The following is a 124,128-nucleotide window of genomic DNA, read 5'->3' on the forward strand; positions in this document are numbered from 1 at the left end:
GACAGAGCCAGATCATCAATAAGCAGCTGCCGGCTGCGCATGCGCCTCATTCTCATTCCCATTCCCCGCTCCAATCCCAGTTCCAGTTCCAATCTTCCAATCGCCCAGTCGCCCATTAACGAGCACAAGGAGCAGGCCAAATGCGATTTGCAACTCGTCGTTGCTGTGTTGTTGTGCTTGTTGTTGTTAGTGTTTGCCATTGGCAAGCTAACGAAGTTGACAACTTGATGACATTTGATCTCTTGGCTTGCGCAAAAACAACACTGTGTCTAGGAGCCAAAGCCAAAACCGCAAATGACAGCGATGATCAGATGAGACGATCCGCCGCGAAGCAACTCGACGATCAGGCGATCGGTCAAGTTGGTTTCATTTCGATCTAGGCACACACACTCCAGTCTGCATGGAGAAAAATAGGAATAGGATGAATAGGCTTAAACTCAAAGGAATGCATCAAGTTAAAGACTGTTAATAGCAGTGCAATAAAATCTATTAAATGGTAATTTAAAGTATATCTTTCAATAAATAAATGCTTATTTGCAACTGAAAAAACAGTATTAATAATAAGGAACATTTACGAGGATAGTCCGATAAGTACTTAACCTCACCGCCCGATGGCGTCACTATTGCAAGAGAAATTTACTATCGTGTAGTACGAAAGTAGACGGCTACTCTCGAAATTTCAGACGAATCGGACTCGTAATTATACCCGCTACCCATAGGGTAGATGGGTATTATAACTTTGTGCCGGCAGGAAATGTAGGTAACAGGTAGAAGAAGGCATCTCCGACCCTATAAAGTATATATATTCTTGATCAGCGTCAACAGCCGTGACGATCTAGCCATGTCCGTCTGTCTGTCTGTCCGTCTGTCCGCATGAAACACTGGATCTCAGAGACTATAAGAGATATAGCTGTAATTTTTTTCGACAGCATTTGTTATGTTTGCACGCAGATCAAGTTTGTTTCAAATATCTGCCACGCCCACTTCCGCCGCCGCAAATCAAAAAAATCGAATAACACGAGTAATTTAATAATAACCATATTAGTTATGATTCCTGAAAATTTGATTGCGATCAGATAAAAATTGTGGAAGTTATTAAAGAAATACTTTTGTATGGGCAAAAACACCCACTTACTAGGGGTCTTAGTTGCTTTGGCCAACAATCTGGTATATTGTGCCATCTGTGGTATATTTTGAATGGGGTACTACATCGATATACCAAATATACCATTTGACATATTTTTAGTATTTTTGTAGTATTTTCGGTATATTTTGAAAATAATACCGCAATATTTTGCTTTTATTCAAAATGGGTAGCGGGTATCTCACAGTCGAGTACACTCGACTGTAGCTTTCTTACTTGTTTTAAAACTTAATTATTATTTGAAACATTTTAATAGATTCATTTTGGACTGACAATGTTATCAACAAATTATTCAATATGTCATCGAACGACATGCTGATAGAAACTGACTAATTAAATTAAATTAAAATTAAAGAATGAGCAATCTGAACTCGTTCAGTTCAGTGAATCGTTCGTTCGAACTAGTTTTGCTTTGACTGCGTGTGGAGCAGTGTTGCCAAAGTTTGTTGAGAAATAAAAGCTGTTTTTGACGGGAAGAACGATGCAAAAAAGCTGAAAAATTAGAAAAAAAAGGCTATAAAAAAAGCTGATTTTTCAATTCATTGGATTCTCTATATTTTTCACAGGGTGAGCTTACAAAATCGGTTATATTGAAACATATATATAGAATTTGTACAGCAGCTGCTCTAATATTCACAATATTTAGAGAATTTCATAAAAACTATCCTCATTCTTCTCATTTTTATTGTCATCCAGTTTTTCTATCATTTTTAGGAATTTATTAGGAAGGTTATATATTTGTCAAGTCTACGCAAGCCATAATTGAAAATGCATGATTTAGAATAAAATGAATTTCATTTTAAGTATAAAACAACGAGTAGAAAAACAAATAGCGCTGTTATCTTCAAATTATTTAACAACTAGGTTTCCTAAATGATCCAATTGAGCCAACAATGTATGCTCGGCCACAAAAAGACATAGCACTGCTTCTTGCTCCATCGTCTTGACCATCAAAGTTACAAAATCTATTTGGTTTGTTTGAATAAAGCCGTCCCTAGCACTTTTATTTTTTTTTGGTTAAAACATTGGCGCGCAAATCAGAGAGTTTTGGTGTGATTGTACATTTGCAGTAACTGTCATCCGTGTCGCCCTTTTGCCTTTAGTGACGCTACGATAAGAATTGGCGTGTTCTTTGGCATTGCTTAACAACACTATACAATCGATTTATCACTAAAAATGTTGGCAAGCATCGACAGAACAGCTACAGCAAATATTGTTCCATAATAAAAAAAATCTAAAAAAAAGCATTTAAGTAAAAAAAAGCCAGAATTCCCGCTGCCCGCTGTTTGCAATTTTTTCTAGCAAATGGCATTTGAAAAAAGCCAGTTTTGACGGGAAAAAAGCGACTCTGGCAACACTGGTGTGGAGAGCAATATCGGTCTGTGATTCGATTCTTGTTTGTGGAGAGGAAATCGCGCAGCGAAATCAAAGAGCGCTTGGATGCTGTGACGTCATTATCGCATGATAACTTTATTATCGTGTAGTACATTCTCGTAGACGGCTACTGTCGAAATTTCAGCCGAATCGGTCTCGTAGTTTTGTTTTGACTGCGTGTGGGATCGGACGTGTCTGCGGATTTTAGAAAAATGTAGAAAGAGCAATACTGGTCTGTGATTTAATTTGTGTTTTTGGAAGGGAAATCGCGCAGCGACTCTTGTCCTTCGATGGTGGCGACGTCAAGAATTGGTTTAACGAGTTTCAACGTGGTCGCACGTCAGTTTTTAATGAGCCACGTCCAGGTGCCCCGAAAACGGCTACCACGGAAGATAACGTGACAAAAATCCACGATCTCGTATTGGCAGACCGCCGATTGAAGATGCGCGAGATAGCCAGTATAGACAGTAGGCATCTCAAAAGACCGCGTGGGTCATATCCTGCAAGAAATTTTGGGCATGAGAAAGCTGTCGCAACATGTCGGCGCGATGGGTTCCGCGTTTGCTTACTCCGGACAACAAACGCAACCGTGAGACAACTTCAGAGCAGTGGCCAAATTGGTCGAATTGGGCTACGATCCATCCACCATATTCTCCAGATTTGGCCCCGTGTGACTTCTTTTTGTTTCCAAACTTGAAAAAGTCACTCGCTGGACAGATATTTGCGTCAAATGAAGAGATCGTCGCATCCACTGAGACCTATTTTGCAGTCCTTAAGAAAACGTTTTTTTTTTTGAGAACGCTTAAAGATGTTGAAGCATCGCTGGATCAAGTGTATCGAGCTAAAAGGAGATTATGTTAAGAAATAAATCGCCACTTTTCCAAAATTTTCGTTTTTCTTTTGGAGGCTAAGTACTTTTCGGACCACGCTCGTACTTTAATTTTCATAAAATTAATTTAACATAATTTAGCTGAACAATATCGGAATTAAGTTTATTAATTTTGATTATTTTATTTATTTACTTTATTTATTTTTTTAAATTATTTATTTTATTGAACTTTCATTATTTATTGTAAATATTTTGTTCTATTTTATTAAATTTGTTATTTTATTTCATTTCATTTATATTATTTCAATTTATTTTATTTACAACAAAACAGTATTTACACTACATCAACATGTTGTAAACTCAATGAAATTTATTTTATAAAATCATTAAGGCAAAAAATCAAAAACAAGTATGCAAAATAATGAGAATAGTAATAACATAAATAAAATTAAAAATTAATGTACCCATATTAAGGTCTTAAGTTATATTTAAAATAAGAGCTATTCGTACTAAAATTCCAGGAATTCTCCCAACATATCAGAGAAGAAGATCAAGAGATATTCTTACATACCAAAGCCACTTGAGGTTGACACCGATATCGAACTTAAAGTCAATGTCGAGTTCAACTCGAAGTACAAAGCTTTTGTGGTTTTCTCTGCGCAGACGAGAGATGCCAAGTGGTTGACCACCAACAAGTGCCCCGACTGCAATCTCAAGAGTGTGGAATACAAGAGAATTCGTTTTGCAAATTTACCATATTTATTCGTCATATCAAAAAGGTAAAACCCATACAAAAGGTGAGCTCTACGACAAATGCAAACTTAACTGCAAAGGGGCCAAAGCAGCTACAAATTGAATTGAATGAATTCGATTTAGACTAGTATTTTCATATATAGTACACTATATAAGGATTAAGTGGCTTTAAAGTTTGGCTTTCGCGGCAGCTGCTTCGTCCTTTTCGAGCTTCTCCGCTTCTTCGAGCTGCAGCTGCTCCTTCGAGGGCAAAAGATTTCCCACAGCAAAGATGTTGCGCGGATCAAGATGCTGTTTGGCCGCTGAATAGAGAGCTGAACCCGTCTCCGTGACTGCATTGCGATACCAATGACTACGCAGTTTTCCCACTCCATGATGATGCGATAGGGAGCCACCGCAGGAAAGAATCACCTCACGAGCACTGTGCTCAATGGACTCAAAGACGCCAACAGGATCGGCAATGCTCGGCGAGCGGAAGCCGAAGTAAAAGTAAATGCAGGCGCCGGCATCGTAGGTCTGTGTCACCCGACACGAGATCGTGTAATGCGTAATGTTATACTTGTAACACTCCTGCAAAACCATAAAAATTAGCATAATGTTCCGCAAACTGCACGAATTTTGCTGCTTACCGAAGCAACTCGTCGTTTGACACTGCGACACAACATGCTGCAGCGATCCCAGGGCACAGATGTCTCAAATGATTCGGCCACAATGCCCTGATGCATGGCAAAGTCCTGCAGGGCGAATAAAATAGAATGGAGAATGGTGAGTCATCTACGTAAATAGGCAACACCCTCAACTCACCCTAACGTAGGCAACGACAAAGGTGAAGAGATAACCCCGCTCGCCATTCTGTCCACCTGCCGGAAATCCTTTGTAGCGTGCTGCGATCTCATTGATCAGCGCCTCCTGACGCTGCACATCCTTGAGGTCGCCCTCGAAGAGCAGCGTGGCGGCACAAATGTGCTCCAGATCGATACCCTTCCAGCTGGTCACATAGCGCTGCTTGAGCGCGTCCACACAGCTGGCCAGCCAGCTCTTCTCGGGTTTTAACGACTGACCGAGCACAAACTGTTCGTTGTCCATCAGCCGCACCGATGCGGGCTGGCAACGACGCAACGCCACCTCACGCATAAACCGAATGCCCTGTTCAAAGTCCGGGAACACCAGGGATCCATAGCGCTGTACTGCTGGTAAAGGGCGCACCTTCAGCACCACCTCCGTGATGACACCCAGTGTGCCCTCTGAGCCGAGTATGACATGATTGAAGTCCGGTCCGCAACTCACCCGCGGCGCACTGCATTCCCGCTCCAGAGTGCCCGAGGGCGTCACCATGCGCACTCGCACCACCAGATCCTCGATGTTGCCGTAGACGTTCTTCTTCATGCCCGAGGCACGGGTGGCGACCCAGCCGCCAAGGGTGCTGAACTCGTACGAATCTGGCTCGTGACCCACCGTGAGGCCAAGCTTGCGCAGCTCACGCTCCAGATCCTGACCCACAACACCCGATTCAAAACAGACGGTGAGGTTCTCGCGATTCAGCCAGAGCATGCGATTCATTTGTGATGTGTCCAGCACACAAATCATACGCTCCTCACCCTGCGGACAGGTGACGGCACCCGAGACGCTCGTTCCGCCGCCGTAGGGCAACAGCATCACGTTGTGCTTGTGCGCCAGCCTGACCAGCTGGACAACCTCGTCGTGGCAGCGGGGCCACACCACCAGATCGGGTATGCGTTGGAATTTATTGTTCCACAGACTGTAGATATCCCGCAGTGTCTGGCCATGACAACGCACCAGACGATCAACACCATCGAGGGAGTGTTCAACCTTGCTCACGCCACGCAGCTCGTTCAGGAACGGAGCATTCTGTACGGGCTTGGGGTAGGTTTGCGGCAGCTGTGGAAACGACTTGGTGGGATCGAATTCAATGTTGAATTTGCTCTTCGCCCATTTGGTGAATATTGGCAACTCGCAACCGTCCAGCGGGTATCTGAAATTAGGGATGTAAACATCGGATGAGCATGTGGTGTGAAAAGGGTGCAATGTAGGGGTTGCTGTCTAATGCGAACCCATTTATTATATTGGCGGGTGTTCAATAATTCGCTGTTCATTTTATGTTCAATTTGTTCACTTATTGTATCTGATGATCAATGCACCCCGAAGTAATTGAGAAATTAATAGACAGCAGTTAGAAGACCAATTTAATCGATCATATATAAATAATATTTAATTTAACTTAGACTAATTTATAAGGTAAATACTTTATTCCTAAAATCGTGTACTATTTTCGTTTCATTGTTTTCCTTTCTGAACTTTTTATTTAACTTCTTTTAAAAAGGTTCACTTTTAAAATTTTCATTAATTTGTTTTAAAGCAAGACGTATACAATATCCTCAGCAGCTTCCCAATCCAAACAATATTGAAAATATTCAAACATTCTTATAAATTATTCATTTATGTAATACAGATTAGTGTTCCATATATAAACCAAATAACATTTTAAAGTCTAAAATAATAAATTATAATTAAATACTAATTTAAATTTGAATTCAAATATTTAACGGCTTTGAAAATAATTTACGTTTTTTCAATAGACAGACATAGAAAAACAAAAATTAATAACAATTTCCTTAAAATAACCTTTTTCCATAGTAACGAACTCTAGCATTTAAATTATTCTGGGTTCCCGCTGAATTTTACTGGATTAGAGCGGACAAGTCTTCTTGCTCTAAGTGTTCTAATTTAATAATAATTTGCTCTTCCAGAGAAGAAGTCGCCTTAAACAAGTTAGATACTCACTTTGCGCCTTTGAAGCGGATGATGTCGTCATGTTCATAGAACTCAGAATCCTTATATCCCCATCCATACCACTTGAGCGACTCCTGACTGATAAGAATGAAAGAAATAACGACAATTTAATGAGAATGACAACCCTGGTGAACTACAGGTGCGAAATTGTGCTCACCGCTTTTTCGGTATGACGCTCTCCACGTGTCGGGAGAGACGTGTGTCCAGCACCAGGGATGTGCCCTCGGGCGGTGTCTCAGGAATTTCTGTGGTCACCTTATTGCGCTTGATTGACATCACGTTGAACAATTCGAATTATCGCTTATCACAATAAAGCAAAGTATCTTTAGACTATAACGTGTTGTTATTATTATTGCACACAGCCCCGTTTATCTTAACGAACGAAAAAAATCGATATTTTTGTGTTATTTTGTTGTTGATGATATTTGGCTTTTCTATTATGTCCTCAATTGAAACTACTCGGCTTGCTATGTTAACACAATTACAGTTCGATTCATTGATAATTTAAGTTTTATTCAAATATGTACTTTTAATTGACGAACTTTGTTTACTAGCCCCTTGTACTTTGTGCCTATAACTAAATTTAAATATGAATTCCACTAAAACAATTTTTTTGCGGCAGCTGCTGCACGCGTTTTGGTTTCGGTTTCTCTACCACGAATGACAACGACCCACGGGGCGACATAGACCGAGAGCGCGAAAGAGAGTGCAAGAGAGAGTAAGAGAATTGTCAGCCCCCAGATGAGGCGCCTTTCTTGGGGGATGGGGCAGAGCGAAACGGTTGCAAACGGTTACAAATCGGTTGTCAACGACTGCTAACGAAACGGTTCGTAATTGAATCGAAAAACGTAGCAATCAATGAATTACATTTTTGAACATCCAGTTTTACTATGAAAACGTTTTGCTATGAAATCATTTCACAACAAAATTCAGAACGCACTGTTTGGCTTGACAAAATTTCCTTCGAAATATTTGTTAATTCCCCATAAATTTTGTTACCCGCTCTTGACGATAGGTTTTCAAAATGCCTGGCAAGAAGAAAGTCGTTGCCAAGAAAACTGCAGCCACGCCTGCGGCAAAAGTAAATATTGGCAGCACTGCAGGAGCACCAGCGGCTGCAGTGGCTTCAGAGAAGACTGAAGCCACAGCCGTTAAGAAAGCCAAGACCAAGAGCAAGTCCAAAACCAAGAGCAAATAGAGACAATGAGGGAGTGGTATTGAAATTTTAAAAATTATCAAGGTACAACGAATTATGACAGCAATGACATTTATAGCTTATTCAAATCTATTTCACAGCAAACAAAAACACTAATGCCCAGTAAAAAGTGGAGCTAACGGTTTACACCTTTCAAGGTTGAAACTTAACTGGAACTAATATGAACTCTTACTACCAGTTAAAAATAGGTTTTACCAGTTCTAAACCACTCTAGGAAAAGGGATTTTATAAAGTACAAGCACACACTGCAAAGCAATATTTTTATCAAATTAACTGAAATAAAAAAATTACATCTAACCGTTTCGCTCTTGATGCTCTCATTATTGTGCTCTCTCGGGTTGAGTTGCCGGCTCTTTTGTTTATGTGGGGTGGATGCCTAACCAGGAGTGTTAGGGGGTGGTGGTTGGTAAAACGGGGATGTTCCTCATTCTCGGTGAGTCATGAATCATGTGTAACGGTCAATTGGATTTGGAGATAGGTGGTCTTAATTATAGAAAATCAGGGGTATAGTCCTCCAATTGGTCGACCCACTTACATACATAGTTTCAAACTTTAAATGCGTATTGCCGCATATCTAATTCAATGGTGGTGAAAATATAACAGCTGCTTGTTAATTTTTTATTCATATTGACACGCTTTTTTGTGTACTTATTATGACGGCAAGTAAAGATTTGATTTACGGTTATTGTTTGCTGTGGGAAAACGCTAAAAATACTTTTTTTTATGCTGTACCAATTACGTGTTGAAAGATTATCTTTGTTGGCATAACTCATATGTGATGTAATCGTATGTATTTAAAACTTATTCCAAGTCGATTACACTTATCGGTGTAGCATTTGCACAATTATCGAATTTCTAAAGTTCACTTTAATCGTTATCGAAGCTAAAGCGGCGAATAGGTAAATTTTTCGACTGCAGCGCACGGCTTTAAAAACAAAACTGAACTCCCAAAAGGCAAATGCATTTCACATTTGTCTCGTTGTCTCGTCGCGTTTAGCTGTCAGTAAACTTTTTGTCTCTTTCAAAATCCAGCAACAAAAAGCTATGTTTATTATGTGCTTATTTACACTTCACTATACAATTTTACAATTGTTTGAAGTGTAAATTCGTAAAGGGGACACGTGAAACGGAAAGTGGTCGGTATTTGTATAATTTTCGCACTACTAAAGCTCTTACCATTCCGTCGATCAGTTCAAAGTTTGTCTAAGTTTTTTCAATTTATTTACTTATTGCCACTTGACTGGAAATTTGCATTTAGTTGTTTGCTTAAATACTCGAAACGCTCAATTTGCACTTCCTTCTACACTATGTTGATTTAACTGGTTCGCTTCATTTGCAGAATATTACGCATTCAGGAAGTTAAAATAGCAAATATGAATATGCATATAAAACTAGATTAGCTGCAACTTGCGAATATTTGTCAATGTCATTTGAATTTTAACTGTTTCTAATTGGAGACATCTGTTGGCAAAATTACGAACTACTCTCTTAATTTCAATCGTTTGCAACCCCTTGAATTATATGAGTGAATTTAGTCATGTAGTAATATGAATTTATTATAGTACCTGTTAAAGATATCAAGAATATTTTTTTTTATATTTCTATAATATTAGAATTAATTTTGTGGGTAACCTCTCTCCAGTGTGCTGTTGCTAACAGCAGTCGGAATGTTAACGCTGCCAATCGATGAGCCACTGCTAAGTTACGATATCAAGGAACTAAATGAACGATCCAGTTCACTGCTGTTCATTGATTTGAACTTATTCCGAACTCAGTTAACACAGCTCTGCTCCACAAATTGTCATCTTCAACCCGAAAAACATTAAAGAAAACGCAAATTAGTCGAAAATCGCAATATAAAATACATACAGTGAGCTAAGATAGATATATATAAGTAGAGTAGAGGCTTGCAAGGTGCCGGCTACGTAGCAAACGGCTCCATGCAAACGTAGCCTCATTATTGTTTGTGTATTTACATATGAATGTGTGTGTGTGCGTGTGTGACTGTTGGAACAATAACAAGCCAACAAAATGCCAATGAATTGTAACGGAACAGCGTTCAATGCGGCCGCTGTCTTTGTGCCGCTGCAGCAGCAGAAGCAGCGATGAATCATAGGTGAGTTATGCGACTTGCTTTGAGTGTCGCCCAAACTCGCTGTCAGAGTGTGCATATGTATATTCTGTATGTATGTGTGTGTATGTTAATTCGCAGTCCGCAATAATCGTAACAACAACAACAACAATATCAACGGCCGTGCCTTAATATCGAACGTAGAGCAATAAAAAAACAAACAAATACAAGCAAACGAAACGTTGGCAAAATGCCGCTGCTGTCCAAATGTTTTCCTTGCTTCAAATTTAAACGTGAGGAGGTCATAGACAAGCTGGACTACAGCAATACCCCGCTCCAAGATGCCTTTCCGGAGGTCTGGCAACACGAGCGCACACTCGAGGAGCTGCACTTGAGCAATGCAAGGGTAAGTAAACAACGTTCCCGTTAATCTAATCTAATCTAACTGACCAACGTATCTATTTCTATTATCAGCTGCAAACGCTTCCGCCGCAGCTCTTCTATTGCCAAGGATTGCGTGTCCTGCAAGTGAACAGCAATAATCTGGAGAGCATACCACAGGCCATCGGCTCACTGCGCCAACTGCAGCACTTGGATCTGAACCGCAATCGTGAGTCACACTCAAAGATAGATCCATTCATCTTTAACTGACTCTTCTTTATCGCCTTTTGCTTGCAGTTATTGTCAGTGTTCCGGAGGAGATCAAAGCGTGCAAGCATCTGACTCATTTGGACCTCAGCTGCAACAGTCTGCAACGATTACCGGATGCCATCACGTCGCTGATATCGCTGCAGGAGCTGCTGTTGAATGAGACTTACTTGGAGTTTTTGCCAGCCAACTTTGGGCGCTTGGTCAATTTGCGCATCTTGGAGGTGCGTCTCAACAATCTCATCACATTGCCCAAGTCCATGGTGCGATTGATAAGTCTGCAACGACTAGACATTGGCGGCAATGAGTTTACCGAGTTGGTAAGCAATTGAATATTCTATTTCCTGGACAAATTTAATGACACCGTCTCTTCACAGCCTGAAGTCATTGGCGAGCTGAAATCACTGCGGGAACTGTGGATCGATTTCAATCAAATTCGTCGCGTATCGCCAAATATTGGCAAACTGCGTGAACTGCAGCATTTTGAGGCCAATGGCAATCTGCTGGATGCGCTGCCCAATGAACTGAGCAATTGGCGCAATGTCGAGGTGTTATCCGTGTGCTCCAACAATCTGGAAGCATTCCCCTTTAGCGTGGGCATGCTCAAGTCGCTAGTCACCTTCAAGTGCGAGTCAAACGGTCTCACTGAGCTGCCGGACAGCATAAGCTACCTGGAACAGCTGGAGGAGCTGGTGCTGAGCCACAACAAGCTAATGCGTTTACCCAGCACTATTGGCTCCTTGGTGAAACTACGCTTCCTCTTTGCCGACGACAATCAACTACGCCAGCTGCCCGACGAGCTCTGCAGCTGCAGCCAATTGAGTGTTCTTAGTGTGGCCAACAATCAGCTGTCAGCGTTGCCGCAGAACATTGGCCATCTGGCCAAGCTGAAGGTGCTAAATGTGGTCAATAACTACATTAATGCGCTGCCAGTTTCAATGCTGAGTCTGGTGAATCTCACATCGCTGTGGCTAAGCGACAATCAATCGCAACCCCTGGTCCCACTGCAGTACTTGGATGCGAGCAATAAAACGCAGCTGACGTGCTTCATGCTGCCCCAAGTCACATTCAAGATGCAGGCACAGCAGCAGCAACAACAGGTGCAGGAGCAATACGAATTCGTCTATGCCAACAACCATCAGCAGCAGCAACAGCCACAGCAGCCATCGAGTCCATCGCGTCGCATTTGCTTCGCCGAGGAGGCGACCATATTGAGTGCCGGTAACAACACCAGCTCTGCTGCCCCACAACCTGCACCCAGCTACACCAGCCAACCCAGCAGCTATGTGGCAGCACCGCCACACACACCAGAGCAGCTACCTGCTGGCAGTTCGGTGCGTTTGATGCGCTCGCCCACGCCGTATCCCAAGGAGCTGCGGCAAATGGCCAAATACATGCGGCAGGCACAGGCGGCGAATGCGGCAGCAGGCGGGGCAAGTGAAGTGCGCGAGGCGCGTGTTGTGGTGCCCAATGGCCAGGTGGCCATGCCACACTGTGATAGCAATCAGGATGCTGTGGATCATGCCACAGCAAGTGCAATATATGGCGTTGCGACCAGCGATCCAGCGCACATCTATGGCGTCTACCAGCAGCCGCTTCCGCAGGCGCAGCCAACAACGCAGGAGTATTATGGATTGCCACTGGTCAACTACGATGCCCACTATCAGCAGCTGTATGTGGATGCCAATGCCATGCCGTTGCCCACGACGCATTTGTCAAATGGCGACCAGAGTTACGAACTGCAGCCGCTGCAGCCTCAAACAGTTGTGGCGCCACCTCGCATGGAGCCACCGCCTTATCATATAGCGCGTGTGTACACAAAGAAGACGCCCGAGGATCTGACACTCTACGAATCCATGCGTCAGCGTAAGCAGCAGCAACAGTTGCAACAACAACAGCAGCAGCCACCAATGTCGCCCACACAATCGCTGTACGAGCAGAGCAATAGCTATCAAGATGCGCTCAATAGTAATTTCAAGACAACAGCAATTGGCGCCCAAACGGAAGAGCTTGACTATCAGAACAACATCAACAGCAGCGAGCTTAATGATCTGCCTCCGCCACCGGCGGCTGATGACGAAGAGCAACAGCAGGAAACAGAGATGGCCATGGAAATGGACGATACGTTATCACAGCATTCATTGAACTCCACAGCGACCAACAACACATCCAAGGGCAGCAATAAGAAATCCACATGGATCTTTGGGGTGCACAAGAATCCTACTGTGAAGCAGGTGACCCTCAAATGGGAGAACAGCATTGGGTTTGATGTGGCCGAACTGCTAAATCAGGTGCGTATACTGCAATGCTACACAAAAGAGTATTGGCTTACTTATTGCAATCGTTTTTCATATTTACTAGGTGGGCATCTTTGTAAGTGCAATTACCCCCAATTCGAGTGCCGCGCGACTGCTGAGCCTGAACGATAAATTATTGGAAATCGACGGCTATGACCTGACCAATGCCAATCTGAGCGATGCCAAACGTGTGCTGCTTAACTGCGGCACAGTTATAAATATAATGCTGTCACGAAAGTGATATCAAGTTTATAGCACTTCCCCCACAATCCACTCCGAACCGAGACCGAAGACTTTTGCGCATTTTTTCTAAAGCAATTTAAAATAACGCTAATATAAATCAACCTACCATTAGCATTTAGCAAAAACAGCATTTTCAAGCCATAGACGTCCTTTGCACTGGCGCCATAAATGCTTTTCTTTGACTCAACATTATCTACTCCTATTACGAAACAATATTATCAATCTTCCAGTTGTTGCATTTCATTTAGTTATCATCTATTTCAACTGCCATTTTAATAATGTACGTAGTGGACTTCTATGTACTACTGAGTTCTGTTTATTTTGGGTTTAGACACATTCTTCATTCATACGAAACACAAGTATTTTAAGTATTCGAAATCTAATTTAAGTCATATAAATTTCCTAACTATATAAGTAGTGCTCTAAAAGCCTTTAAAAAACATGAAAAGAAAAAAAATATATTTAAGCTTGTTACTTGAAGTTGATGTAACCTGATGACTTGATGAAATTATGTTTATTAGGTAATATGTTAAGGAATAATGAGGTTTCAGTTATAGATTGTTAAAATATGGACCAGTATTCGATTGGTATTGAAAGTGAAGCAATATTATTATTTCTGTGTATTCGAATTGATCATTAATCTCATGAATTCATTAAAGATATTTATTTGTATCAAACTTGATAGTTTACTTAAATCATGTACAACATATTAATAATGTGGTTTTGACCCTCTTTAAGTTTATGTTTAATCCCAACGTTGTGCTCTTTTTTTTCAACAGCCAGTGTAATTCATAGTATACATCTTAAAATAGAAATCTAATAATAAATAGTGCAATTAGCGTTGATTATACGTACATACAATTACGAGTACCATATAGACAGCATTTACAAACATAATCGCATATGCATTTACTACATGTGTGGTGTTCTTATAGGATTTACATACATACATAATAACTTAATAATAATATGAAATTTACATACATATAAAAAATATTTATATATTTACAACTCGCCTATTTTACGCCCAGCGTTGTTCAAATTTGTTCCAAAATTAATTAGTTTAAAGTTTAACAAAGATATTAGCTGTTTATGTGAGTTGTTATGGTGCATACAATACAAAATACAAATGCTTCGAGTATATTAAACAATATACAATTTATGTAACATGTAATCTATATTTAATGTCTAATGTCTATATATCAATCGATCGATCAATCATTTTTCTACGACAAATTGTTGAATTCTCATACCATTGGCGTTGTGAACAGTATTATTATTTAGCTGGTTATTAATGGTGAATTGTGCTAAAGTTGAACATTGCTATTTCTATATTATACATTTACAATACAATTTACATTCATTCAATCACAAACACACACCCACACACAAATTTAGCTATTGTAAGGCGCACACAAACATAATTCGAAAATTGAATTTCGTTTCTATGCGCTGCTAACAAATCACCCAGAGACAAAAACAAAACGAATCATGAAAGAAAATAATAAATAAACACACAACTTTTCACTTGAGCTGGCCTTTTGTCATTTCGTCTTGTTTGCGATTTAATCTTACAGCAAAAACAAAGCTCCTTGAGCTTGTTTGATTAATGTCCACTTCCTATGCTTAGCTCACTTCGATGGTTTTTTCTGTTTCTCCATTTCTTATCGGCAGGCAATTATCTAAGCAAATTAATTGTCACCAAGGAAAAGGCCCACAACATGAAAAATACGGACAAAAACTACGCCTTGTGATTAAAGTACACACGAAAGGATAAAAACAATTTTTTTTACTTTCTGTTATGTTTAATAAAATCTCTATGTAATTCTAGCACATGGTCGATTAGTCTTCGATTTTCTGCTTCTAAACACTCTGAGACTACTTCGCGCATATAATTATCGGTATTATTGTAATACTCTTGTCCAATTTTCTTTTTTAAGGGCAGCTCCAGAACATTGTATGATATCCAATTTTCATCCTTAAGCCGTTCTTTTACATGTATCATTACGGCCTTCGCACTGAGTGTGTGGCCACAAATAACCCAACCAGTCGGAAAGTAATTAACTGGATTGCAAAAGAATTTATAGCGACGAGGTCGATTTGGTGTTCTATCGCAAAGAACTCCAAATTGCTCTAGTAAATCCCAGTTATCGTGAACTTTGATGGGTGTGCGAACTCCAACTAAGATTAATGCTAAATGTTTTTGAAAATCTTTTTTAAAATTCTGTTTGTCATATACGACGACAGGTGCTTTGATATTTTCTTCGGGATCCTCAATGGCCAAGACTTTAGACGTCATTCTGATAGCTGCTGGAAGCAATATGTTTTTGTAAATATAAAGATTTTCATAACAGAGTTAAGTGTTACCTTAATTAGTTATTCCTTAATTAAAAATAGAGCAAAATATATTTGTTTTGTTTACTCTTAAAGTTGAAAACAAACTGCAAAGTTCGCTCAGCTGATTCATGACTTATATCTTAATAAAGAGCTTTGTGATTGGCAAAAGCTTACCTCCGATGATTTCATACCCAACAGCTGAAGCTCATTTTATCACTTAAATTTGTATGCAATTTCTAATAGCTTATAGAAATTTGTCTTAAACCAAACATAAACAAACATTGCTAATTTTAACTACTTTATTTTCTCCTTTTATTTTCATTCATATAAGCTCTATGCAAGTTCAGCACATATTTAAACAGTCTAGTTCCATCTGTATCTATTGCATCTGATACTACTTTCTGGATAAACATATCACTGTTATAATATTCTTTACTCTCTTTTGTCTTAAGCGGCGTTTGTATCACATTCTCCGATATCCAATTCTCCTCACTTAATCGCTTTTTAACTTCCTCCAGAACTGCAGCACCATGCAACACAGGTCCACTTATCATGGTCCCCGGCACCCACTTTCCTGGCTTTGTAAAGTAAAAGGAATATTGTCTTGGCTTTTTATCCTCCTTGACACTCTTCGCTTCGAATCTTCGCACCGTATTCCAATCTTCGACTACTTCGATGGGACTGCGAGTACCCAGCAAGAGATAACCCAAATGTTTCCTAAAATCGGCTTGGAGATTTTGTTGATACAAGTATTTTGATGTTTCCGGTTCCTTGGGCAGGTCTTCATCGGGATCTCCGATAGCCAACACTTTTATTTTTGAAACAGCTGAAAAAGTTTTTATAAAAACTTATATTTTGATTTAATATATGGTGTTTTTATTTTTATTTACTTGTATTATCTTCTGTTGTTAGTTTGTCCATTGTTTGTTTACAGAAATTAATAAACCAGCTGATTTGTAAACTCTATCAATACTTTTCACGACTGTTGAAAGCTTCAGATTGCCGGAAACTAAATGCACTACACATAATGAAATACAGCTAATTTCACAAGGAAAAGCTCAAAAGCTCATTTATTTTGAATATTTCAATTGTTTGTGCTTACTTAAATACTCTTAAATTAAAGAATGTAATAAGAATTATCTAAATATTATTAATTTATTGTTTCTTGTTTTTCACATAATTCCTGTGTAAGTGCAACAAGTATTGAAATAGTCTATTACATTGTGAGTTCAGCGCAACGGACACTACATGCTGAATGTATTGATCACAGTGGTAATATTTTTTACTATAATGTGTTTTAAAAGGCGTTTCTATCGCATTATCCGATACCCAATTCTCTTCCTTCAGTTGTTTTCTAACTACATCCATAACTTCGCTTCCACAAAGAGCGGGTCCACTTATAAGAATTCCAGGTGGCGAGGCATTTCCCTTAACACAATGAAAGCTGTAGCGTCTCACATGATTGCTTTTCTCTTGCACCGAAGCTCCAAACCGCCAAACAATATCCCAATCGTCGATAACATCAATGGGGCTACGAGTTCCTACTAGTAGATAACCCAAATGCGATTTAAAATCCTCCTGAAAATTGTAACGATCGTACTTTGATATACGCTTATTGTCGGTTGAACTTTCCTCTGAATCTCCAATAGCCAAGACTTTAGTTTTCGACGTCACTGCTGACATTGCTGCAGATGAATCTAATAAATTTACATAATAATAACATTTTATAATTAATAAGAATAATTTATTAATTATTTATTTAGCTTTACCTTTATCGTGTTCTGTATTAACGCTTTCCATAATGTTGTCTGTTTGATTTTTGCTTGTCTGACACAGCTGAGTGTTGCCGTAGCTTGTGAATGACAAAAGCTTTCGATACGTCGGCATTTTAACACACTGCACATAATGAAATACAATTATTTCACAAGAAAAGCTTGAAAGTTTTGACTGATGTTTGTTTATATTTTGTAGTTGTGCTCAGCTGATCCAATGGAAAACAAACCAAAATATACAATGAAGGCAACATCGACCGAAGATGAGATACAATGTAACAATGCATCTATAAATTGTAATGTACTTGCTATAGGAGATCTAGAAGCGATCGTAAAATCGCCAAAACTGGATAGCTGCAATTTTAGCAAAGACTTTGAAACACATTTGAATCGTCTTATTAATGGATATTCAAACTCAAACAAATGTGGAAAATATATTCAGTATGAGTTTAAAGTTAAAAGTGTGCAAGTAAATAATCAAACGCAACATTATTATTTTAACTATCAAGACTCCGACAACGGAAACATTGTTTGGGCTCGCACAGTGGTAGATGCGAAGACTATGCTGCGAACTGTGAAAAGAAATCTCAGCACGGAAAACTGGATTGCCGACAATGTACTGGAAATATCATTTAATAATAAATCTCATTTTAATCTACGCCGATCCGACGGCTATATTGTAACTAAAGTCTATGAATGCCTACGAGAACACGACAGGAAAATAGTTCAATTTATTTGCTATTTGTATCAACAACATAAAAACAAAAAATTGCTAGAATAAACAATCTGTGATGAAATAATAATATAAAATAAACTAAATTATGTATATATAAAAAAATGAGTACTTCTGTTTTTATAGCCCGAATAAAAATAAATTACGAATAGAATTATAATCTTACCAATCGCACAGCTAATGGCTAATTTTGTGGTTGGGCAAGTTTACAATCTTCCCAAACAATTTCACCAAGCAAAAGCTTCAAAGCTCTTTTTAAAGCTTACTTTGTGTTTATAAATTTGTCAGCAGTTCACTTGGACGATTACTGTGAAGAGTTTGTGTCATATCTGTAGTTTATTAAAATATAAATAAATATTACAAATAATAGAAAATTGTGCAATGGATTCCGATACAAATGAATGTTTAACGCCTAAGAACAATATTTTGGCTATTGGAGATCAATTCCCAAGAAACCCACATAAGAAAAGAGATAGAGCAAAACGTGATTTCAATGCGGAGTTCACAAAAAGATTATCGCAACTTGTCATGGGTGATCCGAATGTGATTGCTGAGGATAAGTTCGTTATGGATGAAATATATTTGAATATTGTCAAAGTCGACGATCTGACCCAGCATTATGTGTTTAGCATTAATAAAAACACGACCGATAAGTGGATGTCTCATGTTCAGCTAATTGATGTCAAGTACGTTTTTCGTGCTATAAAAAAGAAACTAAGCAACGAGAAATGGATTTCAGAATATGTGATGGAAAAAACCTTTGACAACAAAGACACTAAGCGTTTTAAGGTCGACGATATGGTTTACCAAGCAAAGAGTGACAGTATTAAGGAACAAAGAAGGCAAATATTTAACTATGTTTGCTTTCTGCAACAGGAATTTCGGAAGCAGAGGAAGCTGTAAATTGACTCGATTTTAAAATTAAAGCGATAGTAATAGATTGTAATTTATAATTAATGACGCTCACTGTAAAGTAAATTTAATAAACTATTATATGTATATGTATATATTCTTATAGTTTTCCAATTTCTTAAATTATTTTACAGAATCATATCATTTATCTGACAGTATATATTTAATTCACTGTACATTTGTAAGCCCCTCGAGTCAAGTGCAAAACAGTGAGGTGTGAATTTCTCAAATTTACCAAATGAATATACCATAAATACTGAAAATATGCCAACTATTTGGTATATTAATATATTGCATTAAAAATATAACATACAGTATAAAATATATACCAGATTGTCAAAAAAAGACTTTTGTCATATACAATTATTTCTTAAATAACTTTTAAAATTTGTATGTCATTGCAACCAAATTTTCAGGAATCATAAATATACAACAAATGTATTTAGAAGTTAATGTAGATATACACTCAACTGTGCTTTTCTTGTTTGTTTCTGTTTAGATTACCTGCCACACAGCTGATCAAAATGGTATTGATGACTAATTTTGTGATTGGACAAGTTAACTTTCTTCCCATAGCGAAATACGAACAATTTCACCAACCAAAAGCTTAAAAGCTTTGTGTTTGTTTATAAATTTGTCAGCAGTTCACTTGGACTTGCACTGTGAAGAGTTCGTGTCATATTTGTGGTTTACTGAAATATAAATTAATTTTACAAAAATGGAAAATACTGCAATGGATTCCGTTGCAAACGAGCCTTCAACATCTAAAAACAAGATTTTGGCTATTGGCGATCCAAGAATACAAAGAAGCTCAAACAAGAAAAAAGAAATAACCAAACGTGATTTCAATGCGGAGTTCAAAAAACGATTATCTCAACTTGTCATGGGTGATCCGAATGTGATTGCTGAGGAGAAGTTCGTTATGGAAGATCTTCTACTTAATATTGTTAAAGTAGACGATCTGACGAAGCATTATGTATTTAGCATTAATAAGACGGACGAAGCTTGCATTTCCTACGGACGCACAATTGCCGCCAAGTCTGTTCTTCGTGCTACAAAGAAGAAACTCAGCAATGAGAAATGGATTTCAGAAAATGTGATGGAAAGAACCTGTCAAAAGAAAGACGCTGATCATTTTATGGTCGATAATACTGTTTACCAAGCAAAGAGCAAAAGTCTTGATGAACAAGTCCAGCAAATAGTTAACTATGTTTGCTTTTTACAGCAGGAATTTGTGAAGCAAAGGAAGCTGTAAATTGACAAGATTTTAAAATTAAAACGATAGAAATAGATTATAATTTACAATTAACGGCAGTAGCTGTAAAGTAATAATAAAGTATTAATAACATTAGTATATTATATTTTTATAGTTTTTCAGTTAAAAAAAAAATGTATCAAACATTATATATTTAATTCACTATACATACACGAATCGAGTGCAAAAAAGCGCAGTGTGAATTTCTCAAATTTATCAAATTAATATACCAAAAATACTTAAAATATAGCAAGTATTTGGTATATTAATATATTTCATTTAGAATATACCATAAAGCACAAAATATGTCAGATTATCAACCAAAGACTTTTGCCAAATATGTACATTTATTTTTTAAATAACTATTAAAATTTTTATTTGATGGCAACCGAATTTTCAGGAATCCTAAATACAAAACGAATTTATTTAGTAATTAATATACACAAATACTCAACTGTGCTTTTCTTGTTTGTTTAAGCTTAGATTACCTGCCACACAGCTGATTAAAATGGTATTGATGACTAATTTTGTGATTGGACAAGCTTACATTCTTCCCATAGCGAAATACGAATACGTGAATTTCATCAACCAAAAGCTTAAAAGCTTTGTGTTTGCTTATAAATTTGTCAGCAGTTCACTTGGACTTGCACTGTGAAGAGTTCGTGTCATATTTGTGGTTTATTGAAATATAATTTAATTTTACAATAAAATGGAAAATTCTGCAATGGATGCAAGTGAACGTTTAACATCTAAAAGCAATATTTTGGCTATTGGCGATCATTTCCCAAAAAACACCAATAAGAAAAGAGAAATAACAAAATGTGAATTCAAATCGGAGTTCCCAAAAAGATTATCTCAACTTGTCATGGGCGATACGTATGTGATCGCTGAGAAGAAGTTCGCTATGGAAGATCTTCTGATGCATATTATTAAAGTAGACGATCTGACCAAGCATTATGTGTTCAGCATTAATAAGACAGACGATGCCTGCATTTCATATGGCCGTACAATTGATGCCAAGTCCGTTCTTCGTGCTACAAAGAAGAAACTCAGCAATGAGAAATGGATTTCAGAGAATGTGATGGAAAAAACCTGTCAAAAGAAAGATGCTACGCACTTTAAGGTCGACAATACTGTTTACCAAGCAATGAGCGACAGTCTTAACGAACAAGCCCATCAAATAATTAACTATGTTTGCTTTTTGCAGCAAGAATTTCTGAAGCAGAGGAAGCCTTAAATTGACTAGATTTTTAAATTAAAATGGTAATAGATTGTAATTCGTAAGTAATAACACAAACTGTAAATGCAATAAAATATATTTTTTAATTATTTATATATCAATGTTTATATTATATCCTTAGAGTATGCCAACTTCAAAAGCTATTATATTAGAATATTGAGTGAAGCATATTTGAAAAAGTATGTTAATAAATCACAATAAACGTTGACTCACATTGAAAGTCCTCTAATTAAAGGAAATAAATAAATTCTGCAAATAAAACAAAATAAACTATTATATTACCATACATAATTATATTAAACTTGTGTAGTATGCAAACAATTTTTATATTATTTATTTACAGAATCTACAACTTTTATGTAACTTATTCAAATTAATTAACATTAGAACACTTTCCATTTGTAATGTGATGTGCGATGTAAAGTGGAACTCATTAAAGAAAATAAATTAATATGTAATAAAACATTCTTATCTTATGTAGTGTACGTACATTTCAGAACACACACCATTTTTTAATAATTCACCATAGAGGTTCAATGAAATTGAAATTAATTAATTTCAAATTGAAGAATTGTCTGAAAGTAATGAAATTCCACATAAAATAAAGTATTAATATTTAAATTTTGTTATGGTATGGTTGCATACTTATTTTAATTGCATAATTATTTTATTGAATATGCAACATTTCTTTGCCACATTCCAAATATTTTTATTCGTTTCACAAACGTTCGCCGACATTCAAAGAGTTTGCAACACATGTGTAAATTGTAATTTGTAATTAATGAAGTTTTCTCCAACTTCTGCAAATAAAACAAAGTATAAAGTATATTGCTACCATGTGTGTAAATATATACATATAAACTTTTTGCGTGCTACCAAAAGCTACGCGAGCGTTTATGAAATGAATATGAATTATTGGAATGTGGCAAAGAAATGTTGCATATTCAATAAAATAATTATGCAATTAAAATAAGTACATTGCTTTGCTTAAATTAAATTTTTGTAGTATGAGAAATTTTATATTTTTTATTATGTTCTCTAAAGTCAATGAATTGCTTAAATATGTTAGATAAATGTCCATTGACTGGCTTTCTCATGATGTCGTACTATCAAAATAAATTGAATTTTAAATTTTAACAAAAAGTACTGTAATTTAAAACTAAATAAATGAATATAATTAATTGTCTGCTTTATTTTTCAGAGTAACATATGTTTTATTCAAATATATCACCATAAACGTTTGCTGGCATTCAAAGACTCTCGAACCCATCTGATGTGGACTTAGCTGTCGCATATTGCATCTTTTGCAGTGGCAAATCCGCGGATCGCAGTGTTTTCGCATTGTGTGGCCAAAAGGAGAGTGTCAACATTCATTTGTTGTTGCAAAGTGTGTCAGTTATGTTATATGACTAAGTATCTGTATCTGTATCTGTAAGATACACACTACTGTACATGTATTTGTTGTACTCGCTCTCCCTCGCATATGCAATATGGGCGGTAGAGAAGTAATTACGCGAACACACGTTCACAGAGAGACAGAGACAGACAGAGAGAGAGAGAGAGAGAGAGAGAGAGAGAGAGAGAGAGAGAGAGAGAGAGAGAGAGAGAGAGAGAGAGAGAATGACGCTTTGAATTGCTTCCACTCTGCCGCCTGTCAGCTGCCAGTTGGGGGCCTTGTCCTTGTCATGTTTCGCTTCGTTATCTCCATGGACTCTTGTTGCTGTTGCTTTTGATATAGTTGTTGTTTATATTGCCGCTTTGGGGGCAAGCAAAAGCGGTAACAACTATAACATACAATAACTACGGCAAAAGTACATACAGTCGCGCTTTGCTGAAAGCGGCTTGAAACGGCGCTTTGCATTGACCTTCGCGTGTGGTAAATGTAGCTTTTTTGTTATTTTCTCTTTCTATTATACGCCCCCACACCACCCCACACAACACCCACACATAGAGAGAGAGAGAGAGAGAGACATTCGCACACCAACACAATCGAAGTGCTAAGAATATTCGTCAAGGCCCAAATTTGACATATGATGTGCCTGGAGCTCCGCTGTGTGCCAAATACATTTATCAATACTTGTTTTTTTGGCGAATTGAAATACAAAACTAACGCAAACTGTCACACTATCCTAACCGTCTATCCATCTATCTAACTCGCCGCTTTGTTTACCCGTCTCTCTGCCTGCCGCCCTGTAACCTCATCGTCGTAAGCGGTCATTAGCATTTTTGGCGTGTATTTATGGCCGCAAAATATTACGCCATAAACATGACAGCCCAAACAAAATGCGACAAATTTGTGAGGAGAGATGGCGACAAGAAGCGTATGTTGCCTGCCTCAAATTTATTCCAGCCAGCCGCGAGCAATATAATTGTCACATTTATATGTGAGCACAAGGAGGAGGAGGAAGAGAAGAAGCGAGTGATTGGAGGGAGGTCAGCCAATTGATGTGACCAAAGGAAAAGTGTTGTCTTACGCTCAATTTGAGTTTCGATTGCAATCGTGTCGAGTAGCACCGATAAAGATGACTTCAGGATACTCTACCCCCCAAAAAAGGAAGTGTTTTGAAAATAAATTTAAATTCGAACGACATTCGTTTTGTTATGATGGATGATTGCGTATACGTAATTTATGGGCTAAGTTTTGCGTGGTGCGTGCGTTGACGAAGCCGAAGCCGAAGCCTTTGCTCGAGTTATGCTACCCCTTAGCTACACAGCCATAACAATTGCATACTTGTCGGCGCTTGGGGCTGCTCAAAAACTAAAGTTTATTTTTATGCTCGACGGCGACGACGACGGCGACTGCGACATGTGTGCAAATGTTAGCACACAGCCAACACACACATACGAAGAAAGAGAGTGTGCTCAGAAGTGGGGCTTAACCATACACATACACTGACACACACACACACGTAATGTGTGTACCAATACACACGCACACACTTGAAGCGAAACAAATCAACTCTGTTTTGGCGCCATGCGGCGCTCTAACTATGACGATGGCTATGGCTATAGCTGTAGCTGTAGCTGTGGCTCTGCACTTTTTCTAGCCACAACAGAAAGAGCCATCGACAACGCAACTCGACCAGAAGCAGACCCAAACTCAACCTCAAACCCAAGCGCTAGCACTGAGGCCACTTCACTACACACTACTTGCCACACTACACACAACGACTATACACAAATTCTTTCTTCAGTTCCTTTCGCCATTATTGTGTGTGTTGTTTAGTGTGCCATTGACGCTGAATGCTGACGGTTCGTCGTCGTCGTAGTTGCTGTCGCTATCGCTATCGTTGGCGTCGCATTTCCGTTGCCGTTAAAACGCGTCGCTATATATGTATATAAATAAAATAAAATACATGAAGCGTGTGAATTGGGCTTAAATCAAAGGTGTCTCTGTCAATGGTGTTAAATGCGAATGTTAATGAGATTAAACACTGCGTTCTTTTCTATTACCATCATTTGTGCTGATTTCTAGTTTTTCTAGTATTCGTATTCACATTTCACTGTTGCATTGTGTAATCTGATAATCTGAAACGCCGAACGCGCCGCGTTCGCTGTTGCATTTTTAATGCAATAACTAAATTGCTATTTACCGCAATCGATTTTCATTGGCGGCCACCTGACGGCAAGCGAGCAATGTCCTTTCTCTCGCCTCTGCTGCGCCTAGAGAACTTGTCCACGGAGCCTATCATGAGTCTGGATCATGTGCCCGAGGCTCAGCGCTACAACAAAGACAACATTGTCGCCCAATGGTGTGCTCCCATCAATGGCAAGGTGCTGTCAAATACATCAACGAAAAAAACGAAAAAAAAAACAAAACACAAAAAATACCACATTTCATTTCACATTCATCCCAGATTGATTAACATTTAATTAACTTTCACTGCGCCTAGATGTATCGCATCGAACTGGAACACGGAACCACCAGTGGACGTCGCATGATTTGGGTCAATGGTCGGGTAAGTGTTCAATATATGTACTCAAATGTGGAATGCTCTCTGCACAGTGAGGTACTCTAAAATTATACCAATTATGGACATTATTCTAACTTACATACAAGGAAAATATTGTCTTCAGACTGAGCTTCCGATTTATTATAAATTCAACAATAATTAATCAAAGTTCTAAGTCAACATCTTTAAGGGAAATTAGACTTAATCTATTAAAATAATACTATATTTCTTCAGAATATAGTGAAATCTATTATTGCTCGACGAATATGTTGTCTTCAGTGTTATTATAAATTTAAAAATAATGAATCAAAGTTGCTCAATATATATACACAAATGTGGAATGCTCTCTGCACAGTGAGGTACTCTAAAATTATACCAATTATGGACATTATTCTAGCTTACATTCGAGGAAAATATTGTCTTTCGACTGAGCTCCAGATTTATTATAAATTCAACAATAATTAATCGAAGTATTAAGTGCACCAATTTCTTTTAAGTAAATTAGATTTAATCTATTAAATGAATATTTCTTTACAATATCATGAATTCTATTCTTGTGCCACTAAAATGTTGTCTTTAGACTGAGTTCTACATGTATTATAAATTCAAAAATAATGAATCAAAGTTGCTCCATATTTGTACTCAAATGTAGAATGCTCTCTGCACAACGTACTCTAAAATTATACCAATTATGGACATTATTCTAGCTTACATTCGAGGAAAATGTTGTCTTCAGACTGAGCTCTAGATTTATTATAAATTCAACAATAATGAATCAAAGTTGTAAGTGCACAAACTTTTTCAAGCAAATTAGATTTAATAGTCAATTAAAAGAATAATTCCTCAGAATATTATGAATTTGATTCTTGTTGTCTTCAGACTCAGCTCTAGATTTCTTAGAAATTCAATATAATTATTAAAAGATCTAATTGATCTTTGGGAAATTAGGTATAATAATCTATTAAAAGAATAATTCCTCAAAATATTATGCATTCTTTTCTTATTCCACGCTAATGTTGTCTTCAGACTGAGCTCTAGATTTATTTCTTTCAGGCAAATTAGATATAATATTTTTTTAAATTAATTAATCCTCAGAATATTTATTATTAATTAGTTTATTTTTTCGACGTAAATATTATCTTTAGACTGAGCAAAGTGCAGCTATAAATTTACTATAATTTCAACAATAGTGAATGAAAGTTCTGAATTTTATTAAATTAATTAAACGATTTGATAACTGATTATTAGTCGCAGACAAGGAGAATATCAAATAAACAAAAGTATATTGCAAAATATAAAAAATAATTATTAAATTAAGTAAACAGATGAATATTAAAACTACTTTATTAAATACTATTAATTTTCAAATAAAATTATTAAAAAATAAATATCGTATATATAATAGCGTTATAGAAACAGACTTAAGGCAATAATTTATTAATGCATAGTTGTTATCTAAAATAAAAAGCTGATAAAAAATTGCATCTGAGTAAAATCTAATCAAAAAATAAAATTTTTAAAAACACTCCAATAATAATCTTTTATAAAATGAATATGCCTTATTTTCTAGAAGAATTTGTCGCGAATGCCACTTAAAAAAAAAACTTAAACTCTTTTTAAAATAAATAAGAACTTGAGAACTTTTTCTGTTTTACGATAAAATATGTAAATTTGAACATTTTTTGGTTTGAGTACAATTTTGCCCTTTCTTGCAATTATCTTAAATCAGAAAATATCTTATAACAGAAAAAAATCATTCTTACCTCTAATTTTTGTGCTAATCAAGAGCTATAATCATTTATACATAAAAAAAAAAAATTTGTTTTGAAAGCTAAATCTGATGATTTGTAAATCAATTTTAGATAAAACAAATTTCTTATTATTGGAGTTAAATTTTTAATTTGCAATAATTTTGCCCAAAATTTTATTAAAATTTATTATCAAATGTAATCAAAGCAGAATCTGAAAACTTGTAAATCAATTTTAGATAAAAGAATTTCTAATTAGACCTTAACTATGTCATTTCTTAAATTTTTTAATTTTCAATATTATTGCCCTAAATATTATTAAAATGCTTGCCTGCAAGTGCTGTCTATACGATTACTTAAATGCTGTTTAAGCAACCACAAGGTCACAAAACAATATTAGGTTTCGGTACATTAAGTTTGATTGAGCATTAAACGTCAAAAGTTCCACTAAATGACTTGCAGATTATCTGTGCAATTTATCAAAACTAAATCGTGTTTTCAAACTGCCTTTACCTCCTCATCCATTATGGAGCATGTCTTTTGCAATTTTAATAGCCCCGCCTCTTGATAATTGCAATTGCAGGAGGTGCTCCGTCGTGATTGGATGTTCAAGCTGGTGGGCGAGGATACGTTCAGCATTGAACAGGCGCGCTGCATTATACGAGTGGATCCTGCACCGGGTTTCAAGTACGAGTATTTACTTTACATAGATGGAAAACCACATGCCCAGTACACCGAGGAACTGACGCGTCAGTATCGCCTTTGGCTGTACACTTGTGGGTCGAGTCAAACGGACGAAGCGGATGCGCCTCAGGAATATCGCATAATGCTCAAGCTGGACACACTCAGTCTGTATGTGAACGATGAACTACGTGAGGAGACGGTGGGTACAAATGAAGAAGAGAATGGGAAAAGAAACAGCCTTTCACTTTTGTATTTTTTGTAGGCTGCATTCGTTCACGGAGGCACAGATACGAGCTTTGTGCTCAACGAGACCAAGTTTGTGCTGCAAGCGAGATCGAGTGGCAACAAGCATGACGGGATTGTGCACACGCTGCTGGCCAATGACGAACTGGTGCCCGAGGCAAAGATTCAACAGATTATGCAGGAACCCGTCTCTATATTGCAGACGAACTGAACAAAGCGGACACATTTGCATTTGTTACTCAGAATATTATTAGCGTAGATTCTTAATAAAAAAAAAACTGAAAACTTTGAATACGAAATACTTTTCATTCGCATTTCTCCCATACATAATTAAGAAAACTGTATTTAGTTTTACTTACACAATAGTTTATTCGTTTGTTTATATGCATAATTGTAACGCAAGTTGTTTACGTTCTCAATTTCGTTTGACATTTTGCTAGCATTCAAAGTACTCAAAGTGCATTAAGTATACGTATAAAAACATTCAAACACAATAATTGAAAAACAGCAGTATGAAAAAAGTCGCAGAAACAGACATACAATAGTGTTATGTATAATTAAACTAAGTTTCATTTTTCATCATCTTAAAAAAATAGTATAAATTTAGTAGAAATTCTAGAAATTAATTTTGTTTCTGGCTCTAAACTGTGTGTGTGTGTAACTGGAGAACTTTTCGAATAATATATTCCTCTGACTGACTGTAACTACATTTTTTGTTTTTTGTTTTTCTTTACAATAAAAATGTGCATTCTAAATATGATTAATGTGTTAGTATGTACGTATGTATGCATGTATGTATGTAGGTATATAAATTATGTTATGTACTATGTTAGGTATTTAATTGATTGTTTACTATTATTTCTTTGTGTTTAATCAAAAACTGTTTTTTCTTCCTTCAAGTGTTTCATAATTTTAAATTGCTTATGTGTTGTCACTTTGAATACATTAACAATTAACATTTTCTTTTGTTTTTCATTAATTTATTTATCATATACGCGATTCATTTCAAAAATTTTGTAAATACTTAAAAACACAATTTGTTTATAATTGTCATTAAGGTTAAAGCAACACAATGATATTTTTGTTTGTTAACACTAATTTAATTCTGTCTTCGTTATCGATTTCAATTATTAATATGTCTACTCATTTAAGGGTTATAAAAACATAATTTACAGTTTTATTTTTAGATATATATTTATCTTGCTTTATATATTTGTATATTTGTTTTTTCAACTGTCATCAATTTAAAACTTCGAATTGGAACAATTTTCTAGCAATCAATTTGGATACGATTACAACTAATGTAAACAATGATCGAGGACAGTGAGAATAATCATAATTTTATTGCTTGTTGGAAAATTTAATGTTTAATTACTTATACCGATACAATAATTTAACAACTTTTCATTTGTATAGTAAGTACAATGTGGAATGTGTTGGACAACGTAATGTTTCTAATACTTAACAAAATCAAATATATATATTGCCAATAGACGGATGTGTGATCTCTTGTTTTCGTTTTATCATTTTGTATAAGAACACAGAAAATACAAAAATTGCAGATTTTCTAATAATATTATTAATCATTCTTTCTTTATGCACGATTTTATCGCCCGTGCAATCAAATATTTTGATAAGTATTTTTTCACTTTTGATAATTTTGCCAGTTAAATCATTATTTCTATACTTTACTTTAATGCATTTTCTGCTTACACACATATTTATCATTTGTTTCTGTTGCTTTTAAAAACCATTCTGCCCACTAATACTAACACACATACATTTTACACATCATTACGCTCTTAAATATAATGGATTTCCATTTCCTTATCTTGTTTTTATTTTTTTTGTCTCGTGTTTCTATCTTTTTGTAGTAAAATTAAATGTCTTGCTTTTAAATATTTAAAAATTATATCTATATATATTTTTGTATGTATAATTTTGTTGTAGATTTAATAGCTTAAAAATTGTTGTATCTTTTGCATACTTTTATTATTTTTTCTTCTTTTTGGGTGTCTTTTTTAACGCTGTTGTTGCTGAAAAGTCTTGCATTGAGTTTTGAAATTGTTGTTGTTGTTGTTGCTTCGGCATGCATAGAATTCGCCTAGCTAGATGCCTAGGTGCTTAAATAGTAAAGTAATCGTTTGTAGTTTAGTGTAATACTCGCAACTTGTGACAGTTTTTTGGTATGAAAGTAGTTCTATTTTCCTTAATTTTTGTTTTCTTTTTTTCATCGTTTTTTTTTTTTTTATCAATTTTAATATAGAAGATTATAATTGTATTTAATTGTTGTTGTAATTAGTATTTAAAGTTTTTGTTTTTGTTGCTTTTGCTTTTGCTAGTTGTTGTTGCTGCCTGTTAGCAGTTGCTCTTGTTGTTGTTATCTGTATCTAATTCGTTATTTTAATTAGTTCAATGGAAGGCAAAACATGTGCTGCAGTAGACTTTTATTATTATTTGCTTGCATTTGATTATTATGATTGTTATTGTTACCATTATGATGATGTTGCTGCTGCTGGTGCTGTTGTTGCTGTTGCTGTGGGTATGGATGATATTGCTGGCCCTGTGGCTGCTGTTGCTGCTGTTGGCGATAATGTTGCTGCTGGCTTATGTTGTTATTGGTATTGGCTGCGCCTCCCGCGCTATTCAAATGCAAGAGGCTTAGATCATCAGCCACGGAATCATAATCACTGGAATCCTCACCATAGAGCTGCAAGCAATTTGAACTTTTAAATATAATTTTCACTTTTAATGTACTACTGTGGGTGAAGTAAGGTGAGTAAAGTCAATTTGTTGTAAAATAGAAAATTTGTATTTTTTCTACTAAATCAATTTCATCCCTTTTAAAGTAATCACCCTCTCGATAAAATACCAACTTTTTTCAAATCCTCGAAACATGCGAAATAATTCCTTTTCGATATTGCCATCAGAACCTTTTTCGATTCAGCTTTCATATTCTCACTCGACTCGAAACAAGTTCCTCAAAGTAATTTCTTTAGTTTTGGGAATACAGAAGTTATACGGAGCCAAATCAGGAAAATACAAAGGTCATGGAACGTCATGCATCGAATTTCTGGCGAAATGGTCACAAAGAATGAATGCACAAATTGAGTGCTTTCGGTTTTGATTGAAATTTGAATTTTCGTTGGTCCAAAACCATTCAAAATGGTTTTCACACATCCAACTGATATTCCGATTATATCAGTAAGGTCTCTAACAGTTAGCCGACGATTTTAGACATCTAATTCCTTCACTTCCTTGACGAGTTGGTCATCTGTTGACATCGATGGTCATCCGGAGCTTCAAGTTTTCAACACGTTCCCGAGCCTTTTTGAAGTCTTTGTAACACTTATAAACATATTTCTGCCACATGATAGAATCATCAACATTCTCAACCTTTCCGCAACCTAAATTTCAGTCTGCTAACAAAATTTGTTGACACTTCTTTGCTTAATTAAATCAGCCATTGTAATTTTGTCAGTCTTGGTCGTTTGGTAAACATAAATACTGATACTGAAATGAACATGAAATTTCGCCCAGATGTCATTAACAGTCCTGCCAACTCAAGAAAAAAAGAACTAGCATGAAATGTTAAACCCGCTAAGTTTAAATTGAACTCTACTCCTTACTTTGTACCCACAGTAGTATAGATTTACTTACACGCATATTATATGGATGCAGGTCACATGTCTCGTGGTGTCAGACGCAATCCTCCAGTGACATTAGCAAGGGATTTACATACTCAAAGCCCTCGAATTCCGATTGATCGATGTTGTCAATGACATGACTGTGATAGAGAGAAGAATTTCATTAGTAATTATCATTTCAATCAGTTTATCAACCTGTTGAGTATCAAAGAGAAAGAACAAAATTGACTTAAGAGAAAGAACTTACTCATCATCGGGTGTCAGCTGCACCGGTTCACCGGTAAACTCGATCGGGAAATTAGCCAGATCGCGATCTGAGTCTAAGCGTGGCTTAAATGGTGGCGAAACCTGTTTGCGTTCGAGCTGCATGAGGTTGAAATTGGATGTGCAGGCGTGTTTTTGAATGTTTTGTATCGTATTGTAAGGTGTGTTGTGTATATTTCAATTCGATGCAGGATATATGCAAAGATAGTAAAAATAAAATGGTTATAGCTAAACCAAATACTGCCAGCCAATTTAGCCAAAAAAAAACATAAATAGCAATTTCAAGAGGCTGTGGACACACAATTAAAATGCATGTTGTGTGTATTGATGATAATGATGATAGAAATAGAAAAGAGCGAGCTGTGTTTCGAAAGGTAATAAACGGAGGGGTTCAGGTGGCTGAAGGGGGGTCAACAATGTGGCTGAAGTACGAACATTACCTGCTGCTGTTAGTCTGACTTCTAATGCACTCTTATTATATTTTATTTTAAAGGGGACACTTTTTCTTTTTTAGGGGGGATTTGTCTCATGCTTGTCGTTGTAGTACAATTAGAACAAAATAACCAAAAGCTAAAATTCGTTTTTGTTTTTCGTTTTCATTGACACAAAACTTACGGATCATCTGGCGTTAATTCAGCCGGTTCTCTGGTAAATTGATCGTCAAAGTTTGTTGTCATATAGGGATCGCCAGGATCCAGGGTTGGTATATAAGGCGGTTGTACCTCTTTTTGTGCAATCTTTGCATACACAAAAAACACACAAGTTTATACAATATCAAATGGTAATAGATAGCAGAGCAACATCGATAAGAAATACATAAGATAATTCATTATTTAAGAACAAACATCAAGTAAAATATAAAACAATTGAAAGCGCTAAACTTTGAATAGCATTTTTGATATTTAACATTGAAATCAAGGCAGTAATATGAGTAGGAATTATTTCTATAGAATGCCAATTAATCAAAATAAAATAAAGAAATGAAATTTTGAAGAAGCGCATTAAGAGGAGTTTATAAATCAGATCCTGTCGATAAACTTATCAACTAACACTTTCTCTTTTCACTAGCTGAATGAATATAAGAGCTGTGCTATATATAGATTGGATTACTACAAATAGTATTATCATCATCATTATTATCAACAAACACACACACACACGGATATCGTTGGCCTGGCACTTACCATCTCCCAGTCGATGACTTTGAAGAACGGATGATTCACAATATCCATGAAGGCGGACTCACGATGGCAGCCCAAACGATCAGCGGGATTCTTGTTGAGGAAACCTTTCAATACCGAAGCAGCCTTAACGCTCAGCGAACGCGGTATGCGTATAGTCTTCTCCAAAATCACTTGGAACAGATAATCTTCAGTGTTCTACAGTAAATACAGAAAGTCATTAGAAATAATACTCTAGAAAGATGTTTGATTACTTACCTGATCTGGATTTTCAGAGGCGCCGGCAATGTCGAATGGACTGCGTCCAGCTAACATCTCGTAGAGCAGGACACCCAATGCCCACCAGTCCACGGAGAAGCCATAGTCCTCGCCGCGGAGAATCTCGGGTGCAATGTAGTTGGGAGTACCGCAGAATGTGGAGGTTGTGTCACCCGGCCGAATGCCCTCCTTGCACATGCCGTAATCGGTGAGCTTGATGTGCCCCTCATGATCGAGCAGCACATTGTCGAGCTTCAGATCCCGATAGATGATGCCCTTCTCGTGCAAGAAGTTCAGCGCCAAACTGATCTCAGCGGCATAGAAGCGAGCATGTTCCTCGGGCAGGCGGCGTTGCCGTTGCATGTGATACATCAAATCGCCGCCACGCACAAACTCAATGACGAAGAACAAACGCGACGGGGTTTGGAAGCATGAATGCAAACCGACCAGGAACGGATGATTCGAGGCCGTCTCAAACACATGCTTCTCTGTCTGCACCCAGTCAATGTCCTCGTCATCGGTGACCAGCGCCTTTTTGATCACCTTCATCGCATAGATGCGACGCGTACGTCGCAGCTCCACCATCAGCACCTTTGCATAGCTGCCGCGTCCAATGACGCGTATTAACTCAAAGTCATTCAATGAATACTGGCGCTGTGTGGCCGGCTCCAGGGAATCCTCAGGAGGTGGCGGCACCACAATGTGCGCATGTTCATGCGTGTCGTACGCCTCGCTGGTGCCGCCCACCGCCTCGTAGGGCAACGGTGGCAACGGCACCGGCATCGGATCGCTGGCCTCCTCGGCTCGCTCCTTGACCAGCGGCTCTGGCTGATCCGTGCAGTGCTTCTGCACTAGCTTATGACACTTTTTGTGCACCAGCAGCTTGCACTGAATGCACTTGAAACCCTGTCGACCCAGACCCCAGATCCGATCCTGGCAATAGGCACAGAAGGCGCGCTGCAATCAAGTAGAGAAAAAAAGAGTATTAATAGTTGCATAGCTTCATAAAAACAATTTAGAAAGCTATAGTATAGTGGATTCAACTGTGACTGCAAAAAAAAATTGTAATCGAAATTCTCTCTACCATTAAGATCAATGCGTCATAAGAACTCTTTTAATTTTTTCATTTTTCAATCAAATTCAAGTGACGTCACCGAAATTTTCATTTAAATATAATTACTTTTTGATTCTATTGAAATTTTGAAAAAAATTTAAAGAATCTTCATAAAATTACTAATATATTGTATCATGTATATTGTCATTGTATCGACTGAGTTGCATCTAAAAAGTATCTGCAAAATTCATTTATTTTTTTAATAAATAAAAATGTACACATTTTTGCTTCTAAAGACTGTTATACCATTAAAAATATACTGCAATTGTACAAATATAAAATATACTATTTCTTGCGAAAGGTATAAAAATATACCATGGAATATGGCTTCACATGAAAAGTGGCTATGAAAGTGTTAACCTGACTCTATAGGAGGAAAAAATACCACATACTTGGCTTGCATGATATTTAATATAGTAAAGGAATCAGGAATCGTTAAGATTATACATATTGTATGTTATTGTATGTTTCGATTTAATCTACATATTTATATTAAATGCACTCAGAAATAAATTTTAAAAAATGTTTAATATTACTAAAGTTGTTTTTTTAAAAGTATATTTTCTCAAGAGTACATTTTATATACCTAAATTTAACAAATATGAATACCTCAATTATATTTACACATTTAACTTAACTTTCTGCTAAATTTACTCTATATTCCCTTAATTAAACTAACAATATCGTTTGACAACGCTTTTCGTTTTGCAAGTTGCTTTGTTTGACTGCCCCAATTCCACTGTGCAATGTATCTAACATATATGTATCTAACAGATACCATGTGTACACATGTTTTGCTACTTACGCGATTGAAACGCTTTGCCTGGAAAATGTGTCCATTGACGCGATACAATTTTCGCCAGCGACGCGCTCCTCTTCTGTAGATGCTGCCTAAAGAGAGAGACAAAGATGCGGAAGTTGGATTAATTATGTTGAGGAAAAGACAAAGAAAGCTACTTACGATCTTCGCCATCGCAGGACAAACCGGGCGCTTGAGGAACATTCGGAAATACTGCAAATAGAAAATGAATAAAGACGCATTAATAGAGAATGTCGTATATAGCAGGGAATTGATTTTAGATTCAATTTACTGTCATGCTTACGGCCAGTTGGTTTGCCCATGGCGAGGCCTGGCCTTATCAATTTAATTGCCAAGCAATGTGATTTTGGTGCTGTATATTGTATTTTTGTGTGTTATATTTTACTTATAAACGGATTTCTGCCCAGCCACATTTGCCGTGGATTCTTGTTGTGTTTGTTATGTGTGGCTTGTTAACATGTCAAAACCAACTCGATGACTGAGACTGCGGCCCACGAATGAAAGGCGTTCGAGTCTTATCTCTGCAGCGTGGCCACGCACCACATACAAAACACAAACGCAGAGAGCACAAACAAAGAGAGGGAGAGAGCTGCGTTATTTGAGCAGTTTTTCCAAGTAATTGCCAGAGTTAATTAAGTTTTCCGGGTAGACCCAAGAGACAATCAACAATCGACGCGATACACAGAGCAGAGCAGTGAAGAGAACAGAAGTCAGTCAGTGTCTGTCTCAATTGAGCTCAATTGTTCACATCAAGAGTTTTCGATGTTTTAGCTATCACTCATATTCAATTAGTTTACCAACTGTCCAGAGTTCATCATTTGACTGTCGGCAAGGCCAATCAATAGCCAAAGTCTGGTCACACTGACGTGGTCATGCCTTGCATTGACCTAGAAATCCCCCGATTCTATTATCAGCAACTATTGACTACTTGCATATCTCTCATAGGTTGGCATTTATCTACACAAAGATACAGATATACAGGCACACACACACACACACACAGAGTTGAGCTGTTACTTTGCCTTTCTTATCAGCGGCATTGTGATAGGGATGACAAAATTTGTTTGGTTTGTGTTATATGCAAGATATTTACTGTTGTTGTGGTAGTAGAGCTACTCATACCTATACTAAGTGAAGATAACAAAGTGAATTTATATAGACTGGATAGAAATATTGGGAAATATAAGTCAAGTGTTAGCCTTATGCAGTCGGTTAGTCATTGAACCGGACTACTGTTCAACAGGTGTTAAGGTCGCATGGATGTTTGTGTGGCACGTATCTGATAGATTCATTGTATAATTGTGATGAATAATACAATTCATATTGAAATAGGAAACAATTAGATTGCATTACTTTGCTGTTTAATCAAGTTATTGATACGCTATAAAGATAACCAATACAACAACAATTAAAGGTCGTCTAAAAAGTGAGTGTAACACACTTTTGACCACCCACTTATTATTCATATTTGTAATTGATTTACTATCAAACCAATTGTGACACTTGATTGACTCAGAAATATCTTCACGCTGATCTCACGCCCTTAAATGGTATCAGCGAGCTGACAGACAATCGGACTATTGACACTTTAAGTGGCCCAGCCCCCTAAGATCGATACTAACACGAGGCGCCTCCACTCATAAATGTGGCTGTTTGAGTGCTGTAAATTTGCGCCGCCTCACAGAAGCCGCTCCAGATGATCATCGTTTTCTTTTTAAGTTTTTGTTTTTGTGGCAAGTTCAACGCGGGTCAGCAGACGGCAGACAAACAAATGAGCAATTTGTATTGCTTTCAATTAGAAATACTTATGTTCAAGTATCACAAATTATAATTTCTTGTTTTGCGTTGCGTTGCGTTTCGTTGATATTTTTGTTGGGCTTCAGCACGCGCGAGGCGTCGTCACCGCGCGGGTTTCAACTGCGAACTGACGGCCAACAAAATGCGAACCGAAGAACAGAAGAAATCAAAAGGCAAAGGCAAACGCAAAAAAAAAACACAACACAACACAAAAGCAAAAGAAACAAAAATCAACAGCCTCAAGTGGCTATTGAATTGTCACAAGAATTGAACGACGAGTGTAAACCTAATTGGGAGCAAGTGAGAGCGCAACGAATACCACAAACGATAAGATCAGGGATGGAAATTAGTTAAAAAGAAACTAAACGAAAAGAAAACACTCACAAAAGAAGCGAAATAAAAGCAATGAAAGGTTCTTTATAGAACACTAAATACATCAACAATATACAATATTGTTTAAGAATTAAATCTCTATTAAGTTTCAGTTTTAGCGTTAAAAAAATTCTTAACCAACATCATCATCACAAATACTAAAATTCAAATAAAGGTAAGGAATAACACTATAATTAAATAGAAAAATAATCATATATATTTTTTAATTTTTAACTCTTTTAATAAAGCAGTTTTCATATTTCAATAAAACGATAAAGTTTATATTCATATTTCACTAAAAACTACAAAGAATTTAAAAATAAATATTATTTTTCAATACATTTGAATGCAAATTAAACAAAAAGTATGTCTTGATATGTATATTATAATTACTTAATTTGTTAAATTAAAGTAAAGATCCTTGCCTGCATTAACAACACATTCAAAAAGTTCTTACGAACCAGTTCATGTGCGCTCTGATTACTAGTTCATGTAAATCGTAAATGAATCCTTAGACTTTAATAATAATCTGTTCACTTTCAGTAATAAACATAAATATGAATATATATTCCTCTACTCTTGTGAACTGGTTCATGTGAGCACTGGTAACTGCCTCATGTAAATCTTTAATAATAATCTGTTGGCTTTCAGAAAAATATACACTGATAAATTGAAAAGTTGTTTGAATGAATATTTAAGCAACTTAACATATATAAATAATTGCTCCTCCGCTAATCGCGCTCAAATAGCTCTTGGGAACTGGATCATTTGAGCACCGTTAAATGGTTCATGCGAATCACAAATGAATTCTTATTAAAAAAAATTTTTCCTTTAATTAATTAACATACTTAAAAAAAAATTGTCTGAATTTGCTTAAACAACTTTTGAATATATATTCCTACACTCTTGCGAACTGGTTCATGTGAGCACATGTTCTTGTTCATGTGAATCACAGATGAAATCTTTGAATAATAATAATAATAATCTTCAATAATAAAGATGTTTAAATTGTTGAATGAATTACTATACTTTTGTGAACTGGTTCACGTGAGCACTGGTTCAGGGTTCATGCGAATTACAAATGAGTACACTCACTGCGTACTTGTGGTCAAGAAGCGCCCACTCGAAATTACCTGTTGCGTAGGCCGGCTCAATCTCCTCCTCCGACTGTAGCTGATGCTGTGACGACATCTGATGTTGTTGCTGCTGCTGTTGTTGTTGTTGTTGCTGCTGTTGCTGCGTCACGCCCATGGGCACTGTGGGAATGGGCACGGGTATGGGCAAGCGTTCATAGTGAATGCATTCGTGATGATATTGCTGATGATGATGCCCGTGGCCATTGTGAATGGTGCCCAGGACACTGCTGCGTCCGCCAATGCTGCCACCAGCGATGCTACCGCCGCCTCCGCAGCCATTAAGGCCGCTGCCAGCGCTGCCGCTGTGATGGCCATGATGATAGTCCATGAGCATGCCCGGACCGCCAACAGCGACGCTGCCACCGCCACCACCACCGCCTCCTCCTCCTCCGCTGCTGCCACCTCCAGAGTCGTCGGTGGTGGTGGTGTTGTGGCAACGACTGGAGCAGCGACCCAGGGAGCCGCTGCCGGTGCTGTGATGGCCCAGACTGCCCATATGGCCGGGATGACCCATGACCAGCATGCCTCCCATTATGGAGCCACCGCAGCCCTGGCTGGAATCGGAGCCAGAGTCGTGGCCGGTGCAGACGGCACCAGCCGATCCTGGCCTGCTGAGCGTTGCATGCGGTGGCGTCACTGATGCTGTTGTCTGCATATAATGATGCGTATACGGATGCGGATGCGGCACATCGTAATCACCCGTGTCTATGTGGCTCGCCGACATCATTCCAATGCTTCCAGTGCTCCCAGTGCCCACTCCAACGCCAACTCCCACGCCTCCCTGCAGGCAGCCAAGTGAACCATGCGCGCTGCCATGATGACTGTGACTATGATGGCTGCCATGGGCGCTGCCACTCCGGCTGTGAAGGGAGACGCCTCTGGTCAGCGTGTTGTTCGCCGACTGTATGGAACTGACCACAGCGCCGCGGCACATGATGTCCGACAGCTGGTTGGCCTGGATATCAAAGTACTTCGACTGCCAGACGGAAGAGCAAGTGTCAGTATTAGAGAGCTAATCCTTTGGCGAGCTGTGCATGACTTATAACAATCCTTTTTTTCGATATCCAATTTTACATTCACTTTAATCGAACTTTTTGGGAATGATGTTAAACTCAACTTCTACTTTAGTTAAACCAAAAAGGTATCTTTGCTAAACTTAAAATTGAAAGAATTTGTAATAAATCTACAGCACATCATCAGCTTTGTTAACTAAGTATTGAACTTTAAGAAAACCTATTTCTAAGAACTAGAAAAAGTTTAACACACTAAACTGGCAAAGTTTAAAACACCGTTATTCACTGTCCTTATTGCTTTTTGTCTTCGTTCTTGGTTTTTTCTAGTTCAGGGAAGTCCAAAAATGAAGTTTGTTGCGTTTGCAATAGATGTCAGAGCTTTCGTTAGCTGCTGCTGTCGTTTGTAGTTAAACAAATTGGCAGCTTAACCAAAATAATTATTTTGGCAAAAACGAGACTTCAAAACATTTTTGTTTAAAATATTTTAAGAAGTTTGTTGCTCGGAACAAAATTACTGTTGTGTTGCAATAGCCTCAAGAAGTCAAAACCAAAAAAAACCTTTCGTCAGATTTTTATTGGTATTATAAGGTCCAAGGTTTTTATCTTATAAATCTCAATCGGTACTAAAGCAAAAATTTGTCCACAACATAAAGAAAACAGAAAAGGAATGTAAAATTAATATTATAAAAAAATTGAGCACAAGAGGGTTAAGTGGAATTCATTAAAAGGTACAGTTTATTCCTCTTAAACCAAGTACTGAATTTTCAAGAACTGTATTTCAAATAAGTTGTTAGAATGAAATTAACTCAAAGCAAAAGTTCTTAATTGTCAAACTAATTATTGAAGTTCACGAACTCTATGAAAGATGTTGGACGTGTAATAAATTTAATGCAAAAATGCATAAGCAAAGTATTGTATTTTTAAGAACACTTTCTGTTTCACAAAAGTTGAACAAAGCATCTTTGTTAAACATTTTCAAGAAGTTGATAAAAGTTTAATTGGAGTTCTAAAAAAAATAAAATATGAATGCTTGTTAAACGAAATATTGAACTTTAAGAACACTTTTCATACCTACATATTTCAAAGAAGTCGAGCATTAAAGAAAAAATTCATTCTTGTAGAACTAAATATTTCATTTTGAAGAACTCTATTTAAAAGTCACAATTAATTTAAAGACAAAACGAGCTATTTTTAAAGAAAGGCATTTAGTTTAAGAGCAAATGTAAAAACAAAACAATTCTTCTTTAAAGAAGTTGTACAAGTAAAAGTGTAATTATTTTCCTAAAAAATTCCCCTTTTTTTTAGTTTTTGTCATACTATTGAGATGGCATGACAAAAAGTAAACTTTCAGCTAATGAAATTGAAACTAAACTTTAGATAAACTTATGAAAATGTTCTCTAGTTCAATGTTGGAAGTATTTGGAAATTCGTCTTGGCAAAATATGCCATATAGGTTTCATTGCTGCTCATACTTCCTGTTAATTATATTACTTTTCCGATTTCCTGTCACAGTTTGAAATACTATTTTTTTAAGACAACACCTCAGACTTTTGCATATTTTCATAACATTATTTTTTAATTATTGATTTATATTTATAAATAAATATTTACGCATATAATTATAAAATATGCAGAGACCGTAATCATCAAAAGTTTTATTTTAAAAATGATTGATGATAATATTAATAATTATATATCGATTTTGATCATAAATGATCACTTAATTTTAAGCAATTTTATCTAGCATAACTATGGCATTATCTTTTTATAACATGTCAATTCAAAGTGATTGATTTTTTCATATGAAAATATCAACTTTAATCGTTACGTAAAATTTATTTATCTTTTTTCACTATCACTTGATAGAAACGAAACTAGGTCTCATTAAAATTCAACTATTATAATCCTTGAAAATATGCTAAATCCAAGGTCTAAGAATACTTTTGCTATTATTTCAATTAATCATCATTCCCATTAAGTAAACTATTCAATATATTTACTCAATTAAAATCAAATTAAATTTCGTAGAAGCTTTGCTAAATTCACGAACACTTCAGGTTGGACTTAAGTCGTGCACAGCTCTGGGGAGTCCCTGATCTATGTAGTACCGTGTTCAGTACCTGCGGACTGTCCAGCTGATCCAGCGATTGCCGCCTGGCCGCATAGTCCAGATGCGTGAGCAGCTGCTGTGCGGCCGGGCAATTCTTGTTCGAGTGCTGATGCAGATGCTGTTGCGAGGACGTGAGAAGCGGCGGCGGCGGCGGCGTTATCGAGCCACACGGCGACCCCGGACACGGACTCGAGCACCGGGACCGACATGTGGGACTGTAGCAGAGAGTGCCGCCGCCTCCTTGTTGATTCGCCGATGGTGTGCTGGGGCAGGTCTGTGACTGCTGCGACTGTTGTTGCTGTTGCTGCTGCTGTTGTTGCTGCTGTTGCTGTTGGGGAAGGCAAGGTGGTGGCTGCTCCTCCTCTTCTTCCTGCTGCACCAGATTCACTGGCAGCGGGGTGCACTGCGTCAAGCGGCGCGGTGAACGTCCACGATCCACAGTTGTGGCGGACCAATAGCCCCAGGCCATATTTCAGTTTCTCTTTTTAGTGTTGTTGTTGTTGCTGCTTTTGGTTTTGCTTTTGTTGTTACTGTTTTAGTTTTTGAGCGCGACGCGTTGCAGATTCGGTTTGGTTGCGTTTATTTTGCACTTGACTCTTGCTGTTGCTGGCTGCGATTAATTGCCGCAAATTTGCATAAACTGGCAATGTCAACAAGCGGCACAAAGTAATGCACACACTATGAAAACTTTATGCCAAATTGCACAGTGGGACAAACGTGGGCGCGAACTTGTTCCACACACATAAATCGATAGTTTTAAATCTACAAAAATGTTTACAACTTTTTTTTAGTAAATTGTTTTTTTTTTTTACTTTATGTTGGGAGAACCAGTTTAATGTCACCTCGAGACAAATCACAAATATTGTGGAAAACAAACATTTAAGAGAACTTTAGCAAACAATGACTAATAAATACCAAGTTTTTCAAGATATGGGCACACTTTTCAAAAGAAAAGTTATCTTAGAATTCGGTACATACAAATTCCATCCATTTAACTATAATAAAGTATCGATAAGAATATTCACGAACAATGATTGAAAGAATTTTCAAAAATGTTATACTCTAGCTGAAAAATGTTAAGCTCCAAATGTTCGAAGGGCACAACCTTCAAAAAAACTCAATCATCGTATTCGTAACCATCGACAACTTCAATTCGAAGTCTGAATAGAAAACCCCTCATTTGAATAAATCTCTTATGTCTGAAAAGAACAATTCACACCTCAATATTGATAACTTTTCAGACTTTATTGAACTCAACGCAGTCATCACTGGTTTAGGCGCTTCAATTGTCTTTAAACTTGAAAGCCACCACCAATAAATAAAACGAGAAAAAGCATCAAAATTTGCAGATTAACTTTCCGAAGCATTATGCCACTTGTCATCCACAGCTGCCCCACTGTGCAGCCTCAAGTGCAAATTGTGTGGCACATGATAGCACAAAAAAAAAAAGGGCAGAATTAAACCGGGACAAGGCCCAGGCTCAGAGACAGCAGCTGTGCCATCGTTGTTGCTATTGCACTTGCTCTTCTATTTGCAGTTTGTGTGTTGTTGTTGCTGTTGGCGTTGCAGTTCCAGTTGTAGTTACAGTTGAACAGGCAACGCCGCGGGCCGCCTAAAACTATGCAATGCAAAAGTTTTCAAAGCCAAGCGACAGCAGCGCCCCCTGGCGTGCAGAATTCTATAGTTTAAAATGATTGATTAAAAACTGCAGGCGATGGAATTGCAAGGCAAGGCAAGGCAATGTAAGGGAGAAGCTTGGGGCGTGGTCGGGATGTGGGAGTCATGCAGCAGACGCTGGCGCCGCCGCTGAAACCACACCTAAAAAAAAAAAATATAAATTGTGTAATAATGGGCAAGAGCGAATGCGAGATAACGAAAGAGCGGTGCAAAGAGGGGGAACAATGCAAGCGAAACAGCTGACAACTCTGTTCAGAAGCGCACCCACACAGCGACACCCACACACACACAGACACTAACATGCTCATCGCGATGTTGGGACAATCACAAACAATTGAACCCAAGTCAAACGAGCGCACAAGTTGCTGCAAATTGACAAAGGCGTGAAAGCTCAAGAAGCTAGAGCGGGAAAGAGAGAGCGAGCATAAGCGCGTACAAAAGAGACGGCCGAAGAAGAGAGAGCGCAAGCGAGAGCAAATGCTGCGCAAGGGAAATTGTTCTCACAGGGCAGCCGAAAGTGTGCAACCCTCCCAGCTCCCAGCGCAGTGCAGTCAAGTGTAAATAGAAAATTTCTTCAAGTGTATTGGTAGGTCACATCGAAACTGCTTGACGCTTGCGACATTGTTGTCGCTGTCGTTGTCGTTGTCCTTGTTGTGGTTGTTGTTGTTGCTGTTGTTGTTGTAGTTTGTTGTTGAGACAATTGAAATTAAGTACTCTACTTTCATGCATAATTCGCATGATTAACGAGGCAACGAGCGAGAGGCAAGCTGCAAGCAGTGTAGTGGCATCCACTCGAGAGTGCTTGCCATCACTCGATGCCTTCTTTTTGTGCTGATGATGCAGTCTGTCCAGATCCCCTTCTCTTCCCCCTTGCCCAACCCTTGGGGGTTGCACCGCACACCCCTTAGGAGGCAACATCGTTTGCTAAATATAAACACACCACATTGGCCTGGCATTGTTTGGATACTGCAATTGGAGCATGAATATTGGTTGGGTTCCGTTGGGGTTTGGCTTGCCAGCCCTGACAAGTTGGTTAGTTGCACAGCATCAACATTGTCCCCGCCCCCTGCCTCCCACTCTTCTGCTTTGCCCCAAGTGACAGTGAGCGGTAAATCAATCAGTGGCTAACCCCAGAGATGCTTTGACTTTGTGATAAGCTTGAAATTTGCATATTATTTACTATATGTGTGTCTATCCAATTCAGTTTATTACGAAATGAGAACACATCAAACTGCACTTAGCCAACGAGCTGCCTTAATAGACTCGACTTTAGCCCAGTTGTTGACTTTTAATGCAATTTATGTTTATTTCCAAATTCATAAAACCCAATTGCACTTACTCTTAGTTTGGTTTATTTGCCAAAAAAAAAAAATATATATTAATGCACTCATATCCAAAAATATATCATAATCCAATTGCTAGTTTTCCGTTTTAATTTTATTTATGTATGTGCACATTCGTACTTTATATGCTAGCCAAATTAATGCTTGACTTGAAATACTGTAATTGCACTTATTTTGCCCATTTCCGAGTCTGCAGAATGCTAAAAGTTGCCAGACCAAGTCTGACATCTGCCAACTAACTTTGAGAAATGGCAAGTGCATTGGGCATTAAAGATTTCTACAACTTAAAGTAGTCAACTTTTAAGTGCTTTATGATTTACACAGGCGACAGATGAGAAGAAAGCAAATAACAAATGATCAATTTACCACAATTCTGTTACCTAGTGAATATACCGATATTAACCTAAATATTTAAAGTTGTTTGTAGACTGACTTACTGAACTAGCAAACTGAATATATCACTCAATAAGTTGTGTTCTGAGTAAGTAAAAGATATTTTAGGATTTAATTAATCAATATAATCTTTTTAAAGAACATTGCAATTACTCTTAATCTTTTCTTATTTTCCAATATATATAGAATATATCAGCAATTAAATCTTCTCTTGAGCAGAATTGATTTTGTTGATATTCTGATATATTTTGTATTGTGAATGCAGTATAATATCAATATATATTATATTTATATAATAATTTGGTATATTAGAACAACGTTTATATCAGCAATTTTATCTACTCATGAGCAGAATTGATATTGTTGATATTCTGATATATTTTGTATTCTTTAGTATCTTAATAATGCAGTATATCAATATACCGAATATAGCATACGGTATATTGTAGTATTTTTCTATGTATTAATTTGGTATATTATTGACGTTTATATCAGCAATTTAATCTACTCTTGAGCTGAACTGATTTGGTTGACAATTAGATATATTTGTATTCTATAGTATATTGTGAATGCAGTAAAATATCAATATACCTAATATTACTTTCGATATATTGCAGTATATTCTTAAGTATATTAATTTTGTATATTAGAACGATGTTCATACCAGCAATTTAATCTTCTCTTCAGCGGAATTGATTTGATTGGCAATCTGATATATTTTTGATATTCTATGACATGTTGTGAAGTCAGTAGTATATCAATATACCAAATATTGCTATTGGTATATTGCAGAATTTTCTTTTGAATATAATTTACTTATACTTTAACGATAATACAGCTATCGCGCTGCTTTACTTCTATTGATTATTAGTGGGTATTGTATAGTCGAGTGTGCCAAAGCCGGAAAAGGCTTTCAATTTTTTTTAATTTTTTCAGGAAATATACATTAAAGTTAGAATACAAAGTTTTAGTGTTTTATGTTGATATGTTTATATGTAACAATACGATATATTTTTTAGTATTTTATATAATATTTTTACAAAAACGTAAGTCCTATTAGAGATTTGCTATTTTCGCAAAATTATATATTCCGTCAGAATATGAGGCATATTTAATGTGTTTACCTATTCTAGATCTTTTCATTGTTCAAAAATATCAGGAATATCGAATATTTCAAATGAAATTTGTATGTATTTTTATCAGGAAAATATCATCTTTAGGAATTCAATAAAATATTCGGTATTCATGTTGCTTAAAAATAATGAAACCTTTTTATAGGCTCAAAACCATAATAAAAGTTTGCACTAGAGAATGAAGCTCTAAACTGGACTCAATTAATTGAAGTTCAAGTTGAAATGAACTTAATAAAACTTGTGAATATAAAATGTAATTCACAAAAGAAGCATAACCTCCAGCTATTTATGGAATTATTTACAATTGCATTAGACGCCAGCAGCAGCATTAAATTATTAAAGATTTGTAATCATATTATCGTACTTAACAAATCGTATTAAACTTCGATATCAAAAGCAGAATTAGATTGCAAATCGAAGGGGAAAGGGTCAGAAATAATATGTTGCACAGCGAGTGCAGTAATGAAAACCGTTTCATTATTAGCTCAAAATGTTGACAGTAATATGTACAAAGATAATCATTGTGTGCGTTACGCATACGCACCGTTCGCCGTTCGTCGTATTATTAGTAATGTGAGTATGTGTGAAATGTTATCGAGTAATTGGCGAGTACGCGTAATCATGCTGTTTAGAATTATTGTTGTTTGACGACTGATTGATTAGCTGAGTTCAGTCGTATCGAAATTGTATTGTGCAAACAATACATTTACTGAATAATGGGCTCATTATGAGCGAACGAGAGTGAACCGCCATTGAAGGCAAGAAATTTGATTTAATACGATAATTCATGGTTGGCAGGCAGCGCATTGTTTGTCCCCGTCCATTGTGGGCACAGCGATTAAAAGCCAACCCCGGGCAATGTATTAATTCATTCTTGCTACGAGTACTTTAGAGATTGGCAAATCAAGAGCGCTTAAGTATCTGCAAACAATGGACTTACATCAGAGTCGACTCGAGACGGGTTGTCTTCTGTGTTGGTTATCAGGACACGCCCCAGCAAAAGCCCCACTCAAGTTCCATGCGATAATAACGATAAATAAAACAACAAGGCAATGGACAAGTTAAAGCCGTGTTCAGCATCCAGTCGCTCTCTCCTCTGGTCTTCTCTTTGCTCTTTGGCGATAGTTAAACAACGAAATTTGCCTGCGAATGACGTCAGAGGCGTTGTTGAAACGCCAAGGACCGTAAAATGCTATTTCCGCCCCCGTCTGCCCCTCTCGGAGGTTGAGGAGGCCACCTGCGTCCGATATTTCGACGCCTTCGCATAAAACGGAAGCACTTCACACTGTAAAATTTTACGCGCTGCAAGAAAGAAAGTAAGAAAAGTGAAGGACAGAGACAGAGAGAGAGAGAGAGGGAACGGTAGAAGAAAACACGAAAAGAAAAACAATTTAGCCCAAAGAGCAGAGAGCGGCTTTAGCTGAACGGCTGAAGAAGGCTATTCAGAAGCTGGCCATGCATGCAAAACGAGCCAGAAATGTACGTCATGTGCATACTTAACTAACGCTCACTGTGTGTCCTGCTAAACGAGGAGGAGGAGGAGGCGAAAGAAGAGCAGCAGGAGCAAGGGAAGAGCAGAGCGGAGGAGTGAACTAACAATAATTTCATTAAGCCCAATGGCATCATTAAAATATGCCAAACAATCATAATGTGCCAGAGTCTCCAAGGGGCGTGGAACTCAACTTCGAACACAAATTCAGAATTCAGAATTCGGTCGGCCCCAAAAAGTATGCTATGCAAAAAGCGAAATACGAAATGTAAATGTGTTGATTTGCGCTCACACACACCAAAAAGGGAAGCCAAGAACTAAGAATGAATCGCATAAAGTTTAAATGACGGCGCATTTGTAGGCGACAGCTTGGCTTGAACAAATTTGTCGAATGTGGGCCTTTTGATTTTTCGGGCATGTCCTTTAGGACCTTCAAGACGGACGAAGGGGGGCGAAGCGAAGCACAAAAGAGAGCGAGAGCGATTTACTTGCCCTGCAGCATCAAGACGACAAACACACACACACTGAATATGTGTGTGTGTGGTCCAGTAACAAATATTTAGGCGTCGCTTTTTGGGGGCTTTAATGCAGCCGGGCAAAGGCGAAGGCGAAGGCGTCATCTGCGCTTGATGAAGTGCAAATGCCTGCTAGGGTCAAGTTTAGGGACGAAGAGGGGAAGAGAGGAAAACACACACACAGAGAAAAAACATGTATGTTTTTTGCCACCCTGTCTATGTGTGTGTTTGCATGTCAGTCTGGGCACAGCAGCCAAAAAAAAAGTAAAGCAAAGAAAAGCATGCAAGTCGCAAAAAAAAAAAAGAAACGAATCAGCGAAGCAAATGAAAATCAATGATTCGATTTTGGTTCGACTCGACTTCGTTGTTCGCCATTCGACATGAAGCGGATTCGGCGTAACCAACAAATTTGATTATGTGACAAATGTAAAACATGACAGTTGCCTTGCGGGTAAAGCGAACAAATTGAACATCGACAGTCGACAGTCGACAATTTAAATTGGATAAAAAAAAACACACACTTGAAACTTGACTTTAACTTCAACTTGATGTTTTGAGTCGAAATTTACAAAGTTACCTTTCGACTCAAATACCAAACGAAAACATCAAATGAGTTTTTCATAACTTTATGCTTTAGTGCACCTCTAAAGCCTCAAGTCTCTATAGAAAAAGTTCCTCCCACCGCAGCAGCATCATCAGTGTGAAGGGTCTTAAAGTCAAAAGTGTAAAGCCGCTCAAAGGTAGGCACATAAATATATTTATGAGAATCCCAATCTCAATTACTCTATTCAGATGGTTTGTCCAGAGGGGGGCAATTGATTTTTTTTCTCCACTTTTTTTTTGGGTATGTTTTATAAATGGAGTTGCGATTTACGATTTACAATATACCAAAAGAAAAATGGTTGACAACACTTTTGCTATGATTTGCATCCGCCTTTGTGTTGACAAATTGGCAACGTTTTTAGTTAATTTCACTCAATTACGAATTATAATATGTATTACACAAATACATATATATATAATTTATATATGCGGGTTTTACGTGTGTGTATATTTTTGGTGAGTGCGCGACGCGACGACGTTAGCAACAGCAGGAGAAGAAAAAGGCGAAGCTTTTCCTCTTGTTTTTTTCTTTTTTTTCACTGTTTCACTGTTTCAGTGTTTTTCTTCTTAAATATATATATGTGTGTGTGTGTGCGTGTGTGTGTTTTTCACGTTTTATTTGTTCCGCACGGCACTTCCAGACTGGCGAGCGGCCACGGCGCGAATGTTGCGACAGGACGACGAATGCCGACGCATTCCACACCGAAACTTTAGCTAGCAGGGATATTTTTGCACAGAGAGCCGAACACACTGTATATATATATATATATGTGTGTGTATGTGTATGTGTCTGCCCGCTGTTCAATGTCAGGTGACGCAGGCGATGGCAAAGTCAGCAGCAGCAGCCGCAGCACCGGACGCCTTTTAAAGTTCTGCTCCTGCACTTGCGCTCAATTTCATATACTTTGAAACTTTGGCAGCCGCCTTGGAAAACAGCGAATGCGAAACGCCGGCGCAGCATTGCCAACCATTTCGATTCGGTGGTTGAGTAACTCTGACGCTCAGTTGGCAATGCCGCCAACAACTCAGCTGTTTTTTTTGCCCAGGGAAATTTACTCACTCTCGCTCTCTCTCACTCTAAAATTCCACTCAACTTTTGTATCGACCTTATGTGCTTCAAAGCTTATACGCCTGGGTAAAGTTTCGATGTGCATGTGTCTGTGTGTGTGTGTGGGGGCAGCGTTGCCATATTGCAGGCGCATAAATTATAACGACAGGCAGCGAGATAAAGAGAGAGCGCAAAGGGGCAAAGGCGTGTGCTTCATTGTTAGCCGGAGATGAAACCGGAAGGTGGAACACAAAACACAAGGCAACCAAAACAACGGCTTATAAAAATGCCAGCCACACACACGCGCGCGCGTTCGCACACACACACATGTACACATGGACATTTACTAATCAACACAGCAACAGCAGCAGCAACAGCAACAACAACAACAACAACAACTGTAGCAATAACAATAACTACACAAACAAACATGCAAAGGTAGCAAAAACATCAACAGTCGCGTCGTCGTGTAATGCTTTTAAGGCGCTTGTATGAGTTTTGTGGTTGTCTGCGCGCATGTGTGTGTCTGTGTGTGTGCGTGTATGTGTGTGTGTGTGTGTGGAATAATACGTTACAACAGAGACACGAGCGGAGAGCTAAACCGCACAGAAAATGCTTTTAATACATTTTAAGCCGCATTTTTTCACACGTGGCTACAAAACAACAACAGCCAACAGAATAACAGCAACAACAACAACAACGAAATCGTGGCACTATATTGTGGATAGGGAGTGAACAGAGAACTCTGAACAGAACGGAGCCAGGAAGCAGAGTACCATCCAACAGCATCCTGTAGCATTCAGCTAACAAGCAACTCAAACTTTGCCAAGTGCGAAGCGTTGGTAAAATTATATTTGCCATCGTTTTTGCCATCTACTCTCAACTAACTAACTGCTTGCCACCAAAAAACTACAATGCCACAAAGTCCTTGATATTGCACAACTTTCTAATATTCATTTACCAACCATATAACTTTGAGCATTCTCAAAAAAAGATATCAATTTAGTTATTAGAAGCTTGGCTGGGATTATCGCAGGACTTTTTTTTACAACAATCTTTACATTACAACATTTTTATCATATTTATTTTATTTAATATGAAATATGCCACAAAATCCTTGATATTGACTTTGAGCATTCTAAAAAAAAAAGTCAATTTAGTTATTAGAAGCTTGGTTGGAATTATCGAAGGATTCTTTAACGCCAATCTTACAATTTTTACAATACAAAACATCGTACTTATTTTATTTAATACTTGGAAATTTTTAAATTTTCTTCCAATTCAAACATTTACTGGAATGTTATTTTCAGTATTCATTTTAAAACAGGACTCTTTTTAATACCAATCTTTACAATACAAAAATTTTATTACATCATACTTATTTTATCTAATATTTATTTAAAAACCTTTCCATTGTCTCCCAATTCAAACATCTACTAGAAAGTTATTTTCTTTCTTGCAATTAGATCGATTCTGAACCTTTCACTTCAAAATTTGTTTTTATAGAAATGCTTTTATTATAAAATTAGGAATAAAAAAAATTTGTAGAATTCTGAGTGCATTTAAAACGCATTCTAATAAATAATAATAGTAACAAACTTTCTAATATTAATTTACCAACCCAATAATTGCAAGCTTACTCAGAAAAAGTTTAGTCTTTAGAAGTTTTGGCTGTGATTTAAATATATTTATTATACTTATATTATTTTTTTAAATGGTATAATTCCCAAATATTTGAAGATCTTTAACACCTTTCAATTATCTCTAATTTCTCATATGTAATGATAAATTATTTTAATTTGTCGGAAAAAAAACGATTCTGTACTCTTCAATAAAGAAATGCGATCTACAGAAACGACCTTAATTTAAAGATTAAAGTAAATTAAATGGAATAATGTGTATACTAAAAAATAAAATTAGTAAATCTCAATATGAATAATACATTATAATATATCATAATATAATAATAAAATTAGAAGTGATTTTTACAATTTTAATTTCATTTTTAATGTTTTATATTATTATTTAATAGAATGTTACTATTTATTTGTTTGTATAAATAATATATAATATAATATAATAATAAAGCTTATTTAATTTTCGATCAAATAAAATGAGTAAATGAGTAAAATTAGATAATCATATTATATTATTGTCATTAACTATATTCAACAAAATATAAAGATTCACTCCATTAAGTTTGGAAGATCCTCATTTCATAGAGTTATAATTTGTTCACTTCTACCCTTTTACTATAGATATTTCTCACGTGGTAGATTAAGGAACTGAGAGCAGACTTAGTGGTAAACTCTTTCCTAAGTTAGTTGCGCTTGTTGCGTGTTTTTTTTGCAACATTTTCAAATGTTTTTCCTCCGAAAAACGTGTCGTACATTTTGTGTACAACATTATTATGCATACCCAAATGTTGTCTCATTTTGTTGTTTACAGTAATTTATTGTTGTAGTCGAAACATTTGTTGTTTGTTGTTGTTGTTTTCTTGTTTTTTTTTGTCATTAGGCAAATTTTCGAACATGGTGAACAAACGAAGTGAAAACTTTTTGTGGTAAGCATAATTAAGCACAGACAGTTAACTAAGCAGATAGATGGCGATGTGTTTGTGTGTGAGAGAGGCGCATACTTTCAGGCGTGACTGTAATATAAAACAGCCGAAGAAGAAGCCGCACAAAAATTAAATTTGAAAACAAGGCTAACCGGGCTGGCAGCAAACAATTTAATTATAATGAATTATAAACGAAGCCGGCAACGGCAACGGCAATCGGGTCAAAAAGCGAGCGGATGTAGCGAGAGAGAAAGAACAACAAAATCGAGTAAAAAACGAAAAAAAATATACTATAAGATAGCTGCTAAGAAGAGAGTAAGATACAAAAACCGTAGTCTGCTTATGGGCGCTTACAGGCAAACATTTAATCTGTAGGCGCGCTTGCATGTGTGTGTGTGTGTGAGTGCGGTTGTATGTGTGTGTGTGTGTGTGTACTACACTTATATGTGCGCCAACACGAGTTAATTAATATTTTATGTTATTAACATGGTCGACTGCTGTTTGGATTTGCGCTGCAAACCCCGCCCCCCGAAAACCGAAAGCCAAAAGGCAACAAGAGCCAACAGCGAACGAGGAACGAGAAGCGACAAGCAGCCAAGAGGCATCATCAGCCAGTGGCAAGGTTTATTGGGCTAATAAAGCAACGAGCGTATTGTTTAACCAGGCTCAAATGTGCACAAAATTGCGGTTAAATTGTGCTACAACTAAAAGCCCGGAATGTGACCCATTTCGACACCCGCAAATGAGCACAAACTTTGATAATGAAATTTGTGAAAATGAAAAACTTTACTATAGTTCTGTTTCAACCTAAACTAAAATAGATACACGCCCACACACACACAGCAGCCCAACTGGGCATCATAAAATAGTATAACAATATTTTTAAGAACATCAAATTAATCTCTTTTAACTTAGGACCATAAACTATGTGAGATTAGAGTGAGAGAATTTGGTAAATAAATTAACTTCTTCATCAACTTGTTAACTTTATTTAATGGTCTTAGCTTGCGATTTTATACTGCAGCTTCTAATTTGAAGCAATTAAACTACAGTCGAGTGTGCTCGACTTTATGATACCCGCTACACATTTCGAAAAAAGTAAAACTTTTTAAAATAAAGCAAATTAATATACCGCAAATACACTAAAAATGTATTAAGGATCATATTTGGTATATTGATACAGCACTACATTCAAAATATACCATAGAGTGCAAAATATACCAGATTGTTAGCCAAAGCTACTAAGACCCGTATAAAGAAAGCATGTTTCCTTATACAAAAGTAGTTCTTAAATAACTTCTCCAAATTTTATATGATTACATTAACATTTTCAGGAATCATAAATACTGTAGCTTCAAAATTACACTTGTTATTCCATTTTTTTCGATTTGCAAGCGTGGAAAAAATTTCAAACAAACTTGATAAACATAACAAATACTGTTGGAAAAAAAGGATATCTCTATCTCTTAAGATCTAGGTGTTCATACAGATGGACGGACAGATGAACATGGCTCCATCGTCTCCAATGTTACCGCTGATCACGAATATATATACTTTATAGGGTCACAGATTTCATACATTTCATGGATACCATTATACATGATATTGTTTTAAAATTTGTTAAAAACTTGTAGTTTTAAGGTAGGAGTAATTGACAAAAGAACTCAAATCTGTTGTGGAACAAGTTGAACCGTGTTAATGTTCAAACACTTCTAAGTAATTATTAAAATTTTTGTATGAGAATTGTTTTCATCAATTTCCAATTAGTAAAAACATTTTTTTCAATATCAAACTAGAATAAATTTTGGAAAATAATACCATAAATTAGTATTTTTTTCTGATATCCAACTTTCACATTTCTTCAACATTTCCAACATTAATATTATCTTATCTTATGCTTATACTCAATACAATTTTTTGATGTTTGAGAAGACGTAGAGAGGTCTCAAATGGGTCTTTAACCCATTTGGCCAAAAAATAGTGTATAAAATTATTTCGGTTTCAGCTTCAAAGTCTCTCATATCTCATGACATTGAGCAATTTCCCCCAAGTGACGAACAATTGTCTTTCTTGAGATATACAAAATGTTTATCACATTGCTTTGTAAACATGCAGAAAGGGCACTTGCAGAATAATAAACAATACAATGCATGTCAATAAAAAATAAAAGATAAGACTCACCATGTATAACCAACTGGGAGTCATAATTCATCTCATATAAGCGAATTGCCTCGACCAGTTCCATGTTCGTCGATATGGTGCAAGGATCGTTCTCCTCATCGACCCACTTGATGGTGAAGGGCTGTAAATATTGTTGAAAATTAATATTGAAATGTAGTTCAAATGGATATCGTATTTATCGATAGATGTATCGATCTTTACCTGGTCGATGGGAAAGCGACAAATGTTGCGTATCTCATAGCAGAGCTCCTCATACGTAATATTCTTATTGATCGTCGTGATAATGATTTGACCATTATAGGCAGTCTTCACTGTAATGCAATTCGGCGAGGTGCCCAGCAATGAAGCGGCATTGTTCAAATTGCCAGAGCCGCTGCCATCATTTAATATTTGCGAGGGCATTTTCTGCATTGGGACGGAAACTTGAATAACTCAGATGGTCTTATCACGTTATCAGTTTGTGTTATATGGTTGAATTTAATTGGGAGTGGTTTTAGTATTTGCTTGTGCAACAGGCACAGTAATCACAGAGCTGCAAGACACAAAATAAAACGATAAATCATCAAACGAAAAGAATGTAGATAATTGAATTATTTGATTAAGCCACTATGATTATGTTATGTGTGTTTCTGCCTGCCTATTTATCAATTTCTTATCGGGTTTCGAACTTAACATTTCTCTGTTAACATTAACATGACAATGTTATTATGGGATTAGCAATGTTCTTGTCTTTCTGCCTGTTTATCAATTTCTTATCGGGTTATGAATTTAACATTTCTCTGTTAACATTAACATGGCTATGTTATGCATCGACAGTTGCGGGATTAGCAATGTTCTTCTTGTCATCTCTCTCTGATTTAAGCACATCTCTATCTCTCTTCTTCTCCTCCTGCAAGCTTTCGATATTTAAATCCCGTTTCAGGATGCGCCACGCAGCTGTCAAATTTTGACACTTGCTCTCAATAACGGTCCATTTGGACAATAGCATAAACAGCATGCCACAGGTGTTTGTTATTGTCTCACCCAACACAGACACATGCACCAAATTGTTGGTAACTAACATTTTAAAGGCATGAATCATGCCATTATTCGACGAACGGTGAACCGCCCACTGCAAAGCGCATTTGTTAAAGAGGAATTAGAACAGTTTAATTTGAACAACAACACTTTGTTGCTTACTTATTGCGCAAGCAACGAACATTTATATCGCTTTAATTAACGCTGTGCATTTGGCCAACCAAAAAGGCAGCCAAGTCTGAGCTACAGCAACAACAGCTACAACAACAACAGCAACACTGAGCGAGACTGAAGCGAGAGCCAAGCCAACAAATACCAATGCGTAGCATCGACAACCTGTTTTTTTCTTGTTGCCTTCTTTCTTCTATATGCTCATTTGCATTTTAAATCGGGTCGGCGTTGCCGCTTTTTCTTGAATTTCTATTTGCAGTTTATTTTTTGCAAAGACAATAAACTGTTGATTTACTTAATCTCACCTCATTATGCTTACTTTTTTCTTTGCTGGTAGTGGTAATTTGTTTAACCAAAAATGCCGCACAATGCAATAGCAACAAGCTCACTCACAATTCACACACACAGAGACACACAAAACACAGAAAATATAAATGGAATGCAAACGAATCACGACACGAAGGAAAACACAGTTAATTCGATTTAAATAAAAAGCAATACATATTTTAATTGACGATCTAAGCGCACGCACTTTTATTGTTTTTTGTCGTCAATTTGTTTAAATAATTGTAACATTTTATACAAATGCAACAAGTGTGGCTGTAATTACGATTACAAAATGCGCAGATTTATACAGAAGCAATGTGCTGGTACTACCTAAATTTCCACCCATTTCGAATATCGATAACAAAAATGACAGTCATGGTAAATTGAAAAGATAATTTTTTGTTAAATAATTTTAGAAAAATGTGATAGTTTGTCGAATACAATTTGTGTAATTGCAATTAATTATTTATAATGATTTCATAGAATCTAGTACTTAAACTTTTGCTATTAACACAGGGTGATTACGAATCATAAGCTTTTAAATGTACTCCAATAAGTGTTCAGTAAAAGTTAATTGATAACAAAAAATAAATACTTACTTAAGCAATATCAATTGTCAGAATACATTTTTTATCTAACTTTTATTTAACAGATATTTAATAGTCACCACAGTGCTATGAAATTTGAATAACCACGCAAGCAGTGGTGAATTTGGTATTCTGAATTTTCAAATATGCAGCCACACTCAGTTCTGTTTTTGTTTTCTTGTCGAGCGGTTTGAGGTGGTTCGCGTCGCTTCATTGCGCGGAATTTCCAAATTAATAAATAAACGCATAAATTTATTGAATTGTGGCACCAAAATAAATATTAATGTTTAATTAAATGTGAACATAATCTACTAAAATCTAAGGCAACACAAAAAGCGCACAAACGCGATTAAAGTTACCGAGTTAACAGTAAAGAAAATGGCGGCGTAGCACAAACAATAAGAAACAACAACAACAGCGAAGTCACAACTACGTAAGCAGCGTAGCTTAATAAACTCTTTTTTTTTCTCGGCTGCACAAAAATTAATCTGGTTTTATGTTTTACTTTTATGCGTCGCGCGCGCGCCACTTGTGTCTGTGTGAGAGTGTTTATGTGCTTGTGTGCCTGTAGAAAATGTCATAAAACGTGCAAACAACAACAATAATTGATGCCCTGTTAAAACTTAACATTTGTTTACCTTTTGTGTGTCAACCCAACTTTCGTTGTCGTGCTTTTAATGTGATTGTATTTAGCTGCATACGGAAATTGTTAACTGAAAAGCATAAAGCGTGGAAAATAGCGTTTTCCATCCATTTCACAGGTGTGTATTAATCTTTTTGTTAAATTCGTAATTCTTTAAGCGGCTTTTTGCCGCAAATGTTTTTGTTTTGACGTTTGTGTCCTGTTGCGACGTCGGCGTATGCGTCGGCGCTGACGCTGCCATCTGTCATATTCCTGCTTCTTCTTCTACTTAACTGTTGGCAGGAGCCGACAGCTGTTCTCCAGAGTGGCCATCTGCAGGAAATTGCTTTTTGTTTCGGGATAGACTGCAGCTGCCTCTACCTCTGCTCCATCTGATCTGCTTATGCAATTAATAAACCAACACGTGTCACAGGCCGACAAAGTGTGTTACGCTCGAGCGCCGACGATGCAGACGCGTGCTGCGACGACTCTGCTGCAGACAACAATGGCACTGCGGCAACTCTGGTTGTTGGTGATGATGCTTTGCATAATTTATTCTCGAATGCCGCTTGCTTCTAGTTGTTGCTGTTAGTTAACAAAACGCGTTGCTCGTGGGCAATTAAATGTTTAGGCTGTCATTCATTCTCTTCTCTTCTCTTTTCTGCTCATTATGCCATTGTCTTTTAGCAGCACTTGAGAATTCAAAGCGCGTTTACTTTAGTCTTCTTGTTAAGCTTTGTACTCGTTGTAAGTACTCAGATTGCGCCATAAAGCTCATATAAATCAATAGAAAGCGCAGTGCACACACACACACATGCATATATGTATTTCACACACACACACACACGCACACAAGTTGAGGCTCCATAACTCACTTGCCATAATGGGGAGCGACTCTCGCGTCCGCTCAATATGCAGAGATTTGTGTGGGAATCAAATGACTTGACGTCGACGTCGCTTCGTTGCGTCGCAACGCAACGTAACGCAACAACAACAATAACAACGCATCGGTCCCGAGCCCAAACAGCTCCAATGAAGTGTTAGAATTGTCGTTGAGCGACGATGACATTTCGTATCTTTGAGAGAGCTTAAACTTCAATAGAGAGAGCCAAAGATAGCAATAGAGAGAAAGACAGTGAGAGCCAGAGTGCGCAAACAGGGAAATTTTAATAGAGATGGAGCCTTTTTTGAAGTTTGTGTTCAACTCGTGTGGAGCGCGTGCTCACGCTCTCTTGCTCTCTCTCTCTCTCTATCTTTGTTGGTATTATTGGCTTATGCGGCAAGCAAAGTGGTTGGCTCCCTAGCTAAATGCAAGAGTGTGAGTGTTTTGATTTGTTTGTCTTTTTTGTGGCACATTGCCGCACAGTGGAACCATGAAGATTGTAATTTGTAAGTTGAAGTTTACGCGAATGCTCATTAACATTTTACCTTGAAGCAGTTTAGCTCCAGTTTTACAACTTCCCATGCTAAACACGCTTAAATGCAAATGGCTTACAAACAATACATTTACTTGTTAATTGAACTGACCTCGCAACTGTTATCATACAGATCTTGGGAAAACTAAAAAAAACTAACTTATATCATAGTCATCATAGGTCGATACAATGAAAATGTCACAAAACTTTCGTGAGGTTAAAAAGAGACTTCGATCTTATTTTAATTATGTTTTTTTTTTTCAAAATAATTATTGGGCAAGACTTAACTTAACATTCATCATTTTTGAACGAATTACTAAAACTTAAAAGCTATTATTAAAGTTATTACCGTTCGTGGTGTTTGTACTTTATAGTATAAACTTCATTCAGACGGTCATGACTGATTGAAAATGCCACGAATTGATTAAAAAAAACCTTAACAAAACGAAATAGAGATAGATATTCTCTGAGGAACTTTTCACAGTACATTACCAACCTGTAAATAGGTTTTTGCACCACTGTGCGAGCTTGAATGCATTTCTCTGTGCTTCTGCTCCTTTTGCACACCACACACACTGCTGGGCATACGCACATGTATGTAGACCTCTGTAGCTTTAATCAAAACTCGCGCTGGTTCATTTATTAACTCATTTGCCAGCGACAACAAATTGACATACAATTGTTATTGTTTCAATTGCAGCAAATTGACTTGGACTGTGTGGCAAAAACACACAATTGAAACAGAGCTTCAATTTGCGCGCACTCTCTCTTATAGTCAGACTCGCTCTCTCAGGCGCGCTCTCCCTCTCCCTTTTGTTACTCTCTGGAAACAACTTTAGTAGCGTTCAGCAGGAGGACTCGCAACTTGGACTCGAACTTGAGCCGCGTTTTCAATACGCTTTGACTTGCGGTCGCTGTCGGCTCGTCGTGAACGCGCTCCGCATTCGCCTTTTTTGACTCGTTCTTCGTTTCTTTTAGCAGGCAGCAGCAGCAGCAGCTACTAAGCTAAGCTACCAGCGGCAACTTTTTGCGCTGCCTTTTTTTTCTCATATGCTTTACTTGTTTTTTGGCCAAAGCCAACGCGCTCTTCGTCGTTCGTTTACGTGATTGTGTTGGTGTTAGTGCTGTTGTTACTCGCGCGTTTGTGTGTGTGTGTGTGTGCTTGTATGTGAAAGAAATTTGCACAGAATTTTCCAACGCGTTTTGAATCAAGCAAATCAATCGCAATTTATGTGAAATTTATAAGTTAAGCTTATTTGGATGAAGCTTTCGTGTTTGCCATAAAAATTGCAATAAAAATCAACGTTTTCAAATGGTAATTTACATATTTTTGGCACAGTTGTTGCAAATTCCCAATTCACTCATCTTGTGTGTGTATATGAGTGTGAGTGCGAATGTGTGAGTGTGTGTATGGATATGTTTGTGCGTGTGTGTGTGTGTGCGTAGTAGTAAACGCACTTTGCAAGTGGGAGGCAAATAGTTGAGTACTAAAAAGTTCAATGTGTAAATGCTTCTCTCTCTCTTTACGACCTCCTCCTGTTATTCCCCTTTCTCCTTTCTCGAGATATTCTGCGACTATTACTGTAGTTGGTTGTTGTTCGCTTTTGGTGCTTTGTTCGCATTGCTCGCTTTACAACTTGTTCGCGTTTTTTGACCATAAAGCAGAAGAAGAAGAATTGATGGCCGCTTTTGGAGGTTTGCTGCGCTGCCTCTGCTCTGGCTCTGGCTCTGACTCTGTGTACGTGCTGTCAGCCTTATTTGGTCCGTCTGTCTGTCTGTCTTGCAGACTGTCTTCTTCTTCTGCTGCTGCTTCTTGCACTGTCTAACTGTCTGGTGCCATATGCGCTACGCATTCGTTTTGCATTAACCGTTAACTGCACGTATGTACTGTATGTCTACGCCACTCTGCCTCCCCCCCCCCCTCAACCGCCCCTCGCCCACACTTTTGTCACATCTTCGCTGTGTGCTGCAGTTTACTCCTACGAGCTTTTTATGGGCTCTTGTTTGCTCCGTTCTTGGCGTTGCCAGATGAAACCTGAAACAAAACGCAAAGACAATGCAATAACAACTACAAAGCAATGGCAGCAACAACGACGACGACGACAACAACAACAACTCCCTTTACAGGCAAAACAAGTTTATGCTGCCCGCGGCCATTGTTGTTGTTGTTGTTGTTGCTGTCCTCTCCTTTGCTGTGCAAGATCAACATCTCCAGTTATCGACAGGCAGCGACACCATCTTATTTTGTTGCTGTTGCTGTTGTTGCTGACAAAACACGCTACCAACATTGTACACAACTACAACAACAAGCAGAAGAAAACATAGTCTCACACTGGGGCGTGGCAAAGCGAGCAAAAGGAAAATGTAAGAAAAATGCAACCGAAAAAACGACAAAAAAAAAACTTTTGTCAGTTCTCCCAGCATTTTGGGGAAAGTATAGAAAACTGTCTCATGTCATATGCAAAGCACCCGCAACAAAGATGCATTCCAACAAAATGATGGACCAGCGAGATACTCTGTGGAAGATTTGAAATGAATGAAGTTTCTTTGGAACTTTGTGCAATAAAAATGCAATTTAGCATTATTTTAGATGAGCCGCTTAAAACAATGGCGAAAAATTATGAATAACTACCTTAAAGATATTAAGGAATCAATTGTAAGAAGTCGAAAAATGTCCGTTATAAAAACCTTGCCACCCACTATCATTTAATAAAAATACGCATGCGATTTCGAATGTAAGTTACGAAGATAGCCCGTAACACACACTTTTTAAGTCAACAAATTTATGGCATAGATTTCAATTTTATATAAAAAAAAATCATTCTTTTCGAACTATCAGTACAGTGGATGATTTTAAATTGCATATCTATACTTTTCCAACGATAAAGATTGCAGGCAAAGTAATAAATATAAAATATTTATGACTGTCTTCTAGTTTTTTGTTTTTGGATTGAATAAATTGTAATTATGTTTTAGACTCTGAAAATAAAATATATTTTCTATAAATTAATCTGATAATATTGTTATTAAAGAAGCATCTAATCTTCTAAGAAATAATCCCATAGCATTATTAACAGTTCTCTAAAGACGGTTCCAAATAATGAAAGTATTATATAAATACACCCGTTAGATTGAAGAATATTGTACACTTCATGTATTCTGGGACCATTCAGTATTGTCTTGATAATAATAAATCAATACATTAATTATATGCCAATGCAGACAGCTTTTGGAATGTTTTATAACTATCCATTGATGAAATCTTTATAGGGTATATCACCGAGCCGTTGTCAATAAGTCGTGATGGTAATGAAGTGTTGCCTGGGCGGTCGCTTTATTTATCGGGCTTAATGACACCCACACAACCATAGCGACTTACACACACACACACACAGACATTTTCAGTTAAGCAGCGTTAATAAACATGAGAATGAGACTCGGTTCATTTGATTTCAGCCGCCACCTCCTGACACTCCATTCGGTTCGGTTTGAGGTCCAGGTCCCATGCCAAAGTGTGGCATATGAATCTGGTCATGAAGTGGTTGACAGGCGTATATGGGGAGGCATTTTATCGGGGGTGGCTGGGCAACATCAACTAAGTTGATGTGCTGCCTGGGCTGATAGATTGGCCGTGTTGCCGTTGCCATTTTATTGCGCTCCATTTGGCTGATTACTCATGCCAGTAAACTTTAACGGCGCACAGCGACAACGAGCAATTGTCAGAGAACTAAACGAATTTAAGATATCCTACATTTTCAAAGACATTTCTCTGTATATGTATATATAATTAGGTTGGAGTGAAATCAAAATTTTTTGAACATGAAAGATTATATTATTTTTAAGCATGAAAAATGAATACTGATATGTTTATAACGGTTTAATTATAAGAACACTGCATTGAAAGATTAGAAATGTCTATGAGAATAATAACTTAAATATAATAATATGTCAAATCTATAATGTTATTCATTCTTTCAACCAAAATTTCTTTAATAATTCGATACTTTTGTCTTTAATTCTGTCAATTATAATCTCTTTGAGATTCTTTCCTTTTAATTTAAAGCCTACAATATATGTAGATGACTTACTTGCACATACACCAATTTATTTTCAGCTTATCGTTTTTGAATCTGTCACACTCATTATAGGCATTAGTAGATCGTCTTTAATAGTTTTCTTTCCCCATTTCCTCGTATCGTCTGTCGACGATTTATCTCATAGGGATGTGACCATCTCCTTCGCATAGATATGAAGAGTATCGTGTAAGACATTTCATGGTTCTTATCGCACCCCCTTTCACAGCACTCTAACTTCACAACTAACTCCCAATACTCCCCCAAAGAGAAGCGTATAAACATTGCGGTCCCTTTGTGTTGCTCTGTTTGTATGTGTTTGTGTGTGTGTGTTTAAAGCACTGGTAACCATAATTATTTTTAGTTGCTCAGCGTTTTTGCTGCCGACTTCAAAACCGCAACTCCGCTACATTGTATCAATACATGTCTATCTCTGTTAGTGTGTGTGTGTGTGTCTATCGTGCTGTATGTGTGTGTGTGTGTGTGTGTATGTGACGACAGCGACAATCAATAAATCTTTCAGCCTTTGCTGCCCTTTGTAATAGTTTTGTATTGTGTATTTCTAATAGGAAAACGCCGCCCAAGCGTCCGTTCAATTGCATTTCCAATCAGTTTTTATGTTATGCTACACACAATCACACAATCGCAAACACAACTACGAGCGCATAATCAAGTGTTATTCTTATTATGATTACTCACCACCCACACCACACCCAACTACCACAACAAAAATAACAACTACAAGCATATACATAATATAAGAACAACAGAGACAGAGAGAGAAAAACTGCAATAGTTTTGCATTATCTACGCCAGGGGGCGTCCTGTGTACGCTATGTGTTTGCAATTAAATGCGCAAGCAACAAAAGACAACAGCAAAATGGGTTCATAAAAATGGCCAGTAGACGACAAGACAAAAGCATTCAAAACCGAAAATAAAAAGGAAAGGAATAAAGGATAGATAGAAGCAGAAAATGTTTGCCCAAAATGCAAAGCCGGCCGCACAGTTCAACAACATCTGCAAATGTGCAGCTGGGTGAATGGGGTGAGCGTGTGTATGTGTGTGGGTGACAACAACAGCACAACGATAATAACAATAAAAACAACAACAAATCGCAACCCACATTTGTGCACCGTTCACCGTTTGATATACTACCCTACTACAACTCTGCTCAGTCTCTGCTGCCGCTGCCGCAGCCGCAGCTCATTGTGCGCGCACTCTTTCTCGCTCTCTCACTCACTCTCTCCATTTGGCGTTGGCTCTCCCGTGCCTTCGGCTGCAGTTTTTCGTTAATTTTCGTTTCACGTCGCATACATAAAAATTCATTAAAGACAGTCGACGCGACGACTGTCGACTGTCGACGGGCTTGTAAATGAAATTTACTACTGCCACCGTTTTGCGTGTTGTTTTTCAGCTTTTGCTCTGCTTCTCTTTTGCCTGCATTTTTTACTCCCACACACACACACACACACACACACACACACTCATACGTTATGAAATTTGGCACCTGCTTCTGTCGTATCATTCGTTACTCGCTCAGTGTGTGTGTTAGTGTTCGGCAACCGGCCGGGCATCGAGTACTTTAATCGAACAGGTGGCCGCTGTTGCAGTTCGCTTGTTATCGATAAACGTTATTGCTCTGCTAATCGTTTTGGAATTTAACTGTTTCACTAGAACTGCAAATTAAAGCTTTTTTCTATTATTGTTTCCAAGTATTTTGCGGCTTTGTTCACTCGCTCATGTTAATGACATGCTCCGGCAGAAACGGCCCTGTTCGTGACTTCTGCCAGATTTACGCTAACGCTGCCAACTTCGCCTGCCTGTGCATTTTTGAAGTGTATTATGACGTCGCGCCTAGACAAGTCAGCCCCCAACCCCAAATGCAACCCACAGTCAACGAACTTTGACATCGTCTCTGACTCTCTCTATACCTCTCCTTCTCCTCTCGGTCGGCCTCTCTTCGTTCTAGCTGTCGTCGCCCCTTCGTGTTTGCTTTTGGTTGTGTTTTTGTGAATGAAATTTGTAATACGATGCTACTGCGGCGGGAGCACAGTGGGTCAGTAGCAATCTTTCTAAGATGCACTTTGGGAAAAGGTTGACAAGTCCTTGGTTGGGTTCTATGTATATATTAAATTCTTTGTCCTTACTGACTGACTTTTACGTTATTAGTTAGGAGGCTGGTATATGATGTATAAATACTGATGTTGGTCTTGAATGAATGCCTGAACATCAACGCATAGATCCAAAGATAATAGCTAGGCTTAATTTTTAGCAATCTCTTTAAGACAGTTAGATAAGTCGTTGGGCTTATAATATAAATACAGGAAAATTACTATTGGTCGATCACAAGTTTTGTCCAGCTAACAGGGGTGACCTCCCATGACAACCAAATCCAACGTCGCTCAAAAAGTGCCCTTATAAAATAATGACATTTTCACTATCTACACATTTTTTGTCCTGTATGTCCTAACTAATTAAAGCCTTTCCAAACGGTAAAAGCAAGGAGGCTGACAAAAAAAATAAAGTTTTATATCAAATATAACCGCGGACGATGCTGCGTAGGAAGCTGGAAGTGGATTCTGATAACAAAAACCTTCAACGCTGTATTCCTCTTAAATCAATCTCACCTTGCCAGACAAAGGCACTTTCATTTGAATAAAGACGATGATTCACCTTGTAAACAAAGGCAACAATTTCTTTGTTTATGCATACACTTTAAACAAGCTCACTAATTTTGTGATTTACTCTGCATAATTTTTCTGGAATTGATAATAAATCGATCGGAAATTAAGATAAAATTATGCATATTAATGAATTAATCTAGTTCAGGGTTGCAATCGGTAGTCAAAAGTGTATTTTTATCAATATGTTTCATGTGAAATCCACAAAATTCATTATATTTTAAAATGACGTTTTTCTCAAGTTGCTGCCACTGTGCAACGCTCGTGTTCTGGGGCAGTTTATTGACTTGCCGCAGAGGCGCGCGCGCGCGTAAATAGTGTGACCCTATTTTTAGCTGGAGCAACATAAAAAAAAAAACAAAATAAAAATGTATGCCCAATTATGCAGATTTTCACTGCGCACACACATCTGCTGCACATCTGTTCCCGATTCTCAGTTCCCCTCAAAACAAATATCTAATGCAGTTGCCTCTTATTTGTGTTTGTGTGTTGTTTTTCTTTGCAGGAGTCGCCGCAGCTAATTTGGCCAGCGCGGCCAGCAGAAACAGAGGCGCGAAATGCATCGTTCACTGAAGCCGCACGCATCCACGGCACAAGCTAAGAAGGTACAGCCGCCGACAATACCTGGTGACCCACCGGTGACGCCCTCGTCGCCCCTAGGCCATCATCAGCCAGTGATACCGCTATACAGGCTGAGCGGACCCCTGCGGCACCATCAGCAACAACTACAACATCAACAACAACAGCTTCAACTGGATGATGGCATTTGCAGCATGAGTGGCAGCAGCATTGTCTCATCGCCCTCGCTGGAGGAGGGCGGCTTTAACTTGCCACGCGAGACGAGCGTGGCGCTGCGCATGAAGGATGAGGCAAGCACCGGGGCAGCAGCTGCAGGTGCAGGCTCTGGCAGCAAGCCCCCAGCACAAGCTCCGCTCCCACCCAGCATTGTGGCATGTCCACCGCCCGTATTTTGTGCCACATTGCGCGAACCGCTGACGCATAAGGCAGCGGTCTACTATCATCAGCAGCTGGCGTTGCAAGAGGATCAGGGCATTGATCTGACCCAATCGCCGGGACGTGATTCGCCGGGCTCTTCGTCGGGCTCCGCTGGATCGGGTTCGCGTCATAGCACCGCCAGCCTGGACTCAGGACGCGCGTCCTCCTACTTAACGGGCGTCTCCTCATCGGGTGCATCGATACGCGCTCCGCTTTCGTCGCCACGCTGCAGCTCGGTCAGCTCGTGTTCGATTGGCAGCGTCGATAGGCAGCGGAATGATGAGTTGATTATCGACTGGCTGCTGGAAATGAAACATGAGGAGTACGCTCAACTCTTCATTGCTGCTGGCTACGATTTGCCAACGATTGCGCGCATGACGCCCGAGGATCTCACTGCGATTGGCATCAAGAATCCGCATCATCGTGAACGCATCAAGCAGCGCATCGACAAGCTGCAGGTGCTCGACAATTTGCCACATTTTGTGCCGGTAAGTAAACAACAACAACGCACCCAGCAACCAGCTAGTTCCGCTTTTCGCTTTTCTATCTAATCAGCTAAGCAACTCGTGATATTTGCATAAAGTCAACTTAGTCATACATACATGAATGTGTCTCTGCAGTCTCAGCAATTTGTCAAATTGGCATTAATTATGGCTAGTGGAGGTGAATAGTGCTAGGGATGAACGATGATGAAAATGCTCGTTTTGTATCTAGGGAATATCGAACAAATTACTGGAAGATTGCAACTCAGGAAAAGCTGATAAAATTAATAGCGAGTTAGTTAACTGCTTTAGTAATACTTACTATTTCATGACGTAATTTTGTAGTGTTATAGGATTATTATTATATTTTTGACACATCGATATTTTGTGGTGTTATCGATTGAGGTTTTTATTTAAAATTGTTTAAAAGAATCACCTGATGAATAAGTGGAATCTTAGAGAAAAGAATTGTTTAGAAAGAATGGAATGAACGAAGCCATTAAAAGGAAAACCGTTCCAATGAAACCAACTAAGAAAACTTCAGTCAAGTGATATCAGAATATCCAGTAGACATATTCAATAAAAGCAAAACCGAGTAAAATATAAAAAATTTGTGTACTGAAAATATGCTTAAATATGCCAACAGCTATATTTGGTGCAATGAAATACTTGTACAATAAAAATATACCACTGAATGCAAAATATACGAAGTATAAAATATAGTAATCAATTAAAAGATATAAATATTAAAAAGTTTTCATCGAAAAAGAAGATATGTAAATGGCAAAGCAGTGCGAAGCCGACTTTATGGTTAAAATATACCGAATTGATATACCGAAAGGTATTAAAATACACCAACAGATAGATATATTTGGTATAACGATATATATCCGTTAAAAATATACCATAGATTAGAAAATATGTTAGTAAAAAAAAGTAGTAAGTAAAAGGAATCCTAGACTAAAATGCTTGCATGAGATATTCTTTTAAAATGTGAAACAAGAAAGTAGCAATAAAAAAACTTAATGAGTCTTCATTTAGAATTTAAGTATCGAAGTTGTCTATTATCTAAGATAGTAATCGCACGAATTCAATTATTCAATGAGCAGATAAACAAGTGAAATGTACTAATCAATTCATTTAATACACGATTAGTTACATTTTCAAATTGTCTTTTTCTCCTGTTGCATCTTTAAAGAGCTCTTCTAACCATCATTGAGATTTGCAATCGTTAATTGCTCTTCTCGTGTTGTCGTTATCGGATTGATTAGCGCACTTAAGCTGATTTTCTAAGCCACCATCTGTTAGTTAGCTTAATTAACCGCGACTTAAATATCAGTTGATATACGTTAACGTTATATACTTTGCACGTAAGAAGATCTCGAGTCTCATCTCTAGTTGCTAGCCATGCTATTCCAACTCGTTCGCTTTCTGTGTTTGCTTGATTATTTCTGTATATGTATTTTTTCGCAGCTTATCTTTAAAATATTTCATTAAAAAAGCATTTGCAATCGTGCTGCAAAAACTTGTTTCCCACATACTGAGCCCCACATAAAAAAGCGCCGTCAGCAAGTTGTTGATTTTTTTTTGTTTTATTTTATTGTTAATGAAAGAATTTCGTTTAATATGCGCACATTAATTCCCATCAGCAATTCATTAAACACACTTGGCAACATAAACAGATACCAAACACAAGCATATAAAATAAATAATAAAAAAAACCAAAACCAAAACAATCAAACATAAAACAAAAGGTTCGTAAAGTTCCCTCTCCCTATTTCGCTTTGTCTGTCTGTGACACTTTACTCCATGTTTTTGTGTTGAATTGTGGCGCCATTTCAGGTGACATTTTGTTGAGCTAGTTGGGGCATCAAGATGTAGATCAGCAGAAATGTCGCTTCGAGGTTCTGCCGAGGCTAATTGAGCGACTTAAATCCGGTGATCTTTAGCATTGATCTGACAGACCAAAGTGCTAGTCAAGTGCATGTGCATCGTGTCTTACTTCGATACGATTAATTGCTGGCAAAAGCGCCGTATTTATTAGATTGCAATGCAAATAACATGAGATTACCAGTTTCCACTTAAGTGCAAACAAGTATTCTTAATAACTTTTTACAGACTCCTTCAACATATGCAAATCTTATGCAATTAAGTCAAAGTATATCTTGATTTACTCGCTACTCTTTGCTTTCGCAGAATCTTTCATTACTCATTCGTTTATTGTAGTTTTGCCGATTATCATTCACTTGGCTTAATCTCAATGCTCAACTTTCATCAGAGATACTGTCAATAAACACCACGTGACCCAGACACGCTTTAAAAGAAAATTTGCTTCGTTGTCTTATGCACATAATATTTTATTGTTTTATTTATTTGCCACAATATCCGAAATAAGACGTGACTTGATGAAATGCAAGCTTATATAGTCGCTTATCGATATGCACTTCACGTTCGCCCCAAACAAGCCCTCGACACTCGATACAAGTTTTCCATGTCCAAAAGTGGTGATCAGTCCCTCTTAAAACCCCATTTTAAGAAGTCACTGCGCATTACAACTGAAATATATCAACAAAAATTATAAACGTAATCGTTAAACGTGACATAAAACTTCCATTTAAGTTGTCAAAAGTAACTAGGAATATGCAAAACATTGTACATATACATAAATATATAATATACCCTGTAAGAATCACGATTTTAAGTCCGCAGTATTGATAGGAAAAATAATCAACAATTTTGTGTTGTAGTTGCATTATCGACTTAAGATCTAAGTTAACATTGCCGCTTTAATGTTTGATTTTCATCTAATCTAATCACTTTTGTGATATTCGTATTATCGAACTACTTAATTGATATACATTTGCAATGTTCTCTATAATTTAGACTATCGATTACAATTCTGTGCCAATGTTTCTAGTTTACGTTTTGACCTGCAATCAATTTAGCTTAGCATTGAATTTATAAAATATTTATCGCTGCCATTGTTATAGAAACCAATTTAAATTCTACTTGGTGATTGTATCAAACCGAAACAATCAGCTCAAAATCTCATCGAATGTAATTGCTTCGATAGTAATATGAACAATTGTTATGCAAATTTGCAATCAAAACTATCGATTAAAGACTTAAGTTCTTATTTCTAGCTTACTTTTTGATATGCCATAAATTTAGCTTCGCATTGAAATTATAAAATATTATAGAAAACATTTCAACTACTATTTTTCGATTCAATTAAACCGAAACAATAGGTTTAAGTCTCACAGAATACTGAAATTCCTCAACAAACTATCGATTTGACATTTAAGCTAATATTTCTGCTTACTTTTTGACTTCCCATCAATTTAGCTTAGCATTGAATTTATAAAATATAATTATAGCAACTAATGTGAATTCTATTTGGCAATTCTATTAATCCGAAACAATCGGCTCAAAATCTCATCGAATGGCATTCCTTCGATAGAATTCTTAACAATTGTTATGCAAATTTGCAATCAAAACTATCGATTAAAGATTTGAGTTAATATTTCTAGCTTACTTTTCGATAAAGCTTAGCATTGGAATTATAAAATATTATAGAAATCATTTCAACTACTATTTGCCAATTTAATTAAACCGAAACAACAGTTTAAATCTCACAGAAAACTGAAATTCCTTCGATAGTACTCTCAACAAACTATCGATTTGAGATTTGAGCTAATATTTCTAGCTTACTTTTTGTCATGCCATCAATTTGGGTCAACAATGAAAATATTATAGAAACCAATTTGAATTCTATTTGGTGATTCTATAAAACCGAAACAATCGGCTCAAAATCTCATCGAATGGCATTCCTTCGATATTAATCTCAACAATTGTTATGCACATGATCCGATCATAATTTAATTCTCATGCATTCATCACGGGTTTACTCCAACCCCAACTTGAATTGAAATGACAAATACGTTTCATTGGCCACAATTCCACAATGGACACGCCAACAATAACCTGCAGCTTTCGTTGCATTTGAATTTCGTCTGAATCATTGATTTCGTCAGCTCCTCCAGCAGCAGCAGCAGCAAAAGCAGCAGCAACTCAAGCTTGAACATTCACATTCCCCTCTATCCACCCACCTGAAGCTGTTGTTGTTGTCGTGGGCTGTAAGCTGCCCACCTGCGTCTAATGAATGCGCTTACAAAATGCATGTGTTTCTACTCTCAAACTGAAAATTTAAAACTGAACATATAAATATCATTTATCGCATCGTATCTGTATCTCAAAGTCTCGCTACTCTACTCGTATCTAGCTCAGAAACTCAAATTTGAACCGCATTCCATAGTTACTCGCTCTTAATTGCTTGTTTCAAATTATAACCTGCGGTTAGTTTTCATTTTTCAGCTATGAGATTTGAGTTATCATTAAATCTTTTGTTTTCCATATGAAATGAACACATTTATTCCATATGCCAATATATCTCAAACCGATTTCAAGCTTTGCAATTTTTCAAACTCACAAAATGACCTCAGCTTTTGTTATTTGATTTTTGTTAGCTTGGCTAAAAAATGCGCGATAATTTTTTTTAGTAGTTGTATAGAATTTTTTTTATATATTTGTATATTTTTTTGTTGTGTTTTTATTGTTACGAGTATTTGTTGTTGACGCTGTTTGCCGCGCTTCGTGACTGTTTTCGCAAGTTTGTTATTTTTTTTGCTGTGTCGTTGGTTGAGTTACTCAGTCTTTCGACTCTTATCGCTCTCCAAGCACCCCATTGAGCTACACAGACTTTTGTTGATCTTGAGCGACAACGTCGCCTTGGGTGTGGTTTCAGACTCCAACGCTTTGCCGGAGGGGGAGGTACTTATATCACACTGACAGCTAAGCTGTCTCTATAGAGACCAGAGTCTATATATATACAGTTGATGCTGGGAATATGAAAGTTTTCTGCAATCGCATGCAAATGTGTTAGGGGCAGCCTCATTAGCTGGCATTCTACAAAAAATAAACAAGACAAAATAGTTATATAGACACGTAAACATTTCCCACATCCGAACCCGGCACTTTCTTTATCTGGCGAGCAGCGAAAAAGGAAATAAAGCGAAATACCTCAGAGGCAAAAGCAGAAGCAGAGAGACAGACGCAAAGACAGAGAGAAAAAGGTTATTAAACAACGTCAACAACGATATGTCGTTGCCAATCTCTTGGCGCATTCCCAGTTCCATTCCTTTCCATAAAGCCAAAAACAAAAAACCGCAATCAACCAACGACCTTGACGTTGTTGTTGTCGTTGTTGTTGCTGCTGTTATTATTTTTGTAGCCGTTATTAGACACTCTCAAATGGTATTTAGTTTTCGGCCTGACGTACTCTAATGTTTTTAGCTAAAGTATATACTCTTTTTTCCTCTCTCTGTTTCGTTGGGTACGTAGAAAAAAACCAGTTTTTGTTTCGAGTTTTTTGTTTTCTTTTGGTCGCATTTATGGTGACCATCGACGTTGTCGACGCCGTTGTTGTTGTTGTTGTTGTTGCTGTTGATGTTAGCTGTTGCTGCTGCTGTGCGGATCTGTTGGTGTCATACCATATGCTACCTGCTAATGAGCTTTAAAGTAGAAAACAAAATATATATATACGCGGATAATTGTATACCGCCCGAATGACGTTAAATAAATATTTCTTTTTTCGATTTTATGGAAAATACGGCGTGGCTAGTCAAGTTAAGTTATGCTCTCTACAAACATCAAATGATTAGCATCTTCGGATTGCGATTGAAGCGTTATTGTAAGTTTGCTTTACAGTCTCAAGATTACCAACTGCAGTAGTTTATTTAGGCCTATGCAGTCGCTGAAGCTAAGTCGCGAGAGTTGTGAAATATTACTCTAGGATGGGATAATAATATAGGAAATCTATGATGGGATAATAATATAAGAAATGTACGAGAACTGAATTGGGCAATTTTTAACTATGAAAGTACAACTGCGTTAAAACTCTAAATTATAATACTATTCAAAAACAATTGAAGCTATATGTTAGTATTTGTAATGTGGAGACTTTTAACGAGAATTTTTTTATGTATAATAGTATTAAAAATGTATATCTATAAGGAATAAATTTGCGCTGCTTAACTGCTGTTTAACTAAAATTCCTAATATGCATGTGGTTTTCAGAAGGATTGTGAAATAAATACAACTGCGTAAATTATTTAAAATAAACTGCGGTTTTTTAACTGCGGTCTCTAGAAGGATTGTGAAATAAATATAACTGCGTAAAACCTCTAAATTATAATATTATTCAAAAACAATTGAAGCTATAATATTGAAAACGTGAAGACTTTTCCCATTAAAAGTTATTCATGTAGAATGGTCTTCACAATTTTCCTCTATGAAAAGTGAATTGGACATTATACTATTTTAGAAGGATTGTGAACTTATAATATTTTTTAATTAATTATAATACTATTCAAATACAAATACAGCTATAGTATTGGAAATGTGGAGACTTTTAATAGAAAGTTATTCATGTAGAATAGCCTTAAAAATGTAGATCTATGAAGAATGAATTGGAAAGTTTTTAACTAAAATACATACTGTTATAAAATGTATGCGGTTCTAAAAAGAACTTTGAAATAAATACAACTGCGTAAAAGATTTTAATTAAAATGCTAATCAACATTGTTTTTAAATTGCGGTTTCCAGAAAGATTATTAAATAAATAAAACTGCGCTAACCATATAAATTACTTCAGAAAGTACAGTAGTTACTACAATAGAATATTAACATTATTAAAACAATAAAATATACTAATGGCAATTGGAGTAATCTTGTCAAACGTTCAGTGAAAACTTTTCCAAAGTAAATGGTGAAAATGCAAGTGGGAGTTATATAAATTAGAATTTCTCATGATATTTTACAAAGTAATGTAGACAATGTAGAAATTAATGTAGACAAATGGTTCAGAGTGAGACTTATATAGCTAAATTCTCCACCTTAAAGATGTCGTTTTAGAAAGACTTTGAGATATTTAAGTAAACTTCATAGAATAAACAATGTAAAATAGAAAAAGAATATAACGCAATATGCGAATATATTTGTAATTAAGCCAAGAACACTTTTAATAAAGTGATAATTTGTGTAGAAAAATTCCATTAAATGGTAGCGTCCTTGAAAAGTCTCCACAGCCCATGCAAAATCACGCACAAGTGAGTGATCGAGAGAGGGACAGAGATAGAGAGACACAGAAGGAGAGTGAGTGGTGTAACAGCATCCACATCGACATATGTACATACATACATACATACATATGCACAATATTCACACACGCTTAATTAAATAGAAATCAACGGCAATTTAGACGGCTAGCAAAAGAGCAATCGCTTCAAAAGTTATTAACACGTCACACGAAAAACAAGAAGGAAAAAATGTTGATGATTTTTGACTGCGTATGTGAGAGTCTGTCTATGTGTGTGTGTGTGTGTGTGTGTAAGTGTGAGTGTGGAGACTTTGGCTACCGTTTAATGGCAGACAGCAGCACAGCAGTTACAACAGCAACAACAACGACGACGTCGACAACGAGTTTTGTGTCTCTTTACTCGTTTCTTTATGTTTGTGCTTTGACGCGATTTATGTCATATCTTATCAATTACAACTGATTAGAGCTGCGACGAGCTCATCATCAGACATCGAGAGTGCGAGAGAGAGTGAGACAAATGCAATGCCCAGTGTAACCAGCAAAACTAAACACAATTCCCTAGCTAAGCCCCTCAGGCCTTCTCTCTTGTCTGCCCCTTCTCCTCAGTCTGCAGAGAACAGAGATTGGAATGGGATCTGGTATCAGCTTTGGCCTGGAATTAGTTCATGGACAATTTGTTGCTTGGCTGCTCCCGCTGATGGGGTTGGCTTTAATCAAATGCGATTAGCTGTCACACAGACAGAGACACACAGACATACAGATTGAGTTTACAACTAATTCGAATATTTATTTCTATATTTGTTTGCAGGGCTCCATTGAGGAGTGGCTGCAGCTGTTGCGTCTGGAGGAATACATTCAGCCGCTGCTCGAACAGAACTACAAAACGGTGCGCGATGTCACCCAAGTGACTTGGGAGGATCTCGAGGACATTGGCATCGTTAAGCTGGGACATCAAAAGAAGATTCTGCTTGCCATCAAGCGGGTCAAAGACATCATCAGCGGCAAATGGAATCCGGGTGGTGCCAATGCCTATCAGCAACAGGTGAGAATCGTCTGGCAATAGTTGTTATAAATCACACTTATAGATAAATGTTAGATCATTAATTAAATCATGGAATAATACGCGCTGTTATGGAGGCGTCTTAGATAAACAATTCGATTCGAACTTTAGAGTGTTATCTGACGTATTTTTTGAGGGCGCGTCTTCAAACGGAAAGTTTTAAACGTTTTTTAACTTTGTGTGATATTTTCAATTGTTTTACTTATTTGTTCAAGTGCAAAGACTAAAGTGTAGAGTTTAATTTCACTTTATTTGTAAAAAATATTTATGAAGTTCTTCGAATTCCATTTTATTTGTTCTTGTGGGATGTAAAATTATTAAGTTTTACTATGCACTTGTAAACTTAATTTTATGTTTTATTTACTTTTCTTAAGTAACTTTGACAATCATTAAAAAATTCGATTGATTTTTGCTATATTTATTCTGCAATTATTCAATTATATTTATTTCGCTTAAATAAACTGGTTTCAAATAGTATAAATTTCCCCTATAAAAAGTTTTTTTTGTTTTTTTATTCGCCAAAATTGGTTTCTTATGCATTATCGTTTTAATTGTAATGACGGATTTAATAATTTTTTAATGAAATGTAATAGATATGTATTCATTTTCACATTCCATATTCAATCTTTAGTTGTTTCACTTTATTTCAATTTTTTTTTTAATTTATAATTTTTTTTAAATACGTAATTTGTTTCTATACTTTAACGCATTAATTAAAATAGCAAATTAGATTCAATTTTAATTTTTTTATAATAAAATGTTATGTATTAGTTTTAAAAAATATATCCTATTCCAAAGTTTCAAAGTTTCCCATAGTGTGAAATTTGTTTTCCATCTAGGTTTAATAATTTAATCAATTAAATTTCATGCATTACTTTCAAAAAAATATTTTATTGTAATTGTAGTCACTATTATTGTTTTGTAGTTACTCAATTTAATTTCATAATATTTAATAATATATTATAATATTCTTTGCAATAATTTCTAATACTTAAGTTTCTTATAATTAAGTTTAAATTGTGATTCTTATTCATATCGTTTCGTTAACTTCTTTAAAATTGATCAAATTTGATTATTTAATATTATAATATTCCTTACACTTATTTATAATTCTCTTAAATGTGAAATTTGTTTCTTATTCTTAATTATAAACAGTTACTCACATTCATTTGATTTCTTTATCTTCTATAAAATTTTTCTAATCTGTTTATTTACTCAATTTAATTTCATAAAATTTTATGATATATCTTGCAATCATGTGTACTACAGAAGTTTAAATTGTGATTCATATTCATTTTGTTTCGTTATCTTAAAAATTTATCTAATTTGATTATTTACTCAACTTAATTTTATAATATTCCTGGCAAATATTTCTAATTCTCATATATAAGAAATATTTTTCTTATACTTAAGTTTAAATAGTGACTCACATTCATTTTAGTTCGTCACCTTCTATAAAATTGTTTTAATCTTTTATTTAATCAATTTAATTGTATATTATTTTATATTCCTTGCCATTATTTCTAATTCTCGTATATATAAAATTTGTTTCTTATACTTAAGTTTAAAAAGTGGTTCGCATTCGTTTGATTTCGTTGCCTTTTTTCTTTATAATTTTTCTAATTTGATTATTTATATTCTCTCTCTGTTTACTTTCATCATAATTTGATTAATGGACTGACCCCGTTAGGAGTACCAACGGAAGCCCTGGCAATTCAATGTCCCCATACCGAGTACGCCATCTTGTGGCTGGGACTACACCAAGATCTATGCGACGAGCAATGTGAACCCGACGACGTCGTCATCATCGTCGACATCGTCGTTGGCCAATGGTCACAGCGGTGGCCTCTCGGTTGCCAGCGGGGGGGATGCCTATTACTGCACGGGCAGCAATCACGAGTGTTGCAACGGCAACGATGTGGTGCTCATTAAGGTGGGTGCTCTCTTCTCTTCTTCTTCTTCGGTCGTTCTCTGAATGGTGCTCGACAAATGTCAGTTGTGTTGTCAGTAGTCTGCAGTCGTCCTTGAACTTTAAGTGCTACATGCCAGATGCCACATGCCACACTCGGTAATACTAATGCAAACACTCTTTGCTGCGTTGTCTATTGCAGGTGCGACAGCCGCGTGGCAAGAGCCTGGAATCGCTGGAGGATATTCATGACAACAGCACGCGCAGCCATTTGACCTTTAGCCATTACACGACCACGGACTACGGACACTTTGGGCCGCCAACGACAGCGGCCGCAGCAGCAGCGATGGCAGCCGCTGCCACACTGCAACAGCAGCAACATCACCAACTACTGCAGCAACAGCAACAACAACAGCAGCAGCAACAGGCGGCAACAGCACGATTGTTGGGCAACAATGCGGCAGCAGCGATGGCTTGGCGGCGTTCCTACGACGATGGCGACATAACACCCACCAACGATGCCACACGCGAGCTGCTCTATGAAGAGGGCGGCGGCACGTTGCCACGCCAGCAGCGGGGCATACTTCAACGAGCCGTGCTGAACACGATGCCGCCACTGGAGCATCATCACTATATGAATGCGGCGGCGGCGGCGGAGTATGTGACAGCCGGAGGTGCAGACAGTGCAGCAGTAAGTCCGTTTTAAGTTGCTGCTCGAGTCTAGTCTTCTAATTGCAACTACTTTTTCTCTCTGTAGGCCTACTTAAGCGGCAGTCCATTGGCGGGCAAGAAGATTGCGCCAGAGCCGCCGCGACGTCATTGCAGCATACGCAACTCGCGTCAGTTGAGTGTGGAGACAACGCCACAAGGAGCAACCGGAGTTGGAGCGAGCAATCAACAGCAGCAGCAACAACAGCAGCCCATGTTCTATGGTCACACAGCACCGCATTGGCAGCAACATCAAGCGACTGGTGGGAACTCTCAGCAACAACAGCAGCAGCAACCAATCTATGCCAACTATGCGACCATTCAGCAGACAACGGCGGAGATACACTGCGAGAAGTATCACGACAACAAGTCGAATTCCAGCATCGATTCGATCGACACGATACCGTTTGCCAATGAGAACACTGGCACCATCAAGCAGCGTCTGCTCAATCGTCAGGAGCTGCAAGCTGGCGGCAATGCGGCATCATCAGCAGCCGCTGGAGCAGCTGGTGGACATCATGCGGCCGGAACGCACTTGCACTCCTCCAGCTCCAGTTCCAGCTCGTCGTCAACGAACACCATTGCCAATATTGCGCACTCGTTTCACTCGCTGAAATCTTCCAGTTCGCTGCATGACGCCACGCTCGCTCGCAGCGACAGCATGAACAGCACAGCGAGCGCCGGCAGCAGCGCCCTCCACTTGCGTTCGCCCACTTTGGATGTGGCCAGCAACAGTGGCAGTGGCAACATCAGTTGTAGCGGCATTGAGCCAGCAGCATCTCCTGATGCAGCCACTGCGGTTGCTCCTGCCGTGCCCGTGACGACAGTGCCGCCAAAAGTATCTGTCAATGTCCTCAACGACATCGGCAACATGCTGGCAAACTTAACTGACGAGCTGGACGCCATGCTCGAGGAGGAGAAGCGTGTGGGTCTCAACATTGACAGCGAGTAGACTCGCAACAATAACAACAACAATAACAATAATCCGAAAGCAAAGTTTCCTTAAGGTGAACACACAACTCCCAAAACTCTCGTCGTATCAGAGTAACGAGAATGAATGAATTCACGTAGTGTAGCTGAATTTTTTTTGTAATTTGTAGTCCCGTGTGTAGTCGACAAATTCTTGGTTTTCAGCCATCGTCACATTTGAGTTTGGTTTTTTCTATGTTTTAACAATAATTTTTGATTTGGAAATAAGAGCAAAGTTTGCAATTTAGAGCAACATTCGTTGACTCTTTCTACTAATTTATGTTAGCTGTGGTAGTATCAAAAATGATTGAATATGAATGTTGCATTTAATGAACCTACCTAAATTATTAATAATATAAACCATTGTGTAATTTATCAAACATTCCAAAATTCTGCTCTACACGTTGCTTGATACTACCCCCGGGCTATAGCTGAATAAGTTCTTTTGTTAATATGTATTACGACATGGCCAGTTTTATTAATTATGATTATGATTACGATATTCGCATACACAGCATTTGAAGTGTGTATAATAAACATGTAACTTGAACAACTACAACAGAAAAGCTTTTGAAACACGTATACTTTTGTACTTTCCCTAGAAAACCGAACAGAAAAAAAAGAACAAGAAAAATGAAGAATAAAAATATCTAAGCAAATTATGAAAATTAAGCGCTAATTGCAAATGGCAAGTATGCAACAATTGCATAGTTAATATATAGCATAAAATATATATATATATGATGTATACATATAATAAATATTTAAACGACAAAATCATTTATATGGCAAGTATTTAGTGGTTTGATACTATACGACAAAACAAAGCATACATTTATAAACAGAAACAAAAGACGCACAGAAACCGAAAACACAAAAAGTTAAACTACAAAGTAAAAACATTTCTACTACAAAAATGAGCTACAAATTGCATTTTTACAGGCTTTTTAGTTATTAAACAATTGTATTTCCGTTTCAAATCGAATCAAACTACAAGAATTCAGTTGTATTTTATATATATTTTAAATATGTATACAAAACAATACGATACAAAATGAAAACAAGATCTATATGAATGTATAATTAAGTGTTATTCCATATAAACTATAAAAATTCATTATATTAAATATAACAAATTATATTATATATATATATATATATATATATAAATATATTAGCGTTACATTAAGAGCAAGCAAATACGGGCATCAATGCTAAATAACGTATAGAAATTCCGTGGTATACACTTCTATTGCCTTTCTTTATCATTTACTTAAATAAAAATTTTTTAGTAAAAAACATAGAATTTCTTTTCGATTAAAATTTTCAGTTGTAAAGCAAATTTTTTGCGCTGAGTTAATTTGTTTTGGTGCGCATATCATTAGAAAATGAAATTGGAAATTGAAATATACATATACGTATACATATATGCATATTCAAACACATATATTAACAAAAAGCAAAACAAATCACACAACATGTAAAGCACATAATGGACAAAACCAAAATGATCGAGAAACCCAACAAACAAATAAAATAAAATTTCATAATAAAAAATTCTATGTTGTTTCCTTTGTCTCCTAAATAGTTGGAGATGAGCAAATATGTTTAAAATGTTTTTAAAACAAATTAGTTAATAGTTAAAATATTACATTTAACGGTTCTTTTTTACTACTATTGGAGCTATGTGAAATTAATGCTCCTCATCCTAGAATCATCTCAAATTTTTTACGATTTGTGTCAAAAAAAGTTTTTGATATCATTATGTAAATTTTTTAATAATTTATTAGAATAATTTATTATCCATCTGAATTTTTGACCATGTTTTGATGAGGAACAAGTCTGTCTGAAAGATGGCTTGTGTGACAGCAGTATTCATCAAACTGTAATATAATTTTCACATTTTGCGAAAGCTGGTCTAACTAGCTAATAATATTTATTAATTGATTGCTAATAATATTTGCCAATGTATTAAAAGAGTCCGGACTCAAGTTAGTCTTTTGAATATATTATTTGCGAAAAAAAATAATAATCTTTAAACGCGCGCTAATCTTAGTTTGAACTCAGTAGTTCATTTGAATCAGTTGTGGTATATTTTAGTACATTTTGTTTTCTGCAATAGTATATTCGGTAAGTCGACTTGCAACCCCTCTTAACGCTTACACCGAGCTATCTATTAACCATATTTAACACATATATTATATATTATTAAAGCAGAGAAATAATTTATTAATTATACTGCACTAAAATTGTATATACATAAATACATTTATAAATACTAGAGTAAATACAGTAAAAGTGTGGCCGTCCGTAATAATGGATACGCTATATTTTGTTAGCATATCTATGAATTTGGCTGGCGTTCACACTGAGTCTGCTTTTCACTTACACCGCGTTCGGTTGGACGGGGACGCTCGCTCCTCGAAATAAATAAATAATTTTAAGATAGCATTTAAAACGAAAATAGTTGGTTAATAGTGAAGCTACAGTAACATTAGAAGTGTGCATTTGAAATTTGTGGTATTTGAGTTAATTTTGCAATTGTGATTTTATACGTCTGCGTCCCTCTCTCTATCTATCTATCCCTCTCTTACACAAACAACGTAATACAACAAATGCTATTATTATTATTTTTATTTAATTCACGAAATTCTCAGTGAGAAGAGTGTTTGCATAATCTTCGTACACAAAAACACACACACCCATACACACAGCTAAAAGTTGATTGCTTAAATAAATGCTGCCATAAAAGTAGCGTCGTCCCCGGGCAGAGCAGAATAAAACAAATCATTGAATTGCGCTGCTAATAAATGAAATGCAAGTGAAAATGCAAATGCAAATCAATTGAAAAGGCGCAAATAAAGCAATAACTGGCTGCTGTTGGCGACAAAAGTGAAAACTAATTGAAATTGAAAGCGGTTGCATTGGAATAGCAAATTAACACATTTTGGATTTGGCAGACGATAAAAGCAAATTTACTGTGGTGCAAAATGTCAAACACTGAAGACAGCGAGCTGGACCCGCAAATTCAGGTAAGAAAAATGCACGTGTCTTCCTTCCACCTCTCGCTCAATCGACAAACATGGTGTCAGGCAGTGACAGGCGCAAACGGGGCTCAGCTGTAGTTGCCTTGGCTAGTTATTTGTTATTGTTTTCGCAATACTACGAGTAGACTATCTTTGTGTGTGTCGGAACGAGTGAGTGCTCTCTTTGTTTACGTGTATGTCTCTCCCACTCGCACTCTCTTTGTGCATAAGTGTAGTATTAATTAGTTTGACAGTTGTCAAAGGCTATCGCAGGAAGGTGGCGTTAGTTTTTGCAATGCGCTTTGCGTTTTACATTTTACATTTCTCGTTTGACTTTCGCATGTGCCTTGTTTACGCTTGGCTGCGTTTTGTTGCTTAACCAACAAAAATCAATTTCCATGGCATTTTTTGCCTGGCAATTAAACAAATTGCGCGCTTCCTTTAATGAAACTGTTAAATATTCATGGGAATTGCTGTTTCTGTTGTTGTGGTATTTACCGTTTAGTAAGACAGCTGTCCCAACCGACAACTTCCTGTATCAATGTATGAGATGCTTGTCTCGCTCTCTCACCCACACACTTGCATTGTCCATGTCCTTGTCAAGTGTTTCTGTCTTGTTGCCTCTTCCAAGTAATTGCACTTTATGATCCGTTCTCCTTGTGCGTAATTTCGAACTTACATTCATACATATTCAATTTACACACTCACGTTGGCGTCTCTTTCTATTGCTGTACGTGCGTGTGGCCAAATCCCAACTTAAGTGCAGTTGAGTATTAAGTATGGCTTAGGTAGTGTGTGAGAGCGAGAAAGGGAGACCACTGTAAATCGCATTGGAATTCGTGGAATGGCAATGTCAGGCATACCATTAATGTTTGGGAAATGCCAAAACGCCGACGCAAGCAGATGAAAACAAATACAAATACGCAAATTTTGCCTAAAGCGAATAAATACTAACACACAAAAGAATTTGTGTGTTGATTTTGTTCTCTCCGATTTCAAGAGCCTCGTGCGCAGTTTGCATAAATTAAGTTCGACTTGTCTTTGCTTTGCTTTGTTTCATTTTATTTGCAAGCTGTTACTTTGTCAATATTTCAAAAGAGTCAGCAGAAATTCGATTCGTATTTCGTAGAAATTGAAGCTGAAAATAAATTTAAAAATAAAAATTTTAATCGTAATGCATCAAAATTTCGTAGAAGTCTTTTCTATTAAATACAAATACCAGTCAGTCTATTATTATTTTCCCACCCGGCCTCAATTTGTTTATTTTTAAACACACAGCCAAGTAGGAGAGCACAAAACGAAAAGAAGATAGCAACAAAAGTCCCACGCTGAGTAACAACATTAACAAAAATTTGATGTTGCGGGCATGTGATTCGATTGGAATGCTCGATATGGCGGTGTATAGACTTTTGATACTCCTATAAACATTACAGTATAAACATACATACGTATGCACATTGTATTTTTCGCAAAAGTTCTCTCCATAAACACAATTGAAAACCCGTTTGCCAATGTGCATGATATAATACTCGAATATGTTCATAAATATTTATTTATATCTTTTTTTTTTTGTTGTGCTTGCTGCTGATGGATTTTCTATGTTTTATGCACCACTTCCTCTTATTAAGAAAAAACAAGCGGCTGTTTATTATTATTTTTTTCTTTCACCAAGTTCGGTTTGTTTATCAATGAAATTTTTAGCGCGTGCAATTTTGTTGCTCGTTGTCTTATCACGCAATTTGAGAGGGAGACGGAGCGAAACAGAGATAGATGTTTAGATCTAGAAGTACTATACTATATATCAGCAAAGATAGAAAGCAAAGACACTCGAGTGACGTCTGTTCGCGCTTGCGTACGACAAAAGAAAGCCAACGACAAAAAAAAGCTTAAAGTCCTCAGCGATTTAGACAGCTGTTTCAATTGTTGTTATTTGCGCTCAACTCAATTTGTATTTTTTTTTTGTTTAAGTCTGCCACCCACCCGACACCGCCTCCCACACGCGCCATGGAAAGTTTAGTCATTTCTGTAGGGGAGTTTTTTCTTTCTTCTTTCTTCGTATCGATGGAATTAAAAACTTTCGTCATGGGTTGTATAATTAGTTGGCACTTATCGATGACACGTTAACTGTTAATACACATGTCTGGGCGATATCGAGAAACATTAACCTTTCGCCGTATATCGATTGTACTTCGAGGAATTTTTTATTATTATATTTTTTTGTGTGTCGCCTTGATATTAATCAAATTTCATTATCATATGCCATTCGAGATTTAAGTCCCTCCTTATTATCAACGTTACCGTACTGTGTTACCTTGTGCCACTTGATAATTTGGATGCCAAAACAAACAATATACACGTCTGAGATTATGCTAATGACTAATTAAACGAGAAACGATATACGATATTTGCAAGCAGAGCGACGAGACGCCATATAGAGAACCTAACCGACTTCTATGAATCACCAAAGCGCCTGACATGTCATATAGCTATAGATGGGAGCTTATGAAATGCACTTATAAGGTGTACTAATGACTCAAGTAGTGTGGTGTAACTGTTGAATTAACTACTAAACAATAAGAAATATACATGCTTTAAATAAACATGACGTACTCTTCGTGTATAAATTTCCCTACCCAGGTATTGCGTTGTTAAATCAATCGCAAGCGTGTCTCAGATACTGCAGTTGTGCATCTTATCTCACTTATCTTGCAGTGCATAAATAAAAATTAAAAAAAAAATTCCCATTTGGCAGCGGTGGGATTCGAACCCACGCCTCCGAGGAGACTGGTGCCTTAAACCAGCGCCTTAGACCGCTCGGCCACGCTACCATTTGGTTGATCTCTGGCCAGAAATATTTCTTATGCTTTCATCGTCACTCGTTGAGGGTTGTGCTATTTATAAAGCTAAAGTGTAACTGTTGGACAATTGTAGGAAGTTTATTTATTTTAAGAGTTGAACCTTTTGAAAATATTTACATAAAGCAACAATATTGTTGTGCACTTGCAACAATAACAGTGACAGAGAAAGAGAGAGAGAGAGACTCCCACACGCAGCTGTTGCCTGTGTTTTTTTTATTTTTATATCGCAGTCGCACCATCCGCGATTGCATCTTGCGAAGCTCCAAGTTGAACGGATGCCATTGTCTTTTATTCTCACTTAACTCGCAATTTACGAATTTCATCACCGAAATGCCTCAAACAGTTGATTGAACTGCAGATTCAACTACATTCACATCTTGCCCAGTTAAGTGTATCCACACTTCGTTGTAACGAGGTTACTTTCTATTTCAATTTCGTAGTCTGTTGTCAAAGCGCAAATTGTTTGTAGTTTTTTCGTTTTGTTTTTGACGCCGTCTTTTCAACAAGCCCCCGAGGTGCCATCATCATTATCGTCATTCAGCATCATCATTATTGCCGTGAATAGCGCCGCCTCTTCAATGATGCATAACAGAAACAGAAATCTGTGGCAAAAGTCGGCAACATTTTGCCGCCGGTTACCGCACTCAATTTGCATTTACTGTTTTGTATAATTTGCCTTAATTAATTAATATTGCCATAAGCAATGCTCCAAACAATTTGGTTACGTAGATTTTGCTCTCGTCATTGTTTGGTATTATATTTATTTTTAATGATATTCGCGGTTTGACAATAGCGGCAAATATCTTGCTAAATGCCAAGTAGTTATTTCCGCTCTTTCAATTACGTTATTGCCCGTTTTACCAGTCCCCCAATATTATCTATCACGCTCATATATATTCACGGAGTGTGCTCACCCTCTAAGTATATCAGGAATAATCTTATCAAATAAACAGTATCAATAGCTGACTGATGCATTTCAAAAGCAGTTCCAAGTTCAATGTGATTGTAAACAGTTGGTAATAATCGTTGGTAAATTGTTATTGACAATGCATAAATATTGTATCACTTTTATGTGAAGGTTCTTTATGAAGCAAGACAGTCTGAACTAGCAACAGGAATTTTTCCATTCATTTCGAATCAATATTAATAAAGAAACATCTTCAAGTGAAATTGATGTAGAAATGAAGATAGAAATAGATTTAACGATAAATAATTGCATTAGAAATAAAGAAATTTATAAAAATGTGTTGTAAAGTAGGAAGTTCTAAGAATGAATAAATAAATAAATCAGATCCAAAAGTGCTTTGAACTTAAGCAGCAAAAGGTTCAAAGCTCAAATTCTGCTCCAAATTTGATGAAAATTGTGTTTAATTACCCAAATTCAAATCGCCTTGGGATAGTAATTAATAAACATCAAAAGCTAGCTTTAAATGAAAACAAAGAACATTCTCAGATTATTGACTTTATTCAGCTCAACTCAGTTGACCTTTCCCATGCTCACAAGATACAATTTCTTTTACCCCATGCTAGCGATGAAAAGGAAAAAACAAAATCTTGACTAATTTCTTCTATTTGAATTCTGAAAGCCAAAGCCAGCATGATTCATATCAAGCGGAGATTTGGCTTCTGATGTTCCCTCTCTCTTTTTTTTTGGATGGTATGTACGTTATTCATTATCGGATTTTTCTCATCTCGCTCTTTCTGTTTTGCATTGTTGACATAACTTTTGGTCTCTTTTCTTTTGTGGGTTAGAGTTTTGGGCTAATTAAAATTGTTTCGGTCAATTGCGTTTCAGTCAAGCTACGCTGCGTTGTTGTTTCTCATTTATTTTATGCTTTTTTTGGGCGGCGTGGCATACTCTTTTTTTTTTTTCTTTATATAACAACACTTTCGCAGCGCGCACTCAGCAACGACAACACTTGTGCTAGTTTAGTTTCAGCTATAAGCACGCAGCCCTCCTCCCTCCCTCCGCTTAACCTTCTTAACCCGCCGCCCAGCCTCAGGCGTAGCGACTTTCTATTAGCCAAATCCGCGTTAATTGCCTGTCCCCAATAGATGAGAAGAACACGAAGCAAACATGCTGAGATATCTATGCCACTTTCTGCTGATTATGACGCAAATGAGAACACATTGAGTTGAATGTCCTTTGATCAACTACACTCTACATGTGCCACCTGACTTCCTGTTTGATGTTGCTAAAAACAAATCGATGAATAAGGTTTCCATTACGGTTGGCTCGCATTTCCCATTTGGCAAATGTTGACGCAGCCACGGGTGGGAGGACATTCGGCTGGTAGTCGTAGTTATACGAGGCCACCACAAGTAGGTCAGGTCAGGTTAGGCCGGGGAAGGCATTCGTTTGGGCCAGGACATCACGCCATACGATTTCGCTGGGCTGGCGTCATTGCGACTATCTCAGGGTGTGTCCTCAAACGGGTTCACGGTGAAGCAAACTAATAAGCTAATGATATATGCTCAGTTTAAATAAAAGGGAACACGATAATATTTATTATAAATGTGACTATCGCTTGCAAAACTCTTTCTCTCAGTTCACCGACAGCTGTTAGATAAAGTTGAAATGACTTGAAGCTAAGCTTTCATTTCCTGCATAATTATCTTCTAACTTAAGAGTGCTTAAACTATTCGCACAGTTGTTGGCTTAAACACTCGAACAACTGCCACTTTCACTTACCCACTTCCTTGTCACTTCTCCCTTTGGCTTTGCAAACATAAAAAAGGACATGCCAATTCCGCATTAAGTTTGAAAAGTTGTCCAGCTTGACAGCCAGCATTAAATGCTCAAGTTGGCATAACTTTGTTTAGTACCAAGCAACTGCCTATCATCGTTTTATACAACATGGCAAAAATTAACGTCATCATCAACTTTATCGCTGGGTTTTTGTCAAAAGGGCGCCCATTTGTCTGTGTGTGTGCGATGGGCAATACGTCATCTTGAAAACATACTCTAGGAAATTTAGACTCGCCTTAGTTGTGGTTGTAACCTTTTCCATTTGATTTATATAGTCTGTGACTCAGGTTGAGCTGCGTTGCCCTTTACCGAAACACACCTTTCAAGCTCTCTGACGAATGCAAAAAAAAAAGTAAAAAAACGTCAGCACATCGCGTGATTGGGCAACGTTTCATTGCCGGCTTTGCGTTTAGTTGGGGGTCTATATCATGTGATTTTGACCCTGTTTATGCAAAACGCTTTCACATCAACGCAAAAAGAGAAGAAGTTTAAAAATCAACAAATCAATATATCAACTTGTTTGTCGGATGAAATTATTCTAGTTATTTAAGCAGACTTGGGATAATAAACTCAATTGTTGAAGAATAATTTTGTGTAGCTTTAATAATAAATTTTACTACCAGTCAGATAACAAAAATCCCCCCTTCTGTTGTCAGTAATTGAGTTGAGATATTTTGTCAATTTATTGCGCACGTCATGAATTTGCTTTTGTATTGTATATTTCCATATTTTGTATCCACTCCATGTTTGCTATTGAACATGAGGCATAATATAATAAGTAAATGAATAAATATGCAAAAGTTGCGCAAATATTTATACAATTTTCGAGTCGTCATTCCAACATACAATTTACCTTCAATAAATAATTGCTGGTTTCTTTGGAGATAATCAAATATTTTCTCTACTTCATATCCAGACGTAAGTACAGCCTTTTGTGTGTGAGGTTTTTTATTTACAATTCAATTGCATTGTAATAAATAATTTTACGATGTCAAAAGCGTCCGTCAATCTTCATTGACTGCGGCTCATTGAACTGAGGGATGAATACATCGTAAATATATTTAATATGCTGATCGAATGTACCATGTGCACACTTAAGAGGTCTTTGGCTTTTTTAGGGCCACTGCGCAGTGTGCACGGTGCAGAGCATTAATTAGTGCACTGTCTCTGCCGCCAGGGGGCGTGCTTGTGCCAACTTGTTTATAACTGTTGTTAGTTTTTCGCTTGTTTTTTGTTTTGCTTTGTTTTTGTTTGGTGCATGTCGCTCGTGAAAATAGTTGGGCAATAGACATGGAAAGCCAAATGCGATGCAATGAAAAACTTTTAATTAACAAGCACTTTGCTAGTCAAATGCCAGCAGAGGCCACAAGCTTTAGCTGTGCGCTTCCTTTGTGCGATCCGATGCCCGATGCCAGATGCCAGCGAATTCCAGGAAAGTTCAACTCTTGAAATTTCTGCAACGGCAGCGACGTATATGAAACTGGTTTTTAGGGGCCAACCAAAAGGTAAACTCAACACAACACAAAACCGGTCTCAGGCAGTCAGCGAAGCAGCCGGCGATTCGTCTCGGCCTTTAAATCAATCAGCCTCCAGAGTCGCCCTGCGACGACCTGCTTCATTCCAAGTGTATGTAGAGAGGTTTTCGTGTATATACTTCTACTAAAATGTATGTGTGTATATCCGGTATGTAAAGAAATGCCCTGCGACCACGATAAAAATCAAACTGGGACAAGCTCCATAAAAGCTGTTATAATAAAACAACATGCATTACATACATTCCTATGCCCAGCATATCGTAGTAGTATATCTGTATGTATTTAGACGCAGACAAAATTCAGATAAAAAGAAATAAATATGATAATTAAAACCGGTTTTTTTTTCGACCACAACAAACCAAAACAAAACCCATAACCGCATGCAGTTCAGCGATCCATGACAATGGGCGGAGTAGTTACACGCCCGCATTTTCCCCAGCACTCTATTGAACAGGAAATTTATGCCAAAAAAAAATAAGATAATACAAGTCACATCCTGTGCACTTGTGGTTTTCTTAACATGTTTTATCCCCATTTCAAACAAAATGTTGCACAGTTGTTGATTGATCACCTGAAACACCTGTAGCGAAATGAATATCCTTTATTTGAAGTACGGACCTTTGCTGGAATTATTATTTATAACCTGATTATACCAAACGCTTCTGTTTGAAAGATTATGTTATGTGGTGCAAGTGTTTACATCATACTAAAATCATTCAAACATCAGGTTAGACGTAAAAGTGTAAACAAACACAAAACGAAAGAATAATTTTAAAGAAAAAAGGCAAATCAACCAAAATTACTAATTTAATAAATAATATAACCTGGCTGCACTTTCGGAATCTTTCATCGCAATTTTTTACATATACGAATGAGAAAGATTCGAAGAAAGGTTACACTTCTCAGAAAGTTTTAATAATTCGGCCAGTGTAAACAGGTTATAAAGTTCCAGCAAAACCTGTAGCCAGATGAATATCCCTAAATTGAAGTACTGGAAATATCGTTCAGCATTTCACGGGGTTGTTTGTTAAATAAGCTTTGTGGTTGCTATTTTTGTGATGTTAGTGTGGCGTTCAGCGTTGAGTTGCGGACGCGAGAACAATTAGAAATTTATGTGTAGCGGGTTCGAGTCCCGGGTCGGTTGAAATTATTATAGAATGTGTATTTTTAAAAAATAATAAATTATGTTGCTATTTGCCCTTAGGTTTGCTTTGGAATTCGCTGCTCAAAAAGCAATTTCATGTTCACATAGGGCTAGAGCAAAAACCGTTTCATATCATCACCCTGGAGTGTACGCGTCACTTCATTAATCTAGCGTTGCCCTCCTGTGGACTTATTAACTGACAGATTTTGCTATTTTTATTTTATTTTAGATATTAATTAATCTTAAGTAAAATTGCAACTAATAAATAGTAATTGCTAATCATTATTTAGCAACTCAAAGCCACATTCTTTTGCTTATTGAAAATAAAAAATTATTTTTCCCAATCAGTTCTGAAAAATACATTTTTGTAGTTAATTAAATCAATCAAACACTTTGCTTTTAATTTAACAGTTTAATCGCTCAACGTTTTATTTTCTATATACACGCCTTAAATGCTATACTTAAAATGTGTTCTGATTTACAATTAAATTTTAGGATGAAAAAATGCATTGACGAAAAAAATACAACAAAATATCGATAGTCTATAAACTAACAGTGACTATTTGTGGGTTGGGGCAGCATTGCAACTTTGCTGCAGTTCTTTTAGGGGACTCTTGAAGGCTTCTATAGCTAAGTACATTTGCACTTTACCGTGAGGATTTAGACAAACTCGTAGCCAATGCCAAACTGGAAACCATTCAAAACCTTGTCAGTGTTTTGCCGGCGCACAGGTACACAGTAGTTTAACTCGATGCGAGCACGTTCCGCCAGCTTTACAGCAATTCCCATGCCGTAGGCGCTGCGCATGTTGTCTGCACAATCAAAAGAGATAAATACATGTAAGAGAAGCACTTTAAAGTCAGTAAAGTAGAATTACCTGTGTTAAAACTGTTGCTGTTGCCCATATTATAGAAGAAATGCATTCTAAAATGACTAGCGAGTCCCTTAAAGACGCCGGCAAACGGCAGCGGGGTCCACAGATGTGCGCCAGTGCACCAGAAAGTCTGGGCACCGATGGGAGTGCCATCGACAACTGGTCCAGCGCCGCCATATTTAAAGCCTCGCAGCGTCAAAGGTCCGCCACAGTAGAACAAGTTGTTAATGGGCAGTATTGTGGTCTTTTTGGTCTCCTTCATGACGCCGACACGGCCACAGAATTGTGCCACCAATCCCGCAAATAGCGGCACATTCACTTCGCCATGGGCTGTGCTGCTGGTGTATGAAATGTTTCCGCCCAGTCCGCAATATTCGTTGACTGACTTCAATAGAACGCCCTTTGTGGGGAATACGTTGCTGTCGCGATTGTCAAAGATCACCGAATACCGCAAAAGTGAAGCCAACTTTGGTCCACAATGATCACGTATGGCGATGGGCACGGATTTGTTTAACAAACTCACGTCTCTAATGGAGTTCTCATACTGCAGCGAGTGTGTGAGCTGCAAGTGAGGGAAACAATTACCATTAATAACTGACAATTACCATAAAAAATAATTCATTCTTTACTCACATCCACGCCCAGCATTGTGTGTGCACTCAAGTCCACCAAGTAGCCCAAGTTTGTGGTCTGAAACGAGCTTATGTCATATCGATCCGTTTGCCGGAACACGCTGAAGGACATTCTGCAAAACCAACGAACATTGAATGTGCTCTTACTCTTAATAATAATCTTTATTAAATAACAAACTTACTCTGGTCGATTCTCCCGGAACCGTGTGTGGAAAAAGGGCTTCCAGAACTTCAGTTGCAGATCATTGGCTCTGGTGCTGCTGTAGCTGCCCTGTAGCGAGATGCTTTCACCACGACCAAGCACATTGGGTATGGTCAGCTCTGTGCGGAGCGATCCTTCGTTCTGGCCAATCTCGGTGCCCGCCGAACCCATAATCCTCGAGTATTCGTTGCCCTTGAGTGTTATCTCATAGCCTTGGGGCGTGGCATCTGCGCCACGACTGATATCGATATGTACGCTCACATCCTTGAAGATGCCCAGTTCATGCAGATATGATTTGGCCGCCATTGCTTCGATCATCATGTCCTGAAAATTGTCAGCCTTAAAGAGGCCATCGGCTGCCCGCAATACGTAATCATTGTGAGTCCTCAGCAGGCCATTCACATTGACTCGATCAACTCGTGCTCCAATTTTGCTAAGATCGTATTTACTGTTTGGATCCTTGGGCGGTGTTTGTGACATTTTGTGTTCGTTATCGTTGGGTGGGGCAGGTTTTGTAGTTTAGATGATGTGTTAGTCGATTAGCAATAACTGTAAATGTGTAAAGCAGAAATATAAATTAATACATTTTTGTTGTTTACTCTCTGTATTTCCAGATTGAACTGGAGAATCTCAATAGTGCTACAGATGAGATTAATAAACTGGAAATCGAATTGGAGGTAAGTTTATCTAAAAGCGTGTAAGCTTAACTCTCGCTTATTGACTTGTATCTCTTTTAACAGGAGGCTAACTCAACATTTCGCATACTTTTAAACGAGTCCACGCGGCGCCTAAAACTCTCCTCGAAGAAATTGGGCAACTGCATAGAGAAGGCGCGTCCCTACTATGATTCGCTGGACAAGGCTCGCGAAGCACAAATCGAGTGCCAGCAGGCAGCAGTCAAGTTTCAGCGCGCCAATGGTGAGTGCGAGTGCATAACGAATTTTAAAGCCAAGCTAAATGGATTGTTTATCAATTTTACAGAGATCCATGCCGCAGCCAAGGAGACAGTGGCGTTGGCCGAGCAGCGTTTCATGTCCAACTCACACGAATGGCAGTTCGACAATGCCTGGCAGGAGATGTTGAATCATGCCACCCAAAAGGTGATGGACGCAGAGAAACAGAAAGCCGATTGTCATGCCGAACATCAACGACGCACACGCCTCTTTCATGCCGCCGAACAGAAGCTGCAGCAGCTGGAAGATCGCTTCAGGCGCAGCATCAACAAGTCGCGTCCCTATTTCGAGGAGAAGCAGGTCTGCCAGGACCAACTACAGACACAAAAGAACCGCATACAGGAGCTGCAACAGCAGGTGGGATGTGCCAAGTCGACATATTCCACAGCGCTGCGAAATCTCGAACGCATCAGCGAAGACATACACAGACAGCGAGGCGATTATCCAACGTTAAGCGCCTCTCCGCCACCGCCCGGAACGCGAGAGCCAGGCGTGGGTGCTGAACTGAATACACCCACCTCCAGTGCGTTGCCATCGCTGCCCGACTTCCAGCTGGAGCTGGAGAAATGCGACTATCCATCGATAGCAGGCAGCCAAATGTCACTTGGCGCCACACTTGTCACACAGTCCTCCACGGTGGAAACCGAGGATGAGGCTGAGGATGACAATGTCTGCGACTACGATGAGTCCACCACGTTGGGCAATGATCTGCGCGGCATCGTCGACGAACGCCAGCTGGAGGCGTTGCGGCAAAAGGTGAAGATCTTGGCAGTACGTCCCATTGAGGGTGGCGACGGGCAGCAGCAGAATGATGTGTGGGAACACGAATTGAAGGCCACTGTCGACAAATTAGATCATCTGATGATGCTTAAGGAAGCGGCCAAGCATCAGCAAACCGAGCGCGCAAAATCCACAGAACTGCGACCTGTTTCACTGGGCGCTGAGGCGCTGAAACGACACACTGATGTCGACGACGTGGATGCCAGGGATGTGATCATCAAAATCACTGCACCCGCCACCTCAGTTGCCCACAGCCTGCCCGTAACGCCACAGCACCAGGCCAGCGGTGCGGCGACATCCATAAAGAAGCTGCAACAACAGTTGGCTCCGCTGCCATCGGTGAATGTTTCCATGCGCGAGTTGCCGCTGCTTGCGAGGCTCTCGAATGAGTTGCTTGATCGAAGCAGTGCTGCCATGGGCAGCGTACGTCGCCAACTGAGACGTCGATCCCTCGAATAGCAGCAGCAAATGCTTCAGCAGCATCAGCAAGGATGGGCGAAAAAGAACTCAACAGTGGAGTCGCGTATATCAAATTCTAAGTTTGTTTATATTAAATGAATTGTATTGTAAATCGTGAGAAGTGAATGCCGCATTTAAGTTCACACTGAATATTAAGTACACAATGCCTACATAAATGCAAAAGCAAACAAAATATAAATATATATAGCATACATCTATTTTCGTATATAAACGTATCGTAATTGTTGACTTATATTGAGTGTCGCGTGTAACTGTTTTTTCAAATTGTTAATATTACTCCTACACCTTATATCGTATGTCATCATCATATATGTGATTTCTTATAACGAAAAATTGTAATTTGTGCGCGAATTGCAAATTAACAGGCACTATTTCAATAATCAGCTTTAAGTTAATGTTTAATTATAAAATAAACAACTACAAAATGCCACTTACTAATTAAAGATTAATGAATGGGCACATGCACTAAATAGTTTAGCCTAAAATACCACATAATTCAACAATCGACACTTGTGTGTGAAAATGAAAATCAAATGAAAAAATGAATAAAAAACGAATTCAATTAGCCATTTAAGTGAAATTCTCAAATATTCGAAACGAGGTGAGATGATAAGCTACATGTTATAATGCAAAACAAGCAAACAAGTATTTCTGCATAGTTAAAATACAATATGAAATTTGAAAATAAAACTATACATTTTAATTCATTCGAAAAGCGACTTTTAATGGGAGTCTTTTTAAAGCTGATGGATTTAAGAGAGCTTTAAGGCATTTTAAACTAACAGTATTGACATTAAGGTTTAAACTTGAAGTCTATGATAATTAATGATTTTTGGCCACTTGAAAATGCAATTAACGGTCGACTCTGATGCAACTTGGGCGCCTAAAAATTAAAGTATGATGTCATTTTCTGACTGCAGTTTGACACCACAAATCTATTAATGAAAACAAAATTTGGCCCGCAAAAGCTCGAAAATTATGTAAGCCGCTGCTGGCTCCCAGCTGTCTTACCTGGTTTATGTTATTGCTTTGTTTACCACACGCGGCGCTTTTATAAAACTTTGAATTGTGCTACGAATTGTTACAAAATATAAACAAACTAAGCGGCACTGCAGCAGGCCAAGATTTTTAACAAATTTCTTGTGACTTGAAAACACACGCGTGCGGCATCAACTAAGCAGTGTGACCGCAAGTTCAATTAAGGAATATACCACGTCTAGCTTGGTAACACTTTATTAGTGAGCGCTCGATTTGAATTGTTCTTAATTTTTTTTAATTGTGTTAAGTAGGCAGCGTCTAATATAATTTGTTTATCGAATATCAATAATGAAAATCTAATCAGATCTGCATAACAATATTGAATTGAATTTGAATTCGCAATACAGATACATAGATGACTTTAATAATTAGCGCAGCTGGTCACACCAACTAGCGATGAATGAATTCCAATAAGCATTGTTTGTCACGCACGAGTCAGGGTTGGGATTATAAATTTGAAAATTAAACACGATATAAATGAATTATTAATCTAGTAACCTAGTTTATTGTTTAAATCCAACTTTACTCTGCTTTTAGTAAATAATTGGAGATGGGCACAATGCGATTGGTTAATTCGGCGTTTTCATATTTTTACAGTCAACAATAAACCCGATGTGCGATGAATCTTCACTTCGTGTTGGGATTTATTTAAAAATCGTTTGTTTGCTTACTTTGGTGCATTTAATACCATTTGACTGCAATTTTCGCATAATATCAAGCGCTTGTTGCTTTTTCGCATTTGCCAAAGCATCGCCTGGACTTTCAATTGTTTCATGGGTTTTACGACGCTTTACTTCGACACCGCAGGCACGCAGTTTATTGAGTATTTGTTGGGTGTCACCATGGTTGGACACATTCGATACTGGTACGGTAACCATTGGCAATGGTGCTGATGTGTTTTTTGCTGTTATGTTATCCGGTATCAATCCTTCGCTGTCATTCGTCTGTGATGATGCTGCGGGTAGATCGAGGCTGCTGCGAGGTTTGCCCTGTTGTTGATTTGTTAGAATGGTTCGCCTTGGCGTTGAGTGCCTTCCACGCTTGGCTAATGTAGGCGACAGCTCCGGAGGCTGTTGTTGGGGCTTTTTCGCATCTTTATCTCCATGTGCTTCATTCGACGCCTGAAAGCGTGTGCGAACTTTCGACACATTCTCTTTGGTATTGGCAGGTGATTGCTTTGCTTTGCTTGGCGGTGTCTTTACTGAGTCATCTGAATACCAGCGGGGATCCTCAAGTTCCGCTTCCCAGTCTATTTTGCAGTCGTTTTTGCGAATGGCTTGTGGCTCATAAATAAAGAGCTAAATAGGAAATAATGCAGTTACTTGCCATTTGCATGTGTTAATTTCATACTCACCTCCTGTTGGCCATTAACTAGTCTTGTCTCTCGCTTATCCTCGTCGTAATTCAATTCATTGATTGACGACACAATGTGCTTCACGCCAATGCACTTGGTGAGATGTGACTGGAACGCCTCCAGGGACAGAAAGTGATGTTGGCAGGAACGGCACAGCAGTATAAGACGCCTTTGCTGATCGTAGAGAATATCGCCGAAGCGCACAAGACGCAGCGATTTAAATTTGCGAGATCCGTTCATTTGTCTATTAATTGGTGGCTAACAATTATCAGATAAATTAATGCCAACTTTGCTTTTGTTACTGTTATCGATTCTAGTGTGCTTCGCTGCAGAGATTTGTAATCAATGCGTTGCCTTCTTTCATTATTAAGTGGTTTCTATCAGACTTTAGTAGACGTCTATTTTGGAGGCAAAATACGCAAAAATGTGACTTAAATCATTTGTTATCGTAAATGAAATGTTTTGCTACAAATTTTGTAAGCATTCTTACCGCAACGTCTAAACATCAGCGTCGTCTATCAATGCATGCTAGCTCCCTTGTAATAATTTTTAGAAAATGTTCTTCCCAATATTTTCAAAATGTAGTAAACTTCTGTTTTCGTCTCGGTCGGTTTACTTATTTAACTGTGGAGGCAAGCTGATTATAAAGATGAAGCATAATCGACAAGTTGCTTGTTGTATCGATATTTTTGCATTTTTGCAAACATCACTTTTTTGGCAGTTGGGACCACAAATACATTTTTATAGGTAATTAAAGCGCAGCACAGATTTGTCTGTGAGCAATTTTAAACTTTAAAATGTGGAATAAGAAGTGTAGTTTTTTATATTTGCCTTAAGTTTTTTTGGTTTTCCTTAAATAAAGGTTTTTTCAAGGATAAATTCTGGCAGTGAGTGTTTGAAGAGCTGAAAATAAACTGGTCACATTGAAGACAGGGATGGTCGACAGATTGCATCAGTGCTGTAAAATGTTACGGGAGAAGGGTTGAGAAACTCATTTAATTGGCGCGCATTCAAAATGAATCTGTCTGTGTTAGTTTAAATCTCTATGTATTTTTTTTTATCGTTGCAGAATTTTTCCAATTGAATTGTATAGTGTGTAAGCGTGTTTGTTTGTTTGTGTGTTTTTTTCTACGAATCGGATTTGGTAAACGTTTGTCCTGTGCTGCTATTGCTATTGATTAACGCCCATGCAATTGAAATTAAATCGCTCGCAAATGATTCGTACACTTTATAGTCTAACAGACATAAAAACAAAAAAAAAGAAAAAATAAACAAAAAGCGATTGCAAATGCCGCACCATTTGTTTGCAATTTTTTCCAGCAGACTCTTGTTATACAAACACATGTACAACGAAACGAGAACATTGTCTGATTTTGATTCCCTGACTCTGACGCTGAACAACGCCGCGGCGTAACAAAAAAATCCTTTTAATGTTTTGCGTGTTGCGGCACTTGTGCAATATACTTTTTTGCGTTAACGTTATCCGCTATATGAGTTGCTCATGTGTCGCATCACGTGAACACATACACATTGACACACACACACAAGTAGAAAAAGGTTGACCTATAATCACCTGCCAGAGAAACTGAACGTCAAAGTAGAAAAGTGGTCACTTTCCTTTCGTTGTTGTTAATGCTTAAAAAGTGCAGTGAAAAACAAAAACAGAAATGTGCATGTTTAAGGAGTGACACTAAGAAAACAGCCTGAAAGTAGGCAACACTTTTTGGCATCGGCAATTGAATTTTGGTAGCATGAAGTTGCCAATGCTGTGCCATGCAATTAAGCCAGCAACGGTAGACTTTTGCATCTCCTGCTCCAGCTCTAGCTCCCATACATATTTCCTTGCCATCTGGTGCCGTCGTCGTCGTCGTCTCTTCATACCCCTTCCCGTAGCCGGTCCCTTTTGCTATTGCATGCTGACCATGCAAATTACGTTGCACCCAAACACATGCACAGGGACAGGCACACACATATGGATATGGACACGCAGTGCTGTCACCATTTGGCCGTGCGTTTGAGTGATGCAGTGAGACAGGCAGCAGAGTGAGAAAAACGACAGAGAGAGAGAGAGAGAGCGAGCACCCAAAAGCCAACCAATGCTGGGACATGTACGGACAAAGTTAAGTTAAATGGACTTGCGGTGCACTCAAGCAGCCAACACACACGCACACACAAGTGAACGCACTCACACATTTCCACTTTAAGCCATATTGCATGGAAACTGAACGAGTGTGTGTGCGTGTGTGTTTGTGAGGTGGCTGAGCTAGTCCATGTCAAGGTAGCAGCCCGACTAGTAGATTAAATTAAACGTAGCAACAGTGCAACAGTGCAGTCGACGCGCCGGCGACAGAGTCCGATTCAAAGTCCACTGGCTCTGGAGCAAGTGCACCCAACGCAATGGACGACATGGGCAACAACATTAAACGTGTTTACACCATGTCCGACCAGTTGATATGCCAAGTGCTGTCCCTCCAGTCGTACTTTGAACACATATCTATGTGCAGTCTGTATGTGTGTGTGTGTCTGTTTGATAGGGTCATGCATGAGGAGCAGAGCCTGGACAATGAACACCTAGAATACCACAGCGTCGTTGTCAACTATTGCCACCTTGCCATTGTAGCAAGTTCTTGTTTACAACTTCCACACACAGAGCGCAAGAGATAGAGTGAGAGAGAGAGAAAGATGAAAAGAATGAGAGTAGCGCATTTTGAAAAAAATCACTGCATACTTGCAGGCGCGGCTGCTGTCATAATACAATACAGAAAGCGGGACGAGACGTACTTCGTTGTTGTTGTTGTTGTTGTGTTTTTATTGTTTGTGCGCATTGTGCGCGCTCTGACTGTGAATTAGCCTTTGGCTCGCTGCACTCCACGTTGGCCAACTTGTAACCCCGCTACAAACACACACACACACACAGACCTCATCCATATCAAAGTACTGCAAGCTTGCAGCCAACGCCAGCTTTGTCACAAATTCTTTGTCTGCATGCACGTGTGTTCAGGTATGCACTATATACATATATATGTGTGTTTATGGAGAGTCCAGCTGAGTTAGGTTAGTTGACTTTTTAAAAACCATAGCGTACACTTGTGCTGTCATTTAGCTGAGCATCTTGCAACTGAGCTGCAAAATATTGTTGGCTACTTCACAAGCTAAGCGCTGCGCAATAACATCAATTTAGGATATGAAACTTTTGTAGCATACTTCTGGGATGCACTCACAGATATCCTGACACGGGTAATTGATTCACTCCTTCTCATGCACGTTGCACACATTACAGCTTAAGGGAATTATTATCAGGAATTCCTGCAGAGTTGAAAATATTGATAACATATGGTGATCAATATCACAGATTCCACAGTCAGTTGAGTTCGGTCTTTTTTTCTAGAAGATGTCTAGGATTATTCACAGTTTCGAAATGTGAAGTATAGCATTTTTTAAACCATGTTTTATACTTTATCTTTATTTGTCGTATAATATTAATATATTTCCATTAAAATATAGATAACATATGGTGAGCAATAAAACAGATTCACAGACTTTGTACATCTTTGTACCTGTCTTTGTAGAAGAAGTCGAGGATTATTCACAGTTATCTTAAAAATTCCGCAATTCGAAGTATGGCATTTTGTAAACCATGTAATTTACTTTATCTTTATTATCGTATTACATCCAGTTATATCAATTTAAAATATTGATAACATATGATGATCAATACCACGGATTCACAGTCAATTGAATTCTGTCTGTCTTTCTAGAATGAGAAGAAGTCTAGGATTAGACCCAGTTACCTTAAAAGTTTCGAAATGTGAAGTATAACATTTTGTAAACCATGTTATATATTATACTTTATCTTTATTGTCGTAACATCCATTTATATAAATTTAAAATATTTACAAAAAATTGTGAGCAACACAGATCAGGTCAGTTGAATTCTGTCTGTCTTTCTAGAAGAAGAACTCTAGTCTATTCCCAGTTTCGAAATGTGAAGTTTAGTATTTTGTAAACCATATGTACATTATCTTTATTATCGTGTAACCTGAATTTAAAGTATTTTCTCTTATACATGATAATATTTTCATTATTTTTCAAAAGATCAATTTAAAGTCAGCATAATACGGTTAACTTTGCTGTAAATAAATAGAAGGGTTTAAATAAGAAGTGCTCGACTACATAATAACCATCTCTCCATTCACAATAACATTTTTGTGTTATTATTGTTGTAAAAAGGACACCCAGGTATCAAAATTAAATAAGAAGGACACGAGTTTTAAGTTATTAAATTTTTGATTAATGATCATTCGCTTGAAACAACTTGTCTACGTTGATAAAACAAAAATGTATAAACAGAGTCAAAAGTAAAACACTTTTAGTGTTATCATCTTGCGTTTGGTCAATTATCTTATGAAATTGGTATTTTTCCATAATTATAAATGCGGATATTACAATTGCTAACTGAACTTGTGCTTTTGTTTTAAATACTTTAAATATTTTATATATTATATATTTTTTTTATTTTCAATTGACTAAATGATCTTTAACTAAAACTTCAATTTTTTATATTATGAAGAATGAACCAAATATTTTTAATCACTCATAACCCAAAAGTTTTAATGAGACTAAAATACAAAGTAAATGTCATAAAACTTACACTAAAGTTCCATAAAACAAGAAATGCTTTCTTTATTTTAAATATTATATATTATGTATAATATTTTAAAGCAAACAACTTAAAATTGCATAAATAACGCATCTTAATTATTACTTTATTATGTTTATCTACTGTTCATCTGACTCATTTAAGAGAAATGTCACTCCGACTGAATTTTTATGGTCGCTAGGGAATTACATTCAAAATGTAGGTACATCAACCTTCATAGAATATTTGATGTGGATAAGTTAAATCTGATTAAACAGTGTATAAAAAGAGCAATCGAAACTTAAGTAGTGCCAGAATTCTCATTAGTTTAAACAATGGTTGTGACTAAGAAGACCTTTAAATTAAAGAAGACTGAAGACCTTTCCAAAAAAAAAATACATTTGATGTGTTTGTTTTTATTTACCAAATTGTTATTATATATAACTCGTCAAGCTGCTATTATAACTCGTCAAGCTGCTATTAATGTACCAAAATAAAGAAGAAATTCATTAGAGCTAAGCTACGTGTTTACCTGGTAATATTTTCTTTATTGGCTTACGGAATCGTTTTGCAATTTGTTGGACACAGGAAAAGGAAGAAAACAAGTGGAAAAGTGGAAGTGGAGGAAGCCTTTAGGCTGAGTGAATTGCATTTGCTATTGACCAATGGAATCAAAGTTAACGGGAAAACGTTGCATTGTATTCTCAGTCTCAGTCTCAGTTTCAGTCTCTTTTATACCTGACTAACCAATGTCGTTTTAGCCATACGAACGAATCAATGTCTTAATATTACGCTCATTTATTGACCAAGTGCAAACAAAAGCAGCAAAAGTCGAGTAAAATTGCTCTAAACGCTGCAGTTTTTCTTCCTTTTCAGATTTCCACCTTCTGTTTTACTCTCTGTCCACATGTGAGCGTATGTGGGTGTGTGCGTGTGTGTGTGGGTGTGTGTAAAGAAGACTAAAGAAAAATAGACAAAATGCAGCTGCGCTCACTTCCTGGATGACTGCTGGCTACAGAAACGAGTATAGCAATGACTATGGCAATGGCTTTTTGGCTTCAGCTTCAGCTTTGGCTTTGGCTTTGGCTACGGTTGGAGCTGGAGCTGAGGCTTTGCTAAGGCACAACAATTGCAGGAGATCGTCAATTTCCTGGCTGCCTGCAGGTTGCCTGCTGCCTGCTGCATGCTGCCAGCCAAGTTGATTACAAAGCACTAAAATCAATAGGAAATGCAGTTAAATATTTTGCCAGCCGAAATAATTGCAGAAAACTTAAAGCCAAATCAAATATGAAATGTTAACTCAAAAGCCTGAAAAACATTTTATTGCTACCTCTGCTTGCAGCCATTGTTGCCTGAAATTATTTAATTAAAAGCTGAGAGAAACTCAAGCTCGAGCTCGACCAATGCAGTTGGAGTTGGAAGCTAAAGCCAGAGCTTTGAAGCTGAAGCTGATTCCGAGTGCAAGTGAAACTGAAGCTAAAGTCAAAGCGTCTGCTGGAATTTCCAGTTGCAAAAAAAGCAACGAGAGAAAACGGCAAACTTATGGCCCGGTGTGAAAACTTTTGCAGGCCAAGCCGAGCCGGCAAGCAGGTGAAAAAGTTCTTCATTTATTTAATTTTTTTGTGTAGTTCGTCTTATTTCTTTTTGCTCAACTTGTTAAACAATTTTCGTATATACGAACGAGTATTTTCGACAACTTTTTGCCCTGTGCTCCGTCTCTGTGTTCTGCAGTGTGCTGTTAAAAATCTTTAAGATGCGCCAGCGAAAGCTTTACAAGCTGCAACTACAACAACAACAACAACAATTACAAGACACAGATACAGCAGCTGCAACATTCTGAGCTACTTTATGCGTCTGGCTTGGAAGGATGTTAGCTTAAGTAAGGAGTGCATAGAGAGGAAGGGGGAATTGTCCGTCTGTGCGTCTGATTGCCAACTTTGCCAGACAATTTTTCTGCTACTTTGCATGTCAGTGCAGTCAGTGCAAATAGTCGAAAAGTTACGGCGGCTAAGTTTGCTCCCCACCAACAATTTTGAATAGAATGTCTTCGGCTTTATGCAATTGAATTTCGTCTCGTTGCACATGTGTGTGTTGCCCCAGCTGTTGTAACTGTGTTGTGCATCCTTTGCACATGCTGTTTATGCCAAGGCTAAGAAGGTAACTCGCCTGCCCCAAAGGAGAACACGACTGTCCATTCAGAGATAACATTTGAGGCCATATTATGTGAAATAAAGTGTGCACTTAAAGCGTTGCTCGTTACCAATTGCCTATCGTCTATCGACAACAGACTATCGCCTATCGACCTGCAACAATAATAAATACAACGCATCCGTAACGAGTAACGAGCTAAGAAGGTAACTCGCCTGCCCCAAAGAGAAAAATGAGTGTTCATTCAGAGATAACATTTGAGGCCATATTATGTGGAATAAAGTGTGCACTTAAAGCGTTTCTCATTGCCAATTGCCTATCAACTATCGACTACTGACTATCGAACTGCAAAAATAATCTATACACTGCACCAGTAACGAGTAACGAGTCGGAAAGTGAGATAGTTGGCAAATATTAAACGGACAGCTTAAAAGCAGACTATAATAAATTGAGAGCTTAACAACAAGCAAGTATTGATAGCAAATTGACAGTCGTTGAATGCTTGCCAACGTTATTTATACTTATGGATATGTGCATATCTTTTGTAGGAGTCTCTAAAGTAATTAATGCAAAGTACTTGGGGCAAATAAATAATTGAATTTATGCTTAATATTACTGAAATTATGTTTTCACACATCTCCTTTCTACGTTTCAGCATTTTAATTATTTCAAGAACTTCATAACTGGTAAAAATAGTTCTTACTTCAACATTTTGGTCTTATTACTAAGAATTTTGGTCTCAAAAGTGCGTACATGAAAATGTTAATGTTAGAAAACACATTTTTATCTTAAGAACATGTTAATAAAAGACCCAATTTCTAAACAAGAGGTGAGAATCTCATAGTTTTAAAAGATAAATTAGATTATATCATATTTTTTTCTTTGTTTTTTTACTTTTTATTTATTATTTTATGATTTTATGATTTAACAGCAATTTAGTTAAGTTATTCAGTATATTAATCACTCTAATTATGAAATATTTATCAGAGATTTGCGAATTTAAACTCAGGACCTCCTCTCTTAGCTTAGTTCAATTGAAAAACTCAAACGTATATAAAAACTTTTTAGAAATTTCGATGGATTATAGAGTTTTGTAACCTAAATCTAGTATTTTTGGTATTATTTTGTAAATTTGCCATTCTTCAGACTAGAGGTGGGCACGGGCCGAGCTTTTTTCGTGGCCCGCGGGCTTACACAAGCCCGGAGCGGGTTCGGGCGGGCCCGGGCCTTAAAATTAAGATTCGTACGGGCTTCGTGCGGGCCCGGGCCTTAGCAAAAAGGCGCAGCCCGTAAAAACCCGAAATAGGCCCGAAAAAAATTTTGATTTGATCGAATTAGAACCGCCATTTGTCGCATTTTAATTGCTTATCGATGCTACTATTAATTTGCTTATACAATATTTTATTTGTTTGCACACCACTAATTCAAAATTGGCGGCTTATTGTGAAATTAGCAAATCTGTGAAAAATAAAAATTTCGCGACAAACAATTCAGGACGCTGTAAATAAAAAAAGTGAATGTGTAAAATGTATACAAAATGAAAAGGGCAGGAATGAAGTGTGGAAGCTTTTCGATTGCGTCAATTATAATGGCAATAATGTTTTCTTATATGTGTAAATAAGTTTCGTGCCGGGCCGGGCACGTAAAATTAGTGATGTCATGATTTTGTTTTTATTTGCTTTCGGCTATGAAAACACTGTATATTTATTTCAACAAAAAATTGAATAAATTAAATAGAACAATAAACACTTAATGGGTCTACGCATTTGTTTACATTTAAAATTGTGTACATTTTTAATTAAGAATGTAATATGTAGATGTGATTTTATGCTCGATTCTGTCAATTGTTTAAATCGAAAGAGTTTAAAGCAGCTTTTTTAAGAGAAATAGACGATATAGAAAGAATTGGATTGTAGTTATTTCAGGAGATGTTGTAAAGACATTTCTTAGCTTGTCAGCATTTAAATGAACTTACTTTCTATACTGTACTTTCTATTCCCAAACCTCTTTCCCACTCCTTTCATAGTTATTCCAAAACAAAGTACATATATTTAATTTGCATATATATTATATACATATATTACATATCTGAACTTATTGACCAACAAATAAGACTTAAATTTTGTAAAATGAAATTGCAACATTTTGAAATTCGTTTGAACTTACTTTAAGACCATAAATTAGTGTGTAGTTTCACATGTGAATTGGAATTGATGTTTGGTCCGAACGGTGGCATCAATTAGAAAGCCGCAAAAATGCAGGCAATTGGCAAAATGTAATAACCCGGCAATAAGAGGACGAGATCCCAAAAAGCTGACTTGTGCAAATACGAATACGAATGCGAATACGAATAGGAAAACGAATATTGCAACAAGAGGCAACAATAAACGGCTGTTCGCCGAAAGCGACAGGAATTTGTATGCAAAACCAGGCAGCATTCAATACGGGGCAAGAGTACAAACATAAACATGCTTCTCTACATTCAACAAACATTCCTGGCCACATCGTTTGGTTTTGGGCTTAAAGACCAAACCTACATACGTCAATGGTTTACAATTTCACCTCGAAATTAAATTTCAATATCAAACACTGCAAACGTAGAGGCAACAACAAAAAGAGAGGGATGCGAGAGGAAAACTCACACATGAATGGACTGGAGAACACTTTGTGTATGTGTGTGTGTGTGTCGTCGCCTAAAATTGCCGCTAAACAAAAATTAAATTGCAACGGGCCGCAGAATGAAAATGGAAAAATTATCAGCTGCCAAGCGACCGGCAAATGGTTTTAAACCAATCGCTAGTCTGAATCTCTGTCTGTCTGTCCGCCTGTCTGTGGAGTGTGTTGAGTGTGTCTCGTGTTTATTGAAAATCAGCGTGCCACAAAAAAAGAGACAGGGAAACAACATGGAAATATGTGCGTCCGGTAAATTTGTCGATATTTGGCGAACTTTTTTCTTGCTTCCGCTTCCGTCTCCCATTTTTTTGCGTTGTTGTTTGTTTACATACGAGCAAGCTATGTCAATAATCGAGATCGCAAAAAAATCGCTGGATTATTAAAACCATAGCATAAAATAATTTTCAATTCCCATAAGGCAAGAGCTTTGATGGCACACAATTGCTGTAAATAAAATACCCTCTATAAATTGCAGAAGTAGCTCCATCATTTGTAGCAGTCGAGGTAGTTCATGTGCATGGTTCGATAATTCGATAATTAGTTCTGAAACATTATATCGACTCATTAATGGAACTAGTTCTATCACACATTGTGTGAGCAGTGAACGAGTGAGGAGTAAGCTAGTGAGCAAAAAAGAACAACTAGGAGCTGAGCTTTCATACGTAAGCTTATCATTCGAACACCAAAAGCGCAGCATATTTTGACACACACTAATTATTTTAATTCTTTAAATAATTAATGTGTATAACTGAATAAAATAGCTGAAGGCCTTTGCAGCCATCGCTTTACCAATAGTGTTAGTATTAATTTTAATTATAGCTAACTGAATAAAATAAAAGTTATTCCACTGATTAAATGATTTTAATGTGAAGCATACCCGTTTGCGCTTATGTGCAGTCTAGGATACACAAAGGGGCCAATGAATAAAGAGCGCGGGGAATGAGGTGTACAGAGGTGTGCAGCCACGTAGCACAAATATTTGTGAACACGTGTCCAATGAGCAAAAGTGACGAGCCAAAAAGTGTGGTTAGCCTTTCTAGTAGTGGGAGAGAGAGCGAGAGGCAGCACGTAACTGCAACAGTCGCGCTTTTTTCGTTGTTCTCCCACTCCCTGCTCTCTCTCTTTGTTTTGTTCTCTTTCGCTGGTCTAATGCTAATGAAAAGTAAATAGCAAAAGCGGCTGGCTCAGCTTTAGTTCCAGTTCCAGTTACAGTTCGAGCTTCGTTTTGTCAGCGAAAATATCAAATAAATTTTTAAGTAGAAACTCGAGCAAAGGCGCTCACTGTGTTTGTGTGTCTTTGTGTTGGTGTTGTTGGTGCAGGTCAAGCAGTGTCAAGTTTTACAGCTCATGCAGCAGAAGCGGAAAAACTCAAAAGTAAAACTTTCGGCACGTACTCATGATTCATCGGCGGGCCAGTTAAGGCCATGGGCTAGACTGCTGGCAAGTTGGCAAGGTGGGGGAGTCAAAATGGTAGCTGAAACTGGAAACTAGCAACTGGCGACTGCAAAACTGAAGCTGTCAGCTAAGAGTTGGGGCGTTGGGAGTTCAATAACAGCGATCATTAGTAGTCGCAGGGGTGAAACACAAAATGGTCGTTAAGGCACTTAAACCAGCAGCAGTCGAGTTGTTCGCGTTGTGGCTAAATCAAGGATTAGTTAAGCTGTCGCTTCCCACACTTGCCACGCAAGCTGGCCGAGAATACATTTAAACGCTAAATTCGGACTAAAAGCAGCCTCAGGTCAGTCGAGACAGTCAGCGAACCGAAACCACATCGACCTGAAGTGAAGTGGTGAAAAAAGGCGTCACAAATTCAAATGTTGTTCGGGCATTGAGAGGCGGGGCGAATCAACGCCCCGAATAAAAGGGGGAGGAAAGATGCGTGGGATACCAGACGCTGACTTGTTGACAGCTGAGTATATTCTTAATAATGCATATACCCCCAAAAAAGGCAACAACAAAGCATAACATGGACAGCAACACACCAGCTACAGAGTGGGAGAGAGAGATAAAAGGAGAAGGAGAGGAAGAGAGGTACACAGCGAGACAACAGGAGACAACACAAAAATTTACAATTTCGCACGCCATAGCGCCTACAAAATGTCAGAGCAGACAGCTGAAGGGAGCAGGGAAGAGCAATGGCGAGCATAACTAAGGGAGGAGCAGGAGGAGCATGAGGAGCAGAAGGGAGTGAAGCTCCAGCCGCTGCTGCTGACGACGACGACGACGACAATCACAAAACAGACAAAATCCTGCAACGGGAACAGCGATGTACACGAGCTTGTCGCTGTGTCTGTTACGTGCCACATGTGCGTCAGATGTGGCAATGATTTGCATCGAGGTGTGGCATAAAAAACAAAACAACCGAGTGCAGGGGACAGCGTCAGCCAGCCAGAGGCAGCTCCCTTTACTCTCTCTCTCCCTCGTTGCGATGTTGGGGACAGAGTTATGCGACGCCTGTTTTTATGACACATATGCGCTTGCCACGACCTGGCAGAGGGGGAGGGAGTCTTTTACCTATATACACACACATATATTATATATGTAGATATATGCGAATATCATAACAAAAACAAGGAAGAGTGTGGGTATGTTTATGCTTGCTGTTGTCGACCGATTCGCCTTGTTTATTGTTGTCACTGATAGGTCACAAAATATAATTGAAATTTACCAGACAGCGAGATTTTAATTAAGGTGGGTTAGGGTTGTTTTGGGTCACAAAACCTGTTAGCTCCGTATAAAAACAGAGGGACCAGACTACCATCAAAGTCAACAAGTCAAGCTTGATTTTCGTTAGAAATTTTGATTTTTGTTCGCGAATTCTGAACGAAAAATTCCAGTTCCAGTTATATTTTTGCAATGTGCCATTGCTATTTGTGTCCTTAAAACAGAGATTGAATTTCATTTGTTTTTATCTCTGCTTTTTTATTTCAGCAATATGCTTTTATGCTATTTTTATTTCGTCAATCAAGCACATATGGCTATGATTTATAAAAAACTTGCAAACAGAAATATTGAATTTATTTTTGCAAGCTGTCATCTCAAACATTTCATATTATATTTTTGGACTTTTTTTTTATTAATATCAATGATGTGGACATGTAGTGAAATAATTATTTTCAATTGTAAATTGTTTCATTTCGAGGAGTAATATATTGAAATTTGATGTGGTTTTGTACGTATTTAATTATCAATATCATATTGATAATTTGTGAATTTAGAAAAGTGTTGTAAAAACTAATAGTCAAATTCATTCACATTTTGATGTTGCTTTAATTTTAATTGTAAAATGATTTGAATAGAAAATTGATTACCTATTCAATTTGAATTTTTATTTTAAATTTGTATAATAAATTTGACAAACGAATTTTAACAACCAAAAATCGAACATGTGAAAAAGAACAAACTAAAAATCTAAAGTGAATAAAAAAGAACGATAATTTTGAACTATTTGTTCATTTTACTAAGTAAGGAATTTCTTCGCGATTTCAAATTTTGTATTTTTATACCCGCTACCCATAGGGTAGAAGGGTATTATAACTTTGTGCCGGCAGGAAATGTATGTAACAGGTAGAAGGAAGCATCTCCGACCTCATAAAGTATATATATTCTTGATCAGCATCAACAGCCGAGACGATCTAGCCATGTCCGTCTGTCCGTCTGTGTGTCTGTCCGTCTGTCCGTATGACAACATACGGACTAGGGGTCTAATTTGCTTTGGCCGACAATCTGGTATATTGTGCCGTCTATGGTATATTTTGAATTCGGTACTATATCGATATACCAAATATACCATTAGGTATATTTTTAGTATTTTTGGTATATTTGGTATATTTTAATAATAATACCCCAAATATATTTTTAGTATTTTTGTAGTATAATTGGTATGTTCTGAGAATAATACCGCAAAATATATTGCTTTTATTCAAAATGGGTAGCGGGTATCTCACAGTCGAGCACACTCGACTGTAGCTTTCTTACTTGTTTTATATATATTATATCTTTAGTTAGAATAGACCTATTATAATAATTCTAAAAGTATACTTTTAAAAATATAATACTTTTAAATTATTGCAATATTCTCTTTTATAATTTCATATCAACATTAATTTGATTTCCATTTGTGATAGTTATAAACTCAACAAACTAAACTTCTTTTATGCAAATTATTGGCTGTTTATTGATCTAATTAATCAAGCCTCAGTGGACAACTGTAATGTGCTGTAATTTATGGTAATCAGATTGTCATGGCGATGGCCAATTTCGATGTGTGCTGTTCACACTCGACGCCCGAATCACATGTCAGAAAATGATAATAGTACTATTACCTTATGGTAGGCTTCAGCTGTCAGCTTCATCGTTGCTGCCAATTTCTAATCATTGCGTATGCCGATGAGCAGCTGCTGTTGATGCTGTTGTGGCAGCCGCTGTTGCTGTTGCTGGTGTTGCAACTGTTGGTCTAAACTGGCCATTAAAATGCACGGCAACGAAGCGGATAAGGGCGAAACATTTTCCGGCTAATTCGCACTACCAAACACAATGTCTCAATTTCGATCGGCAGTCGACAGTCGGTTCTCGGTTTGGCTCTTTTGGATTTTATTAGAAAAAAACATAAACATAAGCATAAAATTTAATGCGAATAATAAAAGCAAATTAGCCACAACAAGCGTCTGGCTGGAACTGCTTCTGGCATTGATGAGCTGGCATGGAGAGGTGAGGTGAGGTGAGGCAGCTTAGCCCAGTGGGAAAATGTCGATGCCTATAAAACAGCGCAGAAATACATACTTTAGTATGTATGTATGTATGGAAGCAAATGCGTTTAGTATGGGTATCAATAATATTGACAGCCATCGACAAAAGCAAAACCAATAATAAGCTCATTCAAGCTCATGTAAAATGCTTTAGCAATTGTTGGAGCAGGAGGGGGGAGGGGAAACGGGGACGTCGTCTAATTGGCGTGCGAAGCAGTCAAGAAACGTGAAGAGATAAATTACGCGTGTATCTTAAAGGCGAGCAAAGGCATCAGACGAAAAATGTCAATACGCGTTTGCGTTTTGGGCTCCGTTCCTGGGTAAGGGGAGGGAGGGGAGAGAACGAGGCAAAGTCTCGAGAACTGCGCTAATGAAATCAGACAACATTAACTGCGCCGCCGGCAGCCAAGACAACGAGAGCGACAGTGACAGAGACGGCGAAAAAAAGACGTTGACGATGACGAAGCTGGAGACAGCGAAAAGCGAAGGGCGAAGCAAATGACGATGTCAGAGCGGAGAGTGAAGAGTGGAGAGCGGAGAGTGTGCCAACAGGTGAGCAGTTGAGTGAATTAGATGGGCAATTGTTGCATGGAGACTTTGAGTTATGAGCAGAGCGAGAGAGCAGATTGTATGTGTGTGTCGGTGTGTGTGTATGTATGTGTGCAAGTCTGCGGCCAAGGGCCGTAAACGTTTGATGTGACGGAACTTAAATAAATGTAATTTGTGTGGTTATTGGCGGCGGTGAGCCATGAGCCCATAACCTAACAGCCTGCCTGCAAAAGGCTATTGAATTGCTCACTTAATGTGTGTGTTAGGTGTGTGTGTGTGTGGGTGTAATTGTGTATATTCCCTGTTTGTATGCGGAACCGGATGGGGCTTGGCCTGGACGCCCAAGTTACAAGTTTTGAGTAGACATTTAATAAACAATAAACAATCGAATTAGCCTCATAAAAACTTTTGAAATAAGATAAAATCCCTATAATAGTATTACAAGGTGGCTTAGCAGCGAGTGTGTGCATACTTTTAGTCACCAGAGTAGCCCAAGTTTTCAAGTGACTTTTCGCACAGAGTATTTACAAGTCGAACTTGTTTCGAGTGCCAACTTATTATTTGTTCTCTATGCAAGCAAAGTTTGCTGACCCAATGGCTGAACAATGAAGAGTCCGACTAAGAACTGAACAATGAGATCTTATATGGTTATAAGAGGTGAACTATGGAATACTCTGGATAGTCCTTAAAAGCTAATAAAGATTCTTAAGAGCAGTAATATCTAATTGTATGTTTATACCCGCTACCCATAGGTTAGAAGGGTATTATAACTTTGTGCCGGTAGAAGGAGGCATCTCCGACCCTATAAAGTATATATATTCTTGATCAGCATCAATGTCCGTATGAAACACTGGATCTCAGAGACTATAAGAGATAGAGCTATAATTTTTTTTTCGACATCATTTGTTATGTTTGCACGCAGATCAAGTTTGTTTCAAATTTTTGCCACGCCCCCTTCCGCCTCCGCAAATCAACAAATTTTGGTATTCACATTGTATATTATACAATAATAACTATAGTAGTTGTTATTCCTGAAATTTTGGTAAAGAAAGAAATACTTTTGTATGGGGAAAAAAGCCTACTTACTAGGGGTCTTAGTTGCTTTGGCCGACAGTCTGGTATATTGTGCCGTCTATGGTATATTTTAAAAGTGGTACTATATCGATATAACAAATATACCGTTTGGTATATTTTTAGTATATTTGTATTTTTGGTATATTTTTAAAATAATACTGCAATATTTTGCTTTTATTCAAAATGGGTGGCGGGTATCTCACAGTCGAGCACACTCTACTGTAATTTTCTTACTTGTTTTTTCGTAGCTTTATAAATATTTTTATTATTACTAAAATTTATGGTTTGTTTGTTATTTTTGTTTTACTCTTTTAAGAGGAAACGTTCCGAAATTTAATTTAAGTTGGTGTCAGTAATGTTTTCCTATACTATTACAAACTAGTTGAGTTCACTTTTGCTGCTGAACAACAGCTGTTGTGCAATGCATATACGAAAAAAAGGAGAGGACTTAAGCTGGAAATTGTCTACTATCACAGCTGCTGGACATAACTAAAAGATGGATGTCTCAAATCTAAGAATGTGCAGTTTACTAATTTATTTATATAAAGGTTCAATTATTGTCAGTAATAAATATCTAAAGTTCCGTTCACTGTTAACTAAATATCAAGAACACATATTTAACAATTATTTGAATTTGTATATACATATACAAATTAGCAAATCCAAAACGTATAAGAATAAAATAATTCGAGCGACTCAATAAAAATGTGCAGTGAAAGTCTCTGACTATTTCAGTTACTAAATTATCCAATTGATTGATTGGGAAGAAAATTATATTTCAACAATTGTGGACTACAAAATTAATTTAAATTTCTAGGAACCAACTTCCAAAAGATTCTCAGAAATCCCGAGTTGTCTACAACAGATATAGAATGAACATTTTCGAGGAAAATATAAAACATATGTATTAGTTGTCAGTTATAAATAAATCTTCTAAAGAATTCTCAATAAATTTCTCCTTTAACTAGTAATTATTTTACATTATTCTTAAGTTTATACGAGTGCATAAGTCGTATAGCACATCATTGACAATTCACATTATTTGCTTTGGGGTCCATTTGCTAATCTGCTTAAACAGTTTTTATGTTGATCATAAGAAGAACGACCGCAAAACGCATAAAAACAAAACAGATAAATCCATATCTCATTGTTGCAAGTTGAAAGTCCACAAACTAAGCAAAGCACTGCAAAGTGCTAAATGTGACAAAAAGTTTTCAATTAGCTATGTTCACAACTTCATAATATCAATAGCCAAAATGACAAGCGAACAAACAGTAATGCCAAATTTGCAAAGTAGCCAATAAGTAATCCAACGAACAAACTATGGATCATTAGAAATATTGAAAACTCTTTTGAGAAGAATTGCAAATACGCTTTAAATTTGTGAATTATTAAACACATAATATTTAAATTCACTTTAAATGAAATTCAAAAATATATTTTTCTTGAGGCAAACATTTTTGTTTATACAACATAATCAAGTATACAAAATGAGATAATTATTAATTTTGTTATTATCTTTATTTAGAAACTATTTGCATAAATTGAAATTTGGCATTTTTTTTTGGCAATCGTATTGCAATAATCATTTCAATTTATAATAAATCTATGCGCAGTGTATTAACAAAATACATAAACTATTTAAAATGCTTCGCAAAGCTTTTTATTTCTTTACTATTTCTGTTTGAATATTAATGAAATTCGCTAAATAAAATTGTATATAAAATGTAAAGATTTTAAAAATTTATTATTGTGTGATCACAAAATCAAATTTTTACTGATATAATTATAGTTTATGTGATCGAAATCTTTGCCAAGAGCTTCGTCCGTTTCCAAAGGGTATAAAAAATGAAATGACAGCCATTTAATTTGCTGTTGTCATGGCGGCAATGAACAAAAAGGCCAAATCTAACCCACGGGGCATAGACAATACTCAATAATACAACCACAAGTACAGTTGGTGACTGTATTGGTGTATGTGTGAGTGTGTGTTTGTTTGTTCTTGTTGTGTTCGTGTATTTGTATTTGGATTTTGCCCACTTCCGTTTCCCTTTAGGCTCTACGTATAATGCCGTTATATCTGCTGGACAGTTTTCGACTGTTTTATTTATTTGGTTAATTATGGCCGCAGAGCGCCGTTTTGTGCCTCCTCGACTCGCTGCTGCTGCTGAACGGCAGCGTGGAACACCATATAATAAAATCATGCAAATAATACAATTACTGGATACACGCAAAGCGAAATACAATTACGCATACACAACAAATTCCCATACATAAAGCGAGACAGAGAGGGAAGAGAGAGAGAGTAAGAGAGAGAGAGAGAGGGAGAGAGATACAGAGATGGCACAAACAGTTTGCAAAAATAATAAGCGCGTAATTATGCGAATTAGGCGACAGCAGCCACATTAAATAAAGTGTAGCATACGCTCAGGGGCAGCTGGCTAAATGCACAAGCAAGCAGACACACACACACACAGAGAGACACGTGCAGACACACACACTCACATGTACTGCGTTTCTGTACAAATTGTGAATCCAGAGCGAGAGAGTTCATAAGATGTCGACAGCTTTGGTTATTAACAAACTTCTCACAGTAAATGTGAATTACTTAAGATAGGAATTAAATATGTGAATTACAATACTGAAGATAGGAAATAAATATGTTTCCCATCTTACTGCAATTTGATTTATTGCACTCGTAGATACTGTCAAGCTTGACACGGCTGATTGAAATGTGGTCATGTGTGATTAGGAATTAAATTCACTCAAACCCTTGCTCTATTCAAAGTTTGACTTTATTTCCAAAAACTAAAAGTAGACACCAAATGCAGAATTTAAAATTTTAAGAAATAAATGCACAAAATAAAATCGAGTTTAGTACTAATATTCAGTAAACACAAGAGGGGTAAGCATCCAGTTGAAATTTCAATTTAGTCATTTGAAAATGCCCTGCAAAATCAACTTCAATGAATGCACTTTCATATGCATATGTTAAGACTTGACTGTTAAGTTAACATTGCTGTTATATAACTTAACCACTTTGGATCGGTCAATGAATGCACGACTTTTCTGTTAAGTTAACATTTATGTTACGTAACTTAACACTGTTCTGTTAAGTTAACATTTCTGTTACGTAACTTAACACTGTTCTGTTAAGTAACTTAAAATATTAATCTATCAATGCACGTTCACAACAAATGACTTTCACAGCCAATATGTTAAAACTGGACTGTTAAGTTAATATTTCTGTTACGTATCTTAACACTTTGATCTATCAATAAATGCACGATTCCTCTGTTAACATTTCTTTTAAGTAATTTAACACTTTAATCTATCAATGAATGCCCGATAATATTTCTTTTAAGTAACTTAACATTTTAATCTACCAATGAAAGCACGTCCACAACAAATGATTTTAACAGCCGATTTGTTAAAGCTGGACCACTAACCATATAATACATTATAAATATTATATGGTTAGTGGCTGGTCTGTTAAGTTAACATTTAACAGTTAAGTTAACATTTCAGCTATGTACAACTTAACACTTTTATCTATAAATAAATGCACGGCTGCACTGTTGAGATAATAATTCTTTTAAGTAATTTAACATTTTAATCTATTAATAAATGCAAATGATGACTTTAACAGTTCATATGTTAAGACTGGACTGTTAAGTTAACATTTAACAGTCAAGTTAACATTTCGGCTATGTAACTTAACAGTTTGATCAATTCTTAACATGATAACATGAAAATATGTTAACACAGTAGCGTAGCCATGTTTCGACTTTGTTAGCTCTGGCGTATTTCAGGTAATTAGTGCTTATGCTTATTTCTACATGAGCAGCTTGATGGCAACAACTGAAACTCGCACTCAAATACAGCACAACAATGTGTAAGTGTAGTAGTTGTGTTGCAACAATAATAACACAACTGCATCGCATTTTCAACAAACATTTCAACATTCGAAGCAGCTGCAACGTGCCGGGGCAGCTTGCAATGGCAACGGCAAAGGCAACGGCAACTAAGGCGCATAAGCGTCGTCATCTAATAAAAATTTAAAGCCATTATTGCCAGTTGCCCACATGCCTCCTCCCTTCCCCCTCCAAGTGCTCATATGGAGCTTAAGGCAGTCGCCCGTCAACTCCGCCAAACGCCAACTCTTGCCTCGACTGAGCATTAAAACAAATTCCCAAGTATATTGTTTGAACAAGTCTCGTAGAAAACGTCAAATGTTAAATTGCCAATTTTTTGTTGTTGTTCTTGTTGTTTCTTGCCCTTGCTGCCTTGCTGGCTTTACTCTCTCCACACACACACACACACACACACATTCGTGTTTGTCCCTTGCATTTTCCACTGTCCCCTCTCGCCTTCTCCACTCTGTGTGTTTGGAATTTTGGAGCAGCCCGTTGCCATTTCACTTTATTTGCAGCAAATTCTAAGCTGCATTTACAATAGGCAACGGGTCTTGCCTTTTCCTTTCTGTTCCTTTCCTTTACTGTGACTTCTTCTTCGTCTTCTTCTTCTGCTTCGTTGGAGTGCGAGTGCAACAAAATGTTGCCAGCCATTGGAGGCGCTAAAGGGGGCGTGTTCATGCATAAATTGTGCACAGCTTTTGGGCCTTTTGGCCAGGGCTTTTGGGTTTACTACTTTTGGGCTTATACTTTATTTTATTTCGATGCATATTTGTTGCTCTCATTGTATGTGTGCTTCATCCTTTGTGCATGTGTGTGTGTGTGTGTGTTCGGGCCATGCAACATTTATGACATCAACAGCTCACAGTCAGCAGTCGGTAAAGCTCTGCCCCCTTCCCTGCCCTTCCCCTCCGCTTGCCCAGTCACAAAAGTCTTTTTATGACGTAAATTAATTTTGTATAAATTACATTTGCCATGCAAAACGAAGCTAAAAACTAAGAAAGCAACGCGTCAAGCTTCACAAAACACAAAAAAATAAAAACAAATAAAGAAATGATAGTCAAAAGCGAGTGCAATCTAATACTGCTGTAAATTCTAAACTGTAAACTGTAAACTGTAATCTGAAAAATGGCTCAAATGTTTGCCCTATTGAAGATGGACATGACGAAAGCAGGCCAAGGCTTCTCTAGCTGCTAACTGCAAACGGACAGCAAAAGGCAAAGTGAAAAACGTTGGAAACAGATGTGAAAAGGTCTATCATCAGTCAAAATACATTTTACTACACACGAGTAGTTAAAAAAGTTTCACAAATAACACTGAAATATAGTAACATTAATTAGAATTGCCAAAGAAGTGGAATGCACAGCAAGAGTTTTGCAATGTTTGAAGATAAACATAAAGTTTGCTTTAAGTGCATCCAATTTCATCTTCCACACAACGTTTTTATTACTGGGCATAAGAGTGATAGACACGTGTAGTTCAAACTTAAGTCTAAACCTATTTGTAAAGCAAAGCTACTGAAAATGTTATTGCTATTGGATAGTAAACTCTTCAGCTTCAGCTCTTCAGTATTCGGTTTACTAACCGATTCAACTGGGCATCTTAATTTTAGATTCAACATTGAACAAAATATTTGGAAATGTTTGTTTGTTAATACAGTAATCATTTAATATTTTAAATACTACTCTCAAATATAGACAAATTTCAAAAAACTTTTTTTTAATAACAAATATATAGTAGTTTACAGTATTTATAAATATTTATTAAAGGATAAAAGGCACTTATATCACAAAATAAGACGTTGACTTGAGGGTTTGTTAGTAAATGTAATAACTAAAAGTAATATTAACTAACTGAATTATCAAAGGATAGCTCAAAAGGTAAAAACTTTGTACACAACGTAAATACGTGATAAAATTTCATTGTGCACTAAGGCTGAGTTTTTATTTTAATTATGTAACATCATAGTTGCTACTGCAAGAAGACTTCACGATTTTGTAGAGCATTAAATCACAAAATTCTATTTCATATTTATACTAAGTTCATAAATTTTTTATTATTAAATTATACATAACGACGAGAAATAAAAAACTTCGATCTCTTCCTAAAGATTATAAAGTGGTTAACATAAAAAAATATAAAAGTATATATATATACAAATAGTTCTGTTACTCTACATTTTAAATTTTAAGCTTTGATTAAGTATTTTTTAAAATAGAAAGTAATTTTGACGGCAACAATAGTGTTACTTGAAATATTTAAGGACTGTAATTTAATCTCCATTTTTTTTTGGATACTCAAAACTACAGTGGATCACAAATTTTTATATCTTTTTTTTCCAAATTTTAATGTTTTTACTGTTTCTAAACAAACGCTAAATGGAATACTCGAATCAAGATATTAAAGATATATGTTACAATGGATCACAACTTATTTCAATCACCACCGACCGACAACTTTGAATCTGTATAGTGGCCAAACTAAAAGCTAAAATCCTGCGCTTAAATAAATTTAATAGCTCTTTTAGTTTGGCCAGTAATACTGATTCAAAGTTGTCGGTTGGTGGTGGTTGAAATAAGCTGTGATTCACTGTATATCTTTAATATCTTGATTCGAGTATTCCATTTAGCGTTTGTTTAGAAACAGTAAAAACATTAAAATTTGGAAAAACAGATATACACATTTGCAATATTATAAAGAAAATAAACTTAAGGAAAGGTGCTGCAATTGGTAAACATATTTAAGCGTGTCAATTGTTAATAAGGAGCTAAATTTCTGCAAGCTGGGTGAGGCTGCAATGGAGACTACAGCGGGTGACTTTGATTTTCACACAGCACTTGAAGCTTATAGAATATAAACCACTTATAGATCAAATACAAATTTAACTATATAACTAACTACAGTTCGCTCAGAGCAGATATGATTCAGCATATTCTTTAACTCAGCACTCACTCTATTTATTCTTTAAAAATCATAATAATCAGCATTTTATTGCATCTTTCGAGCTTTTTAAACTTGCACCAGTTGAGAATATTCTACCCCAATTTGAGTTGATTCATTTGCCAGTGATTAATGGTACAATTTTGGTTTTGAAATTTGAGAGAATTAAACCAATTAGCTGGAGTGGTCGATACGTGCACTAAATCAGCTAATTTAATTATGTTGTGAAATTAACTGCGAACGCTCAAATTGATAATTTAAAAAGAATATTTAATGAACGCATTTGCAGGGAGTTAAAGTAATAATGTTAGCTGGAGAACTGAAACAGCGAGTTACGATTAATGGGATATCCGTAATATAGTTAGTTTGTTTTTACACATCGTATAACGAAAAAGTAGTTTATATGTTAGATCAGTTTGGTCAGTTTATACCTTTATACTATTTACTTTTTATGGTGAGCATAAAACCCGAGGCAGGAGTTACTTTTGCGCCACTAATTCAAGTGAGATGCGAGTACTTACTTCAAGGCAATAGCCTTGCTGCCAGTCGAGCGTCATAAAAACTTGCTAATGAATTTATGACATGCCAGACAAACAGCCTCAACTTATGGATAATTCGTGGAGAAGAGCAGCAGTAGCAGACGAAGAAGAAGAAGTGGAGGTGGAGAAGTGACAGTCACAGTAGGCGCTAACAAACGCTATTCATACGGCAGCGGAATTTATGAGCACACAAACATTTTTAAGCATTTGCATATGATAAGTAGCAGGCAGGCAGGCAACCCTTGAAAGCAGACATAACCGCACTGGGGGCAACCCTAAACGCAGTACATGCGCCACACTATGGAGTGAGGCCGCAACTGTCTAATAACAAGAACAGCAACAACAACAACAACAACAACAACTGAGGAGAAGAAGAAGAACAACAACTGAGTTGAAGCCCGCGAGCGCACTAATATTTTTGCAGTTTTGCAAACACCTCAACATGCGGCCCACATTCGCACACTCACACACACACACGCAAGCACGTGAGTACACTCACGCACACATAGACACAGACAGTTACTTATACACCCTATTATTTATTTATGCTGGCACCCTCAATGGACCCGCCAAGGACGTCAGCAGCAGCGGCGACGGCGACGTCGACGTTACCTTATCACAGGCTGCATTTTGTTGCTCTTCCTCTTGTTGTTGTTGCTGCTGCTGCTGTTGGTGTTTGTTTGCTGTTGTTGCGCAGGTTAGATTAGGTTAGGTTAGTCCTCGCTCTTGTTGTTGAGGTTATGTTGCGAAGCGAGACGAGGCGAGTCGAGCACGTTGCGTTGGCGCGCCTAAAAACGGATTAAAAGGGGATTAAGCAGACGCAGCAGCGTGTGCGCCTTCAACACATGTTTAAATTATGTTAAAATTTGTTTAAAGCAATGCGGCTGTGCAAGATAAAGTGTGTGTGCGAGAGCGAGAGTGAGATAGCGAGAATGTATTTTGGCTTTGCTACCGATAACGGGATATGTGTGTGTGTGTGTGGGAGTGGGAAAGGTGGAGTGAGAGTGAGAGGCACTGTCGCGGCTTCTTGACTTTAATCGATGCTAATTTTCGGTTTAATTCAACGGTTTTGTTTACATGTGTTTAAAATGCCAGCATGTTGTGCGTGTGTTTTACACACACACACACACTCACACTCTGTGTGTTGTTGTTGTCATGCGCCAGTATAAATAATGTTGTTATTATGCTGCCGCTGATATCTATTCGGTCGGGGAGAAGAGCTCAACAAATTGTGAAAATAAAAATGAAACATGAGCAGCAGGTGCAAAAAAAGACAAAGTCATGGGGTCGACTTACACTTTCATTTACAATGAGAGCTAAGTGAGTTTTTGATGAAATTATGCGTGTGCTGAATTTGACATGGCGTTAATAATGCGGCTTATCAGTCAAAAGATTGCATTTAGCCCCCCAGAGAAATGGAGGAGGAGAAGAAGAAGGCTGTTGACCTCTGTTGTTGCACAATATCATAATTACATTGATGCTGCATGATTTCAATCATGAAATGTAAAACCATTTGAATAAATGTATCTGAAAATCGATCTAATTCGATTAACCATTGCATTGAGTCAAAGGACTCGCCTCAATAAAACAAATTAAAGACAATAAATTTCGATAGTCCATTAAATTTGTTCTCATTTTCTCCCATGGCTGACCCTTGTTTCTTGTTCCGTTTATCCAACCTACATATATATGTATATGTATATATATAGTCTGTGTATATACTGTGGACTGTCGCAAATGATTTAGAGAGGCTCTCAACTGTAACCAGTAGCAGCCGCATCCCTCGAACTATCTTCCTTGGAAGCGAGTGGCGAGTATGAAAAATTACACGCATATATCACTTGAATGGCGCACAATTTGTGCAGATAGACGACGCACACCCGAAAATTCATTGAGGCGTAATAACAAAGCCAATGAACACCTTGATGACAGTTAACAAAGTCAACACACAAAAGGCGACAGGGCCACAACCAGAATCATAACAAAAACAATACCAAAAACACACACACACAGAGTACAACTACAACTACGCATGTTGGCCTAAAACAAAAGGCGAAAAGATAGCGCAAATTACAGACGAGCTTATTACGCAAAATTTCGCTTAATTAGCAGACAGGCGGGTTGGCTGCCAGGATGCGAAGATGCGAGAACAGACTTGAGAGACGCAGAAAAGTAGGCAACAGTTGCCGAGTTGCGGCAGACTGGGAAAATAAATAAGAGCTGCTGGGCAAAGACCAAACACACACACTCGCACACACGGAACTATATGTAAAGTCGCTTTCTCTCTCTGTCTTTTAACAAAAACATAGACTCCGAGTTGCTCGCTCGCTGAAACTCATAGACTTATGGCACCTTTTGCCTGGCAAAGCATAATATATGAACTGACCTTAACTACTTGCTTGCACGGCATTCAACCCAACAGCAGCAGAAGCAGAAGCAGAAGAACAACCCACAACTATGCTTCAAATACTGAAAGCAAGTGAGAAGCACAACAAGTGAGAGTGTTTTGTGCTTAAGCATGCATTTGACTCTCAAATTCCCTATTTGCTTTGCTCTGTTTTCTGAGATAGCCCAAATATCTTAAAGCAGCAAACTAAAGTGTTTCCTATAAAGAAACATTTTGTTTTTAGGGATGATAATGAAATATTATTTAACGATTAATGAATAATACAATTAGTGCGATGATTTCCCTCACGTATTTTGATGAAGTTTATCAAATTTGCTTATTGTCTAAGTGACAGACTGTATAATAAAAAAAAAATAATTTGATGAATATCACATATTTGTATTACTCACCAATTTTTCATGTTTTTAAAGTATGATATTGGAGGTGTATTACTATCGATAGCAGTATCGGTACTATCGATTATTATGATGTATCAAGTCTCCATCTAATACAGTCTAGCTAAAATTAGAAATTAAACATTTTTAAATGATATGCTGTATATTTGCTGATAATTAAGCCACTAAGAAATTTCTACGTTATTAATAACTATTCAACTAGCAATAATATAAAAATTTAACTCTATAAACATTTTGAAATATCTGTAATTTGGGTAAGAAATGAGTTCTTCCCTGTTTAATTTTTATAATTATAAACACCTTATTAAACAACTTGTTTTTATTTAAGAATAACATCATCGATAGTAGATGCTCTATGGTCAACTATTAATTAATATCGATTGCACCAACTATCGATAGTACTCGACTTCTACTTGTTGGACATCACATAGTTGGATAGCATACCCCTTTTGGGACATTGGATATCCAATAGGTATTGCGAAGGCAGCAACATGTGAACAGCGAAAATTTACTTGGCCAACAGAATATTAAATGCCGCGTGGGAATTCTCGCTGTTTATGACTGCAGTCGAGTTCGCCTCGCCTGCCACAGACACAGACACGGAGACGGAGACGCAGAGGCGAAAGGTACAAGGCAAAGGAAGAGGCGAATAGAGTCAGAGCGAGACAGATGCGATGGGGGGGAATGGGATGGGAATGTGCTGCCATGCTTCAGTAATTTCACTTAAGTCATTATGAGCCATTAATAAAGCCTGCTGCGGACTAGCCGCAGCCCTACCAACTAGCTTACATAGGTATAAATGTACTTATATACATATAACTATCTGTCTGATGTCTGCGGGCTCCTCACACACACTTCTCACCTCACAGCTCATGGCTCACAACTCATGGCTCGCATCGAAAATCAACCACGTGGACGGAGGTGAATGGAGATGGAGATGATGCGCCCAATTGTCTGGCGCAGTTGTTTGTTTGACTCTTCATTCTTTTGTGGTGGGCGCTTTCCTTTGTTTCTATTCTCTAGTCGATTTTTATTAGATTATTCGATGTTGAATATATCGCAGTAGATAAAACCAAAATGGTTTAATACCCAAAATATTCGATACACATTTTTTGTTGAAAGCAATTATGGCTTCAATTTTCACTTGCGGTTTAATGGAATATATTTTATAAAAATGGTATTTGGATGAAGTTTATTGGCCTATAATAAAGATGCTTTTGTATAGAAGATTTTTTTTATAAAGTGAGTGAAACTTGAAGAACATCACAATAATTAAAAGAAAGCACAAAGTTGCAATTAATCCTTATACATGGAGCTTAATATGTAATCTGAATATAACCAAGATCTTTACTTTTAATAAATATTTAATCTAATTGACAATCAATC

General features: G+C 37.3%; 11 protein-coding genes, 2 long non-coding RNA genes and 1 other non-coding gene across 25 annotated transcripts; 6 read left to right on the forward strand and 8 right to left on the reverse strand.

Annotated features, from left to right (window-relative positions):
* Positions 1–4,076: 4,076 nt before the first annotated feature.
* Positions 4,077–9,056, reverse strand: LOC117569790 (alkyldihydroxyacetonephosphate synthase). 2 transcript variants are annotated; one of them, XM_034251092.2, is made up of 6 exons: positions 8,860–9,056; positions 7,069–7,283; positions 6,903–6,989; positions 4,905–6,093; positions 4,730–4,834; positions 4,077–4,670 (listed from the first exon to the last, which is right to left on the reverse strand). In XM_034251092.2, exons 2-6 carry the CDS (start codon positions 7,185–7,187, stop codon positions 4,269–4,271), a joined length of 1,902 nt encoding a protein of 633 aa, XP_034106983.1. In that variant the 5' UTR covers positions 7,188–7,283; positions 8,860–9,056; the 3' UTR covers positions 4,077–4,268. The 2 variants fall into 2 exon arrangements, with proteins under 2 accessions (XP_034106983.1, XP_051861117.1); XM_052005157.1 differs by lacking the exon at positions 8,860–9,056 and having other exon boundaries at positions 7,069–7,360.
* On the forward strand, positions 7,684–8,424 carry LOC117569791 (uncharacterized). Its single transcript, XR_004572281.2, has 2 exons — positions 7,684–8,151; positions 8,208–8,424. It is a non-coding gene; the product is annotated as an uncharacterized LOC117569791 (long non-coding RNA).
* Positions 9,057–9,890: 834 nt separating the features above from the next.
* LOC117568729 (protein lap1) lies at positions 9,891–14,913 on the forward strand. The gene is made up of 6 exons (XM_034249548.2): positions 9,891–10,243; positions 10,340–10,604; positions 10,673–10,808; positions 10,877–11,166; positions 11,224–13,137; positions 13,208–14,913. The coding sequence occupies exons 2-6, from the start codon at positions 10,449–10,451 to the stop codon at positions 13,382–13,384; spliced, it is 2,673 nt and encodes an 890-aa protein (XP_034105439.1). The 5' UTR covers positions 9,891–10,243; positions 10,340–10,448; the 3' UTR covers positions 13,385–14,913.
* An 87-nt stretch (positions 14,914–15,000) lies between these two features.
* Positions 15,001–16,779, reverse strand: LOC117569391 (uncharacterized). Of its 2 annotated transcripts, none has more exons than XM_034250520.2 (3): positions 16,614–16,779; positions 15,754–16,549; positions 15,001–15,693 (listed from the first exon to the last, which is right to left on the reverse strand). In XM_034250520.2, the coding sequence occupies exons 1-2, from the start codon at positions 16,642–16,644 to the stop codon at positions 16,023–16,025; spliced, it is 558 nt and encodes a 185-aa protein (XP_034106411.1). In that variant the 5' UTR covers positions 16,645–16,779; the 3' UTR covers positions 15,001–15,693; positions 15,754–16,022. The 2 variants fall into 2 exon arrangements, with proteins under 2 accessions (XP_034106411.1, XP_051861126.1); XM_052005166.1 differs by having other exon boundaries at positions 15,001–15,696.
* A 96-nt stretch (positions 16,780–16,875) lies between these two features.
* LOC117570981 (uncharacterized) lies at positions 16,876–18,481 on the reverse strand. Of its 2 annotated transcripts, XM_052005165.1 has the most exons (3): positions 18,395–18,481; positions 17,493–17,619; positions 16,876–17,420 (listed from the first exon to the last, which is right to left on the reverse strand). In XM_052005165.1, exons 2-3 carry the CDS (start codon positions 17,608–17,610, stop codon positions 16,879–16,881), a joined length of 660 nt encoding a protein of 219 aa, XP_051861125.1. In that variant the 5' UTR covers positions 17,611–17,619; positions 18,395–18,481; the 3' UTR covers positions 16,876–16,878. The 2 variants fall into 2 exon arrangements, with proteins under 2 accessions (XP_051861125.1, XP_034108819.1); XM_034252928.2 differs by lacking the exon at positions 18,395–18,481 and having other exon boundaries at positions 17,493–17,858.
* On the forward strand, positions 18,417–21,823 carry LOC127565643 (uncharacterized). 2 transcript variants are annotated; one of them, XM_052005163.1, is made up of 2 exons: positions 18,417–19,127; positions 20,879–21,252. In XM_052005163.1, the coding sequence occupies exons 1-2, from the start codon at positions 18,610–18,612 to the stop codon at positions 21,048–21,050; spliced, it is 690 nt and encodes a 229-aa protein (XP_051861123.1). In that variant the 5' UTR covers positions 18,417–18,609; the 3' UTR covers positions 21,051–21,252. The 2 variants fall into 2 exon arrangements, with proteins under 2 accessions (XP_051861123.1, XP_051861124.1); XM_052005164.1 differs by having other exon boundaries at positions 18,477–19,127; positions 20,879–21,823.
* A 3,052-nt stretch (positions 21,824–24,875) lies between these two features.
* Positions 24,876–28,783, forward strand: LOC117571260 (fas apoptotic inhibitory molecule 1). Its single transcript, XM_034253321.2, has 4 exons — positions 24,876–25,409; positions 25,529–25,594; positions 27,920–28,219; positions 28,283–28,783. Exons 1-4 carry the CDS (start codon positions 25,272–25,274, stop codon positions 28,472–28,474), a joined length of 696 nt encoding a protein of 231 aa, XP_034109212.1. The 5' UTR covers positions 24,876–25,271; the 3' UTR covers positions 28,475–28,783.
* A 1,716-nt stretch (positions 28,784–30,499) lies between these two features.
* On the reverse strand, positions 30,500–56,701 carry LOC117571547 (atypical protein kinase C). 5 transcript variants are annotated; one of them, XM_034253745.2, is made up of 11 exons: positions 56,425–56,701; positions 55,119–55,449; positions 54,918–55,038; positions 35,689–35,739; positions 35,533–35,618; positions 33,614–34,570; positions 33,359–33,553; positions 32,158–32,273; positions 31,924–32,050; positions 30,757–30,973; positions 30,500–30,697 (listed from the first exon to the last, which is right to left on the reverse strand). In XM_034253745.2, exons 2-9 carry the CDS (start codon positions 55,326–55,328, stop codon positions 31,963–31,965), a joined length of 1,824 nt encoding a protein of 607 aa, XP_034109636.1. In that variant the 5' UTR covers positions 55,329–55,449; positions 56,425–56,701; the 3' UTR covers positions 30,500–30,697; positions 30,757–30,973; positions 31,924–31,962. The 5 variants fall into 5 exon arrangements, with proteins under 5 accessions (XP_034109636.1, XP_034109634.1, XP_034109633.1 ...); XM_034253743.2 differs by lacking the exons at positions 54,918–55,038; positions 55,119–55,449; positions 56,425–56,701 and adding exons at positions 38,850–39,828; positions 41,986–42,737; XM_034253742.2 differs by lacking the exons at positions 54,918–55,038; positions 55,119–55,449; positions 56,425–56,701 and adding exons at positions 38,850–39,828; positions 41,974–42,737.
* Positions 56,702–57,185: 484 nt separating this feature from the next.
* Positions 57,186–79,977, forward strand: LOC117571548 (uncharacterized). 3 transcript variants are annotated; one of them, XM_034253750.2, is made up of 6 exons: positions 57,189–57,780; positions 66,317–67,295; positions 75,254–75,487; positions 77,196–77,438; positions 77,617–78,105; positions 78,172–79,977. In XM_034253750.2, exons 2-6 carry the CDS (start codon positions 66,369–66,371, stop codon positions 79,072–79,074), a joined length of 2,796 nt encoding a protein of 931 aa, XP_034109641.1. In that variant the 5' UTR covers positions 57,189–57,780; positions 66,317–66,368; the 3' UTR covers positions 79,075–79,977. The 3 variants fall into 3 exon arrangements, with proteins under 3 accessions (XP_034109643.1, XP_034109641.1, XP_034109642.1); XM_034253751.2 differs by lacking the exon at positions 57,189–57,780 and adding an exon at positions 59,983–60,371; XM_034253752.2 differs by lacking the exon at positions 77,196–77,438 and having other exon boundaries at positions 57,186–57,780.
* Positions 67,253–67,709, reverse strand: LOC127565649 (uncharacterized). The gene is made up of 3 exons (XR_007954978.1): positions 67,612–67,709; positions 67,410–67,517; positions 67,253–67,362 (listed from the first exon to the last, which is right to left on the reverse strand). It is a non-coding gene; the product is annotated as an uncharacterized LOC127565649 (long non-coding RNA).
* Positions 79,978–81,465: 1,488 nt separating the features above from the next.
* On the forward strand, positions 81,466–95,032 carry LOC117567677 (SH3 domain-binding protein 5 homolog). The gene is made up of 5 exons (XM_034247799.2): positions 81,466–81,611; positions 81,749–82,123; positions 92,726–92,788; positions 92,852–93,029; positions 93,093–95,032. The coding sequence occupies exons 2-5, from the start codon at positions 82,082–82,084 to the stop codon at positions 94,301–94,303; spliced, it is 1,494 nt and encodes a 497-aa protein (XP_034103690.1). The 5' UTR covers positions 81,466–81,611; positions 81,749–82,081; the 3' UTR covers positions 94,304–95,032.
* On the reverse strand, positions 84,864–84,945 carry Trnal-aag (transfer RNA leucine (anticodon AAG)). The gene has a single exon. It is a non-coding gene; the product is annotated as a tRNA-Leu (tRNA).
* On the reverse strand, positions 90,810–95,511 carry LOC117567678 (SAM50-like protein CG7639). 2 transcript variants are annotated; one of them, XM_034247800.2, is made up of 5 exons: positions 95,336–95,511; positions 92,092–92,660; positions 91,911–92,022; positions 91,281–91,839; positions 90,810–91,215 (listed from the first exon to the last, which is right to left on the reverse strand). In XM_034247800.2, exons 2-5 carry the CDS (start codon positions 92,589–92,591, stop codon positions 91,064–91,066), a joined length of 1,323 nt encoding a protein of 440 aa, XP_034103691.1. In that variant the 5' UTR covers positions 92,592–92,660; positions 95,336–95,511; the 3' UTR covers positions 90,810–91,063. The 2 variants fall into 2 exon arrangements, with proteins under 2 accessions (XP_034103691.1, XP_051859679.1); XM_052003719.1 differs by lacking the exon at positions 95,336–95,511 and having other exon boundaries at positions 92,092–92,724.
* Positions 95,512–95,845: 334 nt separating this feature from the next.
* Positions 95,846–97,398, reverse strand: LOC117571120 (uncharacterized). The gene is made up of 3 exons (XM_034253116.2): positions 97,207–97,398; positions 96,717–97,114; positions 95,846–96,660 (listed from the first exon to the last, which is right to left on the reverse strand). Exons 2-3 carry the CDS (start codon positions 96,954–96,956, stop codon positions 96,007–96,009), a joined length of 894 nt encoding a protein of 297 aa, XP_034109007.1. The 5' UTR covers positions 96,957–97,114; positions 97,207–97,398; the 3' UTR covers positions 95,846–96,006.
* Positions 97,399–124,128: the final 26,730 nt, after the last annotated feature.

The sequence above is a fragment of the Drosophila albomicans genome, chromosome 3 (genome assembly GCF_009650485.2).
Source record: "Drosophila albomicans strain 15112-1751.03 chromosome 3, ASM965048v2, whole genome shotgun sequence".
NCBI lineage: Eukaryota > Metazoa > Arthropoda > Insecta > Diptera > Drosophilidae > Drosophila > Drosophila albomicans.

What these genes read in the sequence shown, in the direction of transcription:
- LOC117569790 (XM_034251092.2), bottom strand. Translation starts at nt 7,187, where the DNA reads ATGTCAATCAAGCGCAATAAGGTGACCACAGAAATTCCTGAGACACCG. An exon ending in AGCGTCATACCGAAAAAGCG is followed by an intron (nt 6,990 to 7,068) that starts GTGAGCACAATT and finishes CATTCTTATCAG; the next exon opens with TCAGGAGTCGCTCAAGTGGT. An exon ending in ATCCGCTTCAAAGGCGCAAA is followed by an intron (nt 6,094 to 6,902) that starts GTGAGTATCTAA and finishes CCCTAATTTCAG; the next exon opens with ATACCCGCTGGACGGTTGCG.
- LOC117568729 (XM_034249548.2), top strand. Translation starts at nt 10,449, where the DNA reads ATGCCGCTGCTGTCCAAATGTTTTCCTTGCTTCAAATTTAAACGTGAG. An exon ending in TGCACTTGAGCAATGCAAGG is followed by an intron (nt 10,605 to 10,672) that starts GTAAGTAAACAA and finishes TTCTATTATCAG; the next exon opens with CTGCAAACGCTTCCGCCGCA. An exon ending in CTTGGATCTGAACCGCAATC is followed by an intron (nt 10,809 to 10,876) that starts GTGAGTCACACT and finishes TTTTGCTTGCAG; the next exon opens with TTATTGTCAGTGTTCCGGAG.
- LOC117569391 (XM_034250520.2), bottom strand. Translation starts at nt 16,644, where the DNA reads ATGGACAAACTAACAACAGAAGATAATACAA. An exon ending in AACAACAGAAGATAATACAA is followed by an intron (nt 16,550 to 16,613) that starts GTAAATAAAAAT and finishes AAACTTTTTCAG; the next exon opens with CTGTTTCAAAAATAAAAGTG.
- LOC117570981 (XM_052005165.1), bottom strand. Translation starts at nt 17,610, where the DNA reads ATGCCGACGTATCGAAAGCTTTTGTCATTCACAAGCTACGGCAACACT. An exon ending in TAATACAGAACACGATAAAG is followed by an intron (nt 17,421 to 17,492) that starts GTAAAGCTAAAT and finishes TAAATTTATTAG; the next exon opens with ATTCATCTGCAGCAATGTCA.
- LOC127565643 (XM_052005163.1), top strand. Translation starts at nt 18,610, where the DNA reads ATGGATTCCGATACAAATGAATGTTTAACGCCTAAGAACAATATTTTG. An exon ending in TTTCGGAAGCAGAGGAAGCT is followed by an intron (nt 19,128 to 20,878) that starts GTAAATTGACTC and finishes GTTTAAGCTTAG; the next exon opens with ATTACCTGCCACACAGCTGA.
- LOC117571260 (XM_034253321.2), top strand. Translation starts at nt 25,272, where the DNA reads ATGTCCTTTCTCTCGCCTCTGCTGCGCCTAGAGAACTTGTCCACGGAG. An exon ending in GTGCTCCCATCAATGGCAAG is followed by an intron (nt 25,410 to 25,528) that starts GTGCTGTCAAAT and finishes CACTGCGCCTAG; the next exon opens with ATGTATCGCATCGAACTGGA. An exon ending in TGATTTGGGTCAATGGTCGG is followed by an intron (nt 25,595 to 27,919) that starts GTAAGTGTTCAA and finishes TTGCAATTGCAG; the next exon opens with GAGGTGCTCCGTCGTGATTG.
- LOC117571547 (XM_034253742.2), bottom strand. Translation starts at nt 42,444, where the DNA reads ATGGCCTGGGGCTATTGGTCCGCCACAACTGTGGATCGTGGACGTTCA. An exon ending in GTCCTGCGATGGCGAAGATC is followed by an intron (nt 35,619 to 35,688) that starts GTAAGTAGCTTT and finishes CTCTCTCTTTAG; the next exon opens with GCAGCATCTACAGAAGAGGA. An exon ending in AAGTCATCGACTGGGAGATG is followed by an intron (nt 32,274 to 33,358) that starts GTAAGTGCCAGG and finishes AACCTCATGCAG; the next exon opens with CTCGAACGCAAACAGGTTTC.
- LOC117571548 (XM_034253750.2), top strand. Translation starts at nt 66,369, where the DNA reads ATGCATCGTTCACTGAAGCCGCACGCATCCACGGCACAAGCTAAGAAG. An exon ending in CCAATGCCTATCAGCAACAG is followed by an intron (nt 75,488 to 77,195) that starts GTGAGAATCGTC and finishes TGACCCCGTTAG; the next exon opens with GAGTACCAACGGAAGCCCTG. An exon ending in GAGGTGCAGACAGTGCAGCA is followed by an intron (nt 78,106 to 78,171) that starts GTAAGTCCGTTT and finishes TTCTCTCTGTAG; the next exon opens with GCCTACTTAAGCGGCAGTCC.
- LOC117567677 (XM_034247799.2), top strand. Translation starts at nt 82,082, where the DNA reads ATGTCAAACACTGAAGACAGCGAGCTGGACCCGCAAATTCAG. An exon ending in AGCTGGACCCGCAAATTCAG is followed by an intron (nt 82,124 to 92,725) that starts GTAAGAAAAATG and finishes CTGTATTTCCAG; the next exon opens with ATTGAACTGGAGAATCTCAA. An exon ending in AACTGGAAATCGAATTGGAG is followed by an intron (nt 92,789 to 92,851) that starts GTAAGTTTATCT and finishes CTCTTTTAACAG; the next exon opens with GAGGCTAACTCAACATTTCG.
- LOC117567678 (XM_034247800.2), bottom strand. Translation starts at nt 92,591, where the DNA reads ATGTCACAAACACCGCCCAAGGATCCAAACAGTAAATACGATCTTAGC. An exon ending in TTCCGGGAGAATCGACCAGA is followed by an intron (nt 92,023 to 92,091) that starts GTAAGTTTGTTA and finishes TTGGTTTTGCAG; the next exon opens with AATGTCCTTCAGCGTGTTCC. An exon ending in ACACAATGCTGGGCGTGGAT is followed by an intron (nt 91,840 to 91,910) that starts GTGAGTAAAGAA and finishes CCTCACTTGCAG; the next exon opens with CTCACACACTCGCTGCAGTA.
- LOC117571120 (XM_034253116.2), bottom strand. Translation starts at nt 96,956, where the DNA reads ATGAACGGATCTCGCAAATTTAAATCGCTGCGTCTTGTGCGCTTCGGC. An exon ending in TAGTTAATGGCCAACAGGAG is followed by an intron (nt 96,661 to 96,716) that starts GTGAGTATGAAA and finishes TTTCCTATTTAG; the next exon opens with CTCTTTATTTATGAGCCACA.